The following is a 125,963-nucleotide window of genomic DNA, read 5'->3' on the forward strand; positions in this document are numbered from 1 at the left end:
GGAGAAGGGAGGGGCCACCCATTCCAGTATCCTTGTCTGCAGAATCCCATGGACAGAGGAGCCTGGCAGGCTACAGTCCGTGGGGTCGCAAAAAGTCAGAGACGACTGAACGACCAACACCTTAAGAGACACCAGGAGACTGGAGAACTTGTCTTTTTAGGGTGGTAAATCTGAAAACAGATTTGAATGAATGAATGAATGCGGCTTTGGGTCGGCGCCGCCCTCTAGATCTGTTCTGCCCTCAAGTGCCCCCCACGCGGTTGATGAAATGGACCCCCACTCTGGGGCCAGCTGCATCTCAGCCTGTGCGGTGGTGGGGAGGTGATCATTCGGGGCTGGGGAGTGGTAGCAGCCCAGGCTGAGCTTGCAGGTGTCACATGCCGGAGGATCTCAGCTCAGTTTCCCTACGCAGGTCCCAGCCTCTGCGCGGTGCGTCTTTGGGCCCGAGGACCAGCCGGCTCGGCATAGCCCAGGCCGATCTCGGAACGAGAGGCTGGGGTAAGCGGTGGAGGAGCCCTCCTGGGTCCACTGCGTGGACGACGTGCCGGTGCAAGCGCCGCCTCATCCGGGGAAGGTCGATCGAGGCCGCGCCACGCTGGACTGGGGGTGGGTGCGAATGCACCTTTGGATGCTCTGGTTCCCAGCCCTTCTGGACCGAGGTCCCCCTCACTCCGCGGGAATCGGGGACCGCGGGAGCTAGGGTGGCTGGAAGAAAAGGGTAGCCTCCTTGGCAAAGACCGCGGGGGAGGAGACTCTCTGGCGGGGGAAGCGAGCGCTGCCGAGGCCGCTGGTCCCTTTAAGAGGCCGGGCTGGCTCTGCGGCGATCCCACCTGACCGCCAGCCTGGTGCAGTTCTGCGGGCCGTGTCCCCGGGCGAAAGATCGGAGCCGGGCCGGGCCACAAGACCCGGCGCAGGGGAGGGAGGGGTCCAGTCCGGAGCTGGGCGGGGCCTCCGGTTCTCGGAGCGCCGCAGTGGAAGGCGCGGTGGGCGGGACGAGACCAGGGTGGGCGGGGCGTCCAGCTCCGTGAGCCCTGCAGTGGTGGGCTGGGCGGGGCCTGGGGCGGGGCCTCCGGCTCCGGGAGCGCCGCAGAGGAAGGCGCGGTGGGCGGGGCGCGGACGGGGGCGGAGCCTAGGTCTGCAGTGGGCGGGGCCCGCCGCAGAGGGGCAGTGCCCGCGGAGAGTCCTCTGAGCGCGGCTGCCGCGGCGCTTCCACAGTGTCTCCGACAGCCCCCGGCGCCGGGACTTGGACCCTCGCCGCCCCTTGCGAGCCGCCGCGGCCTCCACTGCTGCCCGAGTCCCTTCCCTTGCCGAGGCGCCCACACCCGGGAGCGGCCCGGCTCGCCGACATCTCGGAGGCCGCGTCTGGCGCGCATCTGGAACCGCCCGGCCGGCCGCGCTGGATCCCGCGCCCGCCCTGGCCCGGCCGCGCCGGGAGCCCTGCCCGGAGCTGGAGCCGCACCTAGAGCCGCGGGCCCTGGGCCCTGAGCCGCGCGGCCGGCGCATGGTGAACTCGCTGCTGTTTGGGGAGATGGCCTTGGCCTTCGGCTGCCCGCCGGGTGGCGGCGGCGGCGGGCCTGGGGGCTGCCCCGCCGGGGGCGGCGGCGGCGGCGGGGCCGGGCCCGGGCCGTCGCCGGTGACGGCGGCGCTGCGGGACGACCTGGGCTCCAACATCCACCTACTCAAGGGGCTCAACGTGCGCTTCCGCTGCTTCCTGGCCAAGGTGCACGAACTGGAGCGGCGCAACCGGCTGCTGGAGAAGCAGCTGGAGCAGCAGCAGAGCGAGCGCGATCGGCGGCTGCGCTACAAGACCTTCTCCCGCGAGCAGGCCGTGCAGACCGGGCCGGATCTACTGAGGCCCCCCGCTCCCGGCGGCGGGCCGGGCAGCGGCGCGGCGGCCGGCGCCAACGCCAACCACGCCGCGGCCCTGGGTGGCCTGCCTCCCGGTGGCGGCTCGCACCCGCAGTACTACGGCCGCCTGCCCGGGACCATCTGGAGCTACACGCAGGTGCGGCGCACGGGCGGCGGCGGCGTGGAGACCGTGCAGGGCCCCGGAGTGTCGTGGGTGCATCCCGACGGCGTGGGCGTGCAGATCGACACCATCACGCCCGAGATCCGCGCGCTCTACAACGTGCTCTCCAAGGTGAAGCGCGAGCGCGACGAGTACAAGCGGAGGTGAGTGGGACCCCGCCCTGCCCCCCTGCACTCCCTGGTGGGGGGTTGGGCGTCCCTGGTTGGGGGTTGGGGGTCTGGCGGCCCCTGAATGTGTGCGTTCCGGAGGGGCCGGGGTAGGGGGTGGGCGGCCAGCTGGTCCTAGCAGGTGGGGCTGGAAGCTGTGTTTGCAGACTTGGAAAACTCGGTTTTCTAGTTCCGAGGATGGGGACTGGCGCTGACTACCGTGGGGGACACCTCCGCTCCGTCACTGGACCAGGCACTTTGTTTTCTAGGTGACATAATGACCGTAGGTGTTTTATGTGATGTCACCTAATCCTCATGGCAACACAAAGTATGGGACATTCTTATCCTAGCTTTGTTGATGAGAAAACCGAGGCACGGATGCTAGTGACTTGCCTAAGGGGTCTTGGCTAATAGGTGGTGAAGCTGGGATGTGAGATACTCCTGGCCAGTCTGTCTTTCAACTTAGGTGTTTTCCCCAAGGATGTAGAAAGTGGGCTCCCCTCTGTCAATGGGTGAAAAGAAACAACTCTTAAGTAATCCACTAACTTTCTGTTTTTCCTTGAATTAAAAAAAAGTCAAGTGTTTCAGAATGCTTGGGTCTGTCCACTGAGGCCAGGGTCCGCTGTCTTGCTCCAGCTCTATCACGTCCGGTTGGCTGGACTGGATAACCAGACCTACATCAGACTGGCCACGAGTTTTAGAAACACCTCTCTTCACCTCTCTTCTCCCTACCCCAAATTTTCATGGTTTTTTTGGACCCCCAACAAACTCAGCCCTAAAGACTGAGTTATCTACACAAGCAAAGATAACCTTAGGCTGGAAGTCTGGACAGTGAATGGACCCAGACCACCAGATCTGGCTGGAGTGCGGCGCAGACTGCCTGCTGAACTGGCTAGCACATTTCTGCCCAGCCTGGATTCCCGGCTGGGAAACTGACATTTTCTCCTACCCGCAACCTGGCTGTCAGTTTTACCTAATCGGCCTACTGATAAGAGGAGAGGGGTTTGTCTGTAGCATCTCAGGAAGGGAGCAGGGCCCTTTGCTGTCCCAGGCATGGGCATCTCTGCGTTGGGAACTGTGGCTCTGACCCCCAGGGCTTGGAGGATGCCCTGAGAAGCATCTTTCCTTCCGCTCCTGTGTCCTAGTGCTCACGAGAGCACAGACAGCTGGCCATGGGTCTCCTCCCTTTTCGTCTCACCTGGATGGGCTGGCCACTGGGCAGGATTCAAGTGCCACCTCCAGAACCTGCCAGTGAGAACCTCTGGCTGAACTGAGTGGTCACTGAACTACTCGGAAGCCTGTTTACTCATCAGAGAAATGGGAATGATAAAATCCACCCACAGCTGTACAAGGGGCGAGTAGGCCGGTGATGCTTTTTGGAAGGTATGAAGTAATCAGATTGACATTATTAAAGATGAGAGACTCTTTGTCAAGCTGTGAGGGGGCAGTTTTGTCCAGTCTCTGGTCTCCCATGCAGAGCCTGGCTTCCTGGAGAAATGTTTTGGACCCCAGGGGGAGACAAGCTACTCTCCTGGGCTGGTTGTCTCTCTGCAGGACTCGAGAATGGCCTGGTGCCTCGCCATGGGGAGGCCACCCCTCTGCCCTGTGTGGGCAGCTTTGTTGGGGTGGGGCAGGGAAACAGGCTCTTGCTCTTGGTGGTGAAACTGGGAGGGCCCTTTGGTCTGCCACTGCTGATGGTGTCGTCATGCCCCTGGCTTGCGGGGTGTTTGTTTTATTGTGTGTGTGTGTGTGTGCGCACTTTTTGGACCTGGCTACTAAGGAGATGGAAACACTGTGCCCAGTCCTAGAGGGAGATGGATGGGCATTGAGCAATGCCCAGTTCAAGTTGCACCCAGGGTGTGGGGTGTGATGTCAGCTTCTGGTGCTGCCCTGGAATGGCATGGGCGCTGCTGAGACAGGTGGAGGGTGAGTGTGTCTCTCTTCCCGCCCTTGTAGGGGGCGTGTGCACCTTCTCTTCCCCCAATTTTTTTTTTTTTTTTTTGGTGAATTGGGGAGATGCATCTTTTCTGAAGTTGATTCAGGGCTCAAGTGGGATTTTTGCCAAAGCACGTCTGCCTCCTCCTCTGAGCGAGCCTCAGTTGCCCTGTCTGTAAAGGAGAGAAGAGGGTGGGCTAGAAGTGCCCCTGAAGCTCCAGGCTGCCTCAGAGATGCCATAGGCATTCCTTGAATGTTAAGTAAAAACTGATGTTTAAAAAAATGTCAAATGGTCATGAAAATATGCTCACTCACTTTTGAGTTCTCACTGTTAACTCTTGGAAGTCGACTTAACGTTGATTTGTTGGTTCAGAGTCAAGTTAGAGCCACCCCCGCCTTCTCTTCGTCGGAAGAATATTCTGAGATCAGAAAGCAAACTGCTAAAAGCTGGTCCCGTTTGTAGCTACTAATCTGTGTGAGTCAGGATTTTCCTGATACTCTGTGGCCCAAACCAGAGATAGAATTAAACTGAAGGTGGACCTGTCAACCATAATCCTAGTTCTAAGTGTTAACAGACCAAAATGGGCTCGTCAACCTCAAGGACTGGTGACTGTTTTCTCACTGAGCCTACAATACAGATTCATACAAATAATATTCTGTATTTATTTGTTTCTTTATTTGGGTTTCTCATAGGATTTTCTTTTGGGAAGAGGGCAGGCGTATGATCAACCTTTTTGAAAAGCGTAAGAAGCACTGGACTAGATGATCTCAAAGAGTCTTCCCAGCCTTGGCAATATGTAAATCTGAGTTTGAACTCCTAGGCCGCTTCTGATCTTATGCTCATAAGAGAATGAGACCAGGGTGTTTACCTGGGCTCTTGGCCACTGAAGGCTTCAGATCCTTCCAGGATATCTAGCATGGGGTCCCAAGAGGTGACCAAAAGAAAGAGCCTGTCCTGGGGAAGGAAAGTTTCCAGAGTTTCCCCTGTCCACCTGGAGGAACTCGCTGCCTTGGAGATGCTCTTCTGCCTCTCCAAAGGACAACCTTGGTTGTGTAGCTCAGTGTTTTCCAAGCTGGGAACTTTTGGGGTTCTACCTCCATGAACCGTGGCCATAGTCACATATCACCATCTATATTATTATTTTTGTAAAATGTTTTAAACAGCTTTGTTGTTGCTGTTCAGTTGCTAAGTCATTTCTGACTCTGCGACCCCATGGACTGCAGCACGCCAGGCTTCCCTGGCCTTCACTATCTCCTGGCATTTGCTCAGATTCATGTCCATTGAGTCGGTGATGCCATCCAACCATCTCATCCTCTGTCCTCCCTTTCTCCTTTTGCCCCTTCAGTCTTTCACAGAATCAGGGTCTTTTCCAATGAGTTGGCTTTTCCCACCGGGTGGCCAAAATATTGGCGCTCCAGCTTCAGTCTCAGTCCTTCTAATGAATATTCAGAATTGATTTCTTTTAGGGTTGACTAGTTTGATCTTGCTCTCCAAGGGACCCGCAAGAGTCTTCTCCAGCACCACAGTTCAAAAGCATCAATTCTTCAGTGCTCAGGCCTTCTTTATGGTCCAACTCTCATATCCATACATGACTACTGGAAAAACCATAGCTTTGACTAGATGGACCTTTGTCAGCAAAGTGATGTCTCTGCTTTTTAATATGCTGTCTAGGTTTGTCATAGCTTTTCTTCCAAGGAGCAAGTGTCTTTTAACTTCATGACTGCAGTCACCGTCTGCAGTGATTTTGGACTCTAGGAAAATAAAATCTGCCATTGCTTCCGCATTTTCCCCGTCTATTTGCCATGAAATGATGGGACCAGAGATGCTGTGATCTTAGTTTTTTGAACGTTAAATTTTCAGCCAGCGTTCAGTTCAGTTCAGTCGCTCAGTTGTGTTCAACTCTTTGCGACCCCATGAATCGCAGCACGCCAGGCCTCCCTGTCCATCACCAGCTCCCGGAGTTCACTCAGACTCACGTCCATCGAGTCAGTGATGCCATCCAGCCATCTCAGCCAGCTTTATTGAGGTATAATTTGCATATCGCAAAATTCTCCCATTTTACACATACAGTTCAATGATTTTTAGTCAATCCATTGAGCTGTGCAACAATCAGCACAACCAGTTTTAGAACACTCGCATCATCTCCAAAAGATCTCTCTTGTACTTCTGCAGTGAATCCGCACTTCTCCTCCAGCCCAGGCAACCACGGACCTGCTTCCTGTCTCTGTAGACTTGTCATATAAACGGGGTCCAGCAGCATGTTGTCGCTTCTGCCTGGCTTCTTTCACTCAGATGATGTTTGTGAGATTCGTCCACCCTGTAGCTTATACCAGCAGTACATCCCTTTGTAATGCTGAATAATATTCCTCCATGTGGGTAGACCACATTTTGTTTACCCACTCACATAGGCAATAAAATGTAAGTTTAAAAAGTCACCTTCTGTGTACCACCGCACATCATCTCATGTGCATCATTGGTATAGGATCCATGTTTTGGAAACGCTTACCCAAACCAGAGCCCCTGGCCTGGGACGCCTGGGCTCACCCTGTTCACTCCTGCTTTGATTTCCCCTTGGGCCAATCAGCTCCGAGCTCTTTACCATGCGGGAAGTGTGGTCACTGAAACCATAGCTGACAAGGTTGTCAAGCGTTGATTTGGAAACCAAAACAAACATCAGCACCCTGTCGCCACACAGTGTCACCGAAATATCCTGTTATGAGCTTGCAGGCTGGGGGCCTTTCCCTGGGAGATTCCTGCCGCATGTAGCTGAACTTTAGACAGGCGGAATGTTTTCAGAATGGGCGTCCTAGGGACCCAGACTCCAGCACCTGGAGTCTCCAGACCCGACCCTGCCGTGAGGCACTGTGTAACCTCGGGCCAGGCGCTGCTCTTTCTGAGCCGAAGGTCTTCTATACCCAACAGGCTTCCTTAGGCCCTCCCTCCCAGCTCGCTCTGCGTTTCTGTCTGTGACTTGGAGGGTCCAAGTCAGGGCTGCTCTGTCTGCCTCCTGGGAGGGCAGGGGGGCCTTTCTCTGTCCCCGGCCGCCCCCTCTCCGGCCCCAGGCCCAGCATGGTTTGGACCGGGCTGGTTTTGTTCCCAGCCCTTGCATGTTGCTTAGTGTCTGTGCTCCGACTCCAGTCTGCCTGGAGGTCTCGGTTTGTTTTCACTGGAGCTCTGTTTGAGGTCCTGGAGGACCATGGTGATCCTTCAGCCTGGTGGTTTTCAGGTGGGCTCTTTGGAGCCCTGGGATCTGGAGTAGGGTGCTGTGAGGTGATTTGGGGAACAGCTGGGGGCAGACCACCTAGGATTTCACCCCCATCAACCACAGCAGCTCCATTTTCGTGGCTCTCAAATTGATATTCTGAGGGAGAGTCGTTTGGAAACCAAGCATTTTACAGTTTAGCGGAAAAGAAAGAAATTGCTGATTCAGCAGAATACTTTCACTTTAGAGACAGGGAAACTGAGGCCCAGAGGGAGCTGACCCACAAAGATGGGCAGAACATCCGTCTGTCATGGAAAGTTTTGTTTCCTGCCCCGAGGCGATGCCTGCACCATTTGCCTTCTGTCGGGACTTGGCAGAACGCTCTCCACCTTTTTATGTGTCTGCCTTTAAGCATTTTTTAAAAAGCTACTTTTGGGGATGGGAGGGACTTTTGTAGCAGCTATTTCTGATCTTGAGCCGGAAGGGGCTGGGCTGTCAGCCCGAATGCAGAGCTCCAGAAAGGGGCTGGGGGGCTGCCCACTGGACTGTCCCTTGTCTTTTTGCCATCATGCCCCGGGCAGGAGGGTGTTGGCCCCCGAGTGCCCCAAAGCCACAAGACTTCCCCAGAAAGCTGCTCAGAGGGCTTCTTTCCCCGCACTTCCATTGTTTCTGAAGCCGCTGAAGATACAGCTTCTTTATTTCTGATTGTCCTGGTGGGGGAGGGGGCAGCTTTGGCTGGAGGAAGCATGGATCGAATCCCAGCTCTCCCAGTCTCTGCGTGACTGTGGGCAGTTGCGTGGCCTCTCTGAGCTGACTGGCCCACTGCTATCTGTGAAAGAGGGAGACTAACTCCCCTAGAGGTCAGAAGGGGGTAAGTCAGCGCCTGGGGCAAGCACACGAGGCAGGCTCCCGGAACATCCCCCATCCCAGAGCACCCCCGCCTCCCACCCCCGCTATATCTGTTCCTTTCATTCTACAAGGGTTTCTCGGCACGGCACTGGACGCTGGGCACATCCATTTCAGGACACGTCGTCGCTCTCTGTCCCCTGTAAGGCGCCGGAGATGGTGCTGGGGGCGGAGGGAGAAAGGGCTGCTTCTTTGTCCAGCATCTAAGGAGGCTGTTCTTCCTACTCTTAGTGGTTGATTTGTGTCTCCGGAAATCTCCGGTCACCCCCTGCCCTTTCTCCCAGCCTCCTTTAAAAGAAACACACAAACCCCACTCCATTTAGCTCCTTCGTCTTCCAGCATCTCTTGGTTTGTCTGGCAGGCTCTCTAGGGACAAATTTGGGAGGGATTTTCAGAGCCTTACGCTAGAAGGAAGGGAATGAGGTCCCAGAAAAGTAAAGGAAGCAGGAAGCAGGGAGACAGCTGACACTAAAGATTCCTTCTCCCAGGAATTCGAGGCGGGGCTTTTTCCTTGGCCACCGGATGCGGAGCCACACACACACACACACACACACACACACACGCGTGCGCGCACGCTCATGTACACATGCGCCGTCAGGCTCTCTCTCCAAGCCCATGCCCGCATCTGCACACGTGTCAGGATTTGAAGGACACAGAAGGGTAGACGCAGAGCTTGCACACGTCCTGTGCCGCCAGGAGATGCGTGGACTTCCAGGGGAATTCATCTGAACCGTGCCATGAGTCAGTGATAGCGGAGGCTGTGGACGTTGCCTGCGGAGTCCTGGCTTTTGATCCTATCGATGTGCTGCGGCCGGACGCTCGGGTTATTTCCCAGGTCACAGATGGCTGCAGGCGCACGGCAGGGAGGGAGGCAGCCCTGTTGTTCCCTGGGCTCTCCCCTGACCTTCCGTCGGGCATTCCTGAGCGCCCACTGCCTCCCCTGGCACAGCACCCTCCACCCTGTACGTAGCTGCCTGGGACGTGTCTGCCCCTTCCTCCGACTGTAAGCTCTGCGGGGGCCGGCTCTGGGTCTGCCCTCTTCATCTTGTACACACAGAGCCAAGCCAGGGTCTGGCCGGCGTGCATGCTGAGCAAGTACTTGTGCAGTGAGGGAGGCTCTGTGTGCCTGGCTGCTGCATGCTGGCAGGCCCCAGTGGGCCTGCGTGGCCATGGGTGACCGACACACGTGGACTCTACATCTGGCCGACCTGCGGCTTGTCGAGCGAAAGGTCTGGATCTGGAGTCGGGAGACCAGGACTCTGGTCCTGACACATCATTTCAACAAGTTTGAATGAAAACCCATCTACTGATGCCAAACGCTAGGCCCCCAGCACAGGATATACAGACGGCTTTCCCTTTGTCTCCCTGAGTCTCAGTTTTCTCATCTGGAAAAGGGGGTTGCTGAAATCTGTGTCCCGACACCGAAGGACAGGCCATGGGCTCACATGGCTACAGCACGTTGTAGACCATGAAGTTCTAAGAGTTACATGGCCAGATTTCACAGGGCGGAAGGGTGGGCACCCTAAGGGCTGGATAGTGCCGGCTTTGTGAGGTGGGCAGAAGTCAAGAACCAGGCTGGGCCCTGGGGAGAGGGTGGCCCCTGACCTTGCTGGCAGCATCTGGGGGTGGTGCAGCCTCTGGGCATGACTGGCTGTGAGGTGCTTAGAAGATGCTAGGCCAGAAACAAGGCTGGTGAAGGTTGCTGATGCCTGCCAGGGCAGTGCCCTCCCACCCCCAGTGGGCAGCCTGCTTGGCTCCCTGGGCAGGATGTGGTTTCTACCCTAGTTCCTGGTACAAGAATAGTTGTCATTCGGTACTTAAGCCTGGCAAATGCCGCGGGTTCCCTCCGGGGGCTGTGGCCTGGCTGAGCCCCCCAGGGTGTGGCAGGGGGCAGCTAGAGCTGCCCAGGGGCCCAGGGGGCACCCTGGTCATGGCCCTGGTTTGCCTGTGCTGTGGGCTAAGCTTCCCGTTGCCCACCTGGCAGTGGGGACCATGGAAAGACTGGTGTCTCTGTAACTTTCCTAGAGTGACCTGGATTCTGTGCATGCTGTTTAATCTCTTGTACCTTGATGAATTGCTCTGTAAAATGGGGATGAAGTTTCTTATGAGTTCTGCTTCCCAGGGTTGATATAAAAATCAGTTGAAACAGTGGGATGTGGAAACATTGGCCAAAAGGTTTAAAATAAATCATAATGGGTTAATTGCCATCATTGATACCTACTATGTGCTAGGCCTTGTGAGGAAATCTTTAAATAAGTGAGATTTATTTATTAGAGCCATCCCAAGAAGTGGGAATTGATTACTGTTCATTTTACGGATGAGAGGTTCAGAAGGGTGAAGACATCTGCTCCAGATCTCAAAGGAGGGCAGCCTGGGTCTCCAGACCCCAGGTTCAGGCTCCTCCCTGGGAAGATGCTGAAGGTGCATGAAGCTGGCAAAGGGTGGGAGGCAGGCGGGAGGCAGGCTGAGGGGTGGGTCTCCCCGCCTCACAGTGTTGCTGAGGCGGGTGGCAGAATAGGAGGTGGCTGCCACGCAGGAGGACTTCCTGCTGTGACTTTAAAGTAATTATTTTCTTGTGAAGCCGATGAATCAGTGCCAGGGGCAAGCAGATGAGCTTCCCAGGTGGCTTTGGAGGGCGGTCCAGCCCCGCTGCTCGCTGAGGACCGAGCTCTGGGTAGGGGAGAGTTCCTAGCTGGCATATCCAAGTGGGTGGGGAAGGAGGGAGGGAGAGTGAACAGGGAACACGAATCATTACCTGCCGAGCACTTTCCATGTGGTCTGATTTAGACCAGAAAGGAAAATTCACTTGCCGAGCCAGGGCAGGATCTGGGGCTCACACTCCAAGTTAATGCTCCTTTGTCATGCCCAGCACCGAGGGCCCCCCGGGCAGTGGTCAGGGGCCCTCCCTGCCTGATGATAAGCAGGAGAGGGCAGCGGGCATTCCGGTGGCCGGAGGGAAGCCAGCCTGCGCCCTGGGCTCAGGTCTGACTTCTGCTTTTGGTGGGTGCTGTGAACTTTGCCAGGGAATGGGGAACTTGTTACAGTCATCCTGTGTCTCTTGGTGGGGAAGATGAGACTGCTGGGTATGGGTGTCCGAGAAGCTGGAGTTGTGTTCTCTGGACAGTGGCTGGGCACCCAGCTTGTGCCAGGCCCCGTGCTGGGCACTAGGGAGAAGCATGCACAGCCCCTGCCCTCAGCAGCCCAGGGTCTGGGGAACCAGGCAAATGGGACAATACCACGTGACAATCCCTGCCCAAATAGTGCCTGTGCAGACTATGGGCACAGTAAACAGTAATTAATTAGCTAAAAAATGTTTCTATACCATTTACATTCTGCCAGGTGCTATTCAAAGCAGTTTAATTCGTGGAACCTCACAATAGCCCTATGAGTTGCATACTATCAGTGGCCCATTTTAGAGATGCCAAAACTGAGACCTTGAGGGCCAAGACAGGAAGCAGCAAGCCAAGATTCAAACCCAGGAAGTCAGGCTCCAGACCCAACCTCTTACGCTTTGTGGTACCCAGGAAGGGGCATATCAATTGCAGGCAGTTTTCTTGCTCTGAGCCTCAGTTTTCCCTGCTGTGAAATGGGGGTAATAAACCTGGCTTCATGAGGCTGTTTGGCAGATTAAACCAAGTGATGCCTGTGGCAGCATTTTACAAATTGTCGCGTGCCGCGCCTGTGATGACCACGCTCGTGTGATGACCACGCTCGTGTGATGACCATGCTCGGAGGCCCTGGGCCCAAACCCACACACATGCTTCTTCTCCAGCTTCCCGGGCAACCAGGGGCCGCCTGAAGTTCCAGGAAAGGTCTTGTCCCCACCTTGCCTTAATAGCACATCTTCCCTTGGTCACAAGTCAAGCTGGGATGGGGTGCTGGACAAAACCTTTGAAAAGAAACAGCTCAGAGCAGAGCCTTTGTGCGTGACTTGGAGGTCAGGGAGAGAGTAGTCCAAGAGTGTTTCCACCGCTTATCAGCCCCATGACCTTGAGGGAGACCTTGATTTCTCATCTGCGGCCTGAGGACCACCAGCCCTGTTGCATGAGCGGCGAGAGAAAGGGGAGGACAGCGCTGAGGCCGGGCAGCTGTCGTGACGATGCTCAGCGAAGCCGCGGGCTCCGTGGGGAGTGGCGGGGGGCGCTGGGGCCCTGGCCTGGGCCGCGCCGGGCAGGGGCTGGCTCTGAGCTGGCTCCGAGATGCTTGCTCAGCGCTCTCCGGCCTCCGTGCTCTGACTTCGGAATGTGCTCCTGCACACAGCCCCCTGCGCGTCTGCAGCTCAATGGAGAGACACCCCCGCAGTGGAGACACTGCCTTCCACCCTCTTAATTGGCCACTTTTATTACTTGGGTTATTTAAGAAGCTTCCTGGCTCACTGCCGCCTGTTGGCCGTCTGGGGGGAGGGGAAGAGCTGCTGGTCTAAGTGGACCTTGTGAAATTCCCCGGCAGACAGGCTCCTCTCTGGGCAGGGTCAGGACATCTTCCCAGGACCCGTGGGTACCCCCCCGACTTGCCCTGGCCAGCTGTAGTAATGGGTAGAAGGCCATCCGGGGAAGCGGGGGAGACTGAGACCGGAATCGATTTGGGGAAAGCCCGCTGCAAAGTCAGAATGCTGGACCGGAGAGGACCCTGGTGGGACTCTGTAGTGCCTGAAACCCAGTGATTCTGGAAGGCAGCTGAGCCAGCTTAAGGCCAGTCAAGGAAGGCTTCCTGGAGGAGACAGCAGCTGAGTTATGTTCGGAAGGTCGAGTAAGAGTGGAAGAGAGGGGGCACAGGGTGCTGCAGGTGGAGAGAGCAGTTTGTGCAGAGGGCAGGAGCTGAAAGGGCCGGACTGGTGGCTCCCGGGTGGCCGCCGGAGTCGAGACACCGCCAGGCCTGCCTGCTCTTTCCTTCCCCCTTCTGCCCCTCCCTCCCTGCTTGGGGCCTTCTGGGCTCCCTTTGTTCAGTTTTGCTGTCTCTCATCCTCTCTCCCTCTCTCTTCTTCCTTGTTTTGGTCTCTCACCCCTGCCCGATGCCAGGCCTGGGTGGGGGCTCTTTGCCTCCTGCGAGGCTCCATGAGCCTGTGTGTCTGTGAGCGTGGGGCCGGGAGCCTGTGTCTCTTCCCTGTGGACGTGGAGCACCCTGGGGTCAGGACCCCATCTCTGCTTACCCCACACCCCTTGCACTATGGGGCTAGGGTCTTGACATCGTGGTGGGGGCAGAGGAGGTTGGTGAGAGAGGAACCTGCAGGGTTAGAGGGCCGTGCCGTCCCGGGGGCCTCAGCTTCCCCAGCCGCCATCAAGGTCCAGACCTAGGATTCGACGCGGTTCTAGATGCGGTTCGGGGCTGCGGGGACTAGGCGGTTCACCATCACTCTCCCAGCTGACTGCCCGCCTGCACACCTTCCTCTGACCTCCTGGTGGGCCCAGAGGGTTTGAGGCTTTCTCTGAGATCATCTAGTCCCTCCCCTGCTTCCAGGAGACATCGTTCTCCTGTCATCCCAGATACCTAGATGTGCCTGCTGTCTTTTGAAGAAGACCTGCGAGTTCATCCCTCAGTGTTGTATCTTTTGCTCTCTGCTGCTGCTGCTACTGCTGTTAAGTCGCTTCAGTCGTGTCCGACTCTGTGCGACCACATAGACGGCAGCCCACCAGGCTCCCCCGTCCCTGGGATTCTCCAGGCAAGAACACTGGAGTGGGTTGCCATTTCCTTCTCCAATGCATGAAAGTGAAAAGGGAAAGTGAAGTCGCTCAATCGTGTCCAACTCTTAGTGACCCCATGGACTGCAGCCTCCCAGGCTCCTCCGTCCATGGGATTTTCCAGGCAAGAGTACTGGAGTGCGGTGCCATCGCTCTCTACTCCCACTTAAATACCCACGGCCATTTTACAGATTTTACCGCGTCGAATCCTAGGCCTGGACCTTGATGGCGGCTGGGGAAGCTGAGGCCCCCGGGACGGCACGGCCCTCTAACCCTGCAGGTTAGAGAAAACTGAGGCCCGGAGAAGGAGAGCAGCTCTCCTGAGGTCACATAGCACAGTAGGGGCTAGGGCCCAGTCCCCTAAACAGGGTTCCTTTGAAACCCTTGAGCTAAGGGATCCTTCCGGAGGCTGCTGGTCCTTTAAGGAGGGGCTTGGAAAACTCCCAGAGGTCAGAGAGCTTAGAGTGAAGAGGTCTTGGGGCCTGTCGAGGTGGCGCCCACAGGGACCGAGTGAACCCTGCCTCTTGGCCAGACAGCTGGGTCCCCAGTGCTGCAGAGCTGCACAGGAGATGTCGGAGATCGTCTTGGGTTCGTCTCCTTGTCACAGGACGCACCTCCCTAAACTCGGCCTGACGTTTGCGTCTTGGGATGTTGGCCGACTGGCAGACCCTGTCTGCCAGCTGTGTGCTCAGCTGTGCATTTCTCTGTGCCTTGGTTTCCTCTGGTATAAAACGGGACGGCGAGACCCACAGCACTATTGACGAGCCTGGCCCAGTGAGGGCCATTCCCATCCCGTCTTCTCTGGGGTGAGCCCTGGAGTTGGAGGTCTGAGGACTTTGCCCGTAGTGAGGAGCTGGGTGAACTAGAAAGGCTGACCCCCAGTCCCCACAAAGACCGTGTTTCTCGAGTCCGCAGTCTGGGGCTGTGCCCTGGCAAGTAGTGTGTTTGGACGTTTATACAATTAGCTATGGAAAATCTTAATATTACATTGCAACTGGTTTTACACTTGCCTTTAAATAAAATACTGACGTTTACAACATTAGGACTCTTTCATGTTGGGAGACAGGCTGATGCTCACCAGGCTACAGACAAGCCAGGATTAACCTGAGGCTGAGTTCAGGGGACCCCTAATTTATAGGTTGTTCCTTTCTGGGCCTTAAGGCATAATACATCCATTGTCGTCGTCGTCCTTCAGTCGTTAAGTCATGTCTGACTCCTTGTGACCCCATGGACTGCAGCATACCAGGCTTCCCTGTCCTTCACGGTCTCCTGGAGTTTGCTCAGTGGTGGCATCCAACCATCTCATCCTCTGTCGTCCCCTTCTCCTCCCACCTTCAATCTTTCCCAGCAGCAGGGTCTTTTCCAGTGACTCGGCTCTTCCTATCAGGCGACCAAAGTATTGGAGCTTCAGCTTCAGCATCAGTCCTTCCAATGAATACTCAGGGTTGATACATGGGGCTTTAAAAAGAAACGATTTGTTCCCTCTTCCTTGGTTATACTGTCTGCCTGCCATCAGGGCGTTCACTTGGGTGGGAGCTCTGACCCTGGAGTGGGACTCCCTGGGTTTCGCATCACCACCCCAGGCCTCAGTTTTCTCATCTGTAAAACGGGGCTGACGCCTTGGCTCATGGTTGCAATGAGGCTTCAGTGAGACGGGCACACCGAGGGCCAAGTGTGGTGCAGGCCTGAGCTGCTATTGCTCTGTGCCTGTCTCAGCCCGGCCCTGCCTCCCCAGCCCCCAGGCCCCACACAGTGAGCAGAGACTCGGCCCTCCCGCTTCCGCTTCCGGCTGCAGAGTGGCCTTTGTGTTCAGAGCACTTCCCTTCCCCAGCCCAGCCACCCTCTTGACCGGCCAAGAGGAGGTCACATCCCCCGTCCTCCCCAGCAGGCTGTCGGCAGAGGGTCACTGTAGGGCAAGACCTGGCCCCCGAGGCTGCGGCCAGCGCGCTGTGTCCCCTGGACCCTGAGGCTCCCAGGGGCCTTGTTGGAGGGTGGTCTTGAACAGGGAGTCTCTCTCTGTCCCTGCCTCCCAAGTCCCAGCAGCTTGATGCGGAGGCGGCCTCAGGAGGTCTCAGCCCTGTCCTGAGGTCTCGTCGTGTGGCGGGGCAGAGCTGGAATTCGAACCTGAACCTGGTGGACTCTTCTGGTCTCAGCCCTGACTCAGTCTCCCAGGCTGAGGAATGGGTACATGTTCCTGGCCCCGGCCCTTGGCCTCAGATACAGGGGACGGGGGTCAAGTCCTGTCTTGCACCTCGGGGGTCACTGGGGCAGCTGTTCCTTCTTACAGCCACGGGCAGGTGGCTTCCAGGTTCTTGTGAGCCCACAGGCTGTCTCTGCCGGGGCTTGTGGGTGAAGCCCTCACTCCCAGACCTCGGCAGAGGGGTGACGCTGAAGGCTGTCCTGGCACCGGTTGCCCACGGTTGACGCCAAGGCAGCTGGTTTAGGGTTTCGTCTCCGAGACAAAGGCTGCTTTGTAGCTTCTGCTGGGCTTAAGTCCTGGCTATCACCTGCCCCTAAGGTGGGAAGCAAGGTGGAAGGGATCACAGGGCCCAAGCAGAGAAGCCCTGGGAGGCTCGGGTCGCCCTCACCTCCTCCCAGAAGGAAGCCAGGATCTTGGAACCCCGTAATATTCCCCTCATGGTTCCCCGAGAGCATCCCGTGTGGCTGATACAGTTTAAGACTTCACAGCCATTTTTTTTTTACTGCACAAGATTCTTAAACCTCACAAGACTCTTGAAGGGTGGATGTGGTATGCCCACTGTGCAGATGGGGAAACCGAGTCTCCACAGGTGAAGCGACTTGTCACTTGCCGTGGCCGGAAAAGGGGCAGAGCTGGCGTGTGAACTTGGGTCTTAGAGGATTGTCACTGGGCTTCCACCACTGTCCAGCCTCATTCCAGACCCAGCTTTGGGACGGTGCTTCAGGAGGTGGAGGCGCTCCGGGGGGAGACTGGAGCAGATAGGTCTGACGGCTTTTGGGAACCAGAGCCTCCATTCTCAGGATTCAGAGTTGGGTCACAGTTCTTGGAGCCTGTTGCATATTTAAGTATGTGTGCGTAGGTGTGTGCACCTCTGTGTACAAATTAGAGAAGGGGGGTTGGATCCTGGGAGGTCTGTATCCTGGGAAGGTGGTGCCAGGGAGGCCTTGAGGGCAAGAGTAAGGAATCGTTCCAGCAGATGCTGAAGACCTTCTGCTCTTCTTTTTCAGAAACTCCTCCACTTAATCATCCATTCATCCACCCTTCCATCTGCCCTTCCATCCATCCATTTATCCATCTATCCATCACTTCTCTATTCATCCATCCATCCACCCTTCCATCCATCCATCCATCCATCATCCATTTACCCATCCATCCATCCATCATCTATTTATTCATCCATCTATCCATCCATCCATCCATCCATCCATTTACCCATCCATCCATCCATTTACCCATCCATCCACCCATCATCTATTTATCCATCTATCCATCCATTTACCCATCCATCCATCCATCATCCATTTATCCATCCATCCATCATGTCTATTTATTCATCCATCCATCTATTTATCCATCATCTATTTATTCATCTATCCATCTATCCATTTACCCATCCATCTATCCATCCATCATCCATTTACCCATCCATCCACCTATCATCTATTTATCCATCTATTCATCCATTTACCCATCCATCCATCCATCATCCATTTATCCATCCATCCATCATCTGTCTATTTATTCACCCATCCATCCATCTATTTATCCATCATCTGTCTATTTATTCATCCATCCATCCATCTATTTATCTATCATCTATTTATTCATCCATCCACCATCCGTTTACCCATCCATCCATCCATCATCTATTTATCCATCTATCCATCCATTTACCCATCCATCCATCATCCATTTATCCATCCATCTATCATCTATTTATTCATCCATCCATCTATTTATTCATCATCTGTCTATTTATTCATCCATCCATCCATCCATTTACCCATCCATCCATCCATTATCCATTTATCCATCCATCCATCCATCCATCATCTATTCATCCATCTATCAATCCATCCACCCTTCCATCCAACCATCCATTTACCCATCCATCCATCCACCATCCATTTATCCATCCATCCATCCATCCATCCACCCTTCCATCCGTCCATCCATTTACCCATCCATCCATCCATCATCCATTTATCCATTCATCCATCTATCATCTGTCTCTCTATTTATTCATCCATCCATCCATCCATTTACCCATCCATCCATCTATCCATCCATTTATCCCTCCATCTATCCATCATCTGTTTCTCTATTCATCCATCCATCCATACATCCCTGTATTCATCCATACATCCCTTCTTCCCTCCATCCATCCACCCTCCTCTCTATTATCCATCCCTTCATCCATCCATCCACCATTTTTAGAGTGCTTGTGCTTGGCCCTATGCTTGGCTCCTGGGGATGATGACAGACTCCTATCCCTAGGGAGTTCACCAAATGACTGTTAAATCAGAGCTGCAAGAGTCCTTAGAGATGCTTGATTTCTCCCCCAACACGCACTTTTCAGAGGGGTAGTCACTTGCTGAAGGTTATACCCAGCATTGGTGGCAGACTTGGGACTCAGGCCACGTCTTTGGACCCCAGTCCCATGTTCTTGCATCTCTGCTGGGCTGACAGGAAGCTCCACTCCTGGCTGGCAGTCCTCTGGCCCTGTCCTTCCCTCCTTGGTTGTTTTGATGTGTTCTTGGGCTTTTCTCAAGTCCTCTGCAGCTTCTGTCTTGAGATGCTGGTTGGACTGGCATGCAGGCCCCAGGCCACAGCTGAACCTGGCTGTGCTGTGCCCTGAGATGACTCCATTGTCCATTTGGGACATCAGATTGGCTGGACACCCAAGTGCAGAGACTCTGAGGCCCTGCTTTGCTGTGGAGACTGGCTTGCTGTCTGCAGAGGGTCTCTTGTGGTCATCTGTTCCTCTCTGGCCTTGAGGGTAGGACCTCTGCAAATCCCATTAGAGATTTTACTGCCTGGGAAGGACATTCCAGAGCTTTCCCCTCGAGGCATCTTCTGTAATCCTCTGTAATTCTTCTGTAGCCTCTTCTGTTGGGAAACCCTTCCTGGTCTCTGGCCTGGATCCCGCGTGCTGCATTTCCCTTTGTTTAGCCTTCTGTCCAGTAGGGGGTTGGGTGGGGCACTGCCTGGTGAAGACCCTCCCCGCCTTCTGCAGGCCTCATCAGTCTCCTTCTGAATCCCAGAAGCTTCCTTTCTTCCTGTCTGAAGTCCTCTTGACTCATGCCCGCGCTCCAGTCGTGGTTGGGACATGCTCTTGGTGGAGAAAGGATTTGACTGGTCCCTCTAGGATTCCACGAGTTCCTGGGGGTGGGGAGGGGAGGAAGCACATTCCTTCTCCTGGAGTCATCGCACCCTCTGACGGAAAGTGGCCCTGGAGCCCAGGGATCTCCCAGGCCTAGCTTTCCTGATGGGGAGACCGAGACCCAGAGAGGCTGAGCAGTGTGTCTGTCGCCTTCGGTCAGACGCTGGGGTCGGGTCTCCTCCTTCGCCTTCGCTCAGACGCTGGGGTCGGGTCTCCTCCTTCGCCTTCGCTCAGACGCTGGGGTCGGGTCTCCTCCTTCGCCTTCGCTCAGACGCTGGGGTCGGGTCTCCTCCTTCGCCTTCGCTCAGACGCTGGGGTCGGGTCTCCTCCTTCACAGGCCAGTGCTCTTTCTGGGCGATTGGGCTGGGGAGTGGGTTTTTGCGCCGGATAAAGGTAGCTGACGGCCTTTGGACCTGGCAGTCTCTGCCTGGATGGGCATCCTGGAAGCAAGGCAGCTGGCTCCATGGGGCTCCCCAGCCAGGATCCAGCAGCCTCCTGCCTGCCCTCTGGATTTGCAGACTCCTGGCGGGCCGGGCCTGCCTCAGAGCAGAGCCGTGGGACCTCCTCCACTCCCGTCTGCCCTGCGGCTCCCTTTCACTCCACAGCCTCTCTGACTCCCGTTTAGCGAGCCTCTCCCTGGGAGGCCCCTCACCTCCAAGGGTGGAGGGCAGGAGGCCTGACCGTTATGGACAGTGAAGGGGTCAGGGGGACGCCGAGTCTCATGGCAGGGGCAGGAAGGGGTTAAGAGCCCTGCCTGCTGGGGCAGGACTCCCAGCTGGTGTCCTGGCCCCTTAAAGCAGCCAGGCCAGCTGGCTTGGCAGACGTCACACCAAGATCCATCTGTCCCAAGGCCAAGTCACCAGGAGGAGGCTGCCTGCTGCCTTTGTGGGCCTGCTGGGGTGGGCGTGGACCAGCCGTCTGTCCCTGGGAGGCCAGCAGGTTGGGAAAGGGCCCACCCCTGGCAGGCTGCCTGGAGGGGGTGGCTGGCAGAGGGAGAGCCTGAGCACCCAGGGGTGGTCAGAGCTTCCTTGAGTGAATGGGTCCCGGGACCATCTGGGATGAAGGCAGAGCGGGACATACACCCAGGCCTGCTTGCTGCTAGCCCACAAGCTCATTGATTCATCCAGTGGGTAAAGGGCCTGCACGTGCTGGCTACTTGGATACCAAGCGCCCCAGCCCCGGCACTGGGGAGAAGGACCCAGAGAATGAAGCCTCTGAGGGCAGAATGGTGCATCTCAGTCAAGCCCAGAACCCTGGACCCTGAAACAACAACCCCCCTGGCCCCGCCCCAGCCCCAGCAGCTGGAATTGAGGTCTACTCGCTAAAGTGAGAAGTAACGTGAGCTGCTCAGTGTTCGTGATCTTGTATATTCACAGCCCAGTGGGGCAGGTACTGTTGTTCCCCCATTTTATGGATGAGGGACTGAGGCTCTGAGAAGCAGAGTCACTTCTACCAGGCCACCCGCTGGGGTGTGGCTGAGTCTGTCTGTTGACATCAGGGTTTGAGATAAGGGGCAGCAGTGGAGCTGTGTGAGGGGTCTCTCCCGCCACCCCCACCCCCAGGCTCCTGCTCCTCATCCCTCAGCCTTGGACCACCTCCTTCTTGGCTTCTTGTTGAGTCCAGGTGCCGTGTGGCTGGAGGACCAAGTCTGGGGGGAACAGAAGCCCCAGATGGGTTTGAGTTGAGAAGGGAATCTCTGCTGGTACCTTGGCAGGGCTGGGATTGGTGACCCTCTGCCTCCCCCCTGGGCTGGGCACCAGGCAGGATTTGGGCAGCTTGGGGGACTGGAGGCTCTTTAGCCCTGCCCATCTGAGAGTCCTGGGGGCTGGGTCAGGTCTAGGAGACCCTCACTTCAGGGGCCACTCTGTCAGGACCCAGCGGGGCCCAGGGTGGGGGTCTCTGTGCTTTGCTCTTACAGTTTGGAGGGGATGCCATTTGGGATCTGTTCTGACCCCTGATGGGGGCTTCCCACTAGTGGTAAAGGATCCACCTGTCAATGAAGGAAACACAAGAGATGCGTGTTCAATCCCTGGGTCGGGAAGATCCCCTGGAGGAAGGCATGACAACCTACTCCAGTATTCTTGCATGGAGAATTCCATGGACAGAGGAGCCTGGTGGGCCACAGTCCGTGGGGTAGCAAAGAGTCGGCCATGACCAAGCACTCACACTCACTCACTGACCCCTGGGAGACTGAGGTCCCACTCCCTGACCTTCTTCTTGTCATGAGGCCACGTGGCCCAGAGAAGGGCAGCTGGACCCTGGGATCAGAGAGACCCGTGTTCTCCCGCAGCATCTGCGGCTCTGTACAGAGGGCAGAGGCAGGTGCGTCTGGTAGGTATGAGTTTGGGCTCTGGAGCCAGACTGCCTGGACCACTTCTGAGCTCTGTGGCCTTGCACACGTGGCTTCACTTCCGGTGCCTCAGTTTCCTCATCTGTAAAATGGCCATACTTAGTAGCATCTACCTCATAAGGCTCCTGTGAGGATTAAATGACTTGATAGTGCACGTCACATCCTAACTCTTCATATTGTTAACTATTACGATTATGAGACCTGGACAAGTCACCTTACCTCTCCGAGCCTCAGTGTCCCCATCGGCAGAATGGGGATGAGGAGGCTAGGAGCTCCTATAAGGTGCTCTGCTGGGGTGTTACTGTCACAGAAGCTTCTCTGCTCTTTTTGACCTCTCTCTCCTCTGAGAGGCATACCCCAGCCTTGTGGATGGGTGGGAGGAATGCTGTGTGTGTGTGTGTGTGTGTGTGTGTGTGTGTTGGGGGAGGCCCAGTGTCCTGCCCACTGGTTCACATCAAGTTGAATGTCAGGGGCACTTCCCTGGTGGTCCAGTGGTGAAGACTCCATGCTCCTCCTGCAGGGGGTTCAGTCTCTGTCCGGGGAGCTGAGATCCCTCATGCTGAGCAGTACAGTAAAATTAAAAAAAAAAAGTTGAATGTCAGGCTGCAAGGTGGCTGGCGGCTGGCATTAAGCCAGGAGTCCGTCCCCTGAGCGGTGTGTGGTCACTAATCCCGTTCGGCGCGGGGAACCGGGTCTCATTGCCTGTCCCGCTGGTGCCCGCAGCCTCCCGGACAGCCACGACAAGCACACCGCCCCGCAGGGAGGCCCAGGCGGTGGGCCACGCTCCGCCCACTGTGGCACCAGCCTCGCGTGGGCCTGTGTCCGGTTCCCTGGGTCCTTGTCGCTCTTCCTTCCTCCGTCCCCGGGGATTGCTTGGGGCTGTGCTCCCCTCAGCAGGGGCTTGGCAGGAAGCGCGGGTTCTGAGTTCCGGCACCCCCGGCACCCCCGGCACCCCTGGCTGTGTGACCTTGGCACGCCGCTTCACTCCTCTGAGCTCCGGGCTCCTCGTGTGCAAAGGCCTGGGCTTCTGTATGTTCCCATTCTGAGGTGCTGGGGACCCGTGTTCTACGCTTTTTGTTTTTTTTAATTGTTACACCTGGAGGCTGTTTATGCTTGCCAGTCCTCATTTAATCCAAGAGGGGGTCATCCCTTCCCATTTCACAGAAGAGAACACTGAGGCCCGGAGAGGCAACTTGCTCAAGGCTGCAGGGCCTTGGTTTGAACCCAGAATGGGGTGTGTGCCAACTGCTGCCCCTGGGCTCCTCTTGGCTGCCCGCCACTCGCTGGCCGGAGTGTGCTCGGCGTGGAGTGAGTAGTGACGCGAGCCAGGCGGGGTGACTGAGCTGCAGGCCCGCAGGGCCATGCATTTACCTGCAGGGCGGCACAGGCACTCAACATAAACACAGAGACCCAAAGTGCACATTAGGTTTCCAAAATAGCCTTGGGAGTTGCTGCTTTTCCTCCAAGCTATAAACACGTCCTCGGGTGGGGCTCCCCTGGCCTCCCGGGTCACAGACCCCTGGGGCCTCCCGCTTCTTGGTCTGGGTGCCCGGATCCCCTCCTGGCTCCTGGACTTGGACAAGAGATGGAGTCCCCGAGGCCGAGAGCTGCTGACCCTAGTGGTGGGGGGTGGGTGGGGGTCCGCTCTGCCAGGCCCAGGCAGAGAGGCCAAGTGCTAGGGTTGGAGACCTGTGAGCACTAACCTGCCGGCTGTCTGCCCCAGGAGGGGTGGGCCCGGCGTCCCGGCGAGGGAGCAGGACTGCTGGAGGAGAGCAGGAGAGCTGGTGGGGACTGCAGAGTCACGCGGGGAAGCTGAGGCTGGGGGTGGAGGCTGGGCAGGGCGGTTGTGTCCAGGGCCCCACCGAGCAGGTGCTGCACCAACCCCAGAGTGGGCCTCTTAGGGAAGGCCCTGGAGGCGACCTTTCCAGGGGCCCCTTACCCAGCGAACATGTATCTGGTGCCTACTGTGTGCCAGGCTCCATGCTGCACTCTGGGGTTGCAGCTGGGAGCCAGAGTCTCGTCTTACAAGGGCTGAGTTAAGTAGGGGAAACCAACAGGTGGAGACAGCCTCAGTAGCGAGTGACCAGGGTCTCTGGAACACAGACGAGGGGCACTTGATCCTGACCAGGGAGCCAAGGAAGGCTTTCTGGAGGAGGGGGTATACAAGCTGAGTCCTGAAGTTGGCAAATGACGAAGCGGGCGTGTAGAGGGAGGCTTCCGGGCCGAGTAGACGGGCACGGGCAAAGGCTTCGAGGTGTGATGCGGCGTGGCACGCCTGGGGCTGGAGGCACCGGGGGCATGTCTTCCCCACCCTAGCACGCGGCCGCTTGCTCCAGGGCTCATCACACGCAAGGTTGGCACGTCTGCCCTTTCGGAAGAGAGGCGATGGGGCCTGTTTCTCATGCAAGCCTGATCGCCCGGCCCTGGCTCCTTGGCGAAGGCAGAGTACCACCCCGTGAGGGTGAAGAAGGACAGTATCTACTATGGGGTCTTCCTCCATCCAACGGAGAGGCAACCCTTGGACTCTTTGACTAATCGGGAAACTGAGGCACACAACAGTCTTGCTGCTGAGCTGGGGTGAGGACCCAGCTTTTTCCTTGGCTCCATGGGCAGCTGCTGAGCCCCGTGAGAGAACAGCCTTGTCACACCCAGCACTTTTGAGGGGCAGAGAAGTCTTTTCTACACTGGAAGCCTTGACCCAGCAACCCACTCCATGGAGATAACTGGACAAATACGCAAATCTGTGTGTACCAAGATGCAGGACCCAGGAGATACACGGTCACCCACTGTATTACCTGCTGGGAAGGGTGCTTGCTGTGTGTTAAGTAGGAAAAGCACACGGTTCTTGGTTTTCCTTTGTTTGTTTGTTGGCTTACCTGTTTGTTTGTTTTTTTTTTCTGTTTCTTGTGTAATCATTGTAAAATACATGGGCAGTTTAAAACAAAGGGAAAACAAGCGGGTATTTTTGTCTTAATGACTTTGATTTTCTTGACTAGTTGATGCATTACATGATTGAAAGATACAAGAGAAGAAATTCAGACCCATGCTACAACAGAGATGAACCTTGAGAACATTATCCTAAGTGCAATAAGCCAGTCTCGATAAGACAAATACTGTATGATTCCACTAATGTGACGGACCTAAGGGCAGTCAGATTCCTGGAGACAGGAAGTAGAATTGTGGTTGCCAGGGGCTGGGGGAGGGGGACCAGGGAGTTATCGTTTAATGGGGGCAGAGTTTTGGTTTTGCAAGATGAAGAGTTCTGGAGAGGGGCGGGGGGGAGGGCTACACAGCAGTGGGAATGTGCTGGATGCCACTCACCTGTTCACTTAACAGTGGTTGAGATGGGGGCTTCCCTGGTGGCTCAGCAGTAAAGAATCTGCCTGCCAATACTGGAGATGCGGGTTTGATCCCTAGTCCAGGAAGACCCCACCTGCTTCAAAGCAGGTAAGCCCGTGCTCCACAGCAAGAGCAGCCACCGCGGCGACCAGGCTGAGCACCACAGCTGGAGAGTCGTCCCCACTCTCTGCTGCTAGAGAAGAGCCCACGCCGCAGCAGAGACCCAGAGCAGCCTAAAGAAAGAAAGAAAATGTAAAAAATGGTCAGGATGGTAAATTTTCTGAGTATTTACTATCATTAAAGAAAAAGGTACAGAAGGGGACAGGGACAGGTCTCCCCCACCCCGTCCCCAGCCGCAAGCCTGTCTCTGGAGACCACCGGTGTTCCCGTGTGCTGGTGGAGCCGTGCCTTCCTCCCTCCCGCCCTGGGTTCCAGTGGGCAGGGGCCGCCCTGACGGGGCCCCTTCACTCACGGGCAGAGCGAAGGTGCCTCTCCAAGAGCCCGGGGTGTGCACCCTCTTCCGTCCCCACTCTCAGGGCATGAGGCAGCGGTGCCCTGATCTTCTGGCCCTTGATGGGTTGGGGGGACTGAGGACCCACGACTGGGGAGCAGGGCTGAGGTCCCACTTGGGGGGAGCCTCGAGACTCATCGCTCCTCTTGCAGGGGGAGGAAAGTCCTGTTAATTCATTCCTGTGCTCCTAAGTGGGCACTTGGGAAATGTTTGTTGAATCTGTCGTGGGGAAAAGGAGATGGAATCTAAAGCAACAGCCGGAGGGGTTGGGCTGCAGCAGACGCTGAGGCTGCTGCTCTGGGCTTCACAGAAGCACCCACACCCACTCGCCAGGGTGTCCTCGGCGCCTGACTCGTGCCAGCCCCAGGGTGTGGCACTAGCTTGGGCACGAGGGCAGTGAGACGTCCTTCTGAGATGAGGCAAGCCCCCAGAGGCTTGTTTGACAGTCCCACGTGTCACCGGGCGTTGGAGCAGGGAGTCTGGTTTGGTGCCTGGGGGTCCTGCCTGGTGCCTGGGGCCCTGGCCACCCCCACCCCGCAGACCTGCCACCCTGGGGTGAGCCAGCCGTTCTTCACGGCAGCAGAGACAGCGTAGAGCCCGCATTCTGCGGCTCGTCAGTGCCTATCCATTGAGCTGAGGGCTCGTTTACTGGGAGCCAAGCTCTGGGCTGAGCGCGTGGTGGATGCTGACTCATTTAATATACCAGCTCCCCAAGGCAGGTGCTCCCGCTAGCCCCTGCCCTGAGACGGGAACCAGGCGCACGGCAGGTTCGGGGCTTTGCTCCAGCCGGCTCTGGGGGCGGGATGGGCAGCAGGCTGTGGGCAGGTCCATCTTGGCCGGTGGAGGGGGAACCCTAGGGCCTTTCTCCACCCGGGGGCCCAGGAAGTGAGTCAACAGACTAAGCGGCCGGCTTCCAAGTCAATGGCCGTGACCCAGGGCTGCACGCCAGTGCTGACCCTGGCAGGGTCATTTGGGGGTGTTTCCCGAGCAGTGTGCTGGGGAGACATGGTAGGGAGTGGGGTTTACAGAACCAGTGGAACATTCTTACCACTGCCAGGCTGCTCAGACGTGGGAGTCGGGTGGACCTGGGCCTGGCCTGGAGCAAGGCGGTTCCCCTGGGCCTCGGTTTACTCACCTGTAAAGTGGGAAGGGTAATGCCTGCCTCACAGAGCCAGGGTGAGAGTAAGTGAATAGTCTAGCAGGAAATAAGCATTTTACAATGAAAGCAAGTCCTCCCTTTCTCCAGGAGAGCAGAGTCTGATGAGAGAGGCAGAGAAGTGAACACTTACAGTACCCCAGATGTTGTGAGGAATGCACGTGCTAGGGCTGGAGACGCTTAGGTGGGTGAAGTGACTCCTTCTGGGGAAGTCCTGAAGGGCTTCCTGGAGGAGGTGATGAAGGTGTTGCAAGCCTGGAAGAGGTTGGAAGTGGTGTCCCAGAAACTTGACGGGGGCCTGCTCTGGGAAGCAGATTCCTTCTCCCCAGGAGGTGGTCACTGAGCCACTTCTCGTAGTGGCCTGCTTGCCTGGGGAGAGGGGGTCAGTGCCACTTGGGTGTGGTTTGTAGACAGAGGCACTGGAAGGAGGGCACTGCCCCCCAACCGTCAGCTCTGGATGACTGGCATCCACAGAGCTGCTGGGTCTCCAAAGGGGCTTTCAATAAACGGCACCAAAGTGGGAGTGACGCTGGCCACCTGGTAGATATGTATGCTGGGTAACTGGAATGGAAGGCTGGTGTAAACAGCTGGAGCGTGGGATGGACATGGGGGCACATGAGCAGGGGCGTTTGGACCTGGGAGAATGATATTCAGTGCCTGCCAGGGTGACCCCACAAGACCAAGGGACCCCTCCTGCCTTAGCCTTGCCTGCTGCCATGGTGGTCCTCGTCAGGACAGACCTCTAAGCCTGAGCAGTACCCATTCCTTCCTGGGGCATGTCGAGGGGCGAGGAGGGCAGAAGCAGGTCGCTGGCTGGGTTTTGCCGGCCGTGGAAGCCGCCGTGTCAGCATCTGGCTCCGTTCCCTCGGCCGCCCCCCGCCCCGCCACGTGCCCCCGTCCCCAGCCAGGTGACGGCGGTGTCTGACTCATTCTCCCCATTGTGTCTACGTGATGACTAGGCGCGTAGGGGCTGTGGGGTCAGCCAGTCCTGGGTCCAGGCCCGGCCCCGTCACTTGCAGTGTGGCCTGGGCCCACGCTCCCAGTCGCTCTGACCACCAGCAGCTGGGAGGTCACGAGGGTGAAGCCGCGGACTGCACCTGTCATCCCGGGTCCATTGACTAGTTGCAAACAGCTCTGCGAGGTGGGTGGTCTTAGCAAAGCTCAGAGAGGGTTGGCAGTCTCTGGCAGGTCACAGAGGGGCAAGGTGTGTATATAGCTGGGGTTTGACCCCAGGACCTCTGACTGCAGAACCCCTGCCCCCCTCTCCACCAGACACACTGGTTTGAACCCAAAGGCTGATGTCCTGGCTGGCTTTGACTCTCTGTGGTTCATCAGATGGCTTTCCTGATGGCATGGGGTGTCTGTCCAGGCACTGTGGAAGTTGTTTCTTGGCCTGACTAGGGGAGCCCTTTGGCCTTACCCAGTCTGACACCATTGCATCAAGAACGGGAAAGTGAGGCTAGAGGAGGAGAAGGGACTTGCCCGAGATCACACAGTAAGCCTGGGCAGAGACGGGGCCGATATACTGGGACTTTCCTGGGAGTCCAGTGGCTAAGACTCCACGTTCCCAGTGCAGGGGCCTGGGCTCGATCCCTGGTCGGGGAACTAGATCTCACATGCTGCAGCTCAGAGTTCACGTGCTGCAAGTAAAGATCCTGCATGCTGCACCCAAGACCTGGTGCGACCAAATAATTTTTTTTTTAAAGAGAGAGAAAGGACCCGGTACCGGGTAGCTTGCGCTGACGCTGGCTGCCTCGTTGCCCGAGGGGGTGCGGGCCTGGGGGCTGCGGTCCAGTGACAGACTCGCCAGTCTCTTCCTCCCCGCCTCTCTCAAGGCCTGGTGACTACCCGCGGAGTGCCCCGGAGGCCTGCCAGCTGCCCGGTGGAGGGTAGCCGTGGTCACCGGAACAGGCAGGGAGAGTGGAAATGACTCCACGCAGCTCAGCCCTGCCGTCCATTGGCCGGGCTTGCTTTCACCGCCTGGCTGGGAAAATTCACTTGCCAGCCCCTCTCAGTTGCTTCTAGATCCACAGAGGGTCGGGGCAGGGTGAAGACGTGTCCCTGCTTGGGTGGTCCGGGCCTCGCACACCCACCTGTCGCTGCCTCTCCCAGACAGGGCCAGGCTGGGCCACGCCAGCGGTGAGAATGGCCCTCGTCCAGAAGGGCGCCTGTGTACCTTCCCTTGAGTGCTTTTAACATCCGTGAAGCCTGCAAGGTAGGGCTGCTGCCGCCTTTTCACAGAGGAGGAAACTGAGCTTTCTGGCCAGGGACCAGCGGGCGCTCTGGGGACGCTGCTGGGTGGGCGGCCTTCTCGGTTTGCTGTCCCGCTCAGAGGGCCTGGTGGAGGCTCACGTCATTTTTGATTCTGTCAGGCCTGAGCAGCTCATGGCACGCACTCCAGAACCAAGCATGGAATGAATGAGTGGACAAAGGCTGAACCAATGCACAGGAAGAGGAACAAATATTGCGTATTGGCGCCTATGTGTGGACTCTAGAAACATGGATAAATGATCTTATTTGCAAAGCAGAAATAGATGCATGTAGAACAAATATGTGGATACCAAAGGGGAAAAGGGAGTGCGAGGAACTGGAGAAGGATCGATGTGTGCGTGTGCTGGTGCTCAGTCGTGTCCGGCTCTTTTGTGACCCCGTGGACTGCAGCCCTCCAGGCTCCTCTGCCTGTGGGATTCTCCAGACAAGAATCCTGGAGTGGGCTGCCACTTCCTCCTCCAGGGGATCTTCCCAGCCCAGGGACTGAGCCTGGGTCTCCCGGGTTCTTTATCCCTGAGCCACCAGGGAAGCCCATACGCTGCTGACGCTGTGAATGAGACAGATAACTAAGGAGAAGGTACCGTGTAGCGCAGGGAGCTCTGCTTAACACACTGTGGCGACCTGAATGGGATGGAGGCCCGAGGGGGCACCTGTGTGTACAGATAGCTGATCTCTGCTGTGCAGGAGACACCAACACGACATCGCGAGGCAGCTGTTCTCCAGTAAAAATCAGCTCTAGAAACACGTGCTGCCACCCCAGTCCTGGCTTGCTGGCCACGGGTGCTGAGGGCAGGGGCCAGTGAGTGGCTCGATGCCATCACCGTGGGTGACTCTGGGCGGCAGTGATGTCCCTGAGGCTGTCTCCTCTTTCCGGCTCCGAGGAAGGGCCACAGCCAGGGTGTGCAGGTTTTATCTAGCGGGACTCAGAGGCTCCGGCGGAGGAAGGGCTTGCTGGGTTGGTGCAGTGAATTAGCGACAGAGCTGGACTTGAGCCAGGGTCTCCCGTCCCTTCTAGCCCAGAACCCTCTCCTCCACAGGGTGCTCCCCAGCAGACCTGAGATCCCCACCCACCCTGAGTAGCCTTGCACAGACCACTTTTTTGGGAAGCCCTGGAAGCAGCTGCTGTTTCAGGTTGAGAGAGAGTGTACGCGTGTGCGTGTGTGTGTGGTGCCCGCTTGCTGGGAAGAGGCGCACACTTGATAACGTGGCTGCTCCACCCAGCCTATCACCAGCTCCCAGATTGTGCTCCTGCCTGCCTGGGCCATTACCACCAGCTGTAATGGAATCGGCTGCCCTGGTTAAGTGTTCACATTAAATTAATACCTCCTCCGCGGAGACAATCAGTTGGCATTTAATTTGTGTTTCCCTCTGAGCAGCAGAGTGCAGCTGGGCAGCTGGGCTTCTGATGGGCACGTCTGGGAGGCGTCCTTTTTGCCCGGATCAGGGGCTGGGTGCGGACGGGAGCACCGGAGTCCACGGGGAAGGAGATGGTGAGCGGGGGAGGCAGGGCTGGGAGGTACCCATGCGAGCGGGGCTCGGGGGGCCGGGGGTCTGTCCATGCACAGGCTGGGGGCCCGGCCCCCCCGATGACTGGAGAGAGAAGGTGCCGTGTACCGACGAGAGCGGGGAGTCAGGGGCCACGGAGGCCCACGCGCGTCCCTGCTGGGCTGCCCACCCACTCCCGCCACGCTCTTGCTCATCTGTGTTTCTTTCTCTGCCTCTGCCGTGAACTGTTTGTGGTCTTGGACAAGGAGGGCAGCGTGGAAGAGGGCAGTTGACCCGTCTGTGAATTTCCAGCTCTCTAGGGGGCTCAGCAGAAGTCAGCGGGTAGGGGCCTGCCGAGTGCCCGCTCTGATCTGTAGCCTTCTGGCTTCTGCGAAACTGCATTTGAGGAAGGGTCGCCCTGGTCTGCCTGGTCCTCCAGCTCAGACGTTAGTCTAGACAAGGAGCTGGCACCCGGGGCCCCGGCTCTGCCGTGAGGCTGGGGCAAGGCACGCCCGCATGGGTAGGCCAGCGGCACCTCTCTGCGTCTGTGGGTGGTTGGGCAGCGCAGAGGCCCACAGGCAGGCGGGCAGGTGGGCAGCAGGGCTCCAGCAGGCCCCCGGCCGGAGTCACATTATATGGGGTGAGCTCCCTGGGCCCCGGGTGCAAACTGTCCTCTGCCCACCTGCCCACCACCGGAGGCAGGGCCCATGCTTGGCCCCGAATGAAGTTTTCCACCCATGGCTCTGGCGCAGCCTCACCTGAGCTTGCTTCCCATCACCTGAGTGAGCTGGCTTGGGCGTGCCGGTGGCTCGCCCTCCCTGGCAAGGTGTGGACCATTCCTGCGGCACCTCCCAGCCCCCGAGGCCTGGCCGCTGGAGCCGTGGGGTCCCGCAGCCGGAACTGAGCCTCGGAGTGTCTGCGGTGTGCTGTCTGTGCCAGGGGAGGGGCTGGGCGTCTGCACCCCCACCACTGGACCCCGTGTGTTCTCACAGCCTCACAGGGGCTGCGCTTCCCGCCCAGAGAGGATGGCTGACTTGCCCAGAGTCACACAGCCAGCCAGCAGCAGGGACAGCATGCTAACCTGGTCTCCCACTGCCCCTGGCCCTGGGGTCCCCAGGACTTTCTCCCCAGAGGCCTCCGGGCTGTCCCCGGGACTGCAATGGTTTTGCGGGGCTGTACCCGCTTTTCTCCAGAGCTGGAGCCCCAGAGCCTCTTTCTGTGACCCACAGGAAGTGAAGCAGCTATGAGTCAGTCCCTCTGCCAGTGACTTCAGCGCAGCCTTCCGCCCCTCCGAAGCCGGGCTTTGTGGCCCCTTTCCTGCGAGTCTGTCACCCCGAGCTCGTGGGGGCAGGGAGACCCTGGCCCTGTTGTTGGCTGGGGGTGGGGGTGGGGGGCTGGCCCCTCAGTGCCTCCCCTCCCCCCAGCAGCCTGCCCAGACTTCCCGTCCATCACGTGGTCCAGCGGTGCCTCCGCAGGAATGCAGGCGACCACGTCTGGCCAGGGCTGGGGGGCTGGGGGGGCGGCTGCCTCCGCTCCTTCTGCTAAGACAGCGGCTGAGCCCGTGTGGACGCCGGGGAGGCATCTCTTCCCCTCACCCGCCGCCCTGACCTCCCTGCTCTCCTGCCCCGGCCTGGAGCTGTGGAGAGCGGGACAGACATGCTTTCTCCTTCTCCTGGCCCGCTTCTGGCCTTGCCAGCCCGCCCCGCAGCGCGCGGCCTCTCCCGGGGGAGGCTCTGGAGCCAAGTGGACGGTCGGAGCTGAGTGGCGAGACCCCCAGGCTGGGGCTCAGACTGAGGACGCCGTCCAAGGGGCCCCAGCTGGGGAGGGCGCTTGCCACCTGGGTCATCCATCCATTCATTCAGCAAATCCATTCAACAACTGTCTGACTCCTTACAAGTGAGGCTGGGGTTAGTGCAGGGAGCATAGAAGTAGTCATCATGAACTGCTGGGGAGGGGCCAGACCCCCGCTTTAGACCTGACCCCTGCAGCGCCCCTCTGTACCTGCTTCCCCACCTAGAACCGGGTTCTCCCCGGCTCTGGGCCCCGACAAGCCAGGCGCAGGGTGCCCGAGACTTCTGGAGGTGGGTGTTGGAGGAGGTGGCCGTGCTGTCTGCACGCATGTCTACCCCTGTGGGCTCCCCGGTCTGGGCCCGGAGTGTAGGGGCAGAATGGCTCTTCTTGAGCGTCCCCGGGGGGTGCTGGGCTCACACTCCATCTCCTTTATAGATGGAGAGACTGAGGCTCCGAGCGGTGGAAGCAGATGCCAGGGTTCAGACTGAAGCCCTTCAGCCGGGGCAGGGGAGGGCGCCCGCCCCGCTGTCTACGCCCTGGGCGCCCCTATACCTCACTTTGCTTATCTGTGTACTCAGAGGTGTGCTCTAGGTGGACTCTGGGCCCTTTCAGCCTTTGTTTCTGGAAATTCTGAGTCTCTTGTTTCTGTAGAGTAGCACCCTCCCCCTCCCCAGCCCCGCGGCCCACCGTGTGATTCTGGGGGAGGTGCCTCATGCTTGTGGACTGCAGTGTTTTCATCAGTCCCGTGGAGATGATCTAACCCGGCCTAGAGGTTTCTGTGAAGCTGAAGGCAGGCTCTGCGGGTGGTGCCGGGCACACCGTCAGCGCCCCGTCCGTGGGGGCCGCCCGGTCACGCCAGCATCAGCACCGCCGTCATCCATCCTGCCTGCTTCGTGAGCATCCACAGCCTAGACCGCTGTGAGAGCCGTGGCTGGAGGGCGTCTGCAGGTGGGGAGAGAGCCGGAGGATGCTGGGGGCCAGAGAGGGTCCCTGTGGGCTGGTGGGAGCGTGAGCCAGACCTGGGCCTGAGCACGCCTCGGCGTGGAGGAGACGGAGGGTGGTCTGCTGCTGTCCCTGGCATCGTGGGCTGGCTCCGTGGATGAGACACCGCTGCTAAGCGGCCCTGGGGACGATGGCATCCTGTGGCCTGCCAGGTCAAGCCTGGGCTCAAGGAGGGAAAGCCAGGGGAGTGGCTGCCTCGGTTTGGAGGAGAGATGACATGTGAGACAGGCCTGGGAGAATGGATAGATTTCAGGAGGCTGAAGTGGCGGGTGGGAAAAGGGAATCGGGTTACCTCTGATTCTGTCTCCTCTGCCTGTAAAAGGGAGACCACCCTTAGGGCAGGATTAAGTGATAGTTTATCTTTTATGTGTATGAAGGCCCAGCATGGTGTTCACCACCCCGAAAGTCACCAATTACATGTCCCTTTCTCCACTCCTTTCAAGAGAAAAAAGAGTTTGGAAGTTTTATGAGCTGGTGGGTCAGGGAAGGCAGAGGTGGATCCAAATGATTCGGGCTGCCCTGCCTTGGCTAGCGTTGCCTGGGTGCGCTGGGCCTTCCTTTTCCCACCTTTCCCATGGGGAGGCGGTCCCTCAGCAGCCCCCGGCCCACCGTACGTGTGTCCCCTCCTGGTGGCAGCTGGTTTGTCCCTGGCTTCCTGCGGGCCTGTCTTTGCTTATGTTGGTCCTGATGCCTGAAACTCCCCTCCTGCTGAAACCGAGCTCCTGTGAGCAGATCCAGGGCAGGGGAGGGGACGGGCCTGGGAAGCAGGTGTTGGAATGTCCTGGAGCCCACAGCTTGGTTGACCAGTTTCTGGCTCAGCTTGGCGCTCCCTCCCCCTTGGCTGAGTTGCCGTGAATGCAGGGCATCTGGGGCTCCTCAAGAAGCATCGCTCACCCATCCTCTCACTCCAGTCGGCCGGAGCAGCTGAAGGGCAAAGCGTTTCTGCACTGTCAACGTGGAAGCGGGCAGAGCCAAGCTTTCCCGCCGCGGGCCGGGGGGGAGGTCAGCGCGGGCAGCAGGCTCGGTCTGTCAAGCCAGCTGCTGTCAGCACGCAGGGGTCCTTCCTGGGTCTCCTGGGGGCAGGCGCACGGGCCGTGCACCCATCCAGCTCTGCACATCGCTTGTGCAGGCTCACCTGGGCTGCAGCTTAGCGAGGTGAGGGGGCCCCCAAAGCGCCTTCTGCTGGGGAGCGCGTGAGAAACGAGCCCCGCCCCAGACCTGCTGAGCCGACTCTGCACGTGAGCGCGGTCCCCGGGTGACGCCCACGCTCGTCCCAGTGAGAGCGTGAGCTTGGCTGGAGTCCCATCCCTGCTGACTGGTTGTCTGTGGCCTTAGACAGGTCACACCTCTCTGAACCTCAGCTCTCTCATCTGCAAAATGGGTTTGGGGAAAATGTCTTTACAGGAGAGGGTTAAGAGGTCAGATGCAAGGCAATGAGATGTGTCCAGGGCACTGAGCCCAGTGCAGGGGACTCGAGTGGTGCTCACCAATCAGTGGCTGCTGCTACTTCGACTCCTGTGTCTGAGGATCCAAAGACGTGGCTTGTGTCTTCGCTCTGCATTGACCTGAGACAAATTGCTCTCCTTTGCTGGGTCTCACTTTTCCTGTCTGTTCAATGGGTCTGTTGACCCGCTGCCCCACCTTCCTCACGAGAAGGTTGCTTCCAGGAAAAGGAAAAGTGAGAGGGGGCTGGCCTCATCCCAGAGGCTCCTCTGAGAAGCTGGTGTGTATGTGGGGGTGAGATGCCCCCGGGTGCCCACATCCCATCCCTCGCCACCCCCCTTATCTTTCTGTTGCTGCAGGAACGCAGTAGCGAGGCTGGCCCTGGGGGCCAGGCTGTGGTCAGCGCCCTCCCTTGGCCCCACTCTGCTCAGCAGCTTTGGAAGCCAGTCCCCTCCCCCCCTCGGGGCAGCGTGGCCAGAAGGGATGATTCAGCTCGGGCCCTGTATTCTGGGCCTCGGCCTCGCTCGAGGGCAGCCCTGGACACCCTGTGCGGCTGGGCGAGCCGGGGGCAGCCTTGAGCTTCTCCCCACCTGGGGTTCCTGTTCCCCTGCTGTTCCCTGGACTCATGGCCCCGCCCACGACATGCTGGGTAACCTTGGGCAGGCTCCTTTCACACACAGGGCCTTGGTGTCTCCGTTTGTACCACGGGACTGTTCCATGAGACAATCCTGCCCGGGTCAGACTCTTAGACTCTCTCCCTGCCCCTCCTTGGGTCCCTCTGTATCTCTCATCCACACCAGGACGCCCACCCAGCCCCGCTGCCCACGGGATTCTGAACTCTGCCATCCACTGCCGATTGAGGCCCGGCCACCACTGCAGGGGCTGGTGAAGACCAAAGGGAGGTGGGGAGTGTGTGTGTCCTCTGGGAGCCCTGCCCGGGGCCGTCTGTGTCTCGTGTGGGAAAGGGGAGGAATTTTCCTCTGTGTGTGCAAACAGTATCTGTTTTCTCTTGTTTCCAAAAGCCAGTGACGTAACCCGCTCTTCAGCCATCCCTCCCCTCTGGCCTATTTTTAGCTGGCCCCGACAGCATCCTCAAGGCTTCAGACCTGCCTGTTCTGAGGCTATGTAGGGAGGGAGCCCCAGGGTGAAGAAAGAGAGAAGCCCCGGTCTGTTTGTCCTGCAGTTGGAGAAGGGCCCGCCTCTCTGGGGCAGCAGGTGGGGAGGGGGTCAGGGCTCCCCGGGATCCACGGTCCACGGGGAGCCCAGCAGGGTCACCAGCACCCGATCTGGAGCCCCCAGCGAGTCTGAGTTCTGGCCCTGCCTGCCCTCACCCTCACTTAGGCATGAAATGTGCTTGTGTCCGACCCCATGGACTGTAGCCCACCAGGCTCTTCTGTCCATGGGGATTCTCCAGGCACAAATACTGGAGTGGGTTGCCATGCCCTCCTCCAGAGGATCTTCCCCACCCAGGGATCGAACCCAGGTCTCCCGCTTTGCAGGCCAATTCTTTACCATCTGAGCCGGCAGTGAAGCCCAGGCATTAAATAAGTGAGACTTATATCTCTTTTTTGTTTTAATGTAATAAAACAGACCTGGGTTTGAAGTCCAACCCCATCCCCTAACTAGCTGTGTGTCTTTGGGCAAGATATGTAACCTCTCTGAGCCTCAGTTTCCTCATCTGTAAGAAAGGGATGATAACAGCTACGTGGGAGATGTCTTTGTTGGTTAGGGTAGGTGGCAGGACAGATTGACTCTGAGATTGCAATGGTTGGCATGAAAAAAGTTTGTTTCTTGTGGGTGCAAAGGAGAGCCTGAAAGCAGTGTTGGGTGTAGCCCGGCACCTGAGAACAGCCTCAGGACCGCGTCTCACGGGAACGGAAGGGGCAGCGGCATTTGGGCAGCACCTTCCACTGTGTGCGAGCAGGGGCGGGGCGGGGGCCCCTCCTGCCACGTCTCCCGCAGGGCTGTGCTCACGCCCCGGAGCCTGGCTCTCCTCCCCTGGCATCGTGCATCCACCCACCGCCCCCTGCCTGGGAGCTCCGGGACACAGGCAGGGCTGGAGCCCCTGCTGCACCTTCCTCAGCCAGCGCGGGGCCATCCAGGGTGGGTGCTGGCACTGTGCCTGGGGGTGGGCTGCCCGGGGGAGGCCACCCTCTGACCGCCTCTCCCTCTTGGCTGTTGCAGGTGGGAGGAGGAGCTCGCCAAGCGCGTGAACCTGCAGACCATGGTGGACACGCTGCAGGAGGTAAGAGGTCCCAACCGGGAGAGGCTGGGGGCGAGCCACGCGGTCGAGGGGCGGGGCTGGGGGCCGGTTCCCAGCACAGCCTCTGGGCTGTGTCAGCTCAGCCTCTCCTCTGTGGAGCCAGGAGCCTCTCCCATCGCCCCTGCTTTGGGGCTGGGAAGGCACCCCTGGCACACAGTTGCAGAAAAGCCTGGGCACAAGAGCCCTGTTGCTGTCTCAGCCACGCAGGACTGGACTTGGGGCCAAGTGCCTCGGAAAGGGCTGGGGGGCTTGTCACCAGGTGGGCTCCCAGCCCCAGTGGCGCTCCGCGGCAGGTGTGAGGACGGCCTCTGGCTTTTCTGGCTTGGTGGCTCTGTGTTCTGGGCCCTGCTTCACATGGGCTGACGGTGTACCCTGGGCAGCAGACTTGACCTTCTCAGCTTTGTTTTCCTCTCTGCCAAATGGACACAAGAGTGGCAACCCCGTGAGAAGCCATGGGTGACTCTTTTTAACACTGAAAAAAATCGCCTTCTGATAGTTAAAGCATTGATCATCTACATAAATAAATAACCAAAGAAAAAAGAAAGAAAATAAGCATTGATCTTCTCAGGAAGTTAGGGATTAAAATAATGTCAAGGAGACATTAAAAGACATCAACGTCAAGGAATGGTTAAAATAATGTGTAGAAGGAAAAGCATGAAGGTTCCCTCCCCCCAGCCCTGCTTTCTTTTGTGAGAAAAGGTCTTTTTACTTTACAAACGTAACATGTTCACGGGCCAACACTTGGAAAGTTCAGAGAAGCACAGAGAAGAAAACAGAACTTAGCCTCCGGTTCTCCCTGCCCCACTGTTGCTGAGTTGGTGCGTGACCTTCCAGGCGTTTCTGTGTATGTGTACAGCCCCGGGTGTGCACACTCAGTGAGGTTGACATGCGTGATGTTGCCATTCTGGAGATCGGAGATGGTCACATATTGGCACTGTGATGTACATTGACCTGCTATTTTGACCTACTGGAATCGCTTTTATATCTACTTTTTCTCTCAACATCTGCCATGGATTTTTCCATCCAATTTACAGTTCTCAGGAAAGAATTGTTTTAGGCTGAGGGGTGAAGTGAGGGCTGAGCGGGGAGCCAGGCTGGGTCAAGGTCTTGGCTCCCCTCCCCTGGGGCACAGAGGCACCCGGCATGGTTGGATGTCAGGCATCCATCTGGGGCTCTAAAGCCGGTGTCTGGCCTCTCCGCCCCGCATCAGGGAGCCCGCCCAGCCCCCCCTGACCCCTCCCCGGTCTCCGTCCCTTGTAGGCAGCGCAGGAGGCGGAAGCCATTCAGGAGGAGATGAACGAGAAGATTGAGCGTCTCAAGGCCGAGCTGGTGGTGTTTAAGGGACTCATGAGTGACGTAAGTGCCTCCGGCTGCCACCCCCCAGGCGTCATGAACCCCCCCACTCCCCCACCCATCATGCAGAATGCTTCATTCACTCCGAGGCTCCAGAGCTCGGCTTCTAGTTAGAGTCCTGGCTGGCTGTGTTTGACCTGTGAGGATGACGGATGCATCAGAGATCAGGCCCCCCTCCCCACCCCACCCTCCGCTTCCCGTGGTCTGAGTAGAGATGCATTAATCAGCTGCTTAACCCATCCGCCCGCCCCGGGCTCCTCTGACGGCCTGTGTGCGTTCGCTCGGACTCCGCCGGCTCACCAGCGTGGGGGCAGGGGGGGTGGGGTGGGCAGCCAGGGGCCTCTGTGTCTGGGAGTGGGGGATGCCGATGGCAGGCTGAAGGGGACCCCGGGTCTGGTCTGCGCCAGCCCAAAAGGCCACCCGAGCCAGCGGCCTCCCTGAGGTTGCTCTGTTGAGTCGGGACTGGCCGGTGTGCGCGTCCTTGGGACAGTCGGAGCTCCTCTGAGTCACTGTGGGCGGGGGGCAGCTGTTGGCAGAGCAGCAAGGGCCTCCTTCCTGCTGGGGACCTGGTTTCCTGCCACCTTCGGGCCGCGGGCAGTATGTAGAGAAAGACTGCAGGAGGGAGACAGAGCCCAGGACGTGTGCCTCCGCCGGCCGTGGCTTCTGGCCCTGGGCGGTGTGAGGCTGGGGTGGCTGGAAGAGGGCAGCAGGCTCCCCTTACCGGGGTCTGGGGGACCCCCACCCATCCAAGGTAGCCCCCGCCGTCAGCCTAGGAGGAATCTTTGTTGGGGAGAGGTGGGGCAGACCTGCCGCGGGAGCAGGGCGGCCTTTCAGCGCTGGGATGCGTCTTTCTTTTTCCCTTGTTCGGACAAAACCAACCCTGATGCCGTGTCTGCTGAGAGGGTGCCTTCTGGCCCTTAGGGAGACTGGCAAACGCAGTCTTCCTTGGTCCCCACGGCGCCCACGTCCCCCCACCCCTTGCCCCGAACCCGAGCCACTGGCCTGACCCTTCACGCCCAGCAAAGGCTGCAGGACCCACCTCAGACTGCGGAGACCTCCTGCCCAGCACCTGGGGGGTCTCCCCACCCCTCCATCCAGCCGGAGCCTGGGGGTGCCTCCCACCGACCCCTTGCTTGGGGCCCCCCCCCCCAGCTCACGTAACCCCCTGCTGTCCTCCCTGCAGCCCATGACAGACCTGGACACAAAGATCCAAGAAAAGGCCATGAAGGTGGACATGGACATCTGCCGCCGGATCGATATCACGGCCAAGCTGTGCGATGTCGCACAGCAGCGGAACTCGGAAGACGTGTCCAAGATCTTCCAGGTGACGAGGGCCGCCCCACTCACCAGCCGGCACTGCCCACCACCCGCCCCGGCCACCCTGCCCCGGGCCCTCACACCCCGCCCACGTCCCTCCCCGCCTCCCCAACCCACCCCCAGGTAGCCTTTGCCCAACGCTCCGGCCTCCCAGGGAAGTGTAGAATCAGGGACTGCATAGGCTCATAGGCATGTATGACTCCATCATTGAGGCTGACCGCTTGTTTCATCCTACGTCTGAGGACACCACTCACCGCGGGGGTGGGGGGGCGACGTGATGGGCTCCTGGAAGAACGTGGCCGCAGAGCTGGGACGAGGACTCAGGTCTCTGGACCCTCCAGGGCTCAGTCTGTCTGTCCACCTTGGGCCCCTTGCCCTGCCTCCTGTCTCTCCTGGGAGCAGGAGCCGGGGACCAGGGCCATGGTCGTGGAGCCCTGGCCAGACTGTGGGAGCCCTAGCCCTCAAGCCTCAGAATTCAGAAGGGCAACTGTTGACCCGTTGACTCTTTTTTCATTCCCACATTGAGACTCATTCAGTCCCCCACTTCCCTACGCCCAGCGAGCGTCTGTGTCCAGAGTGAAGGCGATGGGTTAGCACTGGCGAGTGTCCTCCAGGGAGGGCTTGGGGTGTCCTCCAGGGAGGGCTTGGGGTCCGGTCCAGTTGCCCGAAGGGCGTCTGTCATTCTCCAAAGGCTGCTTCTTGAGTTTGGGTTGTGGTTTGGCTTTTGCTTGAGCCCAGGGCAGAACAGCGTGTCGTTGGCTTTAAGTGTGTGACTCTGGATGTGATGGGTGAGGTCTGGGCTCCCCTGGGTGCCTTCTTGCTGCCCCTCTGGTTTGTCGCGTCTTGTCTGCTTGGAGTGAAGGAAGCTCGTTGAACCCGGGGCTGCCTACCTGTCACCTTTGCATGGGAGCAGGAGGGCTCTGGGAAGCATGGAGCCATCTGACCTGTGTAAGGGCTTCTCTGTCTCTCCAGGGAGCTCTGAGACGTCCGGCCGGCCGAATCTCCAGGCCTCCCAGGGCAGGGAAGGGGCCAGGCCGTCTGTTCCTCCGTCCTGCATGCCTCCCCACCTCACGCTTTCTGCTAACACCACCTGCTTCTTAGAGGACCTGCATCCTTCCTGGCAGTGGCCGCCCCAGCTGCACTCCATCCGTCCCTTGGGACGCCGCCTCCCTTCCCAGTCCACCCCGCCCCCAATTCCCGCAGGGCTGCCCAGTGACGTTGATCTTTCTCTTCCCGGGTCAGGTGGTCCCCAAAAAGAAAGAGCGTAAGGTGGCTTCCGACGACGACATCTCCGAGCAGGATGGGGAGGTGAACCGGTTCTCAGATGACGAGGTCGGCTCCATGAACATCACAGACGAGATGAAGCGCATGTTTAACCAGCTGTGAGTATCCTGGCTGCCCTAGCACCTGGGGCTCCTCTCTGTCTCCCCAGATTGCGAGGGCAAGGGGCGCAAACCGGTGCCCTAGGCTGGCTGACAAGTAGCCTCCACATGTTTTGTTGGCCAGCGTGGTGTTCTGAGAGAATCTGGATTCATTTTCAACATTTAGTATTTGGGGAGTTTCACATTTTCAGAAAAGGCCAAACTGGTAATAGTGCTCATTTCTGTTGTTTAGTCGCTAAGCTGCGTCTGACTCTTTGCGACCCCATAGACTGTAGCCCACCAGGCTCCTCTGTCCATGGGATTTTTCAGGCAAGAATAACTGCAGTGGGTTGCCATTGCCCTCTCCAGGGGATCTTCCCAACCCAGGGGTTGAACCCACGTCTCCTGCTTGGCAGGCAGATTTTTTACTGCTGAGCCACTGGGGAAGCCAAATAGTGGTCATATTTGTGGACAGTTTTTTTTTTTCTTTCTTAAATTGCGATATAACTGACATTGTAAGTTTATTTTAGCTTCAGATATGCAACCTTGTGATTCAGTATTTGTATATATTGTGAAATGCTCACCACAGTAAGCCTAACATTTATCACCATACAAAGTAAAAAAAAATGTTTTTTTCCCTTGGGTTAAGCGGCGGCCTGGGTTAGTGGCAGAGTCTGGGCTCTCGTGTGGTCAGTGGTGGGCTGGAGCCGGTTAGTACCAGCTCGTGACAGCTGATGTCTGCCCACTCCAGGTTCAGCAGGGGTACACTAACAGCTTAAATTCGCCGCGACGGGAAACTCGCATGCTACCCACCTGAGCTTGCCTGGTGGCTCGCGGACCTGCCTGCCAGTGCGGGAGACGCGCGTTCCATCCCTGGGTGGGGACGATCCTCTGGAGAAGGAAATGGCAGCCCACTCTAGTATTCTTGCCTGGGAAATCCCATGGACAGAGGAGCTGGACGGGCTTCAGTCCATGGGGTCACAAAAGAGCCGGATATGACTTAGTGACTAAAGAACAATGAGTACCAGCACCTGGGCAGCCCGCTCTGGCCTCTGCAGACAGCTGGTTTGCTGGGAACTAGCTGGGCACGGCTGTCTGGGGCAGGGACCCACTGCAGCCCTGGTGAGTCCATGCCACACTTGCAGTCCTGACCCTCCTCTGGCTCGCATCCACGTGGTGTCCTGTGCGGGGTGGGGAGGGGAGCGGCTGCAGGCATGGGCTGATTCAGCTCAGGCCCGTGGTCAGACGGCAGGCTGGGGCTGCGTCTCTGAGTCTACTTCCCCCGCCCCATGGGCCTGCCCTTGCCGGCCCTCTCCCCAGAGTCCCCTGCCGTTGGTCCCCTGAGCCCTGGCCCAGGGCTCCATCTTCCCTCCCACTTCCTTCTCCCCTGACCCCCTGGTCTCTGAGCCTCACAGCCGAGCATGCTTCCTGGCCTCCTCCCCAGGAGTCCTGGGTGTCCCAACAGCAGGGCTGGATTTGAGTGCTTGACTCAGATGCACCGTCGCCACCCTCGCGGCGCCCCTGCAGGAGGGCCTCTCCCGTCGCCGACGCCCCTGCCATCATACTCGTTTTAGAAGCCAGGGGCCCGGGCCTCTCCAGACCCTTCCTGCCATGCTTGGGGCTGGCCCAGGGTAGTAGAGTCCAACGCTCACTCCGCCCAGCCCTTCATCACAGATAAGGAAACAGCTCAGAGAGGGCAGGCGGGTCGGGACAGAGCCTGGATCTCAGTCCAGTGCTGTCTGTGTCCTCTTTCTGTCTCTCCTGCCATGCCATCCCCACCCTGGTGACTCGGCAGGAAGACAGGAGTTGGACCCGGACGGGATGGGTTTGCGTGACACTTCCCTGTGGTTCCTGTTCCCTTGAAACGAAACTGGGACGGCACTGTGTTTGCGGAGAGCAGGAGTTGCTGGTTTGAGGGTAACAAGGAGACTCCTAGGCTCTTGATTCATCTTTCAACACCCCCTGACCCCTACCCCTTCTCATGGGCTTCCCAGGTGGCGCGAGTGGTCAAGAACCCGCCTGCCAATGCAGGAGACGTAAGAGACGTGGGTTCGATCCCTGGGTCAGGAAGCTCCCCTGGAGAAAGGCATGGCAACCCACTCCAGTGTTCTTGCCTGGAGAGTCCCATGGACAGAGGAGTCGGACACGACTGAAGCTGCTTAGCGTGCAGACACGCAACCCCTCCCTTCGCACATTCTTGTCTTTCGCTGAGGAGAGGGGCTTCGGGAGAGAACCCTTGGGCAGGTCTCGGTTTTCCGAAGGTTGCTGTGGGCATTCTTAGGTGTCCAGCTGGGTTTAGGCCCCAGAGACCCTGGCTGGGCTCATTCAGTTGAATTAAAGGGCTGTTTTGAAGAAATTGTTTCCCAGGTTTTCATCAGGTCACCAGGAATCCACAGCCTGCCCAGAAAGCGGGTGGGCCGGGTGGGGGAGTAAGTGGAGTGAGCTAAAAGGCTGTGCTCCTGGGTCCACGCCATGCTGCAAAAACGGGCACCTGAGTGTTGACAGGTCTGAACTGGGTTTAGTATTAAACGCATCAGTTAGATTGATCTGGTGGTCAAGCTGCCTAAGTTAAAGCAAAACAAAATTCTCTGATCACCCCTCCACCCTGGCAGTTCTCGCCAAAGCCATCACACTGCAACCTGGGCGGGGCCCTGGCCCCCTCCCACCGACCTCTCCGCTGGCTCTGGGCTGAGACCCAGCCAGAAGCTGCCACCGGCCAGTTCCTCTGAAGTCTTTGAATAGCTGCGCCCGAGTCAGGGCTGTTTTGTTTCAGTCAAAATCAATTGCTTGGGCTTCAGATCCAGGAGAAGGGGAGGAATCTGCTCCTTTCTCTGCACCATGGCCATGCCTCTTCCTCGTCCCGCCCCCCGCATCTGGGGGGATGGAGGCGCCTCTTCTGAGTCCTTCCTCTTGTCCAGCTTCCTGTCCTTTCTCCTTCTCCATTACTCAGCCGGGGTTGTCCTCTGGTCCCAGCCGCCGGAAAGGAAGTGAAATCAGCAGTCCAGTATGCGATGCGGTGATGGGTCGACCCTTGACCCAGGGGCCTGCCCGGAGCTGTCTGGCCAAGGGGTGGGCAGCGCCTCCCAGGGCAGCCCGGTCCCAGCTCTGGTCGCCGGACGCCGGGAGCCACCTACAGGCTCCCGCAGGAACTGCTTTTTGGTGGGGTGCTGGGCTCGAGGGTGCGCTCTGGACAGCGCTTTTCCTGAGGTTCTTGGGCCCTGCCCAAGGTTGGGAGCGGTGCAGTATAGGATCCAGAAAGTTGTTGAAGGAGTGAGTGTGGGCAGCGGGGAGAGCCCTGGGATGGGAATCAGGACTTGGAACCCACGTCTGCCTCTCCAGCTGATTCACTGGGTCAAGTGACTTACTCCTGCAGACCTCAGCCTTCCCATCTGAATAATGGGTGTATTGGGCTGAATGATTTTTTTTTTATAGTCCCCTGCAGTTGGGGTAATCAGTACATCTGCAGAACTCCCTCGGTCCCAGATACACCTGCATGGTCCATCACCCTATTGCCAGTTCTAGTGAATAGGGAAGCCCAGAAATCACAGCATTTGCATTCAAATCCGATTTCCAGCATGTGTTATTCTAGAAGTTTCCACCTAATCCCTCTGAGCCTCAATTTCCTTACCTGTGAAATGGGACTAACAATCACACTGACCTCTTAGGACTGTTGTGAGGATGGAATGAATCACACTTTAATATATGCCTAGTCATCGGTCCTGTGGTTGTGTTTTGATGGAGAGGAAAAAGCCATAGAAAACAGAAAGATCTGGCTTTCAGCCCTAGTTTATTCTTTCTGAGCTGCAGTTTCCTCATCTTTAAAATGGGAATAATAATACCCACCTTTCTAAGTTGCAGAGAAGATTATATGAATCATCTCAGGTATAGTAGGGGCTCCAGAAATGAGTTGTTAAATGAATGGAAACCATTCACAAGATGCTACCTTTAGTCTTCATTAATGAAAGACTGGCATTGTTAGGAATATGCATTTTAACTTGTATCCATAATACATAAATGCATTCTGCGTTTGAAGAGCTGCGCTCCGTGGAGAAGGCGCGTGTCCCCTGTGGCTACTGCTCTCGTGTTTTGGGACAGCCACCTAGCAGGCCCCTCGCGTGCCCCGTGCTGCCCCGCTGCCCGGGCACCTGGAGCCTGCCTGCTCACTCGTGCCTGCCCGTGCCGCCTGCAGGCGGGAGACCTTTGACTTCGACGATGACTGTGACAGCCTGACGTGGGAAGAGAATGAGGACACGCTGCTGCTCTGGGAGGACTTCACCAACTGCAACCCGAGCCTCGACCTGCAGGGCGAGGTGAGCCGGCAGGCGGGCCCCGGGGCGCCTCGTTCCCGGGCTCCCCCATCCCTCAGTCTTCCCTGGCAGCCCCCACCACCCGCTTAAGCTGTCCGCTCTGTTCCGTTTCTCCAGCAAGACGAAAACCTGGGCAACCTGATCCACGAGACCGAATCCTTCTTCAAGACGAGAGACAAGGAGTACCAGGAGACGATCGGCCAGATTGAGGTGAGGCGCCCACTTGTTCGTGTCCCCGAGTCGTGCCCCTGAGGCCCCCAGTGATTAAGTGCCCGTGTGAACAGGGGCTGGGGTAGCAATGCAGGCACCAGGATTGGGAGTCAGGAGACCCACTGATTCTCCTGGCCTGGTGCTGGGCAGGTCACCCCTCTCTTGGGTAGGGCCTCAGTTTCCTAATCTGTAAAATGGGGGTGATGATACCTGTCTGCCCCAGAGAGGTTTTTTCTTAAGTTATTTGACTGACATGGTGATCTCAAAATAATGGGAACTGACATTTGAATGATATCAAGTGACACTGGGCCCTGAGCCCTTTAAAAATACACCTTCGTCGGCATTCTCATACCCTGTGTGTGTGCCCGACAGGGACCTGGGTGCCCCCACCCTGTGCAGTGGGTACTGTGTGCCCATTTTACAGAGGAGGGGATGAGGTCAAAGAGACCAAGTGACTTGCCTGAGACCCCCCAGCCAGGAAGCCTGGTTCTCCCTGCTCCAGAGCCTGTGTGTGTGCCTGGCACACCTGTCTGTGAGAGTCAGTCATTGTCAGGCGGGAGAAAGGGAAGCCCGGCTCCTCCCTGAGGGATGGAGCCCTTGGTTGAGGAGAAGGGTCAGAAACGTGAGCACCCTTTTCTAACGCAGTCCGCATGAAGGAGTGCCAAGGCCAGAGTTGCTAGGGCTACCCCAGCGGAGGGTGTGGTGCCCTGCGATGGCCCCAGTGCCACCGGCGCCGAGGGTGTGAGGTCGCCGCGAGGCTTGCTGTGAGGGTGACGGGGCCTGCCCTCTCTCCCCTGTTGGCTCTTCTCAGCTGGAGCTGGCCACGGCCAAGAGCGACATGAACCGCCACCTGCACGAGTACATGGAGATGTGCAGCATGAAGCGGGGCCTGGACGTGCAGATGGAGACCTGCCGCCGGCTCATCAAAGGCTCCGCAGACAGGTACCTGCCCCGCGTTCATCTTCCCTGCTGACGCAGGGCTGGTGTCCTGGAGATTCCATCTGCCAGCCCATCTGTCTGTGCATCCAATGACCGTTAGCCACCTACTGTGTGCCTTACACATCTACTCTCACGTGACTCGCACAACCACTGTTCCTGTTGTTGTGGGACTGTGGAAGGCTACTTTGAGAAGGCTTGCTCTGTGCAAGGCCCTGGGGATACAGCGATGAACTGTATCCCCACTTCCTGCTGAGCTGGTGGGTGGGGGAGGTGGGCGGGGCTTACATGGTCCCGATGGTCCCGAGGAAGCAATTTTCCTTCCTTTCCCATCTTCTAACCCACGGGCACATGAGTCTGTCCCCAGGAGACCAGCACGCATCAGGCCTCTTTCCTAGCCAGCAGGACAGCTCCTGCCCTTAGGGAGCAGCTTTTCGGGGGAGTGTGTGCGCGTGTGGGCCGTTGCTGTCGTGTCCGACTCTCTGTGACCCCATGGACTGCAGCCCACCAGGCTCCCCTGTCCCTGGAATTTTCCCGGCAAGAATCCTGGAGTGGGTTGCCATTTCCTTCTCTAGGGGATCTGCCTGACCCAGGGATCAAACCCGCATCTCTGGCATTGGCAGGTGGCTTCTTTGCCACGGAACCACCTGGGGAGCCCCTTTCAGGGGAGACAGACATGTTAGTGATAAAATGGCAAATACAGTGCTTGGCCTGAAGCACAAATATGTTAATTACAATCGTTTCTCTCATTATGACTGTGTTCTTGCACCCTGTTTGGGCCGTAAGAGACGGAGAAGCAGGGGGAAGCTTTGTGTGTGTGAGGGGGGCTTTGCATGTTACCTTCAGCTCGCTGATTCCCAGAGCCCACTTCTGGTGTTTCCGTTGTTTGGATAGAGGAGTGTGCGTGTAGGCAGGGTAAAGAGCTTACACTAGGTCCCCCAGCTCAGCAGTGATAAGCTGAGAATCCGAACCCAGCGCTGTTAACCGCTCTTCTCTGTGGCCTCCCTTTGGGCTCTGAGTTCATTGCCCAGATGATGGGAGTGTAGAAGCTGAGCTGGACCCATGGTTCCTGCTCCCATGGAGTGCTCAGTACCAGGGCATCGCACGAGGTCTCGAGAGCCTTGTTTAAGCCCTGAACTTCGAAGATTCTAAGGGAAGCAGAGAAGGTGGGTCTCGGCGAGGATCTCCCGTGGAGGCTGGGTTTTCCGGGAGGGGCTGCTCCATCCTTCCTGCTGTCTGCCCCAGGCTGCCCTCTGAGGTCTCCTGTTCTGTTGTGCCCTTCCAGGAATTCACCATCCCCAAGCTCCGTGGCCAGCAGCGACTCAGGAAGTACAGACGAGATCCAGGACGACTTTGAGCGGGAGGCGGATGTGGAGCCCATGGTCAGCTGATGACTGAGGCACGCCCCCCACCCCCCCAGCCCGTGCCTGGTGGTCTTGGCGATGGGGCCTCTGCACGCCTCTCCCCACGGGGCCAGGAAGTGGGGCTCCCAGCCCTGACCACGCAGACTTCCTGCGCCCTCCCTTCTCTGGAGGCCCCCAGGGACCGCTGCTTCCTTCCTTCCTTTCTCTGCCCACCACCACCCAGTGCCCCCTCCACCCACCCACCCGAGGAATGGTGCTGTCGATTTCTATCGTTCTCCACGTTACAAATGCGACTTCTGTCCGATGATGCAGTGCTAACTGTGCCTTTTCCCTTCAGCTGAGCCACTTTGAGCTCCAAAGAATTATTCCTAGCAGGTGTTTTTATACAAAACTCTAAATGAGGGCCGGGGGGCCTCCCCGGGTGTGGTCAATGCCTTTTTCTACCCTCCCACCTGCTCCTCTGATTGGCCATGAGCTCTGCCTTCCCGCCCCTGCTGGAGTTGAACTTGGGATGGTCCACCTCCCCCCCAGGAAGGCGCTGTCTGCCTTCACCTTTCCAGGCCTGGGTGGGGACTTCCCGAGGGCACGTCATTTACTGAAGTGGGGAGAAGGCTAGAAGGAGGGAGGGAAGGACAAATTTTTCTTTTCTTTTTGGATCGAGTGGCAAAGCAGAGGGAGAAGGCACTGTGGGGGAAGGTGGAGCCTCACTGTGTTTAAACTACTATGCAAAAAAAACAAAAAACAAAAAAAAGCAGCTTGCCTTATACCATTGTGGGAGGCGGGCCCTCTAGCTCCTTGGTTTTCCCCTGGAGCTGGGAAGGAGGCGGAAGCTAGGGTGATCTCTCTCTCTCTCACAGCCTCTGAGGGTGAGCACTGACTTGGGAGGGGGTTTGGTCAAGGTTGGTAGTGAGGTGGGGGTCCCAAGGACCTCAGCCACCTGACTGTTTGCTTTCTTGGGACTTCTGTGGGCTGGGGAGGTGGGTGGGGGGGTGGGGGTGGGGAATGTCTTTTATTGCCCTGATGTTTTTTTTTTTTTTTCCCCAGCCAACCATAAGGGGATATAGATCTGAAATTTCTCTGTGACAAAGTCTGGAGGGGGCCAGGCCTGGTAGCCACTGCCTCCTCTAGGGAGCTGGGTCAGTACTGCCTGCCAGCATCTTGGTTCTCCACTGTGCCCCAGCTGCCCACTGTTTGGCCACTGGTGGGCACTGGAAAGGGAAGCGGAGGGAGGCAGCAGGGACTGCTGGCAGAGAGGAGGTGGCCGGAGCGGGAGCTCGCCTGAGAGCCACGCTCATGGACACGCTCACCTCTGCTGTAATTCACTGCTTGATTGATCCGTTGGAGAGTTAATCTGAGCCAGTATCTCTCCAGACTTGAGTGGACCTGAGTCAGAAGGCATTGTGTGGAGGCCACCCTCAAATCTCAGCTGGGAGCCCGCAGAGCAGGCTTTACTTTTTTTTTTTTTAGTATCTTTTTGGACCCGCTACTCACTACTACCAATCCCCTTGTATGATTGGGGATTTTTGGTTTTGTTGGCTCAGGAGCTCCCCCTGGAGGTCAGAGGAGCAAAATGTGCCCAAGGACCAGAGCTCCTTACTACCCCACGGCCTGTGTCTGCAGGCAGAGGAGGGGCTCTGAGATCAGGACTCCCATCTTTCCTCCCCAGAGGACCAGTGACCTGTAAGGGCCTCCTCTCTCTTCCGTTTCCCCACCTGTTTTGCAGTCTTAAAACCATTGTATATAATATTCATACTATATAAATATATATATATATATATGGAGAGAGAGGAGAATGTTAGTGATGGTGTGTAATTTTTATTTATGAGAACTTGGTGGCCTTTATTGTGAGTTTTTTTCTTTTTTTTTTTTTTGCTTTGTTTTGTTTTCGTGGGGGAACCTCCTGCTGGTTCCCTGTCAAAGTCTGGCTGAACGTCTTCCACTCCCAGCATCTCTTAGCCAGATAGTCCCTCGTTAGGTACGTGAAGGGACGAGGTTTCGGAGGAGAGATCACCCACTTCCTCTCCTTCTCACTGACCCTTGTTCTAAAGGTTACAGGGTTCAAACAGATTATTATTGTCGTTATTGTTATTGTTGTTTTATTTTTATTTTAACCAAAGGTTATCAGAGCCAGTTGGGCTTGGACCTCAGCTGCTGAAAAGATTTTCCGTTTCTGGGAGGGTGGGACACCGGCCCCCCTGCCCCCGGGCCTCCTCTGCCCAGGGTGAGGGAGGCATTGAGGAGTGCTGTGGGCAGGTGGGCAGAATGGAAGCCTGCCTCAGGGTGGTGGGAGGGTGACAGTTAGAGTTACGACAGTAAGGCAGCAACAGGAGTATGTAGGGGGTAACTACGGTTACTGCAGTGCCCGCTGTCCAGTGGTGTTATTTTTCCTTCCCCCCTTGTATACATAGGATATTTGTCTTTGGGGACTAGGGTACTCTGAATTTATCTAGGAAGTATGGAAGTGGCAGGAGCCAGGGTCAGATGCTGGCCAGAAAGATCCGTCCTGCTGGTTTTCAATAGCTGCTCTCCCTGGGGAGCAAGGATTTGGGGCTGGTGGATGGGGGGACAGCAAGAGTGTTAGTGACCTGCCTCGCGGGTGTGGTCCTGGGCTTTGGCCTGGCTGCCTCCCTCCCCACCAAGTTCTTTTTTGAGTTAGTTGCCAGTGGGCCCCGCTTGCCCCCTTTGCCATGGGCTCACAGCTTGCCAAGAAAGACCCCAACGCTCGCTGGGGCAGCACCAGGGCCAGTTGGGACCAACTGGCCCTTCCTTTGTAAAGATGTAAATACTTTATTTTGGTTTTCTATTTCTTAGCCCAGTGTCATATTGACATTGGTATTTCAGAATTGTTCTCAGATGGGTTCTCCTGTGCTGCCCTCTTTTGCTCTCCTATTTTGGGGGGTTTTATAAAAAGAGAGGATTGGGGAGGGGCAGGGAGAGTAGCTTCCTTTGGGCTCCCTGACTGTGGAACACACACACACATACACACACTTCTGAGCTTCTGAACAGGGAAAAAAATGATTGACAAGTCAACACATTTTGTTTTCTTGTGGCAATATGTCTAGAGGTCTCTGACTGGCCTGTCCATCATGGACTTAGCTCCGTGGATGGAGCTCAGATGACCTGGCGAATCAAACCACTTTGGCTTGGGATGGGGGAGAGGGTGTGGGGCAGGGGGTCATATAAGGTATAACTTAAGCTAAATGTAATCTATTTATAAAGCAAGAGACTCTCATCTATTTTTATGAAAGGAAAGGTTTTTTTAAAATCTAGGGTAGGCAGTTATGGTAGCCCAGCATTTTTCTGTGGACAAGATGCATGTTGCTGCTGGATTTAATATAATCAGTACCCCTCACCTTTTCTCCTCATCCTCACCACCTGCTCATCCATACCCATGGGTGGCTTCAGCAGCGCAAAGGTCACCCCTCACCCCATTTCTCTGTCCCTTGATCCCCCAGCTCCTCCTTGGTCATTGGAAGGCCAGGGGATGGGCATTTGTGGTAGTGGGTGGGCAGCGGGGAATTCAGAACGGAGTAGGGTGGTGGGAGGGAAAGGGGGTGCTGGGTGGGGGACAAGGTCTGCTTCAGAGGGTGGGCTCTGATTAGTTGCTCCGACTCTGGTCTGCCAAGATCCATTGCCAAGTCAGCTGTATTTGGGAGAGAGCTGAGAAATGAGTGGAAGACTTCCAGGCTTGGGGTGGGCTGTGTCTTAGTCTCGGGCAAACCCCTCACCATTCCTCCTGCCAAGACATCAAAGCAACGAGGAAAAGGCAACCTCCGCCCATAGACTCCTTCGTGGACATTTTCACATCTACCTTATTTTTAGCCCCATCCGGGCAGACTTTCTGTCCTGCAGTCCCATCCCACCCCACTGTTGCTCTTTGTCTGCCAGCTGGGTTTAGCGTCAAGGGGAAGGGGGGTTTATACTCACTGAAAGACTACTGACCCTACCGGAAACCAACCTGTTTACTGTATTGTAAATATCATGCCCTTTATATCCTGTATATTGGCTTCTTTTAAATAAAGTGAAATGTCTTAGAATTGATGCCTTTTTTTTTTTTAAATTAAGGATAAAGTGATGGGGGAGGGGCAAAGAGGACACGGGCCACATAAATACTAAAAGTCATTGGCCGATTAGTGATCAAATAGGGAAATTTTACATCACCTTACATCTCACAATAAAATCTTTGGACGTAGTTAAAGCAGGAATTATACAGATTCCATAGAAGGGTAAGAGAGCCAGAGAGATCACAGACTGGAGAACAAGCATAGCCTGGTTTGGAACTGAGGGCCTATTAATCATATTGCCCTCTGAATCTGCAAATTCTGCATTCTCCGATGGCGCAGGCTAACTGTCTTGTGCCATCTTATGTAAGTGACTGGTATCCGTGGATTTTGGTATCTGCAGGGGCTCTGGGAACCAATCTCCCAACCAGAGGAGGACTGAAGTTTGCTTTCCCACTCCCCACTCTTTTGTTTAAATTCTCCAAAGTGCCTTAAAGAGTGTGGCCTCCCAGATAAAGAGGAGTAATGATGAAATAATGAGGAAGTTCTAAGGTGGGTATTATTACCCCCACTTTACAGACACAGAATTGAGGCCCAGGAAAGTTACATATTTCGTCAACGTCACAGGGAGAAACCACAATCAGCATCGGAACCCGGACTCCTAAGCAGGTTCTCGGTACACACCGCTGGAGAAAATACAGATACATTAGAAGAGAGCGTTGGGAAAGTTGTTAACAGTACCTCAGGAATAGAACGGGCCCCTAAGATTCCATCCTCAGAACTTCAGAATCTGAGTTGTTAATAAGGTTCATGTGTTCGTGCAAACAGCTTCCCGGAGAGAAAATTCAAATTTTGGCCCGGGGCGCCAAACTAAAGCAGAGGAATAAAACGGATTCCGCGTCCAGAGCTTTTGAAGGGAAGTCCGAGCGCAGACTGGTTCGGGTTTTATCTTACATTGATCGTAATCTGCAAGGAAGTAGACCGATTTGTCCAAGCGCTATGACTTAGGAAGCTGGGTGGCTCCGCTCCAGGTCGGGAGTGGAGGGCGGCTGCATCCCTACCAGGAGGCTAAAGCCAGGCTGCAGCCCCCGAGGTGAGGCAGGGGGCCGGCCACGACGAGGCCCTCTGCAGGGTGGAAGAGTCTGGCAGCCCCCCGGCAAGGGCAGCGAGAGCCTCCGGGTAGGGCCTCCAGCGACACCTGACCCGTAGACCCCGGTCCTTCCGCCCCGCCTCACACGTGCCCCATCCCCGCTCTCTCATTGGCTGTTTCTGCCCCTCTAATCCCGGCCTAAGCAGGTTGCAACTTGACCGCCCCTCTGATTGGTCTGGGAGCTCTCATGGCTCACTCTGATTGGTGGATGGAGCTCACGCCCTCCTGCCCCCGGCCCCCGACGGAGGGCGACCGGGTCATACCATACAGGAAGAAAGGGGGAAACGCGTACGCTTCGGGGTTTCGCTCTTGGGCTGCTTTGCCTTGCGTCACATGATAGTGTCCTTCGTCAGGCCCTCGGGGTAGAATTCTTCTACTAGCAGGAGGCAAACAGAGGCGTTTAGGCCGGACCCGACTTGGAGGGCGGCCGAGGCGGCAGTCCCCCCCACCCCAGCACGCCGAGGTGGTGCGCTCCAGGCGAGGCGGTGCCCTCTGGAGGCTCCAAGCCGGGACGGTCCAGCGAGCGGCCGCGCGGGGATCCCGGGATGGTGCTGCGTTCGGCCGCGCTCTGCCGCGCCCTACTGGCCCGCCGGGGGAGGGCGGCCGGGTGAGTGAGCGCCGGGCAGGCCAAGGGGCGCCTGCTGGCCCCGGGGCCCCGGGAGTCTCTGGGCGCCCCCCGTCCCCGCCCCCGCCCCCGAACCGGGCTCCACCCCCGCCCCCGAACTGGGCTCCCTCCGGGCCGGACCCCCAAACTGGGTTCCACCCCCGCCCCCGCACCGGGCTCGACCCTCGTGCCCGAACTGGGCTCCCTCCGCGCCGGACCCCCGAACCGGGCTCCCTCCGGGCCGGACCCCCAAACCGGGCTCCACCCCTGCCCCTGAACCGGGCTCCCTCCGGGCCAGACCCCCTCCGGGTTTCCCAGAGGCTTCTCTCCGCCGGGGGTCGCTTCCTCTGATGCCACCCGACACCCACCTCCTGCGATGTGTCCATTTCCCAAAGGTCTTTTAGCTAAGGGGTCCTGCCCACCGGCGGGTGGGGTGGAGTGGTTCGGTGCCCTCTTGGCTCCCCCACGCTGAGAAAGGAGCCACTTGATCACCTCGTCTTTCTCCGGATGGATAAAGACATTTGCCCGCCGCCAGAGTACAGCCTCCTCCTCTGAGGGCACCTCTTTTTTTTTTTTTTAAAGCACATTTCGTTTCTCTCCTCCCCACCCTTGGTTTCACATTCAGGACCCTCCCTGGGGTTCCCTCTCTCCTCTGGACTGGCATTTCTGTTTCTCTCTTTTCTCTTTCCCCTTTTTTCAACTCTCTCTTTTCTCCTTCCCCTTTTTTCAAGTTAAGTGTTGGTCGGAGAAGGCAATGGCAACCCACTCCGGTACTCTTGCCTGGAAAATCCTGTGGACGGAGGAGCCTTGTAGGCTGCCGTCCATGGGGTCGCTAGGAGTCCGACGCGACTGAGCGACTTCACTTTCACTTTTCATTTTCATGCATTGGAGAAGGAAATGGTAACCCACTCCAGTATTTTTGCCTGGAGAATCCCAGGGACAGCCTGGTGGGCTGCTGGCTATGGGGTCGCATAGAGTCCGACACGACCGAAGAGACTTAGCAGCAGCAGCAGCAGCAGTTGGTCAGAAAAATGGACTCCTTTCTTCTGATAGGTGGAATAATATTTGTGGAGTTTGTGTAACATGCCAAACCTGTGTTGCACACTTGGCCTACGTGCCTTATTGTGACGATTTGTAAGTTACAACACATGAAGTGCTTTGAAGAGTGCCTGGCATGGAGGCAGTGCCTGTTGCTATTAATCATGATCATCATTATCACCCGTTTTTAAACTTCACCGGTGCATAGCTGTTATTCCAAAATTCAGACGAAGAAACTGAGGTGTAGTGGTCCGAGTGGAGCTGCCCTGCTAACCCAGATTTGCAGACCCCTGCAGTGTGGAGTGGGATTCCTGGACCTTCGCTCTCTCAGTGACACATGTCCTCAGAGCCCTCTTCTGTACCCCCTGGGCTTGGTGGAGGAGGCGGGTCGGACACAGATCCTGCCCCAGAGGGGCTCACAGTTGGGTGAGCTGCGCTCCTATGGACCCATGTGTGTCCACCTCCCTCTCAGAGCTGGGCAGCTCTGGCCCCAGTTTGGGTTTTGTTTGCGTAACCCCTAGGACCGATCAGTTACGTCTCCCCTGCTCAGCTGTGCCCGTCCCGAGTTAATCAGTGTCCTGAGGAACGGGACGGGGTGCCCTGGGTGCAGATGCGTTTCAACGCAGCTGTGTGTGCTGCGTGGTGGTGGCTGGGGGAATAGGGAAGAGGACAAGGACGAGGACTGTTTTTCCAAACTGAGGTTGGGGGCCCTGCTCACTGCATCCTCAGCGTGGCCTCATCTGCAGGCCTTTCCCTGCATTCTGAGACCACCCCTCTCAGACGCTGATGGAAGCCACATAGGTCCACGTGTTTACTGAGTATCTCTGTGGTGTGCTAAACGCTGTAGGGAGGGGCACCCAGGATGGGAGCCTCCCAAGAGTTTTCAGTTTAATGGAAGAAAGCCTTAGACATAAAAAAAAAAACCCCAAAATCCCTCTAATGTCTGGTATAAAAACACCTTTATTTTGGGGGAGGTGGGGGCTGGGGCGGGGTGGGCGGGTTGGACAGAAAGCTCATAACAGCAGTAGTTATCAAGCAATCAAGTACCATAGGCCTGGCCCTGTGCAGATAAGCCCTGTATTATTACCGTTTTTACTGATGGGAAACTTATCTGCCTGTTGAAAATGTTGAGACTAAGGGCTGCCCTAGTGGCTGAGCGGTTAAAGAATCTGCCGGCTGAAACAGGAGATGCAGGTTCCATCCCTGGGTGGGGAAGATCCCCTGGAGGAGGAAATGGCAACCCACTCTAGTGTTCTTGCCCCGGAAATCCCAGGGACGGAAGAGACTGGTGGGCTTACAGTCCATGGGGGTCGCAAAGAGTTGGACATGACTTAGCGACTAAACAACAGCAATAAAATTACCCTCTGTCTGACTCCAGGCTCATGCCTCCTGAGTGGAGAAAAAGCATTTTGCAACCAGATCTGCTGGCTCAGGTTACCTCTTTGGATATAGCAGCTGGCTTGATGCTCCAAGACAGGGTTTCCCAACCTCAGCAGTATTAACGTTTGAGTCTGATAATCCTTTGTTGTGGGGGCTGCCTGTGTATTGTAGAATGTTTAGCAGAATCCCTGGCGTCTACTCCCTAGATGCTATAGCACCCCCCAGTCATGACAACAAGAAAAGTCTCTAGGCATCGCCAAGTGTCACCTGAGGGGCACAGTCGCTCCTGGTTGAGAACCACGGTTCTAGAATAGTTTTGGTGTTTGGCCACTTGTTTAATTATTTGACAGAAAGGAAATGATAATCCACTCCAGGACTGTTGCCTGGAAAATCCCATGGACAGAGGAGCCTGGTAGGCTGCAGTCCATGGGGTGGCAAAGAGTTGGACACGACTGAGCGACTTCACTTTCTTTCTCTCTTAGCATATACCTGTGGCATGCCGTGTCTGCATTTATGGAGAAGCAGTTTTAGAACATTTTTAGTGATAACTCTCAGTGTCCTGTACATGAAATTCTAGTGCTGACAAAAACCATCTCTTGGGAACCTGGGATGGGTGATGTTCTGTAGTGTTTCCTTTTTTGCCTGGAGTGCGTGGAATGTCAAAAGTTTTAAACATACTTTTTTTTTTTTTAAAGTGATTTGTTCGGTCACCTAGTCATGTCCAACTCTTTGCAACCCCGTGGACTGCAGCATGCCAGGCTTCCCTGTCCTTTGCTATCTCCTGGACATCAGACTCTCACGTGCATTGAGTCGGTGATGCCATCCAACCGTCTTGTCCTCTGTTGCCACCTTCTCCTCCTGCCTTCAATCTTTCCTGGTGTCAGGGTCTTTACCAATGTGTCAGCTCATCGGATCAGGCAGCCAAAGTACTGGAGCTTCAGCTTCAGCATCAGTCCTTCCAATGAATATTCAGGACTGATTTCCTTTAGGATGGACTGGTTTGATCTCCTTGCTGTCCAAGGGACTTTTGAAGTGTTGGTCAGTTATTCTCGTTATTTTACAATATTTATTTATTGGGCTGTGTCGGGTCTCAGTTGTGTTGCGCGGGGTCTTCCACCGCAGCTCATGGGCTCTCTAGGTGCCGTGTGCTGGCTTAGTTGCTCTGTGGCATGTGGGGTCTTAGTTCCCTGACCAGGCATTGAACCTTTGACCCCTAGATTGCAAGGCAGATTCTTAACCACTGGACCACCAGGGAAGTCCCTAAACACACTCTTGACTGTGGATTTTCTTTGTATTTAATTAGTATGAGTCCACTGTACAAAGTACAGACAAAGCAAGAAAAGGTGATGAAGGTAATCTGGCAGCTCGCCACACAGAGGCGACCACGCTGTTACTTGGACGACTAGCCTTTCGTGGCCCAGGAATACATATGCTTTAGAAAAACAACATAAAAATGGGCTCCTCTGCAGATGCTTTTTTGTAGCTTGCCTCTCTTATTATATGTCCCCAGGCCCTAGAACTGTGACTGGCACCTGGTCAGCCCTCAGCAAACATTTGGTGAATGAAAGAATGATCATGTGATTCCTTCCTTGTCAACAGAAACTTATCACAACCAGTCTGGGAGACGATCACAATGAACAGCTGGCCTTTACGGATGGGCCAGCGATGGTCACTCAGGGCTACCATTTACCTTTTATGCGGATGGTTTCATTTAGCTCCTCAGCAACCTGTGATGTAGGTGTTAGGCGTTGTCACTCAGTCGTGTCCAACTCTTTGTGGCCCCATGGACTGTAGCCCGCCAGGCTCCTCTGCCTGTGGGGATGCTCCAGGCAAGAATACTGGAGTGGGTTGCAATGCCCCCCACCAGGGGATTTTCCCAACCCAGGGATTGAACCCAGGTCTCCCGAATTGGCAGGCAGGTTCTTTACTGACTGAGCCACCAGGGAAGCCCCATGATGTACATGTTACTGTCCCCATCTCACAGACTAAACAGCTGAGGCCTGTGGCAGTTAAGGAAAACTTGTCCAAGGTCTTAAGCTAGTGAACACCAGCGCTCCCAACTGACTGCCTTTCTCTCTGCCTTTCTCTCTTTCATTAACTTTGTCTTGGGCGTCCTCTGCAAAATCTTTGTTTTTTTTTTTTCTAAATCTTTTGTTTCTGGTTTTGGCTGTGCTGGGTCTTCGTTGTGGGACTCTGGCTTTTTCTAGTTGTGGGACTCAGGCTTGGTTGCCCTCTGCCATGTGGGATCTTAGTTCCCTGACCAGGGATGGAACCCACGTCTGCTGAATTAGAAGGCAAGTTCTTAACCACTGGACCACTAGGGAAGTCTTTGCAAATTCTCTTTGGAAAGAGCCAAGATACATATTTATACTTGTATATACATTTGATAAATAAAAGAATTAAACTGGGCACCTAGGAAACTTAGAATAAGGTGGATCCAGGGAATTCGAAGCAGGGACGGCGTCAGCGAGGATCAGGAAACAATTGCTTAATTAAATGTTAATTAAGGATATAAAGAGTGGTTAAATAAAGATAGCTCAGTGAGGAAATTCAGTGGAGAAAAGAGGCTGAATAATTCAGCCAGAAGGTGAGAGAAAGAACGACATGGGGAGACCAAGTTTTGGTGAACAAGGCCCACACTTTATTTTCCAAAGTAGTTTTTATACCTTATGTTATGCATAGAGGATAATGGGAGAAGGGGTAGAGTCATGCAGTAAGCCAGGCTTTCTTCCTGCAAACTTATCATATGCAAAAATTTAGGTGATTTACATCATCTTCTGGCCCGGAGGCCTGTTAACATTTTAAGACCCTTTCTTCAGAAACTTATTTTTCTCTAAAGGTGATTAGTCAGGTGCCACCCTCCAAAAGCATTAGATAAAGTTGCATTCCTATAGGGCAAAGGTGTGGTGGGCTATAACAAGAAAAAGAATTAACTCAAGGGTCCAAGGTTACAAACATTAAAGGTACTACTTACATTCCTATACACCAATTATATTAATCAATACACTGCCAGGGACACAGCAGGTAAGGGATATGGAGACTTAGCAGCAAACATTGGCCCAACAAGTGAAAAACCCTTCACCAATACAATTTCTAATGAATCTTTTAACTGCTCAAAGGAATCTGTATTCAGACAGTTTAGAACATCTCATGCCTCTCGGTTGTGAACTAAAACACTCTTGTCACGCCCAGGAACTGTATTAACTGGAGCTGTAATTTAACTCTTTTTCAGAGAGAGGTGGTGGGGGACAGCCCCCCGTAAAGTCAGAGGTGTAGGTGAGAGCACAAAGCAGAATGTAGGCAGACTCTGGTTTTGGGGGTAGATGCTTGAGAATTTCCAGGGGGACTCCTGAGGCTCGATCCCGCCTTTGCGAATGCCGAGCCTCCTTCCTCATGACCTTTGCCATAGGCGGAGTTCCTCACGCTGGCTCCTGGCAATACTTGTCCCTTATATACTCTCGTATCAGACCTCACTGGGTGCCGGGGTCCAGGGGTGACTCCAGCCTGGCCCTCCGACGTTAGGGGGCTCGTGGGCTGGAGTTCGCCTGCAGGAATCCTGGTGCCTTTGGCTGCCAATCAGCCTCTCTGCCTGCCTAGTCTTCCTAACTTCAAAACCACCTACAGCTTGTCCCAGCCGCCTGATGCTGTGCTGGCCAGGAGCCTGGTACGTCCCACCGTTCCCTGGCCACACTCTGCCCTTTCGTTTCTCAAGCAGTGCCCGGGTCGGTGCCTCCTGCCTGAGCGTCCTCCTCCGGTGAACCCGCGCTCACTCAGCGCTTTGCGGCCCTGCTGTCCTTTGGCCCAGTGCTCTGCCTGTGAAACGGGAGTGATCCTGTTCACAGCCATGTTGCACCAGGCTCAAAGGACATGAGTTTGAGCAAACTCCGGAAGACAGTGAAGGACAGGGAAGTCTGGCGTGCTGCAGCCCGTGGGGTCGCAAAGAGTTGGATGTGACTTAGCAACTGAACAGCCAAGCAAAGCCCGAGGATTAGAGATGAAGTGACAGATGGCTTGCGGGGGGCCTGGGACCCAGTGTGTTTTCTGTGAATAAATTGTGTAAAGGAATAAGTAGAACCTCCAGTGATCGGAACACTCGCTTCTAAACTCGTGAAGATCCCCACTCAGGCCGCAGTCAGCACCGGCACTCAGACCTGGGGGGCCCCGGCTTCTGGTGCCCTGCAGCTGGCTTGGCACACAGCCGGTGCTCAACAGTTGCTGTTGGAATGGCCCAGCGACAGCCCGGGGTGGGTCCTGGCTCCACCTGTTAGCTGCTGTGTGGCCCTTGGCGGGTTCCTTGACCTCTCTGTGCTGCCTCTTGTCCTCATGTAGAAAAGAAAGATTAATAGTAGCTACCTTGAAAATTGTCCTAGAGAGTAAATGAATTTGTGTGCTAAACCCACTTTGAAGAGTGGCCAGCACTGGGACTTTCCTGGTAGGGGAACTAAGATCCTACATGCTGCATGGCACAGCCGAAAAACCAGAGTGGCCGGCACCGAGAAAACTTGTGTTGCTTCTTCAAGCATTATTTCGATCTCCTCACCTACCAGCGGGCATCGCTATGGCTGAAAGTCCTGGGCTGAGATGGCAGGGCTGGTAGGCACCTTAGGTCACTCCCCACCTCGGGGCGGCCTCTTTGCTGAAGGGAGAAGAGAGGAGGAACCCGTCCCATCAGCTGGCTGAGGGTCTCTGAATTACACCATCTTGTTGTCGTCGTTTACTCGCTCAGTCCTGTCCGACTCTTTTGTGACACCGTGGACTGCAGCCCGCCAGGCTCCTCAGTCCATGGGATTCTCCAGGCCAGAATAATGAAGTGGGTTGCCATGCCCTCCTCCAGGGGATCTTCCCAACCCAGGGATCAAACCCAGGTCTCCCGCATTGCAGGCAGATTCTTTACCATCTGAACCACCAGAGAAACCCAAGAATACTGGAGTGGGTGATCTTCCCAACCCAGGAATCAAACCTGCATTGCAGGCGGAGGGTTCTTTACCACTGAGCCACCAGGGAAGCCCTCCAGGCGCTTTTGCCAGAGCGAGTCTCCCGAGTGAGGAGACCTGGGCTCAGGCTGCACGCTGTCACTCCGTGAGCTGTGACCACGAGCCGTTACTCTCCGAACCTCAGCTTCCTCCCCCAACCCTGTCCATCAAATGGATGTAGTAGTAGTTTGCAGGGTAACATATCTGTAGGGTAATCACTTAGCACCACACGAGGCATGCCATAAATGCTTCAGAAAAGTTCCTTGAAGTTTTCCAGGGCAGCTTATCCTGAGCTTCAGGTGCGGCTCTGCACTTTCTCTCAGCTTTCCTCCACCCCCAGCCCCTTATCTCAGTGATTAGGAGGATTGGTCTTATCAGGTCTCAGATAACAGCTGAAAAGCCCAGAAGCTGAAGGAAGGAAGGGCGAATTCCTTTCTAGTCCTCTGCTTGGCCTTGGCTGCCCCCACTCCAGCTCCTGGGGACCTGCCTCCAGGAGTCCGGTCCTGGGGGCCTGGTGTCCAGCTGTGTGTTGTTTTCAGGGTGTTCCTTGGATGCTCTCTGCAGTGTGGGAACACAGACAGTCCGAGCTGTGTGATGAGGGGTGTCGTCTGTGAGGTGATCTGATAGGGGCCCCATCCAGGTTGGGCAAGGGTAGCATCCCCTGCAGAGGGGGTGAGGGAAGGGGCGGAAAGGCCAGAATGTCAGGATTGCTGCTGACAGGGTGGGAGGTGGAGGGGGGGGGGGGTGGGAAACGAGCCTGGAGGCCTCAGTGGGGATTCTGATTCTTTATTGCAGAAGAAACAAGAAGCCACTGGGTAGTTTTGAGCTGAGCACTTACTTACCCTTTATCTCTCTGTGTTGATAACGTTTTCCTGTTGCTGCTGCTGCTAAGTCGCTTCAGTCGTGTCCGACTCTGTGTGACCCCATAGACGGCAGCCCACCAGGCTCCCCCGTCCCTAGGATTCTCCAGGCAAGAACACTGGAGTGGGTTGCCATTTCCTTCTCCAATGCATGAAAGCGAAGAGTGAAAGTGAAGTCGCTCAGTCGTGTCCGACCCTCAGCGACCCCATGGACTGCAGCCTTCCAGGCTTCTCCACCCATGGGATTTTCCAGTAGTGGGGTGCCATTGCCTTCTCTGATTTTCATGTTAAAACCATGGAAACTGGTAGCTGCTACCTTTTCAGCTCCTGCCCTGGGTGGGACAGGGGCTGGTTGGGCTTCTGTGGTGGCTCAGCTGGTAAAGAATCCGCCTGCAGTGCAGGAGACCTGGGTTTGATCCCTGGGTTGGGAAGATCCCTTGGACAAGGGAAAGGCTACCCAGTGCAGCATCCTTTCCTGGAGAATACTGCGGGCTGTATAGTCCCCGGGGCCGGAAAGAGTCGGGCACGGAGCGACCGTGGCCTTCACAGCCGTTTGCACCTTCTGAGCGCCTGCCCTGGGCGGGCCACAGGCTGTTTGTTCCAGTGGTTTCGAGAGGAGCTTGGAGTCAGTGGAGCCGGAGTGGCTATTGCAGCCGTGCAGGCGGAAGCCCATGGTGCCTTGGACCAGGGTGGAGGCCTGGGGTGACCAGGGTGGAGGCCTCGGGGGGCCTGGGTGGAGGCCTGGGGGTGGCCTGGGAGCCCAGGCGCCTCCGCTTCCCGTCAGTTTTCCCCTTTGTACACTTCAGAGCTCAGCATTCCCCGCTGCAGGAGATGTTTTGGTCTTGCAGCCTTTTTAGCTCAGATCCTAAAAGGATGGGTGAGTCATCCCATGCAGAGGGTGGGTCAGGGTAGCTGGGGTCTCAGACTCAGGCGGTGAAGTCACCAGGTGAGAAGCGGCACCCCAGGTGGTTAGGGGAAACTGAGTCAAATCCCGACTCTGCCTTATGTTTCTTTCCTGAAGCAGGAGGGCTGAGAGCTGCTCTAAGAAGGTCGAGATGGACTCGCCTTTGCATCCCAGAGCCAGGCACCTGCCAGGGGTGATAAACACGTGGGTGGGTGAGACCTTTGACCTCATCTGAGCTATCTCTGCATTCTTGTCTTGTGGGAAAGGTGTATGCTGACTGCATGAATGAGTGAGTAAGTGAGGAACACAGTCTTGCCTGGAAGGGCCTTGCAGATCCTCATGAAAGCCCCAGCTCCTACAAGTGCTTCATTCTGCCTTCCCCTGAGCCAGTGGAAGGGTGCTCGTGTTATCCCTAAGGGCCCGTGAGCCAAGGGGAAAAAAAAAAGGCTTGTCAGGCATTCCGAGATTACTTTTGGCTCTTAGTTGACTCAGGCTCTGAGGCTGATCTTTGAACTAGTGTCTGGTCCCTCCGTTACATTCAGACGGATGGACAGTCCAGTGGACAGTGGGGCCAGGGCCTGGACACTTTGCAAACAGACAGCCAGCCACGTGGGCATGTGATCCTGAGGTCACAGTGGCCCTCTGCCCTGGGGAAGACTTGCCCCGCTTCTGATGTGGCCTGGGGTGGGAGAGCGGGGAGGGACCCACGCTGGTAGCCCCGGGTGGGACCCAGGGCTACATTTATTCCAGCAGTGTGTGCTGAGCCCCTGGACTCCTTGGGAGTGTCTGGGAACCAGTTTGCCTTAGAAAGCCTGGCCTGGTGGAGTAAGCATTCTGGAAGACCTTTGCAGTCTCTTAGGAAAACCTAAGAGCAAGACGAGTGAGCAAGGCTTGTCATCCTCACAGTGACCCTGCAGGGAACATGGGTCCCCCATTCTTCGGATGAGGAAACAGAGGCCTGTGGCGTTTTTACAGTGTAGTGTGGGGACGTAGTGAGGTCTCCAGCAGATGTGGGGGTTCGTCCAGGACGTCTGCTTCCGGTGGAGCCTGTGCTTTTCGCACCCGCCAGGCCCTGGGCTCCAGAGAGGGCTCGGGCGGCCCACCTCCTGGCGCCCGGTCCAGCGTGCGGCGGCGCTCTCCTGGCTTGAGGGGGACAAGGTGGTGGCTGAGTCACTGCTTTGCAGTGGTTCATGGCTACTGCTGAGTGCCCGGTGGCTCAGCTGGTAAAGAATCCGCCTGCAGTGCAGGAGACCCCAGTTCCATTCCTGGGTCGGGAAGATTCCCTGGAGAAGGGAAAGGCTGCCCACTCCAGTATTCTGGCCTGGAGAATCCCATGGACTGTATATTCTGTGGGGTCTCAAAGAGCTGGCTGAGTGACTTTCACTTTCACTGCTACTACTGAGTGCCCGGTGGCAGTAAAGAATCTGCCTGCAATTCAGAAGACCTGGGTTCAATCCCTGGGTCAGGACGATCCCCTGGAGAAGGGAACGGCTACCCACTCCAGTATTCTTGCCTGGAAAATCCCATGGACAGAGGAGCCTGCGGGCTACAGTCCACAGGGTCACAAAGAGTCAGACACAGCTGAGCGACTAACACACACGTGCTGCTACTAAGGCCCAGAGAGAGGCATCTGGAACCTTCCAGATGGTGGAGGGTGGGGAAGGGGGAAGACACTGCCCTCCTCTTTCCTGCCAGGATGTTGAGGCCTGTGGCTGCTGGAATTTTCCGGCCTCTGCAGTCTTCCCCACCACAGCAGTGGATTTTCCTTCGTTGAGCAGACCTGAAGCTCTGCGCCGGTCTCTCTTCAGATCTGTAGGGCGACCCCAGGAGATGGAGGTCCCCCTGTGACACCGAGGATGCGGGCACCAGGCTGCACAGCTCACCACAGGCCCAGCTGGCCCCGTGTTGCGTTTCTTCCTGTGTTGGGGCAGGGTGGGGCCTGAGGAATGCAGGCTTCCTTGGGTGTGGTGGGTGCAGCTGGGGCTCACGAGGAGGAGAGGGAGGAGAAAGCCCCAGGGCTCATGGGCGGGGTGGGGGGGGTCCTAGGAGACTTGCCCCTCCTCCCCCCCACCCAACCTCCACTGCACAGGCCCCCTCCTGCTCTTCCTGACTTGTCCTTCCTGCTCTGGGCCTTTGCTCTTCCCCCTGCCTGGAACACTCTTCCCAGCTCTTCTCAGACCTCCTCCAGGTCGCCAGCAGAGGTCACCTCCTCCGTGAGGCCCTCCCTGACCACCCCAGCTGAAGTAGCCCGGCCCTCCTCCCTCCTTAGTCCTTTCAGTCTCGGGCTTCCCTGGTGGCTCAGACTGTAAAGAATCTGCCCACAACACAGGAGACCTGGGTTTAATCCCCGGATCTAGAAGATCCCCTGGAGAAGGGCATGGCGACCCCCTCCAGTGTTCCTGCCTGGAGAATCCCATGGACAGAGGAGCCTGGCGGGCTACAGTCCACGGGGTCACAAAGAGTCAGACACGACTGAGCGACTGACGCTTTCACTTTTTCAGTTGTGTTTCTTCTTTTTTTTTAATTTTTATTATTACTTTGGCTGCACCCCGAGGCGGCACGTGGAGTCTTGGTTCCCCAACCCCGGACTGAAGCCGCGCCCTCTGCCATGGGAGCTTAGAGTCTTAGCCACTGGACCACCAGGGAAGCCCGAGTGTTCCCTTCTTGCCCGGGTCCCACACTGGAGGCCGGCTGCGTGCAGTCAGAGGGTCGCTGTCTCGGTCACTGCTGTCCCTCCAGATGAGCAAGCTGCCTCGCAGCCTGGTGGGGTCAGCGCGACCTGCGTGTGATGTCCTTCCTTTAGGCCTCCAGGCTGGGTGTCTGAGCCCAGAGCCCTTCGCAGTGAGAAAGGAAAAAAAGTGCCTGACATTCACGGCCAGACTGTTTGGTTCTCTCGTGCGTAAGCCCTCAGCCTCAGATGCCCTCCCCAGGAGCTGTGATGAGGTGGGCGGGCCAGGCTGCTTCAGACTGCCCAGCAGAGGTCTCTGTGCCCCCCACCCCCTATACCAGGCAGCGCCTGCTTGCCCAGGGAGGAGCTGCTACCTCTTACCCCACCATGGAATTGCCGCACTTGCTGACCAGAGCCAGCCCCCGCGTCCTTATCCCTCCCCAAATCAGCTGCCGTCACCCCAGTCCTGAAACGGGCTCCCCCTCACACCCCACCCCCAGAGGCCTGCGGTCCCTGCGGTGTGCGTGACCGGGAACCGACTGGTCCACCTGCAGGCGTGTTCCTCCCAGGCTCTGCCCATGGGGCGTTGACCGGAGGGAGACAGAGCTGGGTTTTTCTGGACTTGAATCTAGGTTTCTCTTGATCTTGGCCTTGAACGAGTCCTTTTCCATTTAGGACCTAAATCACCGTATTTCTGTCACAGGCCGCCGGTGAGGCCCTTCCGGTGCCACCATGGTTTTATCAAAGCTGATGCTCCCTGTGTGTCCTCGAGGGCCTTTGTCATCACTCTTGTCCTCGTTTACAGCTGGGGAAACTGAGGCCTGGAGGGGAAGGCCTACTGCTGAGGTTCCTCCAGCGCTGGAATGACGGACTCTTTTTGGAAAATTTTAAGGCTGCATTTATTAACAAGTTTTTTCATTTAAGTGTGTGTTATTTTGTATAATGTTTTGTATATGTATTTTATATATTTTTTTTCATCTAAGTATGTTATATAAAATGGTATTTTTATATACCATTTTCACCAATATAAGATTATATATACACATTTTTAAATATTCTCTTCCATTATGATTTACCAGAGATTACTAAATATAGTTTCCCGTGCTGCATAGTAAGACCTTGTTTATCCATTCTATAGGTAATAGCTTGGACTTACCTGGTGGCTCAGTGGTAGAGAATCCACCTGCCTCTGCAGGAGATGCTAGGTCGACCCCTGGGTGGGGAAGATCCCCTGGAGGAGGAAATGGCACCCCACTCCAGTATTCTTGTCTGGAAAACTCCATGGCTAGAGAAGGCTGGTGTGCTGCGGTCCACGGGGTCACAGAGAGTCAGACACGACTGGATGACTGAGCACGCACATGCGGCAGCTTCCGTCTGCTAACCCGGCTCCCTCTTTAGCCCTCCCCTAGCCCCCTGTCCCAGTCCATGAAGGGGGTGGCCGACCCACCCTGGGGCCCCCAAACACGTTAGGGACGGTACCACTGGTGGTCACTGGTCAGTGAGGCCATGGGGTCAAGAGTGAATAGGGTCCCCAGAACAAGGAGTCCTTGGCATTCAGCCCCCAGGAATCAGACCCTGAACGCCCGCAGCAGCCCCCCCTGTGGCTGCGAGCCGAGCTCAGGGCACCCCTCCGAGTTCATGGCCCTCCCCTTGGGCGTTCTTGCCTACCTGGAGCTCACGTCTTTGTGCCAAGGAGCTCTCAGCTGGTTCCCATCCGGATGAGACTGAGCATGGGATGTGCTGACTTTGCTACTTAGAGAAAGGAGTAACTTGGGTCTGTTGGGGAGAAAGTCCACCTTGTGGGGAAGTGGAGACTAAGCCTGCTCTATGTGAAAAACACCGAGGCATGGTTCTGCACCTGTGAATTCCAACTTCAAGCAACCATATGAGTCTCTGTGGCTGTTCTCATTTAGGAGATGGAGACATAGGCTCGGAGGAGGCAGGTCAGGTGTCTGAGGACTCACAGTAGCAGGACCTGGGCTTGAACTTTGGTTTTGGACTCCAAGGCCAGTTCTCATCCCCCAGTTCTATAATGGGTTTGCATTTCAAGGTTCTGGGCAGCCCAGGTCCCCCTGAAGGTGATGGGGTGCCGGGGCTGGTGCTGCTGACCTGCATGCCTCTGTTCCCCTACAGGCTGTGTCGGAAGTACGTCTCCTCCCTCCAGGTGGCCAATGAGCCCGTGCTGGCGTTCACGCAGGGCAGTCCTGAGCGAGATGCGCTGCGGAAGGTAATGGGGACAGTGAGGGGCTCCCAGTAGTGCCTGGAGGGCCTGGTGGAGACAGCCTTCAGCAGCTCCCACGAGACCTGTCTGCGCCCGCAGCCACCCACGCCCTCGTGCCCCTGCCCCCAGCCCTGGGAGCACCCGGGAATTGGCAGAGCGGTGCGCTGGGGACGGGGGTACCTGGGAGCGGCAGGGTGGCCACCTGGGCCTCTTTGGGGTCCCAGGTCAGGGGTCATGAGTCTGCAGATAGTTTGTGCTTGAAAACATCCTCCGGGGAATCCCCTGGACTGTGGTTAGGATGTGCTTTCACTGCTGAAGGTGTGGGTTCCGTCCCTCGTTAGGTAGGATCCCACCAGCACAAGGCGCAGCCAAGAGTTTCTCCCATTAACTGCCAGGGTTTTAAAATTGTGAGATTTCACGTAAATTTCAGACCCAGTTTTTAAAATCTCCTCTCTAATGGGACAAGCTGGCAACACCGGCCTTGGCTTGTTGCAGGCCAGGAGATAACGGGGCGGGGACGATCGGGAGGATGTGTCTCTGCCCCCGGACCCCCCTCCCTTCTCTCCGGGGCCACTTTGCAGACCTTGCCTCGGGGTTTTGGTGGGCAGCAGGAGGGAAGGAAGGGCTCGCATGGCCTCTTGTCCTCTCCCCAGGCCCTGAAGGAGCTGAAGGGCCGGACGGAGGCCATCCCATGCGTGGTGGGGGACGAGGAGGTCTGGACCTCCGACGTGCGGTACCAGGCGTCGGTAAGTCCAGCGGGCCCGCGGGGTCGGCCGCTCCCCGGAATCCCAGGGCACGTAAACACAGTCCTCGGGGGCTCTGCCTCCAAAGGGGCTTCGAGGCCACCGCGGGCTTTTGAATTCCAAGGACCGGTGGAAAACTTCCAAAGGCAACCTTGGGGGACGCTCATAAAAGGTGCCGGCATCACGCCTGCCACGGGGAGGTTAGAAAAAGCAAGTGCCCCCAGCTTCACCTTCGCTTTACAAAGCTGACCCCCTAACCACCTAGAGAGCAGGAAGCAAGGGCACAATCAGAATCAAAGCAGATCCTGCCCCTCACAGACACGTGCTGCTCTATACACAGCACACACACTGCTCTACACACAACAGACACACACTGCTCTACACACAACACGTATAGACAACAGCCACACGCCACCTCTACATGACAGACACACTGCTCTACACACAACAGACACGCTGCTCTCTACACAACACACTCTATACACAAAGACACACGCTGCTCTATACACAACACACTCTAAACACAACAGGCACACGCTTGTCTGTACACAACAGACACGCTGCTCTTTGCACAACAGGCACACGCTACTCTATATACAACAGGTAAGCAACAACGATTCACTGTATCACACGGAACAGTATTCAGCATCTTGTAATAAACTGTAATGGAAAATCATCTGAAAATGTATATATATATTCAGTTATATATATATGTGTGTTTAACTGAATCACTTTGCTGTACACCTGAAACAGTAAACTTGAATAAAAAAGAAGATATTCTTCCAAAGAAAGGCAGTCACCAAAGCCCTGCTCTGTTTTCGGAACCAGTGGTCTAGCTGACCATGAGCTCAGCAGAGGTGAGCTCCCTCGGCGTGGCAAGTGTCGCGTCCTCCTAGAAGCCCTCCTGGTGGAGTCCAGGCTCCATCCACAGACACAGCTGTGAGGTCCTCTCCCCTGTGCGCAAACTTCTCCTGCAGTCCCTGCCACTCCCCGTGGAGGCTGGAAGAGCAGGAGGTTAGCCGCCCATTTTACAGGTCAGGAAAGGCTCAGAGGCGTCAGTGACCCCCCTGGGGTGGCACAGTTAGACATGGAACAGGGATGAGGGATCCAGGTTCCCCAGAAGCATATTCTCTTGATTTGACTCACTTTTTATTAGAGCTTTTGGCCGTGCCTGTACAGCATGCGGGGTCTTACTCCCCGACCAGGGACCGAGCCCGTGCCCCTGCAGTGGGAGATCTTACTCCCGACCAGGGAGCGAGCCCGTGCCCCTGCAGTGGGAGATCTTACTCCCGACCAGGGAGCGAGCCCGTGCCCCTGCAGTGGGAGATCTTACTCCCGACCAGGGAGCGAGCCCGTGCCCCTACAGTGGGAGATCTTACTCCCCGACCAGGGAGCGAGCCCGTGCCCCTGCAGTGGGGCACCGAGTCTGCTCCAGTGGGCTGCCATCGGAACCCCTTGGTTTTGATTCGTGTGAATTCATTCACACCCTGACTGTTTCTAAAGGGGCTTTAGAAGCAGAGTGCTAATTAACATACGGCAGCAAGATAGTCTTCTTGCTCTGACCTGCTGGCCACAAAATTCTGAGGCCTTGGGCCCTGCTGGAGATGGCCACAAACTTACTTTTAGGCCTCCTGGTTCACAGGGGAGAGGAGACCGCATCACTGACCCTAGCCAGAATGTTCCTGAGATACATCCCACCTGTGTAGTTGGAGGAACGCAGCCGTTCCTGGGGCTGGGCCCGGAGAGTCAGAAGGACGCAGTGATGTGACGAGCAGCATCCCCACGAGCATCCTCATCTCACACAGATGTCCCGTGGGGCTGCTTCTCGCCCACTGGCGTTTGGACACGATATCAAAGCCCATTGCCCGAGGATGCCCACAGGTCACCCTGCAGGCCCCACGTCCACTGCTGGGCTGGGCTGTCCATCTGGAGCTCCGGCTGCAAGTCGGCCACTGGGAGCTTCATTTCCGAAACCTAAAGACGGGGCCATTTCATGTATAAATCCAAACATCCAGCTTCTGCTGGGAGAAGGAAGGTGTGGCCACACAAGCAGCCCCGCTGTGAGCCCCTGTGCGGGTCCGGCCGCCAGTGCCCCGGTCCCCACCGCCCCCAGCCCTTTCCGCTCAGCCCTCTCTCCTCTCTGGGCCGTGCAGGCCTCTCGGAGCCCCGGCCAGAGCCGGAGCGCGTCTGCATATCCCTCTGGCACCTTCCTTCAGCCTTCCTCTCAGCGGGGATTTTGCTAGAAATGGGGCCGCGATAGACAGCCTGCTCTCCCTGATGACTCCCTGGGCTTGATGGTTAAGAAATAGCATCCACACTTGTGCCCCCAGCTGTCCGTCTGTTCAAGGGCGAGAGTGACATTCCCTGGTGGCAGCTGGGATCTTGCCCAGGATTCACGGCTGAATGGAGGTTTGCATTCACCTAAGGGTGAACCCCTAGGTCGACTTCAACTGCAGGCAGAGGCTCCATTCCATTCTTTTTTATCCCTTGTCACGGCAGGGACAGTTTTAGCCCAGAAAGGCTTAAAGCAAACAGCCAGCTTGGCTACGCACAAAAGTGGAATGTGTTTGTATGCGTGCACGTGTGTCTGCGTTCTGATGTTAGGGATGTACATGGGGTTTCCAGCTTTGTGCGGTGCAACCATTTGCAAAGTAAGTGCCACGGCATGTAAATGAAGCGATTTATTCCTTGGCATTATTAGCGAGAAACCTGTTTAAAGTTGGAAGACAATTTCTAAAAGGGTGAGTTTAGCTCTTTCTAGGGGGGGTACTTATGGGGCTTCCCTAATGGCTCAGATTAGGTAAAGAATCTGCCTGCAGGGCAAGAGACCCAGATTCGATCCCTAGGTCAGGAAGATCCCCTGGGGAAGAGAACGGCTGCCCACTCCAGGATTCTTGTGTGGAGAACTGCATGGACAGAGGAGCCTGGTGGGCTACAGTCCATGGGGTCACAAAGAGTCAGGAGGTACTTATAAATCATGATAATAAAACCCATTCATCCATCCAAGCGCCCTCGGCCCCACACCCAGGGGGGCTGGGTGCCGGGACACAGATGAACACAGTAGATGGCTCTGCCCTCACGGAGCCGACCTTGGGCAGAGTGAGGTTGGGTACGTGTCAGCAGAGAGACAAACGAGAGATTCCAGATGTGAGAGGAGCTGTGAAAAGAGCAGGTGAGGGCTGGGGATGTGAAGGCCACTTACGGTGGGGTGGTCCACGGGCCTCTGAGGTGGCATCTGAGTTGAACCGCGGGGATGAGATGGGCTGGGCACTCACTGCCAGCCGAGGGGTCACAGGTGCAGAGTCAGGAGGAGGCTCGGGGCGCTGCAGAGCAGGGAGGAGGCTGGGGGCGCTGCAGAGCAGGGAGGAGGCTGGGGGCGCTGCAGAGCAGGGAGGAGGCTGGGGGCGCTGCAGAGCAGGGAGAAGGCTGGGGGCACTGCAGAGTCAGGAGGAGGCTGGGGGCGCTGCAGAGTCAGGAGGAGGCGGGGGCGCTGCAGAGCAGGGAGGAGGCTGGGGGCGCTGCAGAGCAGGGAGGAGGCTGGGGGCGCTGCAGAGCAGGGAGGAGGCTGGGGGCGCTGCAGAGCAGGGAGGAGGCTGGGGGCGCTGCAGAGCAGGGAGGAGGCTGGTGGGGCCGGAGCATTCGGTGCGATTCTTGTTGGCTGTGGTTCAGAGCCTCTTCCAAGGGCCTGGGGAACGAACCATTGGAGAGGGTGAAGGAGGGTGAGAAAAAGCCTATGGCTCATTAGAATGCTTCCTGATTTTAGGCTGGCGGAGGGGTTAAGAGTGTGGGCTTGGCAGAAGTGAGTTCAGACAGAGATGTTTGGAGGGCCAGGTGCCCATGGGCAGCCAGGGAGCTGGGATGGGAAGGTGAGTAGGGGGCTATGATGAGGAGTCTGCAGCAGCTGGGTGTCCAGGGAGGCCAGGGAAGGTCTTGTGTAGGATGCCACGGGAACACTTGGAACAAAGCCCTGAGGATTCCACACAAGGCTCAGTGGGCATCCGAGGGGTGTGTGTGTGGGGGGTGATCTGCCCAAATCGATGAGCTCCTCATTTGCCCCCACGCAACTGGAGAAGACCTCCTGGGGATTGGAGCGGGGAGAGCGAGTGTGTGGAGGACTCTGGCCTGGCAGCAAGCTCTGAGCCCGGCTCCATCCCCACCCGCCCAGGGAGGGCTCCTCCTTCGTGAACAGCAGTCTCACCCTGCTCTATTCTTGCAGCCCTTCAACCATGGACACAAGGTGGCCAAGTTTTGCTATGCAGACAAGGTGAGTCCCTGGCGGCCTGCCTGGTGAGTCGGCCTCTGCTGCCATGGGGGTGGAGGTCAGTTACGGCTTCCCTCTTGGGCCATGGTCGGGGTGGGCGTGCTGGCACTGAGGGTGTCCCTGGGCAGGTGTCTTTGGCCAGGCCAGGTGTGCCAGGGCTCACGTGGGCTTAATGAGAGCTGCCTGGGCCAGGGCTGGGGCATGCCCTGATTGGGGGAGGGGATTGTGGAAGGCTGAGCCCGGGAAACGGGAGGCATCGCAGAGAGAAAGGGGCAGAGACCTGGCATCAGGGAAGGCCAGCGAGAGGGCGCGGGGTCGAGGCACTGGCGTCACGTGCCAACGAGGGCAGCTGGCAGCTGGGGTGCCAGCAGGGGTCTGTCTCTGGCTGCAGTTCTGGCCCGACAAGGACAAGGTCAGGTCCTGACCTCATGGGCTGCAGGCCCCGAACAGCGGGTTTGGAAGTACCGGGCTCCAGGAGCTGGGGGAGGCCACGAGGGGAAATGGAGCGAGTCCGTGGCATGGGGACCCACTGGTAGGCGCCTCGGGCTCCTCCTGACTGGAGAGGGGCAGGCTCCGAGCCTGGGGTGGCCCGGCTGGCTGTGGGACCCAGCGTCTGCCACTGTCGGGGGGAGGGAGGCGGGGGTCCTCCCTGGCTGGATAGTGATCTCTCCGGATCGCTCCTCTTGCTCCCTTGCTGCTGTGGGAGGTAGCCCCCAACCTCTCCCTCTTCATCAGGCCCTGCTCCACAGAGCCATTGGGGCCGCCTTGGCTGCCAGGAAGGAGTGGGACCTGAAGCCTGTGGCGGACCGGGCGCAAGTCTTCCTGAAGGCAGCCGACCTGCTGAGCGGGCCGCGCAGGGCCGAGGTCCTGGCCAAGACCATGGTGGGGCAGGTGAGGCACCCGCGGGGCTGTGGGGGTGTGGGGGTCGCACCTCGTCCAGTTCGGCAGACATCGCTGCATGGGTCACCAGGGCCCACCAGGCGTAGGAGAGAGGACAGTTCAGTTTAGTTCAGTTGCTCAGTTGTGTCCAACTCTTTGCGACCCCATGGACTGCAGCACGCCAGGCCTCCCTGTCCATCACCAACTCCTGGAGCTTGCTCAGAACTCATGTCCATTGAGTCAGTGATGCCATCCAACCATCTCATCCTCTGTCGTCCCCTTCTCCTGCCTTCAATCTTTCCCAGCATCAGGGTCTTTTCCAGTGAGTCAGTTCTTCACATCAGGTGTTCAGAGTATTGGAGTTTCAGCTTCAGCATCAGTCCTTCCAATGAACACCCAGGACTGATCTCCTTTAGGATGGACTGGTTGGAATCTCCTTGCAGTCCAAGGGACTCTCAAGAGTCTTCTCCAACACCACAGTTCAAAGGCATCAATTCTTCGGCGCTCAGCTTTCTTTATGGTCCAGCTCTCACATCCATACATGACCACTGGTAAAACCATAGCCTTGACAGACCCATATATATTATAGGCCAGGTGACCTGGACTACGCTTGCATGCCCTCCTCTGTAAACAGCCCCTCGCGTCCATCTGTCCCTGCCCTGGGCCAGGCCCTCGTGCTTTGCCTGGACTGACAGTGGCCCCACATGGCCCTCCAGGCTCTGTCAGGCCCCTGCAGGCCTCATAGCGGTGTCTGTGACACCCCCCCACAGGTCACTCCAGGCATATGAACCACCGAGCTCTCGCTGTCTGGCTGCGAGTCATGTCCCAAGTCCTGAGCCCGGCCCCCACGGCCCTTCCATCCCCACCTCTGTCCAGCTGGCTAGCTGCTGTGCCCTTTCCTGCCAGACCATCCCGCCCACGACATCACCAGTCTGGACCTAGCCAGGCTCCTGGGCACCACAGACATCCCGACCCCAGTCTCTGGCCCAGGTGCCTCGGCTAGAATGCTCCCTGTCTTCTCTGCCCTGTGAACTTTTTTTTTAAGTTGGCTGTGCTGGGTCTTTGTTGCTGCGGGGGCTTTTTCTCCAGTTGCAGCGATCAGGGGCTACTCTGTAGTTGTGGGACGCAGGCTTCCATTGCAGTGGCTTCTCTTGTTCTGCACAGGCTCGGGGCCATGGGCTCAGTAGTTGGGGCGCCCAGGCTCCAGAGCACAGGCTCAGTCATCGTGGCTCATGGGCTTAGTTGCTCCGAGGCATGTGGGATCTTCCGGGACCAGGGCGCGAACCCGTGTCTCCTGCATTGGCAGGCGGATTCTTTACCACTGAGCCACCAAGGAATAATCCCCTACTTTGTGAACTCTTTACCTCCTCTGTGAGACTTCTAGGAGCTCCCCAGTCCACAAGGACTGGTCCCACCTTTGTGCCCCTCCCGACACGCTGCTCCTTCCTTGGTTACAGCTCAGGCCGCACTGGGATGACCTCGTATGTGTTTGCTGCGCCTTTACAAGCTTTTTGGGCTTAGCAATCATATGTTAGTGTTTTCTGTCTTTCTTTTTGGATCTTGCTCTGTGTCTGTGTGGAGTCACGGAAGCTCCTGATAAGCCCTTTTGGAGTGAGTGCTTATTGGGCTGGCAGGTAGCACTCAGCACAGAGTGCGGGGAAGGAGCCGAGGGAGAGGGTTCATTTCACAGTAAGGATCTTGGCTCCGCCCACGGCTCAGGCTGCGCCCACAGCCCTGCCCGGTCGCCAGCCTGTAGCGAGAGCGCCCTCTGCTGCACAGAGCTGCTACGACACCCCCACCACCAGCCCAGTGTCTCCCGATAGAGCCGAGCCCCCGGGGTGGACGTTGGGTCTCCAGAGGGTCCCAGGTGAGCCATGCCTGGGCAGGAGGAGGCACACACACTCCAGGACCAAAGGAAGAGGCCTCTTTATTTGACCTAAGACTCGGCAGCTCGTAGGAAGTACGGTGGCCGCGCGGAAAGTGGGCAGGCGCAGAGAGGCGGACAGGAGCAGTTTCCCTTCCCCGGCGGGGCGTCCCGGGCAGGACAAGCAGCCACCAGCGACCGCATGTGCAGCGAGGGGCTGCCAGATCCCAGAGAGCCCGACTCCGGCCGCCCAGAGGCCTTTCCCCACGGCTGTTTGCAGTCCTCAGGTCCCCTGGTTCTTTCTCCCAAACACTCGTGCGCATCATGTGACTGCGGGCACAGGGTCCAGGGTCGGGAGGGGGCTCTCGGGAGGCAGGTCCTCCACTGCTGACCCTGAGGCCCTCCCGCCTGGCAGGGGAAGACGGTGATCCAGGCGGAGATCGACGCTGCGGCTGAACTCATCGACTTCTTCCGCTTCAATGCCAAGTTCGCCGTGGAGCTGGAAGGCGAGCAGCCCCTCAGCGTGCCGCCCAGCACCAACAGCATGCTGTACCGGGGGCTGGAGGTACCACCCCCGGGCGGTACCTCCGGTGGCGTGGGCGGGGAGCCGCCGGAAGCCCTGGGCCTGGCCTCACCGCCTCTTCTTCCCCAGGGCTTTGTGGCAGCCATCTCCCCCTTCAACTTCACTGCGATCGGTGGCAACCTGGCAGGGGCTCCGGCCTTGATGGTGAGATGTGGACAGCGGACTGGGGGGTGGCAGGACCGAGTCATCGCTTCCCCCTCAACAGTCAGGAGGCCACGTCGAAGCCCTGGGGCCCCGCTCTTGTGGGGAGAGGCACAAAATGTGGAGGCAGCTGGCCGCGTGGAGAGGCTTCTAGGGTCGGAGGCTGATCTGGGTCCCCATTGCCCCACTCTCCCTGGGTGGCCCCAGGCCAGCCCCTGCCCTCCTCTGAGGCCGTTTCGTCATCTGCAAGATAGAAATAACAGAAAAGCTTACGTTACAGGGTTGGGAAGAGCAAGCGAGACTGTGTTATGACTCGTCTTAACAGCAGGCAGGTCTGGCCCAGTGCAGGGTTAGTGTTACGCAGGGGCTGCTAACGATAATTACCTCTGAATGCTCGCTCTGTGCCTGGTGACTTACTCGTCAGGGTTGCATGGCTGATAGACGATGAAATTGGTGGAGGTTTGGGCTTGGTTTGTCTCAGTGGTCTTGAAGCCAGAGGGCTCCACTGCCGTGCTCAGGATGGGCTGTGAGCCCCGTGAGTTGGTGGGGGAGCTCTCTCACCACCTTGAGGGGCCTGGGTCACCCAGGGAGCAGCAGGAGAAGGGCTGAGTGGTTGCGGTGGCCGGGTGATCTGGGAGGTGCTCGTGCACGGGCCTGTCTTCGTGCGTCTGTGCTCAGACAGACGTGCACACACCTAGCGCCCACGTGCCCTCCTCCAGAACACGTGCAGACAGAGGCCTGTGCGTGCTGTCCCAACCTCACCCCGTGGGCGCCCGGCAACTTGGAAACACCCAGAACAGACCTGCCCGAAGGGTGCTGGCAGAACCAGTTGGCACAAACTTCTAGAGGAAGGGAGCCTCAGCCAGAGTGTGGGAGCAGACAGGGCAGGGCGTCAGCTCATTCGCAAGGACTTTGAGGGCCCAGTGCCTGGCACCTGAGGGATTGGGGCTGGGTTGGGGACATCCTGGCCTGCACTGGGACCTACCTGGTGGCTGCAGCTGAGGGGTGGCTGTACCTTGGGGTAGGGTGGGGGTCGGGGCTGCTGGCTGCCCTCGGCCTTGTGAGTTATCACTGTGCCTCCCGGGCAGGGCAACGTGGTCCTGTGGAAGCCCAGCGACACTGCCATGCTGGCCAGCTATGCCGTCTACCGCATCCTCAGGGAGGCCGGGCTGCCCCCCAATATCATCCAGTTTGTGCCAGCCGATGGGCCCACCTTCGGGGACACTGTCACCAGCTCAGAGCACCTGTGCGGCATCAACTTCACAGGCAGTGTGCCGTAAGTCCCGAGGAGGGCTCCCCACGCCGCCCAACCTCTGAGAACCGGGGCTGGGAACTCAGGGGCAGGCGCTGACTGTGTCCCGCTTCCTCGCTCAGCGGCCCTTGGGTGAGCCCCTCACCTCTCTGAGCCTCCCGCTTCCTCGCTCAGCGGCCCGTGGGTGAGCCCCTCACTTCTCTGAGCCTCCATATGTGCTGATTCCTACCCTGCAGAGTCCTTGTGAGGGTCAGACTAGTTAGTGGACAGGAAAGAGGGTTACAGGCCAACAGGCCAGAAGCAGCCTACAGGCATTTGGCAATACGGATTTTGATGCCACCTCTGTCCCTAGAAAGGACAAAGGGGAGCTTGGAATGAATTGGAGGAGAAATCAGGAAGGCTTCTTGGAGAAGGTGGCGTCTAAGCAGAGGAGTGGGCCAGGCAGAGATGGAGGAGAGCAGTCTAGGCGGGAGAACGCACGTGCAGAGGCGCAAGGCTGATGCTCTTGTGCTCTGGGAGGTGGATGCAGTCCCATGAGGCTGGAGTGGGCAGCTTGGGGCTGAGGGTCAGAGAGTGGGGGCACGTGGCTTGGTCACAGCCGTGTTTTCGTGCACTCAGCTGATGTTCACTGACCCCTGTGCTTGCTGGGCTCTGCTGATGCCAAAGCTGGGCAGTGAACATGGGAGGGTCAGGTCCTGCCTCTGGGGCTTGTTTTTGTTTGTTGTGACTGCAATGGGTCTTAGTTGAGGCAGGTGGGATCTAGTCTCCCGGCCAGGGATCGAGCCCGGGCCCCCTGCGTTGGGAGTGTGGAGTTTCGACCACGGACCATCAGGGAAATGCCTCTTGAGGGATTAGACTTCTGACTGTGGGACCCGTGAAGGTGTTTGGACTTGATCCTGAAGATGGTAGCAGCCATGGAAGGTTACCTGCAGGACAGTGAGAGCGGCAGTGTCAGTCGCTCAGTCGTGTCTGCCTCTTTGCAGCCCCTTGGACTGTGGCCCACCAGGCTCCTTGTCCATGGAACTCTCCAGGCAAGAATGCTGGGGTGGGTTGCCATTTCCCTCTCCAGGGGATCTTCCTGACCCAGGGATGGAACCCAGGTCTCCCACATTGCAAGCAGATTCTTTAGAGGGAGTGGCTTAATCAATCAGACTTAAGCAAGTATAGTGGTCGCTCTCCAGTTGGACCTGGCCAGTGGCCCTGTGTTCTTTGACTCCTAATAGCGATGGACAGCCGTGTACCACCGGGACACTTTCATGTGAAAATCCAAATGGGGCTTCACTTACGAACCCGGTCCCCCGGGGCCTGCATTTCCTTGTGGCACCACTGGCTGGAGACGGGTGGGTGGTCTCTGGTTCCCCGCCATCCCGACAGGCCCTGCGTCTCCGCATGCCTGGACAACCTCAGCCCCTCTGGGGCCTGCATGTGCAGCCTCTGACCTAGATGATGGCTCTGGCTGCCCTGAGCACACGTCTCTCACGGCTGGGAGCTGGAGACAGGTTAGGAGGATCCGGAGAGGGAGAGCGGACGCCTGAACCCGGGTAGAGAGGTGGGAGCCGGGAGAGATGGGCTGAGGAGGTGGCAGGGAGACTCGATTGCCTGTCTGTGGGGTCAGGGGGTCAGTGGGAACATCCAGGCTCGAGGCTGGAGGGGGCACTGTTCACCAAGGTGGGCTCCCCAGACTGCTGGGCACCCGGGAGCCTCAGGAAGGGGATGGACCAGAAGCTGGTCACCTTGAGTTTGAGGTCCCTGCGGGTCGTGCGGGCGGAGAGGTCGGGGCCTCTGCTCTGGGCCTCCCAGGTGTCCTGGGTTCGCCGCGGTGGCTTCTCGCCCTCTCTGCTGACCTCAGGGTCCCACCCGCCCGGTCCAAGGTTTGCCAGGTGGCGACGGCCGCGTTAGAATTGCTGAGGAGGGCGGTTTTCCAAAAGGCCCTCTCCGCCAGCCACGGGCCCCACGGGTCCCTGCCTATTAGCGGGCGGAGCGGGCCTGGCCCCCATTTGCCATGCTCTGGTGAGCAGCGGGCTCCAAGGTGGGAAAGTCATAAATTAGTATCAGCTACTGTGTCGCCAGCTCCCTGGTGATTAGCATTTTTATTGTTTTGTGGTGCTGAGGTTGGTCACACTTGGAGCCCCGGGAGGAGGCGGGGGCCTGAGCCGCCTCTCCCAGGACGCTCCCTGGTCCCTGGGCCCGGGTGTGAGCTCGAGGTGCTCCTCGCAGACCCCGGTGGTGTGTGTGCCCCATCAGGCACCCGCGGTATGCCCGGCACCGTCCTCAGCACTTGACTCACATCAGAGCTGTCCACGAACGGCCCCGCCAAGTGAGATTGTTCTTGCCTGATCCAGATGTGGCATGAGCTTGAGGCCCAGAGAGGTGAAGAGTTGGGCATAAGATCACACGGCTGTGTGCGCCCGGGTCGGGACAGGAGCCCCCTGGCCTGGGGGCGTGGCCCCTCTCTGCACGGCCTTGCTGCCAAGCTTCCCCTTGCTGCCTCCTCGCAGGCCCTGCACGCAGCCCATGGCCAGCTGTTACCTCCGCCACTGCCGCCGCCACCCCTGCCAGCCTCCAGCGGGCTGCTGACCCTGTACCCCGCCCTCTGGTCGGGCGGGCGGGGAGCAGGCCCCTCACCTGCTCAGGTGCCTGAGCCCGGTGCCCTGATCCCCACTCTGTCCTCTGATTTCAGCACCTTCAAACACCTGTGGAAGCAGGTGGCCCAGAACCTGGACCGGTTCCGAACCTTCCCCCGCCTGGCCGGAGGTAAGGGCCCCCTCCCCAGCCGCGGCCGTCGTGGGAGAGGAGGAGCTGGGGGGCTCTGCAGGGGCGGAGCACTCCAGCCTGGAGCCCCTGCCCTGGCAGGCCCGGGGGTTGTTCAGAGAACTTCTGGCTCAGAGTGTGCATTTCTCATCCATTCCTCATGCAGCAAGGAAATTGCTGTTTGTGCAGAGGTGCTTTTTGGAGGTGGGGATGCAAGGGTGATGAGAGACAGAGACCCAGCCGTCACCAGCTTCTGTTCCAGCCGTGGGAGGTGGCAGTAAACAGCTGGATAAATGACGTCGTCGTGGGGTGAGAAGGGCAGTGGCTCATTAAAGGAGAGCAAAGAGGTGACAGGCAGGGCCGCCCGGAGGCCGGGTGTGGCAGGCGACTGTGACTCCATGGTGGGGAGCCTCTTCAAGGAGGGAGCATTTGAGCGGAAACCTGAACAGTGAAGACAAACGAGCCTCGCCGAGGTCCGGAGAGCAGACCGTCACGGGTGCGGACGCTGGACCGCCGTCCAGTGGACCTTCCTGCAACGATGGACATGGGCTTCACCGTGCGGTCCTGTAGGGTAGCCGCTCACCGCGTGTGGCCGCAGCGCTCTGGAAACGGGACTCGTGTGACTGAGGAAGTGAAAGTTACATTCAGTTTTAATCAGTTTGGATTTAAATGGCCGCACGGGGCTCATGACTCCCATGTTGCATCAGGTTGCATCACCCAGATCTAGGCCAAGGAAACGGTTAGTGGAGAGACCACGAGGTGGGAATGAGCTTGTGTGTGAAGAAACGCGGCCAGTGTAGCTGGGAAAGGGAGTGGGGTGGGGCAGGAGAAGGGGCTGAGAGCTCGGCAGGGATGGGTCTTGTTGAAGTAATAATTTTCCCACAGTTTTGTGGCCAAGGACATTTGGCGTGCACTGTGTTTAAAGCAAAACGGATTCCTTACCTGCAGGACTTCTCAGAGCCTTTAACTCGCTAATGTGCAAGAGCCAGGGTTGGTGTGTAGTGTCTCTGAAGCTCTTTGGGGCACAGAACCCTGTTTTGACAGGGGCCCCAGTGGGTCACAGTGCAGTAAGGGCAGAGCTGGGGCTGCCGGTCTAGCTTTCTTGCTCCTGGAAGTGAAGTGGGACCCACTCCTGAGCTGGTGGGAGCTTTTAAAAGAATTTTTAGTGAAGTATGGTTGATTTACAGTTTTAGGCTGCGGTATTTACAAATTGGGCTGATTTACAGTATTGGGTTAATTTCAGCTATACAGCAGAATGATTCAGTTATGCATCTGTATATTCTTTGTCGTGTTCTTTTCCATCATAACTTGTTACAGGATATTGAGTATACTTCCCTGTGCTAGGGACCTTGCTGCTTATCCATCCTGTATGTAATCGTTTGCCTCTTAAGCTGGTGGGGCTTTGTTAGGGGTGTCAGGGCAGGTGACTCTGCTCAGGGCCAGCTGTAGCATCTCTAACTTCCAGCCTCTCAGCACACCCCCGTCCAACCTTCGTAAGCCAGGAAACAGTGAGTCCCTTGGGTCAGCTGTGCGTGGTTTTCAGTTCAGTCTCCATCCCCCCATCTCCCTGAGGGAGAAAGACAGCTGTTTACTCCACCACTTCCCAACCTTGAGTACACGACTTAGTCTCTCCGTGCCTCAGTTTTCTTGTCTTTAAAATGGGATGATGACGGGAGGTTGCTGCGAGGCTTCAGTGAAAGGGGCGCAGAGTGCTTTGAACTGAGTCTGGTGGGTAGTGCATGCTTTGCAACACCAGCTGCTGTTGGCTGATGTTTAACTGAATGAAGAAAGTAGTAAGGCCCGGATGGTGGCGTGATTCCCTGGGCTGTCTCACACCAAGGGGACCAGGGAGGGGTGTCCCCGCCACAGGGAGGGGAGAGGAGCCAGCCCTGGCCGTGGATCCGGCTGGGGGTCAGGGAAGGCTCAAAGGAAGCTGTGCCCACTGCCGGGAGCCCTGGGTTCTGGCCCTTCCTCTGCCTTGTCTGTGTTGGGCAGCATTCCCATCCCCAGGCTCAGCTTTCTCGTCTGTGAAATGGGAAAGCTGGTCCTGATGCCCCCTGGTGCCCTTCACCCGTGCCTGGGCCTCTGTCTTCCCGTCTGTAGGGTGGGAGGACAGGCCTGGCTGGTCAGTGTCCAGGGCGTATGGCTTCTCACGGCCTCCTCCGCCCGTCCTGGGGGCTGCTCGCCGGCCCCTGTGCGCAGGAGCAGGCAGCGTGTTGGGCCCCGGGGCCGGCCCCAGGGCCCACTGCCCCACGCACGCCCCCTCCCTTCCCGCCCCCTAGAGTGCGGGGGCAAGAACTTCCACTTCGTGCACCGCTCGGCCGACGTGGACAGCGTGGTGAGTGGGACCCTGCGCTCGGCCTTCGAGTACGGCGGCCAGAAGTGCTCGGCATGCTCCCGCCTCTATGCGCCCCACTCGCTGTGGCCACAGATCAAAGGGCGGCTGCTGGAGGAGCTCGGTGGGATCAAAGTGGGCAATGTGAGTGGCTCAGCCTCCTGCCGCGGCCCAGCGGGGGGCTGATGGGATTGGCCGCTGGGGGGGCGCGGTGTGCGAGGCGGGGCACTCCTCTTGTCTCACGCCGGCGGCCACCTCCTCTCCATCCGTGTCTCCCTTGCCTCCAGCCTGCAGAGGATTTTGGGACCTTCTTCTCTGCTGTGATTGATGCCAAGGTACAGGGGGGTGCCAGGCCTGTGCTGGGTGGGGGGCGGGAAGAGTGACCCAGATCTGCTTCGAGCAGGGTAGCCTGAGAGCCTCGCACACAGCCCCTGCCGCCCCCACCAGCCCTGGAAGGAATAGAAGCATCCCTACCCAGAGAGGAGCTCGCCTCCTGCACACCCTGCCTCCAGACCCCCTTAAAGTGCCCGTGTTCGCCCTCACACCTGCACGCACACCCTTGAACACAGGTACACACACAGCCGTGAACACATTCATGTAGACCTCTCTGTGGGGTCATGCACGTAGGTCCACCCGTGTAAACACACGCACAGCTACACACACACGTCTCCATACATAGACAAATCTGGCAATAGGCACATGTGTGGGTCTGCATTGCAGAAACATATAATGCAGGCGTATGTGTGCCTACATACCTAAACCTAAAGACACATTGATATATATGTATGTTTGCATGATGTTTATATGTAAGTATACATGTTCTTGGACTTCCCTGGTGGCTCAGACGGTAAAGCATCTGCCTACAATGCGGGAGACCAGAGTTCAATCCCTGGGTCGGGAAGAGCCCCTGGAGAAGGAAATGGCAACCCACTCCCAAACTCTTGCCTGGAAAATCCCATGGATGGAGGAGCCGGGTGGACTGCAGTCCATGGGGTCGCAGAGAGTCGGACTCTTTCTTTTTCTTTCTGTACGTGTTCTAACACACACATACACACGAGTCTGCACGTCAAGTCCTGTTTCTGCCCTGCTTAGCCAGGCCCTGTTTGCTTGCAGCCACCCCCGCACTCCACCTTCACCCCCTTCAGAATCTGGGGCCGATGTGTTGGGGGCTCCTTCTGGGAGCGGCCTCCAGCTGGCCCTTGACACCCCCCGCCCCGATCCCGCAGTCCTTCGGCCGCATCCGGAAGTGGCTGGAGCATGCCCGCTCCTCGCCCAGCCTCACCATCCTGGCGGGGGGCCAGTGTGACGACTCCGTGGGCTACTTTGTGGAGCCGTGCATCGTCGAGACCAAGGACCCCCAGGACCCCATCATGAAGGAGGTGACGGGGCGGGAGGGGCTGGGAGGGCAGCGTCTCCGGGCGTCGTCCCGTCTCACAGCTGAGCGCAGCGCGGCCCTGCCAGGGGCCTGCCTCACCCCCGGGGAGAGCAGAGCCAGGCCCTGGGCTCAGGCCTCCTAACCCCAGATCCCTGACGCTGCTGGCCGGGCTGAGGTCACAGCACCGACTGCCTGCTGCCCCGGAGGCCCCTACAGCTCCCTCAGCCTCTAGCATCTGGAGAGTCGCCAGTGTGGGCCAGGAAATTGATGGGGATGAAGTTTGGTGTATCGTTCCCATTTCACGGATGAGAAACTGAGCTTCTGAGAAGTTAGGCAGTTGCTCAGGATGACAGTGTCCCCAGCCCCCGGGTGACGTCACGGGGCAGTCCCCTGGCCGCCTGTTGACAGAAGTGTCCCCCTCCCAAGGGCCTGGACTCTTGGCTCTGGGGGTGGGTCTGGCTGGCAGGGAGGACAGAGGGTTAGGGTCTCTGGATCTTCTGCCAGGCTGGGTGGGGTGGGCAGGGTAGGAGCCGTCCTGGAGAGAACCCTGCAGGAGGCAAGGCCTGGCCCAGGCTGCTGGGCTGAGAAGGGGATCAGGGGCGTGGTGGGTGGGGGGAGGCGGCGGAGGAGGCCTCGGGCACAGGTCCAGGCGGGGCCTGACCCTGGGGCTTCTCTCCAGGAGATCTTCGGTCCCGTGCTGGCCGTGTACGTCTACCCGGACGAGGAATACAAGGAGACGCTGCGGCTGGTCGACAGCACCACCAGCTACGGCCTCACGGGGGCAGTGTTCGCCCAGGATAAGTGAGTGGCCGCGGCCCCTCGGCGCCAGTCCTGACGTTCTCCCGTCCCCGGAGACAGCCCACCCCGGACGCGGATCCCAGCAGTAACGTGCCCTTGCTGCTCTCCATGCCCCTCACTCCGCCCTGGCCGGCAGGTAGACAGAGGCCGCAGGCTCCTTGGTAAAGCGTTGGTGCTGGGGCCGCAGTGTTGGCTGCTGAAGCCAGGACTCTAGGGCTGCGGCCGGGCAGTCAGCGCCTGTGGCCCGCCGCCCGGTCTGGCGGGGCTCAGAGCGGAAGGTAGGGTTTGGGCCGGGGCCGGGCAGTCAGCGCCTGTGGCCCGCCGCCCGGTCTGGCGGGGCTCAGGGCAGAAGGCAGGGCTTGGGCCCAGGTGCTGCCCTCGTCTGGTGGAGGCAGGACCCCCCTGGGCGCCGTGACGCTGGGCCTGAGGCTTCGCCCCGTCTTTTCTCCGTGGCACTGGTCGCCTCCCTGCGTCTGCCTCTAAGAGGGGAAGGCGGGGTTGGAACCTGAGGGGGCAGGCTGGGGCTTGGGGGGTTCCCGAGCTGCCGAGGGCAGGGGCCCAGCGCTGGCAACCGCCCTCTTAGCGCCGCCCTGCCTTGTAGGGACGTTCTGCGGGAGGCCACAGAGCTGCTGAGGAACGCTGCGGGCAACTTCTACATCAACGACAAGTCCACCGGCTCGGTGGTGGGCCAGCAGCCCTTTGGGGGCGCCCGAGCCTCGGGTGAGCGGGTCCTCCTTTCTAGCAGGGGGTGAGGTCCTGGGGGAGACCCTTGCTGCTTCATCTCGAGGATGTTAAGAGGCACAGGAGGAGCACCGGTGGCTGAGCACGGAGGGCCAGGCCCTGTGCGAACTCAGAGTCCTCCCAGCAGCCCCCTGTTGTGCTGCCCGTGCTCTTCCCATTTCACAGAGGGGAAAACTGAGGCCCAGGGAGGTGAGGTGAGTGGCCCAAGGGCACATGGCTAAGAAGTGGTGGAGTCAGGATTTGGGTCCCAGCATCCACATCTTGGCTTCCCAGGTGGCTCAGTGGTAAAGAATCCACCTGCCAGTGCAGGAGACGTGGGTTTGATCCCTGGGCCAGGAAGATCCCCTGGAGGCGGAAACTGCAACTTGTTCCAGTGTTCTTGCCTGGGAAATCCCACAGACAGAGGAGCCTGGCTCCTAGTCCATGGGGTCAGAAAGAGTCGGACATGACTTAGCAACCAAACACGACTTACCGTCTTCCAGGCCATTGCAGTCCAACCCCCTCCTGTCTACAAATGGGGAAACTGAGGCTTGGTGAGGGGCAGGGACTTGCCAGAGGTCGCGGTGCCCAGTGGCAGAGCCGGGGCCAGAACCTGGGCCTCCCTGCTCCCTGTCCAGAGCCCTCCACTGTGCTTTCCTGCCTCTCGGACACGCCGTGCAGGTGGGGCGCAGGGACACAGGGAGCCTGGGCGTCCTGTCTGCTCGCTGGCGCCTGCCCCCTGCCCCCCGACCGCCGGCTGCCCAGAGGCGCTCGTGGAGCCCCGGCCACCGTGTCAGGGTTGGCTTAGCTGTCTGCTGCCCGTTCATTCCGTCTGCTCCTCCCTGCCCCTTCTCCCTTCTCCCCAGAGCTGCTGTACCTTTTGGGGGACAAACAGAGCTGTCTTTCCACAGGGACCAACGACAAGCCAGGCGGCCCCCACTATGTCCTGCGGTGGACGTCGCCCCAGGTCATCAAGGAGACGCACGGGCCTCTGGGGGACTGGCGCTACCCGTACATGCAGTGAGCCCCGCTCAGCTGCTCCGCCATCCGTCCGTCCGTCCGTCCGTCCAGACGACTGATTCAGTGCACTGACCACGCCCCATGCTTCCACCCTGCCCCCACGGGGCAACCTCTTTCTAGACCCGAGTCCTGCCCCCTGGCCTGCATCGGCCTGCGTCCTGGCCTGTACCACCCCTTAGAGTCAGGTGTGGGCTCTGGGTTGAGATCATGCTGTGGGGAGGTGTAGGGCTGCCACCCCTGGCCCCAAAGAGTGTCCTAGAAATTCTGCCTGGTGAGTGTGACCTTGGCGCCTAACTGGTTCTCCATCAGTCCCCTTCTTGCTCCTCTCTGCTGTGTCCAGGGTCTCAGGGGCCTGGGGCGTGGCAGTGGAGAAGCTTGTGGATCTGCAGGAGGAGGAGGCAGCTCTGGGCGCCCTGGCACGCTGCACCCACCGAGGCCCCTGGCTTCTCTGGGTCTCCGGAGTTAGGGGTGACCAGAGTGGCCTGCAGGCTGCCACGCTGTGGTCACAGGTCGTGGGGGCACCAGCTAGCCTTGCCCTGCTTGGTTCGTGCTGCTCACTAGCTCTTTGCCCAGACGCACCTGTGCCAGCAGGTACCCACCTGTGCCAGCAGGTACCTGCGCCCAACCAAATGCCTTAGACCCGTGTGCCTTGCTCCCAAGTGCCTGAGCTCCCCGGAGGCCCTCAGATTCCTGGCGGTCTCCAGGCATTGGGGCTAGGGGGCTTCTGCAGTCCACCTGCCAAGGTGCTGGTCCTTCCTGTCGGGCCTGTGAGGTTGGCAGACCTTGGGGGCCCTTCCTACCGCTTCCTTAGCTCTTGGGTTCTGCCTCGAGAGCCTCCTTTGGCCTGGGGCTTCCTGCAAGAGCTCAGTGCCCACTGGCCCAGGTAGATGTTGCCCCTACCTTCCCCAGCGCCCCAAGACCTCACCTTGGGTCCCCATCTGGCCTGGCTGAGGCTCACCTGTAGAATCGTTCCCCCTTGGCATGTTCGTGCCTCTGTGTGTGGACTGGCCCCTCGGAGGCCTGTTCCTCAATGCAGCTGATCAGGGGACACTCAGATGCATCCTGGGTGGGTTCTGGGTGGTCAGGTAAGAGGTGACTCTGGGGAGAGTTTTTAGGGGGCCCTCTAGGCACGGCTGGCGTGGGGCCCCCGTGGGGCTGGAGTGACCGTTCCCCCAGTGCGCGGTCACGCCGTGGCCCGTGGTCAGGGCTGGGCCTGTTGCCAACAGGCTTGTTTCTCACGGGGGCCAGGATGGGCGGCAGGCAGGCTGGAGGCGGTCCTGGTTCTGCTAGTTCTGCACTGTGAGGCGGCCGCGGGATTTGCCCTGACGCCACCTAATAAAATGCCTGTTACTTAACCAAACTGGTGGTTTTTCTGGTGGGAGCGGTGGGGGCTGGTCACCTTCTAAGTCCGGTGAGATTGCCAACATGTCACCGGGTGTCAGGGGCACAGTGCCCGTGATGTGATGGAAGGAAGGGTGACCCTGATGGCAGGGTGGCGGGAACTCTGGAGCCCGAGGGCCTGGGTATACACACACACACACACACACACACACAGTCTTGAGAATTCAATGAGTTAATTCACGTAAGTGCTCAGAGCAATGCCAGATATGGAATTAATGATTTAGCAATGTTAACCTGTTTACCCATTGTGGTAACAACCGCCATTAAGTGCTGTGATAGTTAAGTTCGTGCGTCAGCTTGGCCGGGTTATGATGCCCAGGAACATTATTATCCAGAAACATTATTCTGGATGTTTCCATGGAGGTGTTTTTTGGATGAGATTAGCAGGAGACATCAGAGAAGGCGATGGCACCCCACTCCAGTGCTCGTGCCTGGAAAACCCCACGGACGGAGGAGCCTGGTGGGCTGCAGTCCATGGGGTCACGAAGAGTCGGGCACGACGGAGCGACTTCACTTTCACTTTTCACTTTCCTGCATTGGAGAAGGAAATGGCAACCCACTCCAGTGTTCTTGCCTGGAGAATCCCAGGGACGGGGGAGCCTGGTGGGCTGCCGTCTATGGGGTCACACAGAGTCAGACATGACTGAAGTGACTTAGCAGCAGCAGGAGACATAAGAGGCATGGGTTCTATCCCTGGGTCAGGAAGATCCCCTGGAGGAGAGCATGGTAACCCACTCCAGTATTCTTGCCTGGAGAATCCCATGGACAGAAGAGCCTGGCAGGCTACAGTCCATGGGGTCACACAGTCAGACATGACTGAAGCGACTTAGCATGCACATACAACATTTAAATCTGTGGGCTTTGAGGAAAGCAGATTACTGTCCGTAACGTGAGTGGGCCGTATCCAATTAGTTGAAGGCCTGAAGAGAACAAAGACTGACCCCCCCGTGCATATGTTCCCCTGAGCAGGAAGGAACTCTGCCAGTGGCTGCCTTGGACTCAGCTGCTACTCCCTGCATTTCTGGCCTCCCGCCTCCATGATCGTATGGGCTCGTTCCTTATGATAAAGCTTTCTCCGTGTCTGTCTCTAGCGCCTTCCTAGAGGTTCTGCTTTTCTTCAGAACCCTGACTCATACACGTGCCGGAGACTTTGCATCTATTTTCTTTCATGCACAGCCATCTTATAAAGAAGTGTTGCCTTGCCCCCATTTTGCAGATGAGGACACAGGTGCAGAAAAGTGAAGGGACTTGGCAAGATGTGGCATTGCCAGGCTGGAAACCCAGCTCTGTCTGATTCCAAAACCCACCCTCTCTCCTCCACCCAGATGTCCACACAAGGCTGCAGACGCCCCGAGCACAGTGCTAACGTCCCACCTCGACCCCCCTACCTGTGCCATGGCCTCTCCAACCTCAGGTCTGACGCTTCTGCAGGAGCTGAGGATCAAATGACAAGTTTTAGAACCAAGTGCCAGGTCCCATGGGCTTCCCGGATGGCTCAGCATGTAGAGAAAGAATCTGCCTGCTGGCCAGGTGATGTGACGGTGCGACCATGGCCAGTTAGGTTGAGCCCAGAATCCACAGGTCCAAACTCCACCTGAGCCAGCTGACTTGTAGGGGAGGACACGTGCATCCTGGCCTGTCTTCACCCCTAGATAGTGTAAAAGGAGGTGTTCCTGAACCTCATAGACGTCTCCCACCCCTGTCCAAGGTGAGGATCTTAGACCTGGAGGGAGGGGAAGGGACTCTATCCTGGGCAAAGCCCCCACCCTGGCTCACTCAGGGCTGCTACTGATGTGTGCCAGGGGAGCTGGATCAGAGAGAGAATGGGGGGATGGAGTCAGGGAGAGAGTGGGGGGACTGGGCTCAGAGAGAGAGGTGGCAGGGAGTGGAGTCAGGACAGCGTGGGGGATGGAGTCAGGGAGAGACGGGGGGAGGGGGTGGGGGTGGATCGGGTCAGGGAGAGTAGGGATGGAGTCAGGGATAGAGTGGGGGGATAGGGTCTGGGAGAGGGGGGATGGAGTCAGGGATAGAGTGGGGGATGCAGTCAGGGATAGGGTGGGGGATGGAGTCAGGAGAGTGGGGGATGGAGTCAGGAGAGAGGGGGATGGGGTCAGGGAGAGAGTTGGGGGATGGAGTCAGGAGAGAGTGGGGGATGGGGTCAGGAGAGAGTGGGGGATGGGGTCAGGAGAGAGTGGGGGATGGGGTCAGGAGAGAGTGGGGGATGGGTCAGGAGAGAGTGGGGGATGGGGTCAGGAGTGGGGGGATGGGGTCAGGAGAGTGGGGGATGGGTCAGGAGAGAGTGGGGGATGGGGTCAGGAGAGAGGGGGGGATCGGTTCAGGGAGAGTAGGGATGGAGTCAGGGATAGAGTGGGGGATGCAGTCAGGGATAGGGTGGGGGATGGAGTCAGGAGAGTGGGGGATGGAGTCAGGAGAGTGGGGGATGGGGTCAGGAGAGAGTGGGGGATGGGGTCAGGAGTGGGGGGTGGGGTCAGGAGAGTGGGGGATGGGTCAGGAGAGAGTGGGGGATGGGTCAGGAGAGAGTGGGGGATGGATTCAGGAGAGTGGGGGATGGGGTCAGGAGAGTGGGGGATGGGTCAGGAGAGAGTGGGGGATGGATTCAGGAGAGTGGGGGATGGGGTCAGGAGAGTGGGGGATGGGTCAGGAGAGTGGGGGATGGGTCAGGAGAGAGTGGGGAGACTTCAGTCAGGGACATAGTGGGAGCTCAGGGAAAGGAGGCAACTGTATTTTGTAGAAAGGGATACTGAGGCCCTGTTATCGTTTCTGAATGAATGGAGTGACTTATTCACAGGCGCACTGAGACAGCTGGCTGACCGCTGGCCACGTGCTTCCCCCTCTAGCCTCAGTAGAGCCTTGACGTTGACGTTGACCTCACCAGGGAACTGTTAACGACATTTTATGGAAGGCCCGTGGCACTCGCGTTGAATGAGGTCACACAGCGGGTTGGTCAAGGGCTGAGTGTGAACCCGGCTATGGACGCCACACCCATCCCCCATCACCCTCCCTGACTCCCAGCTGTGCCTGTAAGGATGTTTTGTCCTGTCTCCTCCCAGCCCAGTGCCTCTGACTCCACCGGATGAGGGCAGGAGGTGGCTCGTTGCTCACTCCATTTTCTCTACCCTCCTTGTCTCCCAGGCTTGGGGCCCCGTGCCCACCCACGTGCCCGAGGCCTCTTTGCATGCTCACCACAGTTAAGTCCCCGTGTCCACAGTGGCCCAAGGAGCCTCTTCATTTCCCTGCTGCGGCCGGAGCCCAGCCGCAGGTCTGGGCTGGAGCGTGAACCATTTGACTGAGGCCGGATGTCCCCAACACCACTGCCCACGGGCTGCCAGTGGGGCATGCACGCTAAGGAAATTAGGGGCCACCTGTGCCCCAGTTGACGGGCAGACCTGAAGCTCCTGCGGGGAGGGGGGCTCTGGGGGAAGCAGCAGGCTGCAGACCCACCCTCTCCACAGAGCCACGTCTTCATTTTTATCAGTTCAGCCGCCCTCGCACCCATCATCACGGTTCCTGTATGGTCTCTGTCTAGAGGCAGCACAGGAAATAGTGAGAGCTGCCATCAGTGAACGCAGGCGTTGTGCTCTGGATGTCAGACCCTCAGATCCTCACTGGGACCCCGAAGGTGTGCTCCATTGGGCCTGTTTTGCAGATGGGGGGACTGAGGAACGGATGGGTGAGTTAGCTAACACACCCGGAGGAGGCGGCCGTCTGCATTTCTGTCCCCACCTCTGCCTGCCTGGCCACCGAGCACAGTGCGAACACCCACCTCAGCCCCCCTGCCTGTGCCGTGGCCCCTCCAACCGCAGATCTGATGCTTCTCCAGGAGCTGAGGATCAAATGACAAGTTTTAGAACCAACTGCCAGGTCCCATGGCCTTCCCCGATGGCTCAGCAGGTAAAGAATCTGCCTGCAATGCAGAAAACACAGGAGATGAGGGTTCAACCCCTGGGTCAGGAAGATCCCCTGGAGGCGGGCATGGCAACCTGCTCCAGTGTTCTTGCCTGGAGAATTCCATGGACAGAGGAGCCTGGGGGGCTACAGTCCATGGGGTTGCAGAGTCAGACAAGCCTGAAGTGACTGATTGTGCGTGCACACCAGGCCCCATGACCTGCCCAGGGTGAGATGCTCAGTGAAGGAGAACGTACCCTTACTCACTCTTTCAACACCATCGGCCTGGGTGCCTGCAGTCAGAAAGGAGTTGAAGCTGGGCTTCCTTATCCCATGGGCCGGTTCTCCTGCTAATTACCTTGGACCACACCAGCCTGGGAGGGAGGAGGTGTTATTTTGGCCCCATTTCACAGATGAGGAAACTGAGGCTCAGGGAGACCTGCTCAGTAAGGGTCAGGGGCAGAGGCTAGAGCAGAACTTGTTCCCACTGGCTATACCAGCACCTGCTTGTCCTGGCCTCTCACAGGAATCCAGTGGCTTCTGGGCAGGAGCCATCCAGCCAGCGGGTGGGAGGAGGCATGGCAGACAGTGGCTCCAGAGATAGGCAGCCAGCCTTGTGCCCCTTCTCCGAGGTTGATGACGGCCGCCCTGGGTGGTGGAGCAGATGCCACATGACCCTCAGGTGCCCGGGGCACCTCAGCATTCTCTCCCGGAGCTCTGCCACGCCCTCTCTCCAGGCCCCAGGTGGCCGGCAGGCGCCCCTCAGCCTCACAAGCGTTGGGGCACAGAGGCTGGGGTGAAGCGAGGGAGCTGATGTTCTGCTGGGGTTCACGTGCACCCGGGCAGACGTCGTCAGAAGGAGAGTCGTGGGGAGATTAATGCCCGGAAGAGGTTACACTGCCAGTACGTGGCAGAGCCAGGACTGGAGCCCAGGTCGGTCAGATCTGAGTCTCAGCACGGAGAGTCCTACAGAGTCACAGACCCCAGGCCTCCCTCGGGCCTAGAATCGAGAATGTCTAGAACGCCGGCTCCATGCTAGGACCACGGCCATGCCAGGCCCCCTCGGGCCTAGAATCGAGAATGTCTAGAGCGCCGGCTCCATGCTAGGACCACGGCCATGGACACTGCGGTGCAATATGCACTATCATTTATCAAGCAGGGCCTTCACGTATTCATCTCACTTAATCACCCTCCGTGGAGGGCGGCTGTGCCCATTTCACAGGAAGCTGAGTGGAGTCAGAGCCTGCTGGGTGGTTACTGTCCGCTGCCACAGGCTGGGCGCTCCGGAGCCCCACGGAGCAAGACCAGCTCTCTTCCCCACCCCAGCCCTTCACACTCCCTTTAGTGATGATCACCTTTCTGGCTGTCATTGGGCTTGTGGTCATTTGGGATCTTCAGATCGTTTTCTGGATGAGCCTGAGCCTGCTTGAGGTCACCCAGCAAAGTTCGGAAAGGGGGCTTGAGTGGATCTCTGTACTCGAGAAGGTGTCCTCACCAAGCAGAGTTCCTCCTCAGGCCTTCGCTGACTCCTTGGTGCCCAGCTTCTAGGGGTCATCCTGCCCACTCCACCTTCGACATCTGAACTCTCGGAGGTTGACTGGTGAGGCTGGCTGCTTTGAGAACCAGCTCTGAGGCCCCCCTGTGCCCTGTTCCAGGGTGTCTCTGAACCAAGCAGATGCTCAGGGGCTCCTTGGGGAATCCCTGCCTGCCAACCCCTGCCTGGGCAGCTGAACTGGAGCCAGGCTTCCAGCTGCCCCACTGGGTCCTGGAGGAGGTAGAACTGATAGGAGAGAGACAGAGGGAAAGGGAGGGGAGGTGGGCAGGGAAGCCAGCAGAGGGTACGCAAGGGTGGGGTCGGGGAGAGCAGCTGGTGTGGCCCCCCAGGCCCCTGGGGTCAGGCCCCTCGTGGGTCCCCCATGCTCTAGCCCCTCTCCAACCCCCATGATGGGGGAGGAGGGAGGTTCAGGGAAGCCCCCTCCAGCCCAGAGCGAGCACGGCCTGTTCCTTTCCGCAAGCACCCTGGGAAGCAGATGCAAGGCAAATGGGCATCCTCTCTGGGCCCCCATTTCCACGGCCGGCCCCTGCCCCATGGACTTTGCATAAGTCGGTCACGGTTCTCCATCACTTTGGCAACCAGCGCCCACACAGGTGTGAGCATGGGGAACTCAGGCCCTGGACTGGCCCATGAGGGTCGCCTGGGTCACCATGCGGTGTGCATGGGCGGTGTGTGCAGTCCTGAAGGAGAGCCACAGCCTCAGGGTTCCCCTGGCATTTGTCCTTGGGACAGCCAGTGCCCAAGCGTCACCCACTCGCCCCTCTTAGGTGACATCAAGATCAGAGGGGACCTTGGAGATCATCTAGCCCAGGGCATCTCATGAATCACGGCCTGAGCCACGTGACATTCTGGAGCTGGGTGCACGGCTGCATTTGTGGGTATATGCATTAGTGTCCAGGACTCTGTCAGGATCTCAAAAGGATCCTTGCCTCTGAAATTGTAAGAAACACTGAGTCCATTTTACAGATGGGGAGGCTGAGGTCCAGAGAGTGGAAGTCACTGGTCCAAGGGTAGCCTTCCGATGGGGGCAGAGCTAACCTGGAAGCCAGGACTTCTGACTCTCCATCCAGAGCTCCTTCTGCAGGTCTCACTCTTCAGAGAGGATCGTCCGTGCAGACTGACAGCCCGCACTAAGCAAGGGGACCCCATTGCTCCTTCCTCCCGGGAGCCCCTGTCAGGGTCCTGGATTCCTCCAATCCGCATGGTTGCCATGTGGCTTTGAATCAGTCACTGTCCCTCTCCAAACCTCAAATTCCTCCTCTGAAAACTGGAGAGCTCACAGCAGCACCTCGAACGGTGGTGAGAATGAAACAGAATGGCAGCGTGGCGGGTGCCCACACTGTCCCCGGAGTGGGGTGAGCCCTCCAAACGTGTTCACCACAGAAATAACCTGGGTTCATTTTTGCCATCCTCCTCCCAGGCTCCCTGGCTGCTGCCCCCACGGAGTGCTTGGCTGGCCCGCACCGCCCCTTCTCCTGACCCCATCTTGGTGGCCGGCACAGTGTAAGGCATTGCAGAGCTGTTCTGACATGCTTTTGACTTGATTGGAGTCCAGGGGAAATCAACTTGCTTTTCTGGCCCTTTGGCAACTGGCCCGCTCCAGGCCTCAGTTTCTGCATCTGTATAATGGGTAAGTTTTGGAGCTCTGCAGGCCCTCTTAGCTCTGAAACCATATGCCACACTGTGGGTGGCCCTGGTACCCCTGGCACCTACCAATGAGTGCTGCCCTCGCAAGGGGCCTGACTTCTGCCTGCAGACACGAGTCATGTCCTCTGTGTGTCCCAACGATGGCCCTTGTACCCTACCCGGCCCTGCCACATGGGGGCTCAGCTAGCGACCTCTGGACAAACGGCTTTCTCAGCCACTCTTGTCCGCCACGACCCCACGTCTGGAGAGCTCCAGCTGACTTGACACTCTCGCACCCTACCATCCCCTTACCCCCGAGCTTTGCTAAATACCCTGACGTGGTTGGGAGACTCCAGAACATTCCAGGGCCACCCAGCAACCAGCACGCTTACTTCCCCTCTTCAAACTGATGCACACACTCGATGTGCCTGGAAGTGGTCCTTCCCAACACCTTGGCCTTGAGGTGGGACCTGCACTGGGGGAGGTTGGCACCAGCTCCCCCCAGCCTCATGGGGGGCATGGCAGTGACAGCTCCTGTGGGCAGAGCACACAAAAACCAGAGAGCAAGAGAGCTGGAGGCTTGGCAGCCTGGGACTGGTTTCTAGCGGCCGGTGGTTAGGACTCTGTGCTTTTGCTGCTGTGGATCTGGGCTGAGTCCCCGGTCGGGGAACTAAGCTCCCACAAGTTGTGCAGCACAGCAAATACATTCTAGCATCACCACTTATTAGATGTGTGATTTTTGGCAAGTGCTTAACTGTTCAGCCTCAGTTTCCTCATTTAAAAAATGGGAGTAAAATGACTGCTTGGCTGGGTAGTTGCACAAACTAAATGATACCGAACCTATAAAGTGCTTGGCACCATGCCTGGCATACACACCCCGGGAAGGGTGCTATTTAGTCATAATCCTCCTGATCTCCCAAGAGTCTGGCAGGGCAAGGGGCCATGGTCTCGGCGGCTCCTAGAAGGCCACCACGGACCCTATTCCAAGGAGGCCAGTGTGGTTTGAGGTGCGTGGAACAGAGTCGAGCAGGGAGAAGAGCAGCTGAGGTGGGGCCAGGCTGGGGAGGCCCTGAACGCCAAGGCCAGGGGCTCAGCCGTGGTCCTGCAGCAGGACGGAGTCCCGGGGGTGCTGGAGCCGAGGAAGGAGAGACTCAGAGCTGTCCTGCAGGGGCTGAAAGTGTCAGAGTGAGGCAGACGGAGAGGTCCGGACAGGAGGTGGTGAGGGTGTGAGTTTGGGATGAGGCAAAAGGGGAGGGGCCTGGAGAGAGCCAGCAGGACACAGGTGCGTGAGTGCTGGGCTTTGACTGCTGACACGCAGGGTGGGTGTGGGCTCTCCACAGAGGGCCTCCCCATTGTACAGACGAGGACACTGAGGCCAGAAGGAGGGCAGCGCCAGGCCCAGAGCCCACGCCTCCAGACTCTTCCTTTCATCCTGTGGGTCAGGTCTCCCCCTCCGCCCACTGGTTTACCGGAGAGGGTGACGGACAGCCCCCTGAGTCACACAGCAAACCCCGCGTCTTTCCACAGCACCAGGGGGCCTCTTCCTTTTGTTTCCAGTGTCTGTGGTTGACTCTAGCCCAGGGGTGTTCAGAGGCGCAGGAGGGGGTGGTCCCTCTGGAATCGCTACAGGCACAGCCAGCTTCCTTCAGGGTAACTTCGGGACGCTTCGGGCTCTTTCAGCTGGGCTCAGTGGCCGCTCACTGCATCACAAGAAAGGACAATCTCGCACTTCTGGCCAGTTCACCTTTCCCCAGGGTTTGCTGTGCGCCCTGCAGGTCACATACGCCGTTTTACCTGATTCCCACACTGATCTCATGAGGCTGGAGTTATCAGGCCTGTTTCGGTAGCAAAAAGAGACTCAGAGAGGTTGAGTAACCTGCCCACAGTCGCACAGCACACAGAGCAGATGTCCCGTCCAGGCCGGCTGGAGTCAGGTTACCTCGAGGTTCCCGGAGTGTAGACTCATGCTTCAGCAGGAGCCGGTCAAGGACATAGGTCTGCTCCCGGGGGCCCAGCGCTGGTCCAGACGGGAGGGGCACTGCAGGGCAGAGTGGAAGCAGTGTCTGTGAACTGGGGCCACGCAAGGCCTCTAGGAGGAGGCGAGGCTCCAGCGGACTGTGGAAGGAGCGGCAGGACTCGGCAGGGTGCGCAGGGGGACAGTGCTGGGTCTCCAGTCCCCTCTGTGTCCCTTAGAGCCTCCTCCCCCCACGACCCTGGGCCCCAGGAGCAGGGCTCGGGCCTGTGACAGACCCGTCCCGTCTGGCCATTATAGAGCAGGCCCTTAAGGAACGTGTGCATTGTTGGGACCAGAAAGGACCAAAACAGCACTCTGTGGACAAGGATCGCTGATCCAAGCAGGTTCCTGGTTTGCTGGAGCCATCTCCCTCCATCTTATTCCTTGGGGGGAGTCACCATCAACGTTAGGAATTTTTAACTTTCCTTTCTGCCACAACGCCTGCCCCTGGGTGCTGGATCGACGGGACACCCGGCAGGGTCCCTCTGCAGAGCTGACTGATGGACTATCGGGCTGACAGAGGCCCGCCCCTCGGCCCCTGCCCCCAACCTCCCAATCTCTTGCCTGCTGTTGTGCTGCTTTTATCAAAAGCCAGGCCCTCAGGACTTCCTTGGTGGTCAGTGGTTAAGAATCCACCTTGCAGTGCAGGGGACGTGGGTTTGATTCCTAGTTGCGGATCTCAGATCCCACATGCCACAGAGCGGCTAAGCTGGAGTGCCACAACTGGGCCCCCGCACAGCAACCAGGGAGTCTGGCCCTGCAAGGAAAGATCCAAAGCTCCCACATGGCTCCGTGACGGTCCCGCCTGCTGCAACCAACACCCAACGCAACCAAATAAATGAATATATATATATATATTTAAAGCAAGGCCCTTTCAATGTAACATGGCATGGAGGTTAGGAGCCAGGCCTTGAGGTTGTGAACCCCAGCTCTCTTGGTTGTACAACTGACAGTGAGTTTCTTAGCTTCTCTGCCTCAGTCTCCTCATCTGTGAAATGGGGTTGGCAACAGTTCCAGTTATTGTGAGCAGTGAATGAGATGGTGGATGACAAGCTCTCAGGGTGATGCCTGACTCTTAGTACTGGGGCTGCTGTTTTAGAACAACTACGATGGGTCAGGTGTGGGATACAGGACCACATGCCAGCCCCAGCTGGGTCAGGCTCAAGTGTGGGCTCCATTTGTCCCCCTACTCTGTCTCCTAACGGGAGCATCTATGTCCTTCACAGCTTTGGAACTGTGGTGTTGGAGAAGACTCTTCAGAGTCCCTTGCACTGCAAGATCAGACCAGTCAATCCTAAAGGAAATCAGTCTTGAATATTCATTGGAAGGACTGATGCTCAAGCTGAAACTCCAGTACTTTGGCCACCCAATGCGAAGGGCTGACTCATTAGAAAAGACCCTGATGCTGGGAAAGATTGAAGCTGGGAGGAGAAGGGGATGACAGAGGATGAGATGGTTGGATGGCATCACCGACTCAATGGACATGAGTTTGGGTAGACTCTGGGAGTTGGTGATGGACAGGGAGGCCTGGCGTGCTGCAGTCCATGGGGTCGCAGAGAATCAGACATGACTGAGAGACTGAACTGAACTGAATGTCCTTCACTCCCAAATGTTTGAAACATTAGGAAGATGTGATCTCATCCAAGTGACAGAAGGCTCATCCTAATCCCAGCCTCCTCTTTCCCCAGAGCCCACTAACCTCTCTACCTGTCCCAGGTGCTTTCCTGCCCCATGGACAGCAACAGGAGCAGTATGTAAATGTCTGTGCAAATCCCCTGGGTCAGGCTGTCAGCTCTCCAGGAGGCAGAGCCACCTCTGAGACCTCCATTTCCCAGCCATGGGACCCCAGGGCAGGGCAGCCTGCTCCCTGCTGTTCCTGCTGCAAGCCCTGGCTGAGCCAGCGGAGAATTCAGAGTTCTTCCTGCCTGGTGATTACCTCCTAGGTGGCCTCTTCACCCTCCATGCCAATGTGAAGGGCATTGTCCATCTCAACTACCTGAAGGTGCCCAAGTGCAAGGAGTGAGTCTCTAGCATAAGGCTGGAAGTGGTGGTGGCAGGGCGGTGATGGTGGGCGGTGGTGATGTGGTGGTGGTGGTGGTGGTAATGGAGGAGGAGGTGCTGATGGTGATTGTAGAGGTGGTGATGGTGGTGATGGTGATGGTGGTGATGGTAATGGTGGTGATGGTGGTGGTGGTGGTGGTGATGGTGATGATGGTGGTGATGGTGGTGATGGTGGTGGTGGTGGTGGTGATGGTGGTGGTGATGGAGAAAGAGGTGGTGATGGTGATTGTAGAGGTGGTGATGGTGGTGGTCATTGTGTTGGTGGTGGTGGTGATGGTGGTGGTGGTGGTGGTCCTGATGGTGATGATGGTATTGGTGGTGGTCCTGGTGGTGATGATGATGGTGATGATGGTGTTGGTGTTGGTGTTGGTGGTGGTGGTGATGGTGGTGGTGGTGGTCCTGGTGGTGATCATGATGGTGATGATGGTGTTGGTGGTGGTGGTGATGGTGGTGATGGTGGTGGTGGTGATGGTGATCATGATGGTGATGATGGTGTTGGTGGTGGTGGTGATGGTGATGGTGGTGGTGGTGATGGTGATCATGATGGTGATGATGGTGTTGGTGGTGGTGGTGGTGATGGTGGTGATGGTGATGATGGTGATGGTGATTGTAGAGGTGGTTGTGGTAGTGACGATGGTGATGGTGGTGATGGTGGTGGTGGTGGTCCTGGTGGTGATCATGATGGTGGTGATGGTGGTGGTGGTGGTGGTGGTGGTCATGGTGGTGATCATGATGGTGGTGATGGTGGTGATGGTGGTGGTGGTGATGGTGATCATGATGGTGATGATGGTGATGGTGGTGGTGGTGGTGGTGGTGATGGTGGTGATGGTGATGGTGATGATGGTGATGGTGATTGTAGAGGTGGTTGTGGTAGTGATGATGGTGATGGTGGTGGTGGTGGTGGTGGTGGTGGTCATGGTGGTGATCATGATGGTGGTGATGGTGGTGGTGATGGTGGTGATGGTGGTGGTGGTGGTGATGGTGGTGGTGGTGGTGGTGATGGTGGTGGTGGTGGTGGTGATGGTGATTGTAGAGGTGGTTGTGGTAGTGACGATGGTGATGGTGGTGATGGTGGTGGTGGTGGTCCTGGTGGTGATCATGATGGTGGTGATGGTGGTGGTGGTGGTGATGGTGGTGGTGGTGGTGATGGTGGTGGTGGTGGTGATGGTGATGGTGATCATGGTGATGGTGGTGGTGGTGATGGTGATAGTGGCGGTGGTGGTGATGGTGATGCTGGTGGTGATGGTGGTGGTGATGGTGGTGGTGATGGTGGTGGTGGTGATTGTAGAGGTGGTGGTGGTAGTGACGATGGTGATGGTTGTGATGGTGGTGATGGTGGTCATGGTGGTGGTGGTGATGGTGGTGGTGGTCCTGGTGGTGATCATGATGGTGATGATGGAGGTGGTGGTGATGGTGATGGTGGTGGTGGTGGTGGTGATGGTGGTGGTGGTGGTGGTGATGGTGGTGGTGGTGGTGGTGATGGTGATTGTAGAGGTGGTTGTGGTAGTGACGATGGTGATGGTTGTCATGGTGGTGGTGGTGGTCCTGGTGGTGATCATGATGGTGATGATGGAGGTGGTGGTGATGGTGATGGTGGTGATGGTGGTGGTGGTGGTGATGATAGTGGTATTGATAATGATGGTTTCGGACATGGGGTGCCCATGATGGCAATGGTGATGATATCCACGATAGAAATAGCAGGTGATGATGGTCATGGTGGTGATGGTGATGGTGGAGGCCATGGTAGGATGATGGTCACATTGATGGACGTTGATCGAGTGATGGTATAGGCCATAGGGATGTTGGTGCTGGTAGAAGTGGTAAGTGACTGATGGCCACAGAGGTCCTGGTGTCAGAGGTGGTCACAGGGACGATGGTGATCCCAGAGCTGTGGGGTGGTGAAAATGATATAACGACGCCAGCACCCTTTGGAGTGGTTTCCTCTTGGGCGATGCCTTGGTTTTCCTACTGCAGGCAGGAGGGACAGGCTGGCTCACCCGCCCGCCCCCCTTCCCACCCTGGACCTGTTGCCCACCCTGCCCACGGCGGCCCCTCCAGGTACGAGATGAAGGTGCTGGGCTACAACCTCATGCAGGCCATGCGCTTCGCGGTAGAGGAGATCAACAACGACAGCAGCCTGCTGCCCGACGTGCTGCTGGGCTATGAGATGGTGGACTCCTGCTACATGTCCAACAACGTCCAGCCCGTGCTCTACTTCCTGTCACAGGATGACTACTTCCTGCCCATCCAGGAGGACTACAGCCACTATGTGCCCCGCGTGGTGGCCATCATAGGTCCCGACAACTCCGAGTCCACCAAGACTGTGGCCAACTTCCTCTCCCTCTTCCTCCTTCCACAGGTGAGGCCCTGGGGCTGCAGAGGAGGGCTTGTCCAGAGGGCTTACCACCCTGACCAGTACCTACAGGGGATGCCTGGGGGAGCGGAAGCAAGGTCAGGATATCCACCCCAGCCCTGGCAGGCAGCCAGCCTGTTGGTTGAGAGTTCAGGCTCTGGAGGCAGACAGACCTGGTGTGCACCTTGCCTCTGAATCTTGGCCGTTGTGAGACCTCGAGCCAATCTCTCAACTCTCCCAAGCCTCAGTTTCTGCATCTCTAGAGTGGAGAGATAAGAGTCCTATCTTTGGACTGTCTGCAGATTAAAGCATTCACCCTAGCTAAGAATTTCTAGCACACAGTAGGTAGTCAGTAATGTTGCCCTTGTTATGTAAAGCATCTTGCATGAGAATGAAAGCTCAGAAAGCGTCCTGTACCACTCTGCATAGCTTCCTAGCATGGAGTCTGCTCATGGCAGGTCCTCACAAAAGTGCTGTAGAATTACTGTGTGTGTGTGTGTTAGTCGCTCAGTCGTGTCCGACTCTTTGTGATCCCATGGACTGTAGCTTGCCAGGCTCCTCTGTCCATGAGCTTTTCCAAGCAAGAGGAGCGGAGTTGGTGGCCACAACTACTGCTGCTATTCTAGTTTCCTCATCATGATCAGAAAGGCGTAAATGGCATAAAATATCTGCTCGTTAAAGAGCCGCTAGCACAGGACTTGGCCGACAGTGGGCAGTTACAAATACTGTAATTGTTACTGTTGTCTTTATGACATCAAGCACCAAGGTTCTGACTCATTGTAGGTGCTCAATAAATGTTGACAGTCTTACCTGAAGCATCCAGTCAGGGCTGAACTCACTCTTTCATTCATGTAATGAGTGTGTACTGAGCATGTGCCGAGCCAGGCACCATTGCAGGTGTTGGTGATGAGCTGTGGAGGCACAGAAGTCTGTCCTCATAGAGCTGACCTTCTGGGGGGACAGATGGAGGGACCCGTGCAAATCAGGATGTGATACAGGGTGATAGCAAGTGAGCAGTGGAGCAAAGGGAAAAAGGAAAAGGAAAGTGAAGTCGCTCAGTCGAGTCCGGCTCTTTGCAAACCATGGACTGTATGTAGCCTACCAGGCTCCTCCATCCCATGGGATTCTCCGGGCAACAGTACTGGAGTGGGTTGCATTTCCTTCTCCAGGGGATCTTCCCGACCCAGGGATACCCGGGTCTCCCGCACTGTAGGCAGACGCTTTACTATCTGAGCCACCAGCGACGTCAGGGAAAGTCAAGTCAAAGTTAAGGGAGGTGGGCCACGTTGCAGGGGCGGGGGTGGGGGGGGGCAGGTGAAGCGGGGGAGGGGGAACCTGGATGGAGGCTTAAGGGAGGTGAAGGAGGAAGGGAACCTTGCCGGTGAGCTTCCCGCCACCCCGCATCCCCATCCTCCCCCATCCCCGACCCCCAGCCCCACCCTCTGCTAATGCCCGAGGACCCTCCGCTCTGCAGATCACGTACAGCGCCATCAACGACGAGCTGGGCAACAAGGGCAGGTTCCCCGCGGTGCTACGCACCGTGCCGGGCGCGGATCACCAGACGGAGGCCATGGTGCAGATGCTGCTGCACTTCCGCTGGAATTGGATCGTCGTGCTGGCCAGCGGTGACGACTACGGCCGCGAGAACAGCCACCTGCTCAGCCAGCGCCTGGCGCACGGTGACATCTGCATCGCCTTCCAGGAGACGCTGCCCACGCCGCAGCCCAACCAGACCATGACGCCGCAGGACCAGGAGCGTCTGGAGGCCATTGTGGGCAAGCTGCAGCAGAGCACGGCGCGCGTCGTGGTGGTGTTTTCGCCAGAGCTGGCCCTGCACAACTTCTTCCGCGAGGTGCTGCGCCAGAACTTAACGGGCGCCGTGTGGATCGCCTCCGAGTCCTGGGCCATCGACCCGGTGCTGCACAACCTCACCGAGCTGCAGCGCGCCGGCACCTTCCTGGGCATCACCACCCAAAGCGTGCCCATCCCGGGCTTCAGCGAGTTCCGCGTGCGCCGCTCCCAGGTGGGCCGGCCCGCGCTCAACAGGAGCAGTGCCAACTGCAACCAGGAGTGCGACACCTGTCTGAACACCACCGAGTCCTTCAACAGCATCCTCACGCTCTCCGGCGAGCGCGTGGTCTACAGCGTGTACTCCTCCGTCTATGCCGTGGCGCATGCGCTGCACAGTCTCCTGGGCTGCAACCAGAGCGGCTGCCGCAGGGATGTGGTCTACCCTTGGCAGGTGAGGTCCGGCCCGCGGGGTACCAAGGGCCTCAAGGAGCAGGCGCAGAGTCCGTGGTTGTCATGGAGACCGCCGAGCGCTCAGCGCTCAGCTCCGGCCTCACCTTCTGGTGAGGTTCTGGGCAAGTGAGTGGAAGAGACCAGGGCGCACGCCCTGCCTCCGGGCACATAGGAGTCCTTCGTGGTGACAAAACAGAATACCTTTGTTAAAAATTAATCATCCCCATCCACGAGAATCTGTCCTGGGACCAAGAGTTGGGTGACATTCTCTAGCAGGAATCTCCGCAGGCAGCGGGAGCCCCAGTTCCCCACACAGCCTCGCCAGGGTGAAGGCGCTGAGGCTGGGCTTGTAGCGTCCGATTAGCTCTCAGGTTTATTGATCTTCTTGTTCCAGTTCTACCTCGCCTTGATTCAGACCTGAAATTGAAAGCTGTGCGTTCCTGGTTTACGCATGTGCATAGGCACATTCTGCCATGCGCCTTCGGAAAGCAGAGAAGGGTTCACTGAGGACCTAGAGGAGATACAGACCAGAGATGTACACTTTCTGCCCACTGTCAGACATCTCTGCTTAAACAGTTCACTGGCTTTCTCACAGTTTGGAAGCTCTGCCCATTCTGTTGCTCAGCCACCTCCCACCCCCATCTTTATCCTCTCCTAACGAGAGTTAGCTCCAAAGTGTGGGGTCGCAGGCAGGACCCAGGGGGGCAGGGAAGATCCAGGCAGGTGGAAGAGGCAATGGACTCTGAACCCCAGGTATTGGGTCACAGAGGGATGGCCAAAATGACTTCCAGGGAAAAGGAATCATATTGGCGTCTCCTAGGAGGTGAGTGCCGACTATTTTCTAGGCACTGTTCTGAGCCTCTAGTGGAGATTCACTCACTGATTGCTTCAGAGCCCAGAAGATTAGGCTTTTTTTGACTCCCGCTTTGCTGAAGAAGAATCTGGGGGTTTATAGAGGTTAACTGACAGGTCCAAGGCCTCACAGCAGGAGGTAGATGGGCTGCGAAAACCCAGGTGTATCTGGCTCTAAAGTCAGATCTCTCAGCCACTGCCTCCAGACTGCCACATTTTTGCAGTTTTATCAGCCCCGTTTTATAGATATAGAATTCAAGGCCCACGGGCTGGTAGACTTTTTCCGGGGTCTGGCCTGACCTCTGATGCCAGCTCCACTTGCCTTCCCTCGGGCCCCTCTAGCTGCTTCTGGAGATCAGGAAGGTCAACTTCACCCTCCTGGGCCACCAGATCTTCTTCAACGAGCAAGGGGACCTGTCCCTGCACCTGGAGATCATCCAGTGGCAATGGGACCTGAGCCAGAACCCTTTTCGGAGCGTCGCCTCCTACCAGCCATCCAAGCGGCAGCTGAAGCACATCCATGACATCTCCTGGAACACCCCCAACAACACGGTCAGCCTCAGGGGGCCTGGGGGCGGGGCCCCAGGGCTGGAGCTGGGGTGGGAGGGCCCTTTGACCTGGGTTCATTATTGATAAGTGGGGGCGTCTCTATGAGTGGGTGTATCGTCTGGGGTCCTGGCCTTCTTCCCCTGACAGAGAACTGCCCACGTTCAGGGCTTTCTGGCTCCTCAGGGCCAAGGGGCTCAGGACATGCGTGGATTGAAGACTTCAACTCTCATGCTAATCCCGGAAAATAGATGCTATTGTTGCTTAGTCGCTCAGTCGTGCCCGACTCTTTGTGACCCCGTGGACTGCAGCACGCCAGGCCTCCCTGTCCATCACCAACTCCCGGAGTTCACTCAAACTCACGTCAATTGCGTCAGTGATGCCATCCAAACATCTCATCCTCTGCTGTCCCCTTCTCCTCCTGCCCTCAGTCTTTCCCAGCATCAGGGTCTTTTCAAATGAGTCAGCTCTTCGCATCAGGTGGCCAAAGTATTGGAGTTTCAGCTTCAACATCAGTCCTTCCAATGAACACCCAGGACTGATCTCCTTTAGGATGGACTGGTTGGATCTCCTTGCAGTCCAAGGGACTCTCAAGAGTCTTCTCCGACACCACAGTTCAAAAACATCAGTTCTTCGGCACTCAGCTTTTTTTATAGTCCAACTCTCACATCCACAACTACTGGAAAAACCATTGCTTTGACTAGATGGACCTTTGTTGGCAAAGTAATGTCTCTGCTTTTTAATATACTGTCTAGGTTGGTCATAAATTTCCTTCCAATGAGTAAGCGTCTTTTAATTTCATGGCTGCAATCACTATCTGCAGTGATTTTGGAGCCCCCCAAAATAAAGTCAGCCACTGTTTCCCCATCTATTTGCCATGAGGTGATGGGACCAGATGCCATGACCTTAGGTTTCTGAATGTTGAGCTTTAAGCCAACTTTTTCACTCTCCTCTTTCACTTTCATCAAGAGATGCTTTAGTTCTTCTTCACTTTCTGCCATAAGAGTGATGTCATCTGCATATCTGAGGTGATCGATATTTCTCCTGGCAATCTTGATTCCAGCTTGTGCTTCTTCCAGTCCAGCGTTTCTCATGATGTACTCTGCATATAAGTTAAATAAGCAGGGTGACAGTGTACAGCCTTGACATACTCCTTTTCCTATTTGGAACCAGTCTGTTGTTCCATGTCCAGTTCTAACTGTTGCTTCCAGACCTGCATACAGATTTCTCAAGAGGCAGGTCAGGTTGTCTAGTATTCCCATCTGTTGAAGAATTTTCCACAGTTTATTGTGATCCACACAGTCAAAGGCTTTGGCATAGTCAACAAAGTAGAAATAGATGTTTTTCTGGAACTTTCTTGCTTTTTCAATGATCCAGTGGATGTTGGCAATTTGATCTCTGGTTCCTCTGCCTTTTCTAAAACCAGCTTGAACATCTGGAAGTTCACGGTTCACGTACTGTTGAAGCCTAGCTTGGAGAATTTTGAGCATTACTTTGCTAGCATGTTAGATGACTGCAATTGTGCGGTAGTTTCCGCATTCTTTGGCATTGCCTTTCTTTGGTATTGGAATGAAAACTGACCTTTTCCAGTCCTGTGGCCACTGCTGAGTTTTCCAAATTTGCTAACATATTGAGTGCAGCACTTTCACAGCATCATCGTTTAGGATTTGAAATAGCTCAGTTGGAATTCAATCACCTCCACTAGCTTTGTTTGTAGTGATGCTTCCTAAGGCCCACGTGACTTCACATTCCAGGATGTCTGGCTCTAGGTCAGTGATCACACCATCATGATTATCTGGATCATGATCTTTTCTGTACAGTTCTTCTGTGTATTCTTGCCACCTCTTCTTAATATCTTCTGCTTCTGTCAGGTCCATACAATTTCTGTCTTTTCTTCTGCCCATCTTTGCATGAAATGTTCCCTTGGTATCTCTAATTTTCCTGAAGAGATCTCCAGTCTTTCCTATTCTATTATTTTCCTCTATTTCTTTGCACTGAAAACTGTTTCTTATCTCTTCTTGCTATTCTTTGGAACTCTGCATTCAGATGCCTATATCTTTCCTTTTCTCCTTTGCTTTTTGCTTCACTTCTTTTCACAGCTATTTGTAAGGCCTCCTCAGACAGCCATTTTGCTTTTATGCATTTCTTTTTCTTGGGGATGGTCTTGCTCCCTGTCTCCTGTACAATGTCACAAACCTCCGTCCATAGTTCATCAGGCACTCTGTCTATCAGATCTAGTCCCTTAAATCTATTTCTCACTTCCACTGTATAATCATAAGGGACCTGATTTAGGTCATACCTGAATGGTCTAGTGGTTTTCCCTACTTTCTTCAATTTAAGTCTGAATTTGGCAATAAGGAGTTCATGATCTGAGCCACAGTCAGCTCCTGGTCTTGTTTTTGCTGACTGTATAGAGCTTCTCCATCTTTGGCTGCAAAGAATATAATCAATCTGATTTCAGTGTTGGCCATCTGGTGATGTCCATGTGCAGAGTCTTCTCTTGTGATGTTGGACGAGGGTGTTTGCTATGACCAGTGCATTCTCTTGGCAAAACTCTATTAGCCTTTGTCCTGCTTCATTCTGTACTCCAAGGCCATTGCCTGTTACTCCAGGTATTTCTTGACTTCCTACTTTTGCATTCCAGTCCCCTATAATGAAAAAGACATCTTTTTTGGGTGTTAGTTCTAAAAGGTCTTGTAGGTCTTCATAGAACCATTCAGCTTCAACTTCTTCAGTGTTACTGGTTGGGGCATAGACTTGGATTACTGTGATATTGAATGGTTTGCCTTGGAAACGAACAGAGATCATTCTGTCATTTTTGAGGTTGCATCCAAGTACTGCATTTTGGACTCTTTTGTAGTCTAAGATGGGTACTCCATTTCTTCTAAGGGCTCCTGCCCACAGTAGTAGATATAATGGTCATCTGAGTTAAATTCACCCATTCCAGTCCATTTTAGTTCACTGATTCCTAGCGTGTTGACATTCACTCTTGTTATCTCCTGTTTGACCACTTCCAATTTGCCTTGATTCATGGACCTAACATTCCAGGTTCCTATGCAATATTGCTCTTTACAGCATCAGACCTTGCTTCTATCACCAGTCACATCCACAACTGGGTATTCTTTTTGCTTTGGCTCCATCCCTTAATTCTTTCTGGAGTTATTTCTCCACTGATCTGCAGTAGCATATTGGGCACCTACTGACCTGGGGAGTTCCTCTTTCAGTATCCTATCATTTTGCCTTTTCATACTGTTCATGCGGTTCTCAAGGCAAGAATACTGAAGTGGTTTGCCATTCCCTTCTCCAGTGGACCACATTCTGTCTGACCTCTCCACCATGACCTGTCCATCTTGGGTGGCCCCACATGGCCTGGCTGAGTTTCATTGAGTTAGACAAGGCTGTGGTCCATGTGATCAGATTGGCTAGTTTTCTGTGATTGTGGTTTCAGTCTGTCTGCCGCTCTGATGCCCTCTCTCAGCGCCTACTTACTGGAGTTTCTCTTACCTTGGGCGTGGGGTATCTCTTCACGGCTGCTCCAGCAAAGCGCAGCCAATGCAACTGACCTTGGACATGGGGTAGCTCCTCTTGGCCGCTTGCCGCTCCAGCGCCGTGCAGCCAGGATAATTTTTATACAACCCGAATCTAATTAGGCCACTCCCCACTCAAGAAGCGTGCATGGCTGAGGCCCCTTGACCCTACCTTTTTAGTGTCTTAGTCCAACCTCCCACTCTCCCCACCCTCTCCCAGAGCATCCTGGCTTCAGCCAGGCTTAGACACGCCCTCTTTCCGAAAATGCCAACCCCTGCCTCTTGTCCACCCCCTTGCTCTTACTGTTTCCTCTACTTGTAATTCATTCACTTAACGAACAGTCATTGGCAGCCTCCTCTGTTCTAAGGAATACAGCAGTAAAACCTATAGATGTGGCCACTGCCTGCTGGCTCTTGTTCTCCAGACAACCCTGCCCCTCCATAAAGCTGCATTAAGTAGGACTCCTGGTGGCAAGTGACAGAAAGTGATATAAATAAAAAGTTAACTTATTGCCTTGCATCATGGAAGACTCCAGGGTTGACCGTGAGGCTTCAGGCAAGGCTGGATCCAGGGTCTCATTCTCTCCATCTCCCAGATCCTTCCTCAGGCAAGTTCTCCACCTCCCCCCGACCCCCCCAGAAATAAGAGGACTTCTAGGAGCTCCAGAGTCACACACTGTTCACTCAGCAACCTCAGAAGGTCTCCATCTCAGCAGCTGAGTGCTGTGTCCTGAAGAAGGTAGATTAGGTCTTTGCTGGGCAAAGCTAAGAGCGTCTCTATAACGGTCCAGTTCCAGCGGCAGTCCTGACACCTGCCCCTCCCCAACAGGGCCAGTTTCCCTCCTGGGAGCATCCTTCTGGGGATGAGATGGGAGAGGAGGGTCCCCCAGAGAGCGGGAAGGAGGACTCAGGGTCTTCTGCCCTCCTCCCCCCAGATCCCTGTGTCTATGTGCTCCAGAAGCTGCCAACCTGGGCAGAAGAAAAAGCCGGTGGGCCTGCACCCTTGCTGCTTCGAGTGTATTGACTGCCTCCCGGGCACCTTCCTCAACCAAACCGTAGGTATGACTCCAGGGCCCACAAACGGGCCCTGCACCTGTCCTGCCCTGAGGGGGTCTCCCTCAGGCCTTTCCCCTTTGCAGTCTTGGCAGTCTCCCCGGGGACACAGGTGTCCAAGACTGAGGACTGTATATTTCCCACCAGAGGATGAGATCTTGGAAAGAAAGAATTACAGTTGTTAGGCTGAGTCAAGGAGTCAGTGAGAGTCGCTCAGTCGTGTCCAACTCCTTGCGACCTCATGGACTGTACAGTCCATGGAACTCTCCAGGCCAGAATACTGGAGTGGGTAGCCTGTCCCTTCTCCAGGGGATCTTCCCAACCCAGGGATTGAACCCGGGTCTCCTGCATTGCAGGCGGATTCTTTACCAGCTGAGCCAACAGGGAAGCCCAAGAATACTGGAGTGGGTAGCCTATCGCTTCTTCAGCAGATCTTCCTGACCCAGAAATTGAACTGGGGTCTCCTGCACTGCAGGCAGATTCTTTACTAACTGAGTGAGTCAAGGAGACCTTGGTTCAAATCTTGCCTCTGTAACTCTCTTGGCTTTGTGACTTTAACTGGCTGACCTTCAGTTTCCTCATCTGTGAAATGGGGTTGCTGTGAGGGGTTGATGAGCCAGGGGGTGTCAGTGAGCATTGGTGGCCCATAGCTCTGTCTCCCTCCAATGGGGACCAGGCCTGGTGCAGCCCTGGAGAAGGTGGACGCTGAGAAGGCGTGTTTAGCTGACAGGAGCTGCCCTGGGCTCTTGCAGATGAATTTGACTGCCAGCCCTGCCCAAGCTCCGAGTGGTCCCACAGGGGAGACACCTCCTGCTTCAAGCGGCAGCTGGCCTTCCTCGAATGGGACGAGTCCCCCACCATCGTCGTGGTTATGCTGGCCGCCCTGGGCTTCCTCAGCACCCTGGCCATCGTGATCATCTTCTGGAGGCACGTTCGGACGCCCGTGGTCCGCTCGGCGGGCGGGCCCATGTGCTTCCTGATGCTGGCGCCGCTGCTGATGGCATACATGGCGGTGCCCGTGTACGTGGGGCCGCCCACGGTGTCGTCCTGCATCTTCCGCCAGGCCTTCTTCACGCTGTGCTTCACCATCTGCATCTCCTGCATCACTGTGCGCTCCTTCCAGATCGTCTGCGTCTTCAAGATGGCCCGGCGCCTCCCGCGCGCCTACAGCTTCTGGGGCCGCTACCACGGGCCCTATGTCTTCGTGGCATGCGTCGTGATGCTCAAGTTGGTCATCGTGGCCAGCAGCATCCTGGCCACGACCACCATGCCCACCACTCGCGTGGACCCCGATGACCCCAGGATCATGATCTTGTCCTGCAACCCCAACTACCGCCGGGGGCTGCTGGTCAACACCAGCCTGGACCTGCTCCTGTCCGTGCTGGGCTTCGGCTTCGCCTACACGGGCAAGGAACTGCCCACCAACTACAACGAGGCCAAGTTCATCACCTTCTGCATGACCTTCTACTTCTCCTCCTCCGTCTTCCTCTGCACCTTCATGGCCGTCTACAACGGTGTGCTGGTCACCATCCTAGACCTCCTGGTCACCGTGCTGAACCTCCTGGGCATTAGCCTGGGCTACTTCGGCCCCAAGTGTTACATGATTCTCTTCTACCCGGAGCGCAACACGCCGGCTTACTTCAACAGTGTGATTCAGGGCTACACCATGCGGAAGGACTAGGGCTCCACTATCTGCTCTCTGGGACGTGGGGCTCAGCGTCGGGAAGCGGAGGCCAGGGGGCTTGCTCGCTCAACTCCAGATGGAGCCAGGTGGTGGCAGGGGAGCCACCCTCGCCTGTTACCGCCTGGGCCTGGTCTCTGATGGGCTGTCCCTCCAGGCTTCTGTGCGTCCTGGCCATCTTTGCCCACCCAGTGATGGATGCCTAGGTACATTTGCCCTTTGTTGCTTTCCCTCGAGCTGTTTAGCCTGCCAGGTGCTGTACTCCCTTCTAGAAAACCACCCAAGGTGACCTACTGGCTTCCAAGGACGGAGTCCAGCTTGGCAGCCTGCAGCGCCATCTGGTGGTCACGGTGGGCTCCTGCAGGTTCCGGCTGCTGACCCCTGGTGAAGGGATGCCTGCTGGTGGGCTGGGCTGGGGTTAGCGAGGGGCGGATGGGAGCTCAGAAAGTGCCACCCGGCCTCGCTCACTCACTGTCCGTGTGTCTGAGTCTCATCCCCCAGATTCTCCCGGAGCTTGAGTGCCCAGCCTTTCTGTTATCTCTGAGTACAGCTGAGCACATAAATGCTTGTGAATAAACCTTACTTGGGTGAAACAAACGAGTTTCCTCCTTGTTTTCCAGAGGTCCCCTGAGAACAGAGATGTGGAATCAGAGATCTTGGTTTCAGTCCTAGCGTTGCTACTGTGGGTGTGTGCGTGTGTGCCAAGTCGCTTCAGTCTCGTTTGACTCTTTGCGACCCCATGGTCGCTAGCCCACCAGGCCCCTCTGTCCATGGGGGTTCTCCAGGCAAGAATACTGGAGTAGGTTGCCATGCCCTCCTCCAGGGGATCTTCCCGACCCAGAGATTGAACCTGCATCTCCTGCAGCTTCTGCATTGGCAGGCAGATTCTTAACCACTAAGCCACCTGGGAAGCCCTAATGCATATATTAGGTACACAGTAAATGCCAACCATTACAAATCCACATCGCCAGAACCGTCAGGGACAAAATAAAGTTGTGTTCCCTTTTTATACCCTGGTGCCCATGGTGTACGGGCTTCCCAGGGGGCACGAGTGGTAAAGAACCCAACTACCAGTGCGGGGATGTAGAGACTGGAGTTTGATCCGTGGGTTGGGATGGGTCCCAGATGGGAAAAAAGGAGACTCAAAGAGACTATGAAATGTCCCCAACCCCACACAGCTCACCCCTGGAACGTGACCTTCTGTGCGGTGAGACCCAGGGCGCCCTGCCTGGAACGCTGGTGGAGGGGAACCTTATCATGTAGGCTGGGGTCGGGGGGCACATTGGTGTGCTGGAGGGTGGGGGCTTCAGAGTTTAGGGAGATGGCTTGTGAATGTAGTGACCGGGGAAGACCTTGGGGGAAGCTGACATTTGAAAAGAGCCTTGAAGGACAGAGAAGCTTGGGAAGGCAGGAAGTTTGAGTTGGGGTGGGGAGGAATCGGGGGGGAGGCGGGCTGGCTGCAGAGCGAAGGATGGGTGAAGGGAACAGGTGGATGGTTGTCAGGACCAGGCACAGAAGGGGCTAGGTGTGGGGGACCCTGACCTCGTCTTCCCTGCTGGCCACTGCTGTGTCCCCTGCATGGGCTGGCTTCCCCTGTCCTCAGGCTGCCTGGGGCTGCACCTCACCTCTGTGACTGGCCTTCTCTCCCCACATTCCTGGGGCTCAGCTTGAGGGCTGGAGACTGTGGGGAGAAGGCCCAGGGACGGACCATCAGCGCGACCATCCCTTCTCTGTCCCCTCCATTCGCCTCCAGTGGGAGCCCAGCATCTCGGTTGAGCCCACTTAGGGCCCTGAGCTTCCAGGGAGCGGCTCTGCACGGTCTGTTCCTGGATGTGTCTAAGTCTTGGCCTCCTTGCCCTGGGGACCAGCTTGTCAGGGGCTCAGGGAGTTTTAAGCTCTTAATTCTCTTTTCTCGCAAGCTTCTGACGCTTTGGTTTAAACACTTCTTCTAAGAGATAATGACCTCATTTTTCCTGGTTCTGCCTTCTAGACCACCATTAGAGAGAGAATCCTGGAATCACCCCAACCTCAGAGGCATCTGCTGCTCACCTCCTTCTGTAGCTACCCCAAGCTGAGATCTTAATCCCTGCTTGTTCCCCTCCAGTGATGGGAGGCCCATTGAGGACAATGCTAGTTGTTAGAAAATTCTTCTTAGAGTGAATGAAAACCCAGCTCTCTGGGATTTCAAAACATCAATGGTTGCTAGTTTTATCCTTTGGGACCACACATTAGACTCATTCCTTTTTCTCATGAAGGTCTTTCATATATAATAGCAAAAAGAATGGCCTCTGAAGGAGCACCTGCTGGGCATTATGTGCTTCATACGTGTTATCTCTAATCCCCATGATGACCCTGCCTGATGGGTACCAGTGACCCTTGCTGGCCACCTCGGATACCTCCCAGCATCCCTCCCCCCCTCCCTCCCTGGCAGCCCCTGGACTCCCAAGGGAGCTCTGTGTGGTTCTAGGGAAGCTGACTCTGTGTCCTGGCTCTGGAGGAAGGACGGAGCGGGTGACTCAGGCCAACTGGTCCACACACACCCTTCCCTTGGCTGCAGGGATTGGCTCTGGGGTGGATGCATGACCTGGGTTGGTCCAATGAGAATGACCCTCAGGACATTTGCTGGGACAGAGTCTTTCTTTAGGAGCGAGCAAGGCTGTCGACCCAGGAGCCGGGGGAATTGCAGGACTGCAAGGCAAGTCAGCCTTAGAGGCCAAGTGGAAGGAGGCAAAAACTGGGTCCTTGGAATCTGTTGAGATGGTGGATCTTGCCTACAGGCAGCCCTGCATCTGAGATCTCCCATTTCACGCGTCCATTTAAGTCCATTATCGTTCAAGATGGTCTGAGTTGGGTTTCTGCCCCTTGTAACCCAAAGCATCCTTACCCTCCTGAAGAGGAAACTGAAGCTCAGAGATGTTGAGTTTTAAATTGCTCAGGGTCACCAACTCGTAAGTGTGGGAGCTAGGGTTTGGGTTCAAGGAGTAATTGAGGGGGTACAGCTCTTGTGTCCTCCCTGGATTGTCTCTTTTTCTTTTTTTGGTCTAAAATTTCTTAACTGGAACTTCCCTGGTGGTCCAGTGGTTAAGAATCTGCCTGCCGATGCTGTGAACATGGGTTCAATCCCTGGTCCGGGAAGATCTCACATGCCACAGGGTAGCTAAGTCCATGCACTGTGACCGCTGAAGCCCAAGTACCCTAGAGCCTGTGCTCGCCAACTAGAGAAGCCCCCACTGTGAGAAGCACACACACCTCAAAGGAGAGGAGTCCCTGCTTGCTGCAACCAGAGAGAGCCCGCACGCGGCAGCGAAGACCCGTCACAGCCAAGAATGAATGAATGAATGAAGAGAAACAGATAAATAGACAAGGGTTCCCGATTGCTCGTAGGACCTGCTTGTGACCCCTGAGCAGACCTCTCCTTGGGTCCCCTCCTTACTCTCTGACCCATGACCCTCCCTCCGTGAGGACCTTCTGACCCATGAGCCGCTCTCCGTGAGGACCTTCTGACCCATGACCCTCCCTCCGTGAGGACCTTCTGACCCATGGGCCGCTCTCCGTGAGGACCTTCTGACCCATGACCCTCCCTCCGTGAGGACCTTCTGACCCATGACCCTCCCTCCGTGAGGACCTTCTGACCCATGAGCCGCTCTCCGTGAGGACCTTCTGACCCATGAGCCGCTCTCCGTGAGGACCTTCTGACCCATGAGCCGCTCTCCGTGAGGACCTTCTGACCCATGACCCTCCCTCCGTGAGGACCTTCTGACCCATGAGCCGCTCTCCGTGAGGACCTTCTGACCCATGACCCTCCCTCCGTGAGGACCTTCTGACCCATGACCCTCCCTCCGTGAGGACCTTCTGACCCATGACCCTCCCTCCGTGAGGACCTTCTGACCCATGACCCTCCCTCCGTGAGGACCTTCTGACCCATGAGCCGCTCTCTGTGAGGACCTTCTGACCCATGACCCTCCCTCTGTGAGGACCTTCTGACCCATGGGCCGCTCTCCGTGAGGACCTTCTGACCCATGGGCCGCTCTCCGTGAGGACCTTCTGACCCATGGGCCGCTCTCCGGGAGGACCTTCTGACCCATGGGCCGCTCTCCGTGAGGACCTTCTGACCCATGAGCCGCTCTCCGTGAGGACCTTCTGACCCATGAGCCGCTCTCCGTGAGGACCTTCTGACCCATGACCCTCCCTCCGTGAGGACCTTCTGACCCATGCGCCGCTCTCCGTGAGGACCTTCTGACCCATGAGCCGCTCTCCATGAGGACCTTCTGACCCATGAGCCGCTCTCCGTGAGGACCTTCTGACCCATGACCCTCCCTCCGTGAGGACCTTCTGACCCATGACCCTCCCTCCGTGAGGACCTTCTGACCCATGAGCCGCTCTCTGTGAGGACCTTCTGACCCATGACCCTCCCTCTGTGAGGACCTTCTGACCCATGGGCCGCTCTCCGTGAGGACCTTCTGACCCATGGGCCGCTCTCCGTGAGGACCTTCTGACCCATGGGCCGCTCTCCGGGAGGACCTTCTGACCCATGGGCCGCTCTCCGTGAGGACCTTCTGACCCATGGGCCTCTCTCCGTGAGGACCTTCTGACCCATGGGCCGCCCTCCGTGAGGACCTTCTGACCCATGGGCCGCCCTCCGTGAGGACCTTCTGACCCATGGGCCTCCCTCCGTGAGGACCTTCTGACCCATGGGCCTCCCTCCGTGAGGACCTTCTGACCCATGGGCCGCTCTCCGTGAGGACCTTCTGACCCATGGGCCGCTCTCCGTGAGGACCTTCTGACCCATGGGCCGCTCTCCGTGAGGACCTTCTGACCCATGGGCCGCTCTCCGTGAGGACCTTCTGACCCATGACCCTCCCTCCGTGAGGACCTTCTGACCCATGACCCTCCCTCCGTGAGGACCTTCTGACCCATGAGCCGCTCTCCGTGAGGACCTTCTGACCCATGACCCTCCCTCCGTGAGGACCTTCTGACCCATGCGCCGCTCTCCGTGAGGACCTTCTGACCCATGAGCCGCTCTCCATGAGGACCTTCTGACCCATGAGCCGCTCTCCGTGAGGACCTTCTGACCCATGACCCTCCCTCCGTGAGGACCTTCTGACCCATGAGCCGCTCTCCGTGAGGACCTTCTGACCCATGACCCTCCCTCCGTGAGGACCTTCTGACCCATGACCCTCCCTCCGTGAGGACCTTCTGACCCATGACCCTCCCTCCGTGAGGACCTTCTGACCCATGACCCTCCCTCCGTGAGGACCTTCTGACCCATGAGCCGCTCTCCGTGAGGACCTTCTGACCCATGACCCTCCCTCCGTGAGGACCTTCTGACCCATGGGCCGCCCTCCGTGAGGACCTTCTGACCCATGGGCCGCCCTCCGTGAGGACCTTCTGACCCATGGGCCGCCCTCCGTGAGGACCTTCTGACCCATGGGCCGCCCTCCGTGAGGACCTTCTGACCCATGGGCCGCCCTCCGTGAGGACCTTCTGACCCATGGGCCGCCCTCCGTGAGGACCTTCTGACCCATGGGCCGCCCTCCGTGAGGACCTTCTGACCCATGGGCCGCCCTCCGTGAGGACCTTCTGACCCATGGGCCGCCCTCCGTGAGGACCTTCTGACCCATGGGCCGCCCTCCGTGAGGACCTTCTGACCCATGGGCCGCCCTCCGTGAGGACCTTCTGACCCATGGGCCTCCCTCCGTGAGGACCTTCTGACCCATGGGCCTCCCTCCGTGAGGACCTTCTGACCCATGGGCCTCCCTCCGTGAGGACCTTCTGACCCATGAGCCGCTCTCCGTGAGGACCTTCTGACCCATGAGCCTCTCTCCGTGAGGACCTTCTGACCCATGAGCCGCTCTCCGTGAGGACCTTCTGACCCATGACCCTCCCTCCGTGAGGACCTTCTGACCCATGGGCCGCTCTCCGTGAGGACCTTCTGACCCATGACCCTCCCTCCGTGAGGACCTTCTGACCCATGAGCCGCTCTCCGTGAGGACCTTCTGACCCATGACCCTCCCTCCGTGAGGACCTTCTGACCCATGACCCTCCCTCCGTGAGGACCTTCTGACCCATGACCCTCCCTCCGTGAGGACCTTCTGACCCATGACCCTCCCTCTGTGAGGACCTTCTGACCCATGAGCCGCTCTCCGTGAGGACCTTCTGACCCATGGGCCGCTCTCCGTGAGGACCTTCTGACCCATGGGCCGCTCTCCGTGAGGACCTTCTGACCCATGATCCTCCCTCCGTGAGGACCTTCTGACCCATGACCCTCCCTCTGTGAGGACCTTCTGACCCATGAGCCGCTCTCCGTGAGGACCTTCTGACCCATGGGCCGCTCTCCGTGAGGACCTTCTGACCCATGGGCCGCTCTCCGTGAGGACCTTCTGACCCATGGGCCGCTCTCCGTGAGGACCTTCTGACCCATGGGCCGCTCTCCGTGAGGACCTTCTGACCCATGGGCCGCTCTCCGTGAGGACCTTCTGACCCATGGGCCGCTCTCCGTGAGGACCTTCTGACCCATGGGCCGCTCTCCGTGAGGACCTTCTGACCCTTGGGCCGCTCTCCGTGAGGACCTTCTGACCCATGGGCCTCTCTCCGTGAGGACCTTCTGACCCATGGGCCGCTCTCCGTGAGGACCTTCTGACCCATGGGCCGCTCTCCGTGAGGACCTTCTGACCCATGTGCCGCTCTCCGTGAGGACCTTCTGACCCATGACCCTCCCTCCGTGAGGACCTTCTGACCCATGACCCTCCCTCCGTGAGGACCTTCTGACCCATGAGCCGCTCTCCGTGAGGACCTTCTGACCCATGACCCTCCCTCCGTGAGGACCTTCTGACCCATGAGCCTCCCTCCGTGGGGACCTTCTGACCCATGAGCCGCTCTCCGTGAGGACCTTCTGACCCATGGGCCTCTCTCCGTGAGGACCTTCTGACCCATGAGCCTCCCTCCGTGGGGACCTTCTGACCCATGGGCCGCTCTCCGTGAGGACCTTCTGACCCATGGGCCGCTCTCCGTGAGGACCTTCTGACCCATGACCCTCCCTCCGTGAGGACCTTCTGACCCATGAGCCGCTCTCCGTGAGGACCTTCTGACCCATGATCCTCCCTCCGTGAGGACCTTCTGACCCATGACCCTCCCTCCGTGAGGACCTTCTGACCCATGAGCCTCCCTCCGTGGGGACCTTCTGACCCATGAGCCGCTCTCCGTGAGGACCTTCTGACCCATGGGCCGCTCTCCGTGAGGACCTTCTGACCCATGGGCCGCTCTCCGTGAGGACCTTCTGACCCATGGGCCGCTCTCCGTGAGGACCTTCTGACCCATGGGCCGCTCTCCGTGAGGACCTTCTGACCCATGACCCGCTCTCCGTGAGGGCCTCTTCAACTTCCCTCTCCAAGGCCCCTGTAGTGTTAGTCACTCAGTCGTGTCCAGCTCTTTGCGACCCCATGGACTGCCGCCCACCAGGCTCCTCTGTCCCAGGAGGAGATTCTCCAGGCGAGGATACTGGAGTGGGTTGCCATTTCCTTCTCCAGGGATCTTCCCAACCCAGCGATCAAAGCCAGGTCTCCTGCACTGCAGGCAGATCCTTTACTGATTGAGCTACAAGGGAAGCCCGAGGCCCCCGTAATCCTTCCTTAAATCCACACTCTGGCCAACTGAGTGACGTCTCCTTAAGCCAATCACAGTCACGGGCTTTCCCAGCTGAGAAACCTTCTGTGACTCCCCAGTGCCTATACACTCACGCTCCACCCGCTTTGCGTGCCAATCAGACCCCTCAAAGTCCAGACCCTGCTCACCTGTCCAATTTCATCTCCAGGGGCCAAGTTTCCTCTGCAGCCGGCCAGGCGAGGCAGGCTTGGAGGGTGGGCAGGCCTGAAATGGGGATGGGGAGATGAGCCGGGCTTGAGAGTGGGAGGTGAGCTGTGGGGTGAGGGGGGAAGGGGGTGAGGGCAGGGAGAGAGGAGAGAGACTGAGAAGACAGAAGACGGGAGGGAGGAAGGGGAGACGGGGGGTAGAGAGACAGAGACAGACAGAGAACCAGGCCGAGAGAGGCAGAGCAGGCAGCCTGCCCTGCGTGGCTCTGGGCGAGTGAGCCCCCCGGGTCAGTCCTCTCCTGTGACTGGGAGGCCGGTCCTGGGGCCACAGGAGGGTGACGCGCGCTGTGCTGTGGAGCTCCCAGCGAGACGCCTGGCGGAGCCCAGTGGGTGTAGGGCGCCTGAGCTTGGACCGAAGAGAGGGGCTTGCAGGGCTTCTGCAGGGAGGGGGCGGGCCCCATGCTCTGAGAGAGGAGTCGGGGAGGCCCCTCGAGGAGTGTGTCCTGGTGAGCGTAGATGCGGCTGAGCCCGAGGCAGCCGGGGACGTGGGGCCATCCAGGGTTCCTGGGGGCCGGCCTGGCCCGGGGGGATGAGGGGCTCCCGGTTTTGGGGGCTGGCCTGGCCCCGGGGAGATGAGGGGCTCCTGGTTTGGGGGGCCAGCCTGGCCCTGGAGGAATGAGGGGCTTCTGGTTCAGGAGGCCACAGGCTGGGGAAGCTGTGGGTGGGTGGGTCCAGGCCACCTAAGGGTCAGAAGGGGCCCCAGAAGGCATTCATATCCCTGCTTGCTCTGGGCAGGCCCGGGGCCCAGCCCAGTGCCCGGCTCTCCTGGGCACTGGAGGGGACTGGCAGAGGCTTGTGACGTTCTGGGGTTGAGAGCACCGGGGTGGGCCACCCCTTGGCTCCACACGTAACCAGAAACGGATTCTCTCCGGTTCTCTGGGAGCGGGGGATGAGACTGACTCTCCCTGAAGCTCACACCCCCAACACACACCCCGGGACTCCCCCAGGAGGCCACACAACCTGCCGCTGTCGAGGGCTGTGGGGTGGGCCGGAGAGGAGGGCCAGGCCCCACACGCCCCTTCTGCCAGGAAGACAGGCGTGCGGAGTTTTCCACACGGTAATACATGGGCCCATCTGCTTCCAGTTAGCAGCTCCGGGGGTGCCTAATTGGCAGATCAAACCATTCGATGTTCCACGTCAGATAAGTAGTCAGAAGAGCCCCAGCAGAGTCTGACACTTTTTGGATGGAGCCCAGGGCCTGTGTTGACCACCGCGGGGCCCGAGGTGCTAATGCAAACCAGACCTGCAGTGCACAGAAGCGGCAGGATATTAGCAAGTGTCAAAAGGCTTTGAAGAGCCTGGGCAGATGCGCCATTTGCAGCCGCTGTGCGCAGGAGAGGCGCCTGGGCTCCTGAAACGTAAGCGTGGGCTTTACAGGGAGGGAAGGGCTCGCGGAGGGTGGCATCCCACACCACTGTGGCTGGGGGTATCCGAGAGCCAGTGGTCCTGCCCTGGCAAGGCACCCGGTGGGAGGCTACGGACTCAAAGAGGGGAGACCTCGGTTCTCACCCCCTGCCTGAGCTGCAGTGGGCCCCATGATGTAAAGGGACTGGCTCCAGTCGTGTGACTTGGGGCAGGTGTGGTCTCCCCTCAGAGCCTCAGCTTCACCATCTGTAAAATGGGAGGAAAACCATCCTGTGTCATTCAAGGTGGATGGATTCCATTTGGATCCCAGCTTTGCCCATTATGAACCTGGATGTGACAATGTGTCAGAGCTTTACCACCCTCATCTGTGAGACAGGGTTAATACATTGGGTTGGCCAAAACATGCATTTGGGTTTTCTGTAAGACATGATGGAAAAAGCCACATGAATGAACTTTTTGGCCAACACAATAATAGGAACCATCTTATCGAGGTTGCTGTGGGCATCAAATGAGATAACACAGGTTATGTACGCAGATGGTGCCTGGCCCGTGGTAATTGCTGTAGAAAGGCTAGCTGTTGTATCGGTCAGCGTTTGCTGGATTATGCTACGTGACAAGCATTCCCTGGATTTACAAAAGCCAAGATTTACAAAATGATTTGCAAATCATTTACAAAGTGCTTTGTAAAGATTTACAAAATGATTTACAAAAGCAAAGATTTCTTTCCTTCTTGCATTATGAGGGAGCTGCAGGCTGGTCTCAGCTCTTCTCCAGGTATCTTATTTTCGGGATCCAGGCTGAAGGAGCAAGCCTGCTTTGAAAAAGGCAACTCTCATGGCAGAGGGAGCAGCTGAGGCAGAAAGCACAGTCTGCCTCTGTTTGCAGTGGCCACATTTCATTGGCCAGAGGAAGTCACATGACCCGGCCTGACACTGATGGACCACATAATGGTCATGGTTATGGTCAATGGACGGGCCAAGGAGATGTGGAGGTGGAGACTGTCACTCAGTTCAGATCAGTCGCTCAGTCGTGTCTGACTCTTTGCGACCCCATGGACTGCAGCATGCCAGGCCTCCCTGTCCATCACCAACTCCCAGAGTTTGCTCAAACTCATGTCCATTGAGTCGGTGATGCTGTCCAACCATCTCATCCTCTGTTGTCCCCTTCTCCTCCTGCCTTCAATCTTTCCCAGCATCAGGGTCTTTTCAAATGAGTCAGCTCTTCGCATCAGGTTGCCAAAGCTTTGGAGCTTCAGCATCAGTCCTTCCAATGAATATTCAGGACTGATTTCTTTTACGATGGACTGGTTGGATCTCCTTGCAGTCCAAGGGGCTCTCAAGAGTCTTCTCCAACACCACAGTTCATAAGCATAAATTCTTTGGCGTTTAGCTTTCTTTGTAGTCCAACTCTCACATCCATACATTACTACTGGAAAAACCATAGCCTTGACTAGACGGACCTTTGTTGGCAAAGTAATGTCTCTGCTTTTTAATATGCTGTCTAGGTTGGTCATTACCCAGATGTCTTGTCTCAGTTTGTTTTCAGATTGTGGCAAAATGGTGAGCTTTTCAAACTGTCATTAGCGTGCTCCCTTCCCCTTTCAGTACCCTCATCATCTGTCAGATCCCTCCTGACCCACCCTGCTGTAGGGAAAACCTCACAGAATAAATTCATAAGAGGCGAAAGTCACTGTTTGTCTGAAAGGAGCGCTGAGGGTGATGGGTGGCACACCACACCTGGTAGAATTAGGTGCCAGAAATCAGATTGATTATATTCTTTGCAGCCAAAGATGGAGAAGCTCTATACAGTCAGCAAAAACAAGACCAGGAGCTGGCTGTAGCTCAGATCATGAACTCCTTATTGCCAAATTCAGACTTAAATTGAAGAAAGTAGGGAAAACCACTAGACCATTCAGGTATGACCTAAATCAAATCCCTTATGATTATACAGTGGAAGTGAGAAATAGATTTAAGGGACTAGATCTGATAGACAGAGTGCCTGATGAACTATGGACGGAGGTTTGTGACATTGTACAGGAGACAGGGATCAAGACCATCCCCATGGAAAAGAAATGTAAAAAAGCAAAATGGCTGTCTGGGGAGGCCTTACAAATAGCTGTGAAAAGAAGAGAAGCGAAAAGCAAAGGAGAAAAGGAAAGATATAGGCATCTGAATGCAGAGTTCCAAAGAATAGCAAGAAGAGATAAGAAAGCCTTCCTCAGCGATCAGTGCAAAGAAATAGAGGAAAACAACAGAATGGGAAAGACTAGAGATCTCTTCAAGAAAATTAGAGATACTAAGGGAACATTTCATGCAAAGATGGGCTCGATAAAGGACAGAAATGGTATGGACCTAACAGAAGCAGAAGATATTAAGAAGAGGTGCCAAGAATACACAGAAGAACTGTACAAAAAAGATCTTCATGACCCAGATAATCACAATGATGTGATCACTCACCTACAGCCAGGCATCCTGGAATGTGAAGTCAAGTGGGCCTTAGAAAGCATCACTACAAACAAAGCTAGTGGAGGGGATGGAATTCCAGTGGAGCTATTCCAAATCCTGAAAGATGATGCTGTGAAAGTGCTGCACTCAATATGCCAGCAAATTTGGAAAACTCAGCAGTGGCCACAGGACTGGAAAAGGTCAGTTTTCATTCCAATCCCAAAGAAAGTCAATGCCAAAGAATGCTCAAACTACTGCACAATTGCACTCATCTCACATGCTAGTAAAGTAATGCTCAAAATTCTCCAAGCCAGGCTTCAGCAATACGTGAACCATGAACTTCCAGATGTCCAAGCTGGTTTTAGAAAAGACAGAGGAACCAGAGATCAAATTGCCAACATCCGCTGGATCATGGAAAAAGCAAGAGAGTTCCAGAAAAACATCTATTTCTGCTTTATTGACTATGCCAAAGCCTTTGACTGTGTGGATCACAACAAACTGTGGAAAATTCTTCAAGAGATGGGAATGCCAGACCACCTGACCTGCCTCTTGAGAAACCTATATGCAGGTCAGGAGGCAACAGTTAGAACTGGACATGGAACAACAGACTGGTTCCAAATCGGGAAAGGAGTATGTCAAGGCTGTATATTGTCACCCTGCTTATTTAACTTACATGCAGAGTACATCATGGGAAACGCTGGGCTGGAAGAAGCACAAGCTGGAATCAAGATTGCCAGGAGAAATATCAATAGCCTCAGATATGCAGATGACACCACCCTTATGGCAGAAAGTGAGGAGGAACTAAAGCATCTCTTGATGAAAGTGAAAGAGGAGAGTGAAAAAGTTGGCTTAAAGCTCAACATTCAGAAAACGAAAATCGTGGCATCTGGTTCCATCACTTCATGGGAAATAGATGGAGAAACAGTGGAAACAGTGTCAGACTTTATTTTTTGGGGCTCCAAAATCACTCAAGATGGTGACTGTAGCCATGAAATTAAAAGACGCTTACTCCTTCGAAGAAAAATTATGACCAACCTAGATAGCATATTGAAAAGCAAAGACATTACTTTGCCAGCAAAGGTCCGTCTAGTCAAGGCTATGGTTTTTCCAGTGGTCATGTATGGATGGGAGAGTTGGACTATGAAGAAAGCTGAGCGACAAAGAATTGATGCTTTTGAACTGTGGTGTTGGCGAAGACTCTTGAGAGTCCCTTGGACTGCAAGGAGATCCAACCAGTCCATTCTGAAAATCAGCCCTGGGATTTCTTTGGAAGGAATGGTGCTACAGCTGAAACTCCAGTACTTTGGCCACCTCATGCGAAGAGTTGACTCATTGGAAAAGATTCTGATGCTGGTAGGGACTGGGGGCAGGAGGAGAAGGGGACGACAGAGGATGAGATGGCTGGATGGCATCACCGACTCGATGGACGTGAGTTTGAGTGAACTCCGGGAGTTGGTGATGGACAGGGAGGCCTTGCGTGCTGCGATTCATGGTGTCACAAAGAGTCGGACACAACTGAGCGAGTGAAGTGAACTGAGAAGGTAGTTTTGCCCAGGAGGCTTCCTAGCACCTGGGTGGAAGTATAGACCTGTACTTCCTGAAGAGGACTGATTTTTTTAAAAATATTTATTTATTTATTTATTTGACTACACTGGGTCTCAGTTGTGGCACATGGGGTCTTCCCTGTGGCTCATGGGATTTTTGATTTTTTGAAGTTGTGGTGTGCGGGATTTTAGTTGCAGCATGTGAACCCTAGTTGGAACACACAGGATCTAGTTCCCGGATCAGGGATCGAACTCAGGTCCTCTGCATTGGGAGCTCGGAGTCTCAGCCACTTGACTGCCAGGGAAGCCCCCAGGTCTGCAGAGGATCAGTGGGGCCTGGTCACACGTGATGCCTTAGTGCAGAGCTGAGCCGTCAGCGAGGGTGAGGCCTGGTGGAAGGTTCACGCCCACGATTTTGCTTTGAACCATTACCCGGACTGTCTTGACCAGAGACCTGCAAGACCTCCCTTTGGGAGGGGATCTCTGAAATGCGCCTGTGCACTCAGGAGCTCCTCTGCCTGTGACCTGCAGTCTCAGGGCGGGCAGCCTTGCGCACCTGTGGACTCTGGACTGTGCGAGTTCTGCCTGGTCCCTGCCGCCAGCCCTGGAGCTGTTGCCCACTGTAGTGCCAGGGCCGTTTCCTTGAACACGAATCATGAGCCCCCACAAGGGAAGGGGTCTCCCATCCCACCCAGCACATTTCCAGACCCAGGGAGGATCTGCTTCGTGGCTTTCTTGTGTTGGTGAGCTGGAGGTGTTTGATGGAGGAAGCAGCAGCCAGGACAGTGACAACAGGCGCTATTTCCGAGTGTCACCTGTGACCCAGGTGCTGTGTGTAGCGTTTACACTCATCTTCCTGTTTCACTCTCATAGTCTCTACACGGGGGTTGTTATTATTCCCGTTTTACAGATGGGAGGATTGAGGCTCAGGGGAGTCTTGAGTCATTCATCTGGTAATAGATGGAGTTGGTATTCGAATCCTGGTCTTCTGACTGTAAAATAAAAGTGGAAGTGGTGCTTCTGGTGGTTGCTGCTACTGCTGCTAAGTCACTTCAGTCGTGTCCGACTCTGTTCAACCCCACAAATGGCAGCCCACCAGGCTCCCCCGTCCCTGGGATTCTCCAGGCAAGAACACTGGAGTGCGTTGCCATTTCCTTCTCCAATGCATGAAAGTGAAAAGTGAAAGTGAAGTCGCTCAGTCGTGCCCGACTCTTCGTGACCCCATGGACTGCAGCCCACCAGGCTCCCCCGTCCATGGGATTTTCCAGGCAAGAGTACTGGAGTGGGGCGCCTAGGGTAGGGATAACATTGTGGTGACCTTGGTACTGATGCTGTGCAGTACAAACAATAGTTGCCCCGGAGGAGTCAGCTCTAGATTCAGAGCTGGTGGGGAGATGTGGACGCGGGCAAGCCTTCCGTATTAACACACGTGGCTCCTGCCACATACAGCATACGTTTCATCCTTATGACACCCTTGCAACGTACACAAAATTATCTATTACAAACTACGTATTTTCTGAAGAAGAAACTACGTATTTTTAGGAAGGGGTAGTGACTTGTCCAGGGTCTTAGAGCCAGTGGGCAGCAGCGCCGGGGCTGAAGCTGGAGCCGCACTTGGTGTTGCTGGTGATGAACACAGCGGTCACACTGTCGTCAGGATAGTGACGTAAGTGATGGCTCCTCAGC

General features: G+C 57.0%; 3 protein-coding genes across 3 annotated transcripts; all 3 read left to right on the forward strand.

The window, feature by feature from the left end:
• Window positions 1-1,172: 1,172 nt before the first annotated feature.
• Window positions 1,173-48,683, forward strand: IFFO2 (intermediate filament family orphan 2). The gene is made up of 9 exons (XM_055574313.1): window positions 1,173-2,172; window positions 36,793-36,853; window positions 38,132-38,227; window positions 39,408-39,548; window positions 40,784-40,923; window positions 45,092-45,212; window positions 45,327-45,419; window positions 46,231-46,361; window positions 47,641-48,683. Exons 1-9 carry the CDS (start codon window positions 1,502-1,504, stop codon window positions 47,744-47,746), a joined length of 1,560 nt encoding a protein of 519 aa, XP_055430288.1. The 5' UTR covers window positions 1,173-1,501; the 3' UTR covers window positions 47,747-48,683.
• A 4,474-nt stretch (window positions 48,684-53,157) lies between these two features.
• On the forward strand, window positions 53,158-87,600 carry ALDH4A1 (aldehyde dehydrogenase 4 family member A1). Its single transcript, XM_055574314.1, has 15 exons — window positions 53,158-53,477; window positions 67,431-67,524; window positions 68,172-68,264; window positions 72,478-72,525; window positions 73,258-73,413; window positions 75,681-75,830; window positions 75,918-75,992; window positions 77,078-77,265; window positions 79,922-79,995; window positions 82,275-82,471; window positions 82,615-82,662; window positions 83,554-83,706; window positions 84,382-84,503; window positions 85,102-85,220; window positions 86,132-87,600. The coding sequence occupies exons 1-15, from the start codon at window positions 53,416-53,418 to the stop codon at window positions 86,242-86,244; spliced, it is 1,692 nt and encodes a 563-aa protein (XP_055430289.1). The 5' UTR covers window positions 53,158-53,415; the 3' UTR covers window positions 86,245-87,600.
• Window positions 87,601-98,579: 10,979 nt separating this feature from the next.
• TAS1R2 (taste 1 receptor member 2) lies at window positions 98,580-111,056 on the forward strand. The gene is made up of 6 exons (XM_055574879.1): window positions 98,580-98,761; window positions 100,862-101,162; window positions 102,631-103,398; window positions 104,592-104,801; window positions 109,258-109,381; window positions 110,128-111,056. The coding sequence occupies exons 1-6, from the start codon at window positions 98,580-98,582 to the stop codon at window positions 111,054-111,056; spliced, it is 2,514 nt and encodes an 837-aa protein (XP_055430854.1).
• The last annotated feature ends 14,907 nt before the right edge of the window (window positions 111,057-125,963 follow it).

This window comes from Bubalus kerabau, chromosome 3 (assembly GCF_029407905.1).
Source record: "Bubalus kerabau isolate K-KA32 ecotype Philippines breed swamp buffalo chromosome 3, PCC_UOA_SB_1v2, whole genome shotgun sequence".
Lineage (NCBI taxonomy): Eukaryota > Metazoa > Chordata > Mammalia > Artiodactyla > Bovidae > Bubalus > Bubalus kerabau.

Bases quoted from the DNA above. Each gene is read 5' to 3' on its own strand.
- IFFO2 (XM_055574313.1), top strand. From the start codon at position 1,502: ATGGTGAACTCGCTGCTGTTTGGGGAGATGGCCTTGGCCTTCGGCTGC. The intron at 2,173-36,792 runs GTGAGTGGGACC...TGGCTGTTGCAG, and splicing joins CGCGACGAGTACAAGCGGAG to GTGGGAGGAGGAGCTCGCCA. The intron at 38,228-39,407 runs GTAAGTGCCTCC...TCCTCCCTGCAG, and splicing joins TTAAGGGACTCATGAGTGAC to CCCATGACAGACCTGGACAC.
- TAS1R2 (XM_055574879.1), top strand. From the start codon at position 98,580: ATGGGACCCCAGGGCAGGGCAGCCTGCTCCCTGCTGTTCCTGCTGCAA. The intron at 98,762-100,861 runs GTGAGTCTCTAG...CGGCCCCTCCAG, and splicing joins AAGGTGCCCAAGTGCAAGGA to GTACGAGATGAAGGTGCTGG. The intron at 101,163-102,630 runs GTGAGGCCCTGG...TCCGCTCTGCAG, and splicing joins CCCTCTTCCTCCTTCCACAG to ATCACGTACAGCGCCATCAA.
- ALDH4A1 (XM_055574314.1), top strand. From the start codon at position 53,416: ATGGTGCTGCGTTCGGCCGCGCTCTGCCGCGCCCTACTGGCCCGCCGG. The intron at 72,526-73,257 runs GTGAGTCCCTGG...CCTCTTCATCAG, and splicing joins AGTTTTGCTATGCAGACAAG to GCCCTGCTCCACAGAGCCAT. The intron at 77,266-79,921 runs GTAAGTCCCGAG...CTCTGATTTCAG, and splicing joins AACTTCACAGGCAGTGTGCC to CACCTTCAAACACCTGTGGA.